We start from the raw sequence: 112500 nt of genomic DNA, 5'->3' as shown, positions 1-112500 counted from the left end.
TGACACTTAGATGAATCTTCACTCAGAATCAGGCGTTAGTCTATGTCAGATGTTCTTTGATTGGAATCAAGTTGAGTCTAATGACTTTTTACGTGGCGAGAGTTCGTTTCGTTTCGTTTCTTATTCTAATTTTTATTTTTATGAGTCAATTTTGGTGCATAGCAACACCGGCGTGCGAATGGTATACACAACATCAGGTAGGCTAAGGATGTAAATGTTATAGATCTAATAGCTCAGGTAACATCCACACATAGATCTACTTGTAACTAATTTACATGCGATGTTAAAATTGTTTAGGTGTTGTTTCTATGTACATTTTCTTTTACTTTCATGCAAAAATTCTTAAACTTTAGAGATCGACAGAACCGATCGCATTAGGTTGCTGGAATTCCCGATAAAATGCGCATTTGGCATAGTAATTTTTACACGCTTTTATTGCACGCTTTATTTAACTGGGCTAACTCTTTGTCTATCGTGCTTCAACATGAGACGAAACTGCCAAGCGAAATTTCAACCACTTTTAAATGACTATTTTTTTAAAGAAACTTGGCCGTGGGTCAAGATCCGGGGCCAATGCAATGTGACATCAAATCTGGCTAAATTGGATGCTTAATTATTTTTTAGTGATTTAATAATAGTTTTCTATATAAAGCACTAGACTATATACTGCCCTATTATTCGCTCATTGTTCGTGTTCATTTAGTCATGCAATTCTATTGTATTACAAATTTTTAAATATTAAAAAAAAGTAATAACGGACAAAATGGAAATAATAAATATGAGATTAATTGTCTTTAAAACTTTAATTGTCCTGTCGGTGTGGATAGAAGACCAAACAGAATCAACACCCGCAGAGAGCTCAATAAAACCAGCAAATATTTTCTTCAACCATTCCAGACTTTGTACACGCCCAGTGCATCCAACACTAAAGGAAAATGAGCAGCGATAACGCGTGTAAATGTTATCAGGTCATCTCTCCCGCGCCTCAAAGAACTGGATTTGAACGTGAGTAAAAAAGGGTTTGAACGTGAATAAAATAGAATTTGAACGTGAGTACAATATGATTTGAACGTGAGTAAAATAGGATTTGAACGTGAGTAAAATAGAATTTGAACGTGAGTAAAATAGGATTTGAATGTGAGTAAAATAGGATTTGAATGTGAGTAAAATAGGATTTGAACGTGAGTAAAATAGAATTTGAACGTGAGTACAATATGATTTGAACGTGAGTAAAATAGGATTTGAACGTGAGTAAAATAGGATTTGAACGTGAGTAAAATAGGATTTGAATGTGAGTAAAATAGGATTTGAATGTGAGTAAAATAGGATTTGAACGTGAGTAAAATAGGATTTGAACGTGAGTAAAATAGGATTTGAACGTGAGTAAAATAGGATTTGAATGTGAGTAAAATAGGATTTGAATGTGAGTAAAATAGGATTTGAACGTGAGTAAAATATGATTTAAACGTGAGTAAAATAGGATTTGAACGTGAGTAAAATAGGATTTGAAAGTGTGTTAAATAGGATTTGAACGTGAGTAAAATAGGATTTGAACGTGAGTAAAATAGGATTTGAATGTGAGTAAAATAGGATTTGAATGTGAGTAAAATAGGATTTGAACGTGAGTAAAATAGGATTTGAACGTGAGTAAAATAGGATTTGAACGTGAGTAAAATAGGATTTGAATGTGAGTAAAATAGGATTTGAATGTGAGTAAAATAGGATTTGAATGTGAGTAAAATAGGATTTGAATGTGAGTAAAATAGGATTTGAACGTGAGTAAAATAGGATTTGAACGTGAGTAAAATAGGATTTGAACGTGAGTAAAATAGGATTTGAATGTGAGTAAAATAGGATTTGAATGTGAGTAAAATAGGATTTGAACGTGAGTAAAATAGGATTGATGGGACGGAGTGGCCTAGCGAGTTCGAATCCATGTTCAAGTCAGTATGTCCCTGAGTCCTCCCAACTCTGCTGGGTACCTAACTCACGTTAGGGAAAGTAAAGGCGGCTGGGCATAGTGCTGACCACACTATCTCTTCATATGCCGAAGACACAGAAAAAAGTAGACCCCTTAGACCAGTGGTTCCCAACCTTTTTTGAGTGGCGACCCCCTTTTATAAAAATTAAGTGACCCGCGACCCCCATAGAATTAAAAACCGAAATTAGTATGGAAATTAAAAAGCATTAAAATAAGATTTTCTAGTAGACTTTCAATATGAACTACTCTTGATAACTGTTTTGATACCATGAGTAAAATTGCATACTATTCACTAAACATTCGCGTTTCATTTTTGTTTTAAAGTATTTTTTTGTTAACGCCAACCTATGTCATTATCATTATCTTAATTTTGTTTTTAATAAAAAAATAGTGTTCAAAATAAAATTATATTCTCGAAAAGTCAATCAATTTTACGTTTGGATATAAATTGTTAATACCACACCAAAATTGTATCTGAAGTTTTTCATCTTACGCGGAATCATTCTACAAATCAAAGAATTCATCTTGTAATTCATCGGGAATGCTGGCAACATCAAGGGAAGAAGAGAATGGGTAATGCGTCAATGCAGATTTTTTTTTCAGCTCAGAGAAATAGCGCTGCAGTTCGTTTTCAAAAGATTCAAGATGCCCAGAAATTTCCTCTTTCAAAATTTTATTATCTCACAATTAGATTCATCTACCACACTGCAGAGCTTCTCAAATTTACAATATTTCCAAGATTTATTTTCTTCGCCGATTTTGCAGCTTTGATAAAAATGCCCCGAGATTATCATGGAAAGTGATAATATTCGTTCATTTTCCCTGAAGCTTCAGGTTATGCTTATGTTGATGTTCGAACACATCTGCTAGGTATGATACTCTCTCCAACCACTCTATGTCGTTTTAAGTATACCAAAAGGTCTTGTTTCCTTTGCATTTCCAAGAACAATTTGATTTCAGATTTCAATTCAAAAACACGATTCACAACAATTCGTTTGACAGCCAGCGCACCGTAGTGTAGAAGAGCATTCTTTGAAGGCTCCAGATTTTATATAAATTACGACTTATACTAGCAATGGAGTCTTGATGGCGATTGGTGAGGGCAGTGGTTAGGGAGCTAAATCTTTTCTGCTTTCTGAAAGCCCGATTTTGACCTAAACATAGATGGTGCACCATCCGTACAAACCCTCACAGCCGTTTTAACCCATTTTAATCATCCAATTTAAAAAACGTATTTATTTTCTCCATGCTATCTTCACAAAAGAGCAACTCTTCTTTGCTATCATCTGAATAAATATAATACAAAGACCAGCAACTGCGAACACGAACTCGCGTCTGTTGATTTATCTACTTGAATAGCAAACAATGGTGAAAGCTTAATTTCAATAAAAATGTGTTATTTAACATCTACGGACATGTAAGAATTAACTTCACCATCTTCAACATGCAGCGTTTGATGAGATTTTCTCCTATTGTTTTTTTTTTGCTTGGCATTTTCTGTCGCTACTTCATGTGATGCTTGCACTAATGCTGTGTTTCCTTGGTGAAAACTTCCTGTTCGATCAAGTCTCTGACGTTTGCAACTAGCTTCATACCGACGAAAGAACTCCATATCTTTTTTGGTGTGTTTCGAATGACTCGTCTCAAATGACGTTTTAGTTTTGAAGATTTCATAAACTCGTGACTGAGAACAACTTTGTATAGTACGCTTTGCTTCTTCTCTATTCCCTTTCCAGTGATGTTAGTAAAGCCGAATTTAAAAAATTCTTCTAAATATGTATGTTTTGTTTCAAATTACTAAGGTTTAGTATAACAGTTGGCGACCCCCCAGAAAGTCCTTCGCGACCCCCAGGGGGGTCGCGACCCCCAGGTTGGGAACCCGTGCCTTAGACCGTCATGTTTGAAAGGGAACTTTACTTACTTTACTTTACTTACAATATGATTTGTACGTGGGTAAAAATCCTATTCCTATCCTAGCCTTAAAAATGATAACGTAAAGAATGTTCATGAAAAATATCTAGTTCTAACTGTAAACGCCCAAATAAATATTCATGCAGAACTTTCAATGGAACTTACCAAGACCTTCCTTTCTACTTTGACATGGCGGGACATCATTGTTAATCCAATGGGTACCACTTTTGTTTTATAAAACAAGGACATGGTTTCTCTGTTGCAGGTCTTAGGGACAGCTATGTGTTTGATCTTATGGCGAACGTGCTTTTCCTGATCTTGGCTGCTTTGATTGTGATTTCTTTTCTGGGTAAGGTAGTTAAACAAAGTAATTAAGATAGCTATGTACGTTTTATTGGTTTGCTATCGTATTTCTCTCAACAGCAACTCGGTTCAATGTTTTTTCATAATGACTTAAAGCTTAAATAATAATTACTGTATTAATTACGTCCATGAGAGTATTCGATGTTTTTTTATATGTCAATTCATCTTCCGATTTTGTGGCTAACTAGTTTTTGTATTTGCCGCACGTTTAGAGACCCACCTCCATGTTGTGCTGTTTCCTGACTGGGATACCTGGCACCTACTGAAGGCAGCTCACAGGTTCCCCTTCAACTGTCTTCCGTGAGTAGCTGGCTTTTACTGGTCTAGCATTAGCATAGTGCGTGTGTGGGAGGACAGGTGTAAACTTTATGTGGGAGCACAGGTAAACTTTATGTGGGAGGACAGGTAAACTTTATGTGGGGGACAGGTGTAAACTTTGTGTGGGAGGACAGGTGTAAACTTTATGTGGGAGGACAGGTGTAAACTTAAGGTTGGAGGACAGGTAAACTTTATGTGGGGGACAGGTGTAAACTTTATGTGGGAGCACAGGTAAACTTTATGTGGGAGGACAGGTGTAAACTTAAGGTTGGAGGACAGGTAAACTTTATGTGGGAGGACAGGTAAACTTTATGTGGGGGACAGGTGTAAACTTTGTGTGGGAGGGCAGGTGTAAACTTTATGTGGGAGGACAGGTAAACTTAATGTGGGAGGACAGGTGTAAACTTAAGGTTGGAGGACAGGTAAACTTTATGTGGGGGACAGGTGTAAACTTTATGTGGGGGGACAGGTAAACTTTATGTGGGGGACAGGTGTAAACTTTATGTGGGAGGACAGGTGTAAACTTTATGTGGGAGGACAGGTAAACTTAATGTGGGAGGACAGGCAAACTTTATGTGGGGGACAGGTGTAAACTTTATGTGGGAGGACAGGTGTAAACTTAAGGTTGGAGGACAGGTAAACTTTATGTGGGGGACAGGTGTAAACTTTGTGTGGGAGGGCAGGTGTAAACTTTATGTGGGAGGACAGGTAAACTTAATGTGGGAGGACAGGTGTAAACTTAAGGTTGGAGGACAGGTAAACTTTATGTGGGGGACAGGTGTAAACTTTATGTGGGGGGACAGGTAAACTTTATGTGGGGGACAGGTGTAAACTTTATGTGGGAGGACAGGTGTAAACTTTATGTGGGAGGACAGGTAAACTTAATGTGGGAGGACAGGCAAACTTTATGTGGGGGACAGGTGTAAACTTTATGTGGGAGGACAGGTGTAAACTTAAGGTTGGAGGACAGGTAAACTTTATGTGGGGGACAGGTGTAAACTTTATGTGGGGGACAGGTGTAAACTTTATGTGGGAGGACAGGTAAACTTTATGTGGGAGGACAGGTGTAAACTTAAGGTTGGAGGACAGGTGTAAACTTTATGTGGGAGGACAGGTGTAAACTTTATGTCGAGGACAGGTGTAAACTTAATGTGGGAGGACAGGTAAACATAATGTGGGAGGACAGGTGTAAACTTAAGGTTGGAGGACAGGTAAACTTTATGTGGGGGACAGGTGTAAACTTTGTGTGGGAGGGCAGGTGTAAACTTTATGTGGGAGGACAGGTAAACTTAATGTGGGAGGACAGGTGTAAACTTAAGGTTGGAGGACAGGTAAACTTTATGTGGGGGACAGGTGTAAACTTTATGTGGGGGGACAGGCAAACTTTATGTGGGGGACAGGTGTAAACTTTATGTGGGAGGACAGGTGTAAACTTTATGTGGGAGGACAGGTAAACTTAATGTGGGAGGACAGGCAAACTTTATGTGGGGGACAGGTGTAAACTTTATGTGGGAGGACAGGTGTAAACTTAAGGTTGGAGGACAGGTAAACTTTATGTGGGGGACAGGTGTAAACTTTATGTGGGAGGACAGGTGTAAACTTAATGTGGGAGGACAGGTAAACATAATGTGGGAGGACAGGTGTAAACTTAAGGTTGGAGGACAGGTAAACTTTATGTGGGGGACAGGTGTAAACTTTGTGTGGGAGGGCAGGTGTAAACTTTATGTGGGAGGACAGGTAAACTTAATGTGGGAGGACAGGTGTAAACTTAAGGTTGGAGGACAGGTAAACTTTATGTGGGGGACAGGTGTAAACTTTATGTGGGGGGACAGGCAAACTTTATGTGGGGGACAGGTGTAAACTTTATGTGGGAGGACAGGTGTAAACTTTATGTGGGAGGACAGGTAAACTTAATGTGGGAGGACAGGCAAACTTTATGTGGGGGACAGGTGTAAACTTTATGTGGGAGGACAGGTGTAAACTTAAGGTTGGAGGACAGGTAAACTTTATGTGGGGGACAGGTGTAAACTTTATGTGGGGGACAGGTGTAAACTTTATGTGGGAGGACAGGTAAACTTTATGTGGGAGGACAGGTGTAAACTTAAGGTTGGAGGACAGGTGTAAACTTTATGTGGGAGGACAGGTGTAAACTTTATGTCGAGGACAGGTGTAAACTTAATGTGGGAGGACAGGTAAACATAATGTGGGAGGACAGGTGTAAACTTAAGGTTGGAGGACAGGTAAACTTTATGTGGGAGGACAGGTAAACGTTATGTGGGGGACAGGTGTAAACTTTGTGTGGGAGGACAGGTAAACTTTATGTGGGGGGACAGGTGTAATTTATGTGGACAATACTACTCTTGTACTACTATTTGACTCACCTAACCCTAAATACAATACTACTCTTGTACTACTATACGACTCACCTAACCCTAAATACAAAGCTACTCTTGTACTACTATTTGACTCACCTAACCCTAAATACAAAGCTACTCTTGTACTACTATTTGACTCACCTAACCCTAAATACAAAGCTACTCTTGTACTACTATTTGACTCACCTAACCCTAAATACAAAGCTACTCTTGTACTACTATTTGACTCACCTAACCCTAAATACAAAGCTACACTTGTACTACTATTTGACTCACCTAACCCTAAATACAAAGCTACTCTTGTACTACTATTTGACTCACCTAACCCTAAATACAATACTCCTCTTGTACTACTATTTGACTCACCTAACCCTAAATACAAAGCTACTCTTGTACTACTATTTGACTCACCTAACCCTAAATACAAAGCTACTCTTGTACTACTATTTGACTCACCTAACCCTAAATACAAAGCTACTCTTGTACTACTATTTGACTCACCTAACCCTAAATACAATACTACTCTTGTACTACTATTCGACTTATTTAACCCTAAATACAATACTCCTCTTGTACTACTATTTGACTCACCTAACCCTAAATACAAAGCTACTCTTGTACTACTATTTGACTCACCTAACCCTAAATACAAAGCTACTCTTGTACTACTATTTGACTCACCTAACCCTAAATACAAAGCTACTCTTGTACTACTATTTGACTCACCTAACCCTAAATACAATACTACTCTTGTACTACTATTCGACTTATTTAACCCTAAATATAAAGCAACTCTTGCATTTGTCTGGTAGAAAAGTGGAACACTCTCCGTACAAAGAGGACCAGCACCCTGGCAGACACGACCAGCACCCTGGCAGACACGACCAGCATCATGGCCGACAAGAAGCGTCAAAAGAGCCACTGACCCAGTATGGGAAGTTAGACCACCCTCCTCTCAATCGCAAGGCCGGGGATGCACCGAACGTAAAACATGAGGCGGCCCCAGGGGGGAAACATGAGGCGGCCTCAGGGGGGAAACATGAGGCGGCCTCAGGGGGGAAACCCGATGGCCCGCCCAAACAAGGACCACCTGGGAATGGCCGGAAAGATGCACGGGCTAAGCCGGAACAGAAAAACGGGCACGCCAACGGAAACGGTCACGGAAACGGTCACGGAAACGGTCACGGAAACGGTCACGGAAACGGTCACGGAAATGGACATAAGAATGGTCATGGTCATGGTCGTGGAGAAGGTCAAGGTCGAGGAGAAGGTCATGGTCGTGGAGAAGGTCGAGGAGAGGGCCGTCCACCCGCCCACGTGAATACCCACGAACAGGCTGGAGGCGGGAAACAAGAAGACCAGCACGAATCGCCCTAGCCAGACGCTGCCTCGTTTGGTCCCTAGCACCGCTGAACCTGCTCCAAATATTTACCATCAGCTACATAAATAAGTAGCCTAAAGAGAGGAGACTTTTAAAGGACCAAAAAATAATGAAAGATATGTTTATAAATGTTAAAACATGAAACTGAAAAGAAATAAATAATAAAGTATTAATATTTTAAAAATCTTGTTACTTTCAAAACGAGCTTTTTGTTAGAGGCGCTATTTTAAAATGGTAGATAAATCTTACAGTAAATAACGGTTTAAAATTGCATCGGTTATTTCCCTTTGTTAACGAAAATGTAGACTTACTTCGTGCTTCAGTATCTCGCAACATTGCGCTCTGTTGTCAAATGTTGCCACTAAATGTACTTTACTTAAACGGCTTTACGTTTAGCATTCCTGACCCATCAGCTAAATTTAACACAAAGTTATACAGAGACAGTAGTAGGACAGTAGGACAATATCTCAACGTCCTACACAGACAGTAGTAGGACAGTAGGACAGTAGGACAATATCTCAGCGTCCTAAACAGACAGTAGTAGGACAGCAGGACAGTAAGACAATATCTCAGCGTCCTACACAGACAGCAGTAGGACAGTAGGACAATATCTCAACGTCCTACACAGACAGCAGTAGGACAGTAGGACAATATCTCAACGTCCTACACAGACAGTAGTAGGACAGTAGGACAATATCTCAACGTCCTACACAGACAGCAGGATAGTAGGACAGTAGGACAATATCTCAGCGTCCTACACAGACAGTAGTAGGACAGTAGGACAATATCTCAACGTCCTACACAGACAGTAGTAGGACAGTAGGACAATATCTCAGCGTCCTACACAGACAGTAGTAGGACAGTAGGACAATATCTCAACGTCCTACACAGACAGTAGTAGGACAGTAGGACAGTAGGACAATATCTCAACGTCCTACACAGTCAGTAGTAGGGCAGTAGGACAATGTCTCAACGTCCTACACAGACAACAGTAGGACAGTAGGACATTAGGACAATATCTCAACGTCCTACACAGAGAACAGTAGGACAGTAGGACTATATATATATATATATATATATATATATATATATATATACGTTTAACAGAAACAGCAGTAGGAAAATAAAGGCCAGACAGTATTTCAACCTTCAACACAGACACACATAGGACAATAGGACAGTGTCTTAGCTATTGCCAAGACAGCTGTAGAACAATGTAGGACAGTAGGACAATGTCCCCGGCACCTTCCATATCTTGACCTTTTAACCTCATACTTATTCATGACTCTGATGCAACAAATTTCTCTGGCTAGGAACCCAATCACAGCCAGATTTTTAGCAAGACTTTTTCAAATGTAACCACGACATTTGCAGCCCTTGTCAAATGTGACAACCACATTTCTGAGGTAGCCCTTTTCAAATGTAGCAAAAGATTTCTGAGCAAGCGCTTTCAAAAGGAACAACCACATTTTTAGCAAGCCCTTTTCAAATGTAACAACCAGATTCTGAGCAAGCCCTATTCAAATGTAACAACCAGGTTCTTAGCAAGACCTTTTCACATGTAACAGCCAGGTTCTGAGCAAGCCATTTTCAAATGTAACAACCAGGTTCTGAGCAAGCCCTATTCAAATGTAACAACCAGGTACTGAGCAAGCCCTTTTCAAATGTAACAACCAGGTTCTGAGCAAGCCCTATTCAAATGTAACAACCAGGTTCTTAGCAAGCCCTTTTCAAATATAACAACCAGGTTCTGAGCAAGCCCTTTTCAAATATAACAACCAGGTTCTGAGCAAGCCCTTTTCAAATATAACAACCAGGTTCTGAGCAAGCCCTTTTCAAATGTAACAACCAGGTTCTAAGCAAGCCATTTTCAAATATAACAACCAGGTTCTGAGCAAGCCATTTTCAAATGTAACAACCAGGTTCTAAGCAAGCCATTTTCAAATATAACAACCAGGTTCTAAGCAAGCCATTTTCAAATGTAACAACCAGGTTCTGAGCAAGCCCTTTTCAAATATAACAACCAGGTTCTAAGCAAGCCCTTTTCAAAATGTAACAACCAGGTTCTGAGCAAGCCCTTTTCACATGTAACAACCAGGTTCTGAGCAAGCCCTTTTCAAATGTAACAAGGCCACCGTTGTTACAAGCGGTGTCAAGAATAATCCCATCCAAGCAAGACCACGTGACAAGGGGAGATTTGGGAGATTGACGGTGGCAGGAATGATGCAAGAATAATTGGGTCAAGGTTGACCTTCAGTGACGTTGACCGTTGACACTTTGGAGGTTTGAAGGTGTGGAATAACCCCGGGTGTGCAGTGCTGATTTGTGGAGGTCGGGTCTTTAGCGGGATGGTAAAGTACGCGCTGGGGTTGTTGTCTTCAGCTCCAGGGGAGAAGTATTAGATTACGTAACACTGTTTGCTTCGTGATGCATGATTGGGCGCGGGGATCCTAATAATGACGTCACGTATTTAAAGACTATTTGTACGTCCCCACCATCAGTGTAAAATGTCCTAAAGTGCCAGACATACATTACGCACCCCGCAGGTGGGGTAGGGGGGGGTCTGAGAACACCCGCAGGTGGGTGGGTGGGGGTGTAATCTGAGAACGTCACGCAGGTGGAATGGGGTGGGGGGTTCTGAGAACACCCACATGTAAAAAAAAAAGGGTGGGTGGGTGGATTCTGGGATCACCAAACGGGGGAGGATTCTGAAAATACCCTGCCTATTATAAGAGAGTGCCAGAAAAAAAAATGTGGTTTCTAATATCTGCTTGAAGAACGGCAGCTATGGGATGGGGAGGAGGGGGAAGGATAGTTTACATTATTAAACACGGGTAGATCTGATATCGCCATCACCTTAATTCATTTGTCTGGCTACGTATGCATGTCTGCAGATTCAACGATTTTACTCTCTCAGGGTTAAAACTGTGTTTGTTTCCTGTTGTTTTTAGAATACCCTGCTTCTTTTTACTTTCTCGTATATACGAAGTATAGAGAAAGTATTGTAATCGTGCACAAAAATCACTTGAAATTTTAACAATTTTCACCGTATTACACCTCAGTCCTTCATCACATCCGAAGTATAGAGGACTTATTTTAATCGGGCAAAAATTATCAATCAAGATTTATCAAAATTAAGAGGTTTTATGCGTAATCCAGTCTGAAAAACTGGGCTTTGCACTTCTGTCCGTATGTCTGTGTGTCTGTGTGTGTGTGTGTCCGTGTGTAAACACGATAACTTGAGTACCGTTACAGCTAGGTTGATGAAATTTCATATATAAGTATTTAATCAAAATCGTAGATCCGTATCAACTTTTGAGCGATTTCCGATAACCGGAAGTGGTACTTTTCCTACTTTGAATTTTTCAAAAGCCTATAACTTGAGTACTATTTCAGATAGATAAATGAAATTTCATACGTAAGTAAAAGATCTAATTCTCTACCTTCTATTAAATTTTGAGTCATTTCCGTTGACTGGAAGTAGTACTTTACGCTACTTCCGATTTCTCAAAAAACTAATGTAAATTTTAAAAGTACTAATAATATTGCGCACTATTATGCGCTTTTTTATTTCGCGTTCACTTGGTGTGCAATTAATTTGTCTACGAGATTTTATTCTATTTTTAAAACTTTAAGTATTTAAAATGGATTAAAAATCATGTCTATAGCCCGAGTTCCCATCCCCTGTTATTTTATATAAGAATATTCGAGAAAGTTTAGGGGAGATCACTCCCGGTTTATTTCTCACATCATTACTGTACACATGAGTCATGAGAGATGCTATGATTTCTACTTAAATGTAGACTAGTGTTCTTATCTATTTTATTTAGGCCCACCTCTATTTCATCATGACGTCAACCTGTGCTGCTTAACGCGATGTTGTAGTTTTAAGTTGTTACAAAGAAATGATAACAGAAAGAGTACTGTTTCATACCGGACGGTCAATGGGGTAGATGAAGTAGAGTTCCTTATATTATGAAGAGATACTGTCGTCAGCTATCTTCATTTTCCTCAAAAGAAGCCAGGTATGCTTAAGAGCTGGGTAGACTCACGCAGGTTCAACTGACTTGAGTTCATGAAGGATGTTGGAGATACTGCTCGATCACTCAGTTCCAATTTTTTTCATAAAGGAAACGTTTTACTAGGCATTTGTGTTTTATGTGTTGTGTTATGTTGATATGTATTATTATATATGTTATGTTTTAAATGTTATGTGTTAAATGTTGTGTGTTTTGTGTTGTGTGCTGTTTGTTGTGTGTTGTGTGTGTGGTTCGGGTGTGTGTTTTGTGTTGTGTGCTGTTGGTTGTGTGTTGTGTGTGTGGTTCGGGGTGTGTGTTTTTGGGTTGTGTGCTGTATTGTGTGTTGTTGCGCTGTAGGTGGTGTGTTTTATACATGTTGTGTGGATGTTGTGGGCTATTGTGTGTTATGATGTGTGGTTTAAGGTGTGTGTTTTTGTTTTGTGTGTTGTAAGTGCTGTGTCGTATTATGTTGTGTGTATGATGTGTGTTGTAGGTGGTGTGTTGTGTGCATATTGTATGTATGTTGTATGTTGTAGGTGGGATGTTCTTTTTTTTTTTTGCCTCAGACACTTAATTTATAGCGTCAGTTGTGTGTTCGCTTTAGTATTACAGTTTTCATCATCGGCTTGTGAGGACTGATACAGATTTACAATAGTAATATTTCTTTCTTACTTGTAGCCTGCTTTCAATCATTTAAGATGGTTTACTTATACATAGATCTAATACAAAACGTCTAAATAAAAAGAAAAAAGTAAAAAGTAAAAACCAACCTGAAACTGAAAATGCAAATGTGTAGTTAAATGATGATTCAAGGGATTTTTTTTTCTCGGCGTGGTGGGCTGAGGGGACGAGGGGGGAGAGGGGGAATTTTTTTTTTTTTAAGTAGAGCTAAAATGAATTTGGGATTACAGAGAATTAAAATGATACATATTTTAAGCAATCGGAAAAGCAATGTTATTACAATGAGACACGTAAAAGCAAACACTCTTCCCTTTCAAACATCTATATCTATACAGTCCTCAATGGCATAAGAACTAGACTAGAATAAGGTGTGCAAACTAGGTTTCTCTTGACTGCTTAGTTTACTGTGCTTTGTCCTTAGCTGAGGAGTCAAAAGTTCACATTGTGGGATGTTCTATGTGTATTGTATGCATGCAGTGTGTTATAGATTATGTGACTGTCTTTATCAGCAGCAGTGATATTTGAATTGAATTTTTAAAAAAAACACAACCAACTTCCAACATGATGTTCATAAAAAAAAATTGTGTCATCGTTTAAACTGTGTGACAGCTTTTGACTCCATGTTCAACTTTTTAAAAACTCCCAACGGAACAAAGAAACTTATCCACCATATCCACCCCTTCACAAAGCCTGGGTAGATTGTCTTTGTGACGGTGTACCGACAAAATCAATCGGAGTTATCGCCCATGCTGCGGTGACGTCACCGTGTGTTTTGCACGACACAATACAGTTATTGATAATGTAGAACACGTCAAAATTAATGGGTTATTTTAATTACTATTGATTATGGTCTGATCAATAACGTTATATTACACGCATGTGATGATCTATATAGGCGGATATTGAAGATATTTATGTTTTTATGATGTTGCCTAGCCAGGTATAATTAGATCTAGGTCAATATATCTTAGGGGAGGGGATAGCTGTGGCAAAGAAAGAAACAAAATCCCCGTGATAAAATGAAAACCGACTGTTGCGCTTTCAAAGAAAACAGCGATACTAGAAAAATAGCGATTCTGGGTAAATCCCATAATTCACTATTTTGGTCCTGTTGTTGGTCGTACTGAGAGAAGGGAGATAACAAAGAGTAGAAATGACTGTCCGTAAACTACAGCTTTGTGAAGGCTGTGAAAGCCATAGTAAAAACCTGTAGTAAATGAAGTAGAATTAATGCATAACTCATAGTCAAATCACAGGGCCTCTGTAGCTGATGTAACTGACACATTGTATGAGGACCACTGACATAGTGTATGGGGACCACTGACACATTGTATGTGGACGCCACTAACACGTTGCATGAGGACCACTGACCGTATGAGGACCACTGACCGTGTCAGGAGACCACTGACCGTGTCAGGAGACCACTGACCGTGTCAGGGGACCACTGACCGTGTCAGGGGACCACTGACCGTGTCAGGGGACCACTGACCGTGTCTGGAGGACCACTGACCGTGTCTGGAGGACCACTGACCGTGTCTGGGGGACCACTGACCGTGTCTGGAGGACCACTGACCGTGTCTGGAGGACCACTGACCGTGTCTGGGGAACCACTGACCGTGTCTGGGGGACCACTGACATAGTGTATGTGGACGCCACTAACATGTTGTATGGGGACCACTGACGTGTCTAGGGAACACTGACCGTGTCTGGGGGACCACTGACACATTGTGCGAGGACCACCGTAGCACGATAAGCATTCGTGTTCCCCAATACTGCACCGCATTGACCGATTTCCACTCGGAACACACGCACTGACACAGAAGGTCATGGGGTCATAAAACTAGGTCACTGGGAGGTAGACACTAGTGTTGTGACCACAAGTTGTTGTTCATTCTATAATGAGTCTAGTTAACCAGCCATTATATTTAGCATGCATTTATTGCTTGGGATAATTATAATTACCGAGAGCCAGGTTTGTCGTCAGAATACCGCATTGGCCCGACTTAATAATCACCGATAAATACTTATTGGTAATGTGGAAATATTAGTAATCATCACTATTGTTATCATGAAAATGATTATCTCTGTTGTTATAGACTGCTGTAGTTATCATGAAAATGATTATCTCTGTTGTTATAGCCTGCTGTTGTTGAGAACGTGACTGATTGGATCATCAGAGTCTGACATCGATGTTGTAGCCAGGATGTAAGGGGCACTTGATGGATGTCGTCACGCATCAAGTGTTGGTGATGGCGTGTACACATATGTGACAACCGGGGAGTGTACCGTGTACGGATAATCCGAAATGCGCAATTTAATTTCAACAGTGACGTTAAAAATGACCAAATGAAGTGTGGGCAAGAGCTGTTTATAAATGAAACATCTGATGATGAAGTTAAACAGTGTGTTCAATTATTTACTACGCCTAAGTTAAATTAAGAATTGTGTTAAGTTAAACACTTTGTGAAAAGTTAATCAAATTCAGTGATAGATGAAATTATGTGTTAAACTTAAATACCGTTATACCATTTCATATTCCTCTCGCTCCCCTCCCCACCTAATCATTGTTGTAGAAAAAAAAGTTTAAATAATAATTTTTTAGATTCTACAAATCTATCCACAACTGACTGATCTAACTTGAAACATTTAATCAAAACTAAACCAAATGTAAACAAGAGGTGGGAGTCCCAATCAAACCTGACGGTCCAGGGGCAAGTGAATTAGAGTTCACCTGTCTCTGTGACCTAGGCATATGAAAGGATAGTGAGATCAGCACGTGAGTCAGGTACCCATCAGAGCTGGGTGAACTCAGACACATTCTTCGGACTTAAACCTGGATACGAAATCTTGACTTTTGGGCTGTCAGTCGAATGTTCAACCATTAAACCACACAGTCCAGTAAGGAAGAATAGCTTTGTTGTTTATATTGTGACACCTCACTAAACAAAGTTATTGTAACACTTTTTTATTTCTGTTCCACAACGTTGAATTAAATCAAGGTACTGTAAGTCTTGATATATCGGCTGTGCGACCTAGCTGTACATTTTTGTTTTAGGTAGCTCCAGGGTTACACACCAACTATCTCACCAATTAGTGAGTTAACGAGTTAGTTACCTTCAGTGAAATGTGGTTTTGTGATATTTGTTACATCCACCTTGACTCGCCCCCCCCCCCCCTAATGTGTATCCTGTAACTCAGCCAAACCACCTATACTCACACTGTTTTAGTCGATGTTCCATTTACTCATAAGCCCCCTCCCCCCTCTACGCGCCGACCTCAAGTCTAGCACATCTCTCACATTCCCCAACCCCCCCCCCCCCTTTCACCTCCAGTGCCGATAATTCTCTGACCTTCACCTTCGGTGGTTTACACCTGAAAATTTGTGTACATCAATTTTTGTCAGTACATTGGCCTGTTCGCTGCATGCTAACATATTAATTATGCAATACGCGAAAACTAGATTACAGTAGGTCTTGACCTTAAGCCATGGCATATTAAACAGAACATTTTTAACAAAGTAAACAGGGGGGCTTCTTAAAAACCTAGAGTTGGATATTGTTCAGTTACTATTTTAATTAAAAGAGTATATTGCTTTCACTAGAAGGAAATACTTTAAGGGAAGTTTACATTGAGTAAGAAAGTATTTATGAGTTTCTATACCCTACCTGGTTGGGGCATCATTTTATTTAAAGTAGGCAGCATACATGCCCCTCATTATAACGTCTCAAAATTCACAGTCATGTTACAACAACGATCACTCACAACTAATACACAATCTTTATATCAGGTAAACAACAGTGCTTGCCTTTTGTTGTATCTGACAATGGAAAAGGAAGAGTACAAAAAAGTGTGTCAGTAACTTAAGAGTACTGCTGTACTCTGTACATTGTAGCACATTTTTAGTGCTGCAGTACCAACCATTTTTTATAAAGGTGCAGTTTTATATTATCTAATGACTAGTTTAAAATACTCGTCACTCCCACTCTATTAACAATCTGACAGTACTACAATACTAGTCATTCTATTCATCTAATAGTGCAACAGTACTAGTCATTCTATAAAAAATCTGATAGTACAACAGTACTAGTCATTCTATCAACAATCTTGTAGTACAACAGTACTAGTCATTCTATAAAAATCTGATAGTACAACATTACTAGTCATTCTATCAACAATCTTGTAGTACAACAGTACTAGTCATTCTATTATCAATCTGATAGTACAACAGTACTAGTCATTCTATAAAAAATCTGATAGTACAACAGTACTAGTCATTAGATTAATCTGATAGTACAACAGTACTAGTCATTAGATTAATCTGATAGTACAACAGTACTAGTCATTCTATAAAAAATCTAATAGTACAACAGTACTAGTCATTCTATAAAAAATCTGATAGTGCAACAGTACTAGTCATTCTATCAACAATCTGGTAGTACAACAGTACTAGTCATTAGATTAATCTGAGAGTACAACAGTACTAGTCATTAGATTAATCTGAGAGTACAACAGTACTAGTCATTAGATTAATCTGAGAGTACAACAGTACTAGTCATTAGATTAATCTGATAGTACAACAGTACTAGTCATTCTATAAAAAATCTAATAGTACAACAGTACTAGTCATTCTATAAAAAATCTGATAGTGCAACAGTACTAGTCATTCTATCAACAATCTGGTAGTACAACAGTACTAGTCATTAGATTAATCTGAGAGTACAACAGTACTAGTCATTAGATTAATCTGATAGTACAACAGTACTAGTCATTCTATCAACAATCTGGTAGTACAACAGTACTAGTCATTCTATCAACAATCTGGTAGTACAACAGTACTAGTCATTCTATCAACAATCTGAGAGTACAACAGTACTAGTCATTAGATTAATCTGATAGTACAACAGTACTAGTCATTAGATTAATCTGAGAGTACAACAGTACTAGTGATTGGGTCAACGACCTGACAGTACTACAACACGTCTATTGACGTCAATCACTATTGTCATCCTCTCTTGAACTAAAACTAAGACACCCCCCCCGGGGGCGCCCCACCCCAGACTTGATCAATCCTACAGGCGTGAAATAATTGCAGATCTCAAGCCAGTGTTTAGCGTGTAGGCACCACGCTTACACTTACACACGTGCAAATTACACACATGACTGCAGACCATGCCACTTATCTTACACTGTAACTATCTTCACCGCATGTAGAAAATAAAATGTTTTTCTCACAAAGTGGGTTGGTTGCCATGGTCACACGGGTTGCCATGGTCACTCGGGTTGCCATGGTTACTCGGGTTGCCATGGTCACTCGGGTTGCCATGGTCACAATGGGCGTCATAGTTGTCGTATGTATTGTTTGTCTTGTTTCAACGGCTATTTTGAGATGTTTTTCTCCAGCCTCTTCTAGTTCTATTTAAAGGCTGGATTTAATCAGATTCACCCGATTGGGTTAAATGACATTGTGGAGAAATTATTAATTAATGATAACTTCATTAGGCTAATGAGCTAATGAATCAAGTTAAAGACTAAACAAACAATTGTAACAACTTTTCACTGAGAGAAAGTTTAATACTAAAATGGCTAAAATTGGTTTAACAATGGTTAAATTTGGGTGGAAATATGTCAAAGTTTACAGCTAGGAAAAGCTTAAGCGGCTTAAACCAAGACTAATAGAATCAAGTCTACAGAAGATCTGATGATGATGTTGATGTCGATGATAGTGATGATGATAAGGGCGGAATGCGTAATAATGTTGATGGTGATAACGGAGTTCATCTGATGATAATGGCGAAGATGATGCCGCTAATGGTACTGATGATGGTGTCGGAGCTGATATGATTATGATGGTGATGGTGATAAAAGTGAAGATAGTCGTAACGATAGTGCTGATGACTTTTAAATCCATGTACCTCTCCCCCCCCCCCCCCCAGTGTTTGTTTTTTCTAACCGACCTTGGCGAGTTGACCCAGACAATTTATCACTGACGACACACGATGGCACTTTATGGTCGTATTTCACGGCCCTTCATCACACACATGTACAAAACTAATCGACAGGAATAGTACCACGCTTACCTACAGCAACACGTACATGCAAACTCCACCAACGGATTGTGGTCGTACCATCAAACCATCTCTGTATGTATGCACGTAGCAACAACTCAACAATCTAATTTTAATTTTTGCTGTACCAACAACTCCACTATTATGTACATACAGACAACTCCACTATTATGTACATAGACAACTCCACTATTATGTACATAGACAACTCCACTATTATGTACATAGACAACTCCACTATTATGTACATACTGACAACTCCACTATTATGTACATACTAACAACTCTAACATTATGTACATACAGACAACTCCACTATTATGTACATACAGACAACTCCACTATTATGTACATACAGACAACTCCACTATTATGTACATAGACAACTCCACTATTATGTACATAGACAACTCCACTATTATGTACATAGACAACTCCACTATTATGTACATACTGACAACTCCACTATTATGTACATACTAACAACTCTAACATTATGTACATACAGACAACTCCACTATTATGTACATACAGACAACTCCACTATTATGTACATACAGACAACTCCACTATTATGTACATACAAACAACTCCACTATTATGTACATACTGACAACTCCACTGTTATGTACATACAGACAACTCCACTATTATGTACATACAAACAACTCCACTATTATGTACATACTGACAACTCCACTATTATGTACATACAAACAACTCCACCATTATGTACATACTGACAACTCTACCATTATTTACATACTGACAACATCATGTACGTACAAACTACTACACCAACCCCCTCATGTAACCGTGCATGACCAACCCACCCCCCCCCCCCTGTTGACTACTGAACCAATCTCTTCCACAAATTTCCTTCATCAGTGTTTGACCTTGGTCCCCCCCCCCCCCCCCCCCCAGCAGTATTTGACCTTGGTTTTATCCAACTGTTGTTTACCCTAACACACGTGGGATAGATCGGAGCGACCTCTACCCTGCTAATTATAACCATTCAGACAGTGATTAAGGTTACTGAAGCTGATATAACTCTTGACTTCTGATTGTCACTGCCATGTTTAATCTATCGAGATAAACTATTTGGAAACAACGCCATTGGGACTTAATAAGTTTATTTCTTATTCTCGTTCTGGGTTCTATTAGCTTATATATAGTGACCAATGACCTTGATAGTAGCTACTTCATTAAGATCTTGTTAATTATGACTGGAACTAATTATACGCGTTTCAAATCAGAACTGACCCGAATCGCGGTCTATCTTACCATGTTAATTAGCCGTAAGTTTAAAAGTGGAAACTGTTGAATTAAGGTGTAGATCTGGAACTTGTAGAAGCCTACTTAAGGTCTTCGGTTGGTGTTGCTCTATTGAATGGGTGGATGTTGTTATACTGCTGATGTTGACATGTGGTAGCTGTTCTCATACTGCTGATGTTGACACGTGTTGTTGTGGTCATACTGCTGATGTTGACATGGGGTAGATGTTGTCATACCACAGGTGTGACACGTGATAGTTGTCATTGCCGCACACCTCACGACCAGGAATTCTCTATTCTACTCAGGTCTTAAAACCACACGGACAGAATCGCGATGCCCCGCGGCCCCTTCACAAACATCCACTATAAACCTATAGCATTAAACTACATGAGAAGTGTCGCCCTCTCTCTTCACAAACATCCACTATAAACCTATAGTATTAAACTACATAAGAAAGTGTCGCCCTCTCCCTTCACAAACATCCACTATAAATCTATGGTATTAAACTACATAAGAAAGTGTCGCCCTCTCCCTTCACAAACATCCACTATAAATCTATGGTATTAAACTACATAAGAAAGTGTCGCCCTCTCCCTACACAGAGATCCACTATAAACAGAGGCGTAGCGAGGGGGGGGGGGGCGGGGATATATGTTCCCGGGCGCAGACCTGAGGTGGCGCCAAAATGGGTTGGATAAACAAATTGAAAGTTTGAAGGGAGGGGGGGGGGGGTGGTGCAAAAATCAAAAGTTCGAGGGGGGGGGGGGGTTGAAAATCGAAAGTTTGAGGGGGCGGGGGTGCAAATCAAAAGTTCGAGTGGGGGGTGCAAATCGAAAGTTTGTCCCCGGGCGCCGGGAAGGGTCGCTACGCCTCTGACTATAAATCTGTGAAACTACATGAGAAAGTGTCGCCCTCTCCCTTCACAAACATCCACTACAACCTATAGTATTAAACTACGTGAGGAAGTGTCGCCCGGGGTGCAGTCCCCTGTCTATAATTAGCCTACGTCAAAATGTGAACGTTGTTATCATACCGACACACGATGTTGTTTTAATACAACATGGCCTGGTCTGCATTAGGCTAGCAGTCTAATTCGGGAACCCAAACAGGCTCCAGGTTATTTTCACGTCTGCCTAACTAACAAGTCACGTGGCTTAATGGGGGAGGCTAATTGATAATTAAGATAAATGAGTATTATTCAATTATCATAGCTTAGCTTGTTTTCGGCGCATATTGTCGAGGAGATAATTTGTCTGTCACACTATGTATCCGTCATCAACCAGTTTTATTCAACATTCAAACTAGGCTACACATCACCAAATACAGAACTAGGACTGCGCATATATGATCAAACACAGTCCTATAGCTCTAGTAAAAAACTTGCAGTTAATGTAGGACACCACTTAAAATACTGTGTTAGATGAAAATGCCGTAACTAGTTTAATTAATTAACCGGTATTTAAATCACCCAGCGGAATAAATTGATTTAGCACTGAAGCCACGAACGAGGTGCCTCGTTTGGGGTTAGTGCCCTTTACATTAGTCAAGCCAATTAGGGTCACTTCATTAGTTGAATTCACTTCATAAAATATGCATCGTCCGATTTAACTGCAGTAATGGGTTCACAGTTGGGTTATGTAACATATATATATATATATATATATATATATATATATATATATATATATATATATATATATATATATATATATATATATATATATATATATATATATATATATATATATATATATATATATAACATTCCAAGAACCTGACTGTTTTAACTACGGTTTTTCAAATGTTCACAAAAGAGATTTTTAAAATTTTCTTAATACTTTTATATTAAACGCTTGGTAATATAATATTAATTCTTAGAGATATAACCCTGATGGCTTGGTAGAGTTAGATCATTACAGTGTACAACCATAAATGTCAAAAAAACAACAACAAAAAAAACGAAAATGTAGATCGAACAGTCGAGTACTGTAGATGTGACATCTTCACCATCACCATCATTAACGATCGCCCGATCAACCTATAAAAAAAAAATTGCTCGGATTTCATGATTGTCCTTCTTGGTCTCGCTCTTTCCACATGCCCAGTTCTTGTTTTACTCTCACTAGAAATGAGTCTGTCCACGTGATACCGTGTTTGGCTGCCGGTGTTTTCAAGAACTGAGATCTAAAGATCTTTGACGTCACCCCACCGTCAGACGACATCAGGAAGACAACTGTAAATAAAACTGGGAGTAACTTTATCAACAGAAAATCAACGAATTCATTTGTAAAATATTTGAGAAATTCAATGTAGCCCAGACTAGCGTTTTTACTACTAGTATAAAGTAAAAAGTTAGTTTCCTGTGACAACAATGGTCACATTTATAATGTGTGTATGTGTGTGTGTGGTATTTGTGTGGTGTTTGTGGGTATGTGTGACGTGTGGGTGGGTGTGTGTCATGTGGGTGGGGGGGGGGGGGGTTGGACTCAAATGTAAAGATTCCTCTCTTATTGAACTCAAACGTCGTAGTTTTAGTGTGTCAATTCCGTGGTTGAGATTCAACAACTGCTTGCCTTGAAGATTTTAGGGTTGGTTTTTTAGGAGAGCAGAACAAAATTATACCATGGAACTTGTGTGTGTCGTGTATATTTGTGTGGAGAGTGGGGGCTTTGATGTGCCTGACAAATTTATTTTATTGCCTCGTGATTTCAAATTTCATACCTCAAAACATCGTACATTTTTACCTCAATACATCGTACATTTTTACCTCAATACATATTACATTTTTACCCAGCCCATCGTGTCGCTGATCGTGACAACTGGACACGTAAAAAACCTGGCTCAACCATCAACAACGGCAGCCATTACACCGGAAACAGGCGACTGCATTCCGTCGGATAGGGCCTACATCTAAAAATAGACCGCCGTATAAGAATAAATCTTACCTGAGTTGGCTGTCCCCTGTCTGAATAAGATCAGTTGTACAAACTGTCACCGAAATCTCGGGCCGGATGATAAAATATTTCTGACAAGAGGAACATGAATCTTGCACGTAGGCCAGCGCAAGATAGGTCGGTGGTCACGCGCTGATCTGTGTCGATCGATAGGTCACGTGGGTTACAGCATACCCTCAATTTGGTGATAAGGACAGGCGCACTGTAGAATAACAATAGCGTTACGTAATGTGTGTTTAGGCGGAGTTATCTCACTTGACTAAAGTCCGTGGGAGTCAGGGATTGTTACTTCCCTTTGTTGGCTTGAGAGGGTAGCAGCTTTGTTAACTTGAGAGGGTAACAGCTTTGTTAACTTAAGAGGGTAGCAGCTTTGTTAACTTGAGAGGGTAGCAGCTTTGTTTAGAGCAGGGGTCTCCAAACTACGGCCCGCGGGCCGGATGCGGCCCGCGAGGTCCTCTCATCCGGCCCGCGGAGATCTTTTTGTCCACGGACAAAAATGTTTGTTGGAGGTGGCTGAGGAACTTTGCCCAGAAATTTCAAAACAATTACAAAATGTAGCTTTTGGTACAACTACGGTTGCCCATCGTGTTGCAGACATTGGTGAAAACATGTTGACTCAAGTGGTGAAAAATGCAAGCAAGTTTCGCAATTTTTCAATTGTAATGGATGAGTCGCTGGACAGATGTTCCACCTCTCAACTGCTTGTGTTTATTAGAAGTGTGGATGAAGACATGAACATAACACAAGAGCTGGCTTCCCTACATAACATGTATAGCACTGTTACCGGAGATGATATATTCAATGAGTTGAAAAAAACATTTGCTGAATATAACTTCATATAGGTATTTAAGGCGTAAGCAACAGCTGTTCCCCCCCCCCCCCCCCTCATGATCATCAAAAACTCCAGCTGCAGTTTCAGTAGGGATTTTCGGACTTGGATTCAAAGGCAGAAGAACTGAGACTGTTTCAAACCCATTTGAAGAAAATGTAGCCAGTTGCCCAGATGAACTGCAGCTGGAGGTCATTGAATTGCAAGCAAATGACCTCTTTAGAGGCTAGTTCAAAGAAGGAAGGGTGGGTTTTTTTAAATACGTTTTTGACCAAGGAAGACTTCTAAAACTTGCATCAAAGTATCAAATTTTGCATCAACATATCATACCTGGTTTAACAAACATTTTCAAAAATGAACAAATTTGAGAACAAATCGGACCTGGAGTGTGTTGTTGGCCCCCGACAGTGTTTCTTTCAGACTTTTTTCTCCGGGGGTGGGGGGTTGACGGCGACACTTGAAATTTGTACATATTTATGTATAATTTATATAAAACTCTGGCCCCCGGACTGATTTTTGATAGTTAATGCGGCCCTCGGGCTGAAAAGTTTGGAGACCCCTGGTTTAGAGGGTAGCAAATTTGTTAACTTAAGGGGGTAGCAGCTTTGTTTAGAGGGTAGCAAATTTGTTAACTTAAGGGGGTAGCAGCTTTGTTTAGAGGGTAGCAAATTTGTTAACTTAAGGGGGTAGCAGCTTTGTTTAGAGGGTAGCAAATTTGTTAACTTAAGGGGGTAGCAGCTTTGTTTAGAGGGTAGCAAATTTGTTAACTTAAGGGGGTAGCCTCCTAAAACCACCGCCTACATACGCAGGAAAAAAAGTGTCTTCTGGTGCCATTGATAATCAGGGCTAACACGTTTTCTTGTCCTTATCTTTTCAGCCAGCATTGCAACTTTTTGAAAAACTCTACTCACGCACAAAATTTACCGAACTAATTTCTTTCTTGATGTTTTAAACCCCAGCAGGGCCAATGCTATTACCTCTCCCCTCCCTATTGTCTTTAGCAATTATTGTCGCGTCTGCCCTATCTTTAACACATAATTGTTCAGCACTTTAGTCAATACGTCTGGAGTTAGCGTCAACTCGTCCCTTAATTGGCCAGTTGTGGCCGCGATCTCTGCAGTACACCCAATCAGTTCAATTCTGTTCTGACTATCTGTGGTTCTAACGAGACTTATCTCTATTGAATTTGTTTATCTGTCGTTCTAGAGATACCTCTATTATTCTGTTTATTTGTTGTTCAAGGAAGAGTAGCTCCTTTTATGCTAGTTATATGTGGTCCAAGAGTTACCCATGTTATTATGTTTTTCTGTGGTTCAAGAGAGAGTTACGCCTATTATTATATGTATCTGTGGTTCAACATTTATCCTAAAATTCAACTATCTGTGGTTCAAGATAGAGTTACCTGTTACCCCTATTATTATATGTATCTGTCGTAAGACTTATCCTATGATTATGTTTATCTGTGGTTCAAGAGCTACCCTATTATTCTGATTATATGTGGCTCCAACTATAGTCACCCCCCCCCCCACCTATGGTTCCAGGCTGACAAACTCCCCGAGCTCCCAGACCCACAGTGAAGCGAATGTTTCCCAACACATCTCCGGTGTAGTATGAACTCTGTACCCAATAAATAATTACCTATGTGTGATATAACTCTGTGATGTGGTAGGTAGCAGTAGCTAAACTTAGGGAGGGGGGGGGGAAGGGCTAATCCACAAGACTCAGTGTGAATACTAACGAGCTGCGGAAGTTTCAAATAGACTCACATTTATTTCCAGACCTTAACGTGTATCGATTGAACTATTTGAAATTCGTTATAATGATGTAAACCCAGAAATTATTGTGTCACATCTCAATCAGCGGTTCTTTAAAGCCCCCCCCCCCCCCCCCCCCACTGAACGAAATATAATTTATATAGAAAGTATATACCTGTCCGACACCCCGGGAAAATTTAATCCGACCCCCCCCCCACGCCTTAGTTTCAAGTACCCCCCCCCCCCCTCCTCCTCTGAAGAAAAGGGTCTGAAGGAAACACTGGTTTCAGTTCAACTATTCAATACTTTTAATCATGATTCAATACGTAATATTTTACATGTTAGATAAACAATTTATCTTCGCATTTAACAATGACTCACTGAGATTCTTTGTACACGTTCTTCTCACCCTACCCAGCAGTGTTTCTTCCAGACTTTTTTCTCCGGGGGGGCACTTGAAATCTTCGGGGGGGCGGTAAACTTTCTTCGGGGGGGGGCGGACACTGTTAAAAGTATATATTTTCTATATAAATTATATAAATTTCATTTTGTTCGGGGGGGCGGTAAAATTTTTTCGGGGGGGCTTCGCCCCCCCGAAGAGATGCCTGGAAGAAACTCTGCTACCCAGGCATAACCTGACTCATCAAAAGATTTCATTTTGGGGTGGAGCTCTATCGACAGACTTGAGTCATGCGCATCTCAGACATCCGGTCCGCGTGCCCCCAGATTTGTCGTCCTAATGTTTGAATGTCTTCATGCGGAAACCTTATGTCTGTGTCGCCATCTTGTTCAGTTCTCGCAGAACAATTCAGGAAAAAAAATTCAATTGGTTTTTACGTACTTGGTATCATTAAATCCGCGCAATTACCATAATCTTTCTTCTCTCCGATTCACGACAAATCGATTATTTGACGTCATAGGTTTGAGCTGAGTTATAGAAATCGTGTTGGCACAGTGTTTTTTTCCGCTTGTATTAGATCAAATGAATAAATCACGAGTAATTTATTAACTCAAGTAGGCTTGTCATTAATTGATTGTTTAAAAATGGTGATCACAAAAAGAATTCTGATTTATTAGAAAAATATTCAGTGGAGTATCGATCTCACAGTATCGGAATCGTTGATAAAACCTATTTACACACTCATTTTACAGACAGCTTTGATTTGGCGAATAGAAGAGTAGCTCATTGATAAAATTATCAACATTTAAGCTCGAAGGTTGTTTTTTTTTTTTTAATTCTAAGAGCGTGATCTATCGTCTGATTGTTTAGCTGAACTTTGACCTTTGGTAGACCTTCACCTTTATCGTATCCCAAGGCCAAGTGAAGATGGTAGAAGGCCGAGTCGTTGTACAAATATTGTTATACAATGTCAACGCTGGGTTCAGCCTGGGGTTTCCATGATTAAGTTTAAAGATTTAAGGTTACTTGTATTAACGTTAATAGACTAATAGCTCCTGCCTAAATGTCGATAGGGCGAATTGTCGTGTAAATGTTCTATTTATATAGTGACACCTGTCTGCGTGGCTGTATACTGCTTAAGTTGGCAAATTTACTGCGGGATGAATCATGGTAGTGTCAGCTGGCTAACGGTCGAGATAACTACTGTCACACGTCTAATTATGCACGGGCTGCTGGTGTCCTAGTGGCACAGAAATGGTGGTGCTCAAATCGTGTTGGTGTTCTATCTACCGTTGGGGTTCAAATCTTGTTGGTGTTCTATCTACCACAGTAGTGTTTAAATCTTCTTGTTGGTATTCTATCTACCACAGTAGTGTTGGGGTTTAAATATTCTAGATGGTATTCTATCAGCTACAGAAGCATTGAGCTAAAATCTCCTATTTAGTATTCTATCAACTACAGAAGTATTCAGATAAAATCTTCTGTGGGTATTCCAACTACCCGGGAAGTCTTGAGACTTAAGAAGAGAAAAACTCGCATCAATCCATCCATCTCTTTGATCTATCAATATTTTTTTAAATTCTAAAGTACAACACGGGTTAGACTGTCCCCACCTCATCCCCTCCCCAATCCTAACAAGCCAACAAAACCCTGGATTCTCCAGCAAAAATAAATACGTTAAAAGTACATTCTAGATCGGCTGAACAAACAGCACTTCTGTATAATGCTCACAGTGCTAGCAAAAACAACAAAAAAAAACACAATGACACAGTTTGTAATAAATAACCGAACCCAAATAGAGCGTTATAAATCCTATCAGTGAGTCCAATCAAGGCAAGATCTTATCCTCATTAAATCACTGAGTGAACTACACTCTCATTAAATCACTGAGTGAACTACACTCTCATAAAATCACCGAGTGAACTACACTCTCATTAAATCAATGAGTGAACTACACTCTCATTAAATCAATGAGTGAACTACACTCTCATTAAATCACTGAGTGAACTACACTCTCATTAAACCACTGAGTGAACTACACTCTCATTAAATCACTGAGTGAACTACACTCTCATTAAATCACTGAGTGAACTACACTCTCATTAAATCACTGAGTGAACTACACTCTCATTAAATCACTCAGTGAACTACACTCACGCCAAGCACCGATGGTGGTGGGCGTGTAGGCAAAACAATCCGACCATAAATTTACCACACAAAAAATTCTCTTCTTAAATTATTTTTTTCCTTTGACATGTAATTTATAGCGTCAGTTTGCCTTGCTATGTTTGCTCAAGTATTACAGTTTTCATCATCGGCTTGTGAGGACTGACACAGATTTACAATAGTTGTACCTCTCTCTGACATGTACTTTCATTCAATTAAGATGGTTTACTTATATTTAATACTAAACGTCTAATTACAATTATATTTTTAAACTATTAAAAAGACCAAAAATTAAATATATTTAAATTTGAAAGTGCTGTTTTAGCACGACTTGCATTTGTTGTGATCCTCTTAAAAATACAACTGTGCTTAAGTTATCTACAATGCTGTCGGATAAAGGAAGTGGTGGTCTATCCTGTTAGAACTCAATTCTTCGCATAATTTACAATTTTAAAAGTTTATTAAAATATTTTTAAACTTCTTCATTCTTAATTTTAGTGTCGAATCCAATTTCAGCCTGCTTTTCTTTTTTTTATTTGCTTCTATAGCCTTTGTCCAACATAAGCATCGACAAAACGACTTCTTGACAAACGGCATCAACACAACCAACTTAAATGACCAAATACAAAAGTGATTCTTCTAAAAAAATTCCGATAATAATGTCACGACAAACTAGCCCCCGAGAGACTGACACCCGAAAGGTTCCCGAAAATGAGACCTCCGACATATTGTTTCCCGACAATATGGCCCACAACAAAACGTCGCTCGTAAATAAAACAAGAGCTTACGTGTGGAGCGGGAGCTAAGTGTACGGCTGGTGCTGAATGTACGGGTTGAGTTAAATGTAGGGAGAGCGCTTAACTTATGGCGAGAGCTTAAAGACTAGCGTGAACTTAATGTTTTACGGAAATAATATTTCCCTTGAAACACAGAGCTAAATTGTGTTAAAAGCTAAATGTTTGGAAAATTCTTTAAGCGAAATAAGAGTTTAATTAACTGCGCGCGCTTAGTGTCGCCTATATCCGGAGATTAATATTCGAGAAAAGCTTACTCTCCATGTAATGAATGTAAGCTTGGGGCTTATTGAACAGTAAGGGCTTGATGTTCTGCGGGCACTTAATGAGCGATGAAATAGTATTACAGTGGAGTGGTTTGACAGGAGATATTGTTGGGATCTCCAGTTCCGCCTTTCTACATCGAGTCACGTTTTTTTAAATCGTCTTTTTATTTTAGCTTTATTTTTATTTTTGTTTATACGTATGTCACATTTTAACATGTCAGCCTATTGCCAATTTAACACACATCTCGTCGGCCTACTACTTCTGTTTCGATACCAGTACCCTTACCGGGCATGTCTCACAATAAACTCGCCACGTCACGGATGACTGGTTTCGTCACTGCTGTCAGCAGACCGACAAGGGTGCTGTTTAACTCGACCTATTTCCGATAACTTTGTCACGCAATGACACGGTAAGATTAAATTAACAAGAGTCGAGCACCTCGGTACTACACGCAACACCTTTGTTGTGATCTTACAAATCAAAGCCAGGCACATTAAGTTCACTCATGGGTGACGTTCAATGCCACTGGTACTGGTCTAGACCGGTTCGATTTTCTAAAAGTATGATGTCACCAGCGGTTTTTTAAAGCTGTTTTGTTGTTTTGCTTTGTTGCCTTGTTGGCCGTAACTCAAAGATTGCTAGCTAAAAGTAGAATTGCGCTAATAATTGAACAACAAACCAACAATTCTGGGCAACAGGTTATGAAGTCAAGTTTATAGTAAACAGAGAAAAATTATTTTTCAAGACTTATTAGGGCGAAATGGGAGGGCGTGGCCTGGCCAGAGGCGTAGAGATGGGAGGGCAGGGGGGGGGGAACATCCGCCAAAATGGCTTGTAAAAACAAATTAAAATGTAAATTTAGCTGGTTTTTGCAGTTTGAGGGGGTGCAAATCGAAAAGTTGAGGGGGGAGGGGTGCTAATCGAAAAGTTGAGAGGTGGGGGGGGGGGTGCTAATCGAAAAGTTGAGGAGGGTGCAAATGGAAAGGCGCCAAATTGAAAGTTTTTCCCTGCACGCCGGGAAGGGTCGCTACGCCTCTGGGCCTGGCGGTAGAGTCTAGAGATCGAATCCGGGTTCATCTCAGTGTAACGTCCCTGAGTCCACCCAGCTCTGACAGGTACCTAAATCACGTTAAGAAAAGTAAAGGCGGCTGGGCATAATAATATGATCACTTCATATGTCGAGGTCAAGAAACATATGAATTCTACTTTATGTGCCAAAATAGATCGCTCCGTCTAAATAGGAATCTTTACTTGTATTAGAACGAACATTAAGTACGGCATGGAAAATATAAACTAATTATAATTCATCACAAACCTGATATGCTATGCCAATCCTGGAGTCTTATACAAACCCACATTACGCCAACTTTAAGACTTCAGATCGCTATCAACAGTTTAAGTTTAGCTGTTTATTTTTTATGACTTTTTTTCATGGCCCTAAAGCACTGTTAACAGCAGTAATTACCTTAAGCGCGATAATTAGACATGGCTGATTGTATTGGTGATTGACACGTTAGCAAAGCTGAAGGATTAGAATTAAACTTTGTCATTAGCAGGTGATTGGGTACCGATAGTGTAAAAATATAATTTTTTTCCCTACTGTAACAGCTAGTGCCATCTCGTGCTGTCGTTATTGGCCGTGTACTCATGTAGGTAGTTATATTCAATTAAGCTGCATAGGATAAAAGTTGTGTATAATTACACTTCCCCCGCGTAATCTCGTTTAGCCAACACCTTTAACATTTTGAAACTAATAGGCCCTTACTAACTTAACATTAATTCATAAATTATTGGGGTGAATTATCCTCCACGGACAATTAAATCCACCCCTTCACATCTAGGGCCCGATACAACCGACTCCTCCCTGCACAACTAGGTTGCCGGAAAATTTAATCTACCTCTGTAATATAGGGCCACCATACAACCTAATCACCCCTTGCACATCTAAGGCCCCCATACAACCCCGTCCACCCTTTCACATCTAGGGCCACTATACATCCTCATCCACCCCTGCACATCTAGGGCCCCTATACAACCAAATTCACCCTGCACATCGAGGGCCCCCATACAACCCCGTCCACCCTTTCACATCTAGGGCCACTATACATCCTCATCCACCCCTGCACATCTAGGGCCCCTATACAACCAAATTCACCCTGCACATCTAGGGCCCCCATACAACCTCACCCACCCCTGCACATCTAGGGCCCCCATACAACCCCGTCCACCCTTTCACATCTAGGGCCACTATACATCCTCATCCACCCCTGCACATCTAGGGCCCCTATACAACCAAATTCACCCTGCACATCTAGGGCCCCCATACAACCCCATCCACCCCTGCACATCTAGGGCCCGCATACAACCTCATCCACCCCTGAACACCTAGGGCCCCCATCCACCCCTGCACACCTACGGCCCCCATCCACCCCTTCACATCTAGGGCCCCCATACAACCCCATCCACCCCTGCACATCTAGGGCCCGCATACAACCTCATCCACCCCTGAACACCTAGGGCCCCCATACAACCTCACCCACCCCTGAACACCTAGTGCCCCAATACAACCTAATCCACCCCTGAACACCTAGGGCCCCCGTACAACCTCATCCACCCCTGCACACCTAGGGCCCCCGTACAACCTCATCCACCCCTGAACACCTAGGGCCCCCATCCACCCCTGCACACCTAGGGCCCCCATCCACCCCTGCACATCTAGGGCCCCCATACAACCCCATCCACCCCTGCACACCTAGGGCCCCCATCCACCCCTGCACACCTAGGGCCCCCATACAACCCCATCCACCCCTGCACACCTAGGGCCCCCGTACAACCTCATCCACCCCTGAACACCTAGGGCCCCCATCCACCCCTGCACACCTAGGGCCCCCATCCACCCCTGCACATCTAGGGCCCCCATACAACCCCATCCACCCCTGCACACCTAGGGCCCCCATCCACCCCTGCACATCTAGGGCCCCCATACAACCCCATCCACCCCTGCACACCTAGGGCCCCCATCCACCCCTGCACACCTAGGGCCCCCATCCACCCCTGCACACCTAGGGTCCCCATCCACCCCTGCACACCTAGGGCCCCCATACAACCTCATCCACCCCTGCACATCTAGGGCCCCCATACAACCTCATCCACCCCTGCACACCTAGGGCCACCATAAAACCTCATCCACCCCTGCACACCTAGGGCCCCCATCCACCCCTGCACACCTAGGGCCCCCATACAACCTCATCCACCCCTGCACACCTAGGGCCACCATAAAACCCCATCCACCCCTGCACACCTAGGGCCCCCATCCACCCCTGCACACCTAGGGCCCCCATCCACCCCTGCACACCTAGGGCCCCCATCCACCCCTGCACACCTACGGCCCCATCCACCCCTTCACATCTAGGGCCCCCATACAACCTCACCCACCCCTGCACACCTAGGGCCCCCGTACAACCTCATCCACCCCTGAACACCTAGGGCCCCCATCCACCCCTGCACACCTTGGGCCCCCATACAACCTCATCCACCCCTGAACACCTAGGGCCCCCGTACAACCTCATCCACCCCTGAACATCTAGGGCCCCATCCACCCCTTCACACCTAGGGCCCCCATACAACCTCATCCACCCCTGAACACCTAGGGCCCCCATACAACCTCATCCACCCCTGAACACCTAGGGCCCCCGTACAACCTCATCCACCCCTGAACACCTAGGGCCCCCATCCACCCCTGCACACCTTGGGCCCCCATACAACCTCATCCACCCCTGCACACCTAGGGCCCCCATACAACCTCATCCACCCCTGAACATCTAGGGCCCCCATACAACCTCATCCACCCCTGAACATCTAGGGCCCCCATACAACCTCACCCACCCATGCACACCTTGGGCCCCCATACAACCTCATCCACCCCTGCACACCTAGGGCCACCATAAAACCCCATCCACCCCTGCACACCTAGGGCCACCATAAAACCCCATCCACCCCTGCACACCTAGGACCCCCATCCACCCCTGCACACCTAGGGCCCCCATACAACCCCATCCACCCCTGCACACCTAGGGCCCCCATCCACCCCTGCACACCTACGGCCCCCATCCACCCCTGAACATCTAGGGCCCCCATACAACCTCACCCACCCCTGCACACCTAGGGCCCCCATACAACCTCATCCACCCCTGCACACCTAGGGCCACCATAAAACCCCATCCACCCCTGCACACCTAGGGCCCCCATCCACCCCTGCACACCTAGGGCCCCCATCCACCCCTGCACACCTACGGCCCCCATCCACCCCTTCACACCTAGGGCCCCCATACAACCTCATCCACCCCTGCACACCTAGGGCCCCCATCCACCCCTGCACACCTAGGGCCCCCATCCACCCCTGCACACCTACGGCCCCCATCCACCCCTTCACACCTAGGGCCCCCATACAACCTCATCCACCCCTGCACACCTAGGGCCCCCATCCACCCCTGCACACCTAGGGCCCCCATCCACCCCTGCACACCTACGGCCCCCATCCACCCCTGAACACCTAGGGCCCCCATACAACCTCATCCACCCCTGAACACCTAGGGCCCCCATACAACCTCATCCACCCCTGAACACCTAGGGCCCCCATACAACCTCATCCACCCCTGAACACCTAGGGCCCCCATACAACCCCATCCACCCCTGCACACCTAGGGCCCCCATACAACCTCATCCACCCCTGAACACCTTGGGCCACCATAAAACCCCATCCACCCCTGAACACCTAGGGCCACCATACAACCTCATCCACCCCTGAACACCTAGGGCCCCCATACAACCTCATCCACCCCTGAACACCTAGGGCCCCCATACAACCTCATCCACCCCTGAACACCTAGGGCCCCCATACAACCCCATCCACCCCTGAACACCTAGGGCCCCCATACAACCTCATCCACCCCTGAACACCTAGGGCCCCCATACAACCCCATCCACCCCTGAACACCTAGGGCCCCCATACAACCTCATCCACCCCTGAACACCTAGGGCCCCCATACAACCTCATCCACCCCTGAACACCTAGGGCCCCCATACAACCCCATCCACCCCTGAACACCTAGGGCCCCCATACAACCTCATCCACCCCTGAACACCTAGGGCCCCCATACAACCTCATCCACCCCTGAACACCTTGGGCCCCCATACAACCTCATCCACCCTTGCACACCTATAGTTCTGATTAGCAACGTTTAACAACACACACAAGCACACACACACTCACACACACACAACTTACCAAAATAAGTCCCATGACAGGCCTATTCATAACGTATTTTCTTGAGGCTGCTGCTGGCAATGGTAAAGAAGTGTCACACATCACTAGGTATGATGTCACACATCACTAGCCATGTTGTCAAACGTCACTGAGTATGATGTCACACATCACTAGCTTTTGTGGGTGTGTTGGTGTGTGTGCTTGTGTCAACATAGGCTCTCTATCACTGCCGATAGGGCCTACCCTACCTAATGTAGGCTTAGATAAATTCTACAAAATGAATTTGTCACTCAATGAGTGGGTGCAAATAGGCCAATGTTTTTTACTGTGCACTACAGAACACTCCTATATTTGATACATAGTAGAAATGTGTCAAAGTTTGACAGAGGGAAATTTTTGCTTTATATGGATTAAATAACTACAGTTAATCTATGTAAAGCCAAACAGTCCATCTTTGTAACGTAAGACAGTTTAATTTATTTCATCGATGGATCGTACACATTATATTAAAAACAAAAACATTATATTTTGACCCACCCCTTATATAACGTTATATAACATTAAATTAGGCCACACCCATAATATAAAATATCTCCAGGAAACCACCCCCTCTTACAGAAATAAAAACACTATTGTTAAGTCTAGCCTTGAGTTTAATAAAAAAAAACAATTGATGTGCAAATCCCAAGAAACTTCAAACGTCTACAGCTATTCTAAACAGTGGAAATTTAGCAACAAAAAAGAAACCAAAACAGTTAGTTAAATTTTTTTTAAAATGATAGCCAACTTCGACTTCTTTCGTTTTATATAACCCATTACTAATTATAAGACCCTTAACTAACTTCACTATAAGATAATCGACCCTTAACTAGCTATATCAGTTAAAAAACTATATGATAATCGAACCTTAACTAGGTATATGATAATCGACCCTTAACTAGCTATATGATAATCGACCCTTAACTAGCTATATGATAATCGACCCTTAACTAGCTATATGATAATCGAACCTTAACTAGCTATTTGATAATCGACCCTTAACTAGCTATATGATAATCGACCCTTAACTAGCTATATGATAATCGACCCTTAACTTGCTATTTGATAATCGACCCTTAACTAGCTATATGATAATCGACCCTTAACTTGCTATTTGATAATCGACCCTTAACTAGCTATAAGATAATCTATCCTTAGCCAGCTAAAAGATAATCGACCGTTAACTAGCTATATGATAATCGACCCTTAACTGACTATAAGATAGGCGACCCTTTACTAAGACAGTCATGTGTAGTAGGTCTACAAATGAAGCAACATTATAGCATTTATTGTCTCTCCCGGCTGCCGGCTTAGCTAGATACCCAACCCCCTCCCCTCGATACCCTACCCCCTCCCCTCCAATATCGACTCAAATCAACAACCGACCCGGATGAAACATCAACTGCCTCATCCTAGCCTTTGTGAAAGCTCTCTACGACCCCCCCCCCCCCCCCGTCCCCAGGCTAACCCCCCTGACCTGCTCACTCAAGCGTGTCAAGCGATTTCAACTTTACAACCCCGCCTTTGATCTTCGTGCTTAAAAAACTCAGATCTTAATCATCATTATTTGTTTTGTAGGGACGTATTTGTTGCTGTCGAACGACTTGATTGTAAGCACTGAACAGTTTCATTTCGAAATCGCAGTTTACCAAAATAATATCTATTGACAACCGACCAAGTTAGAAGTATGCATTAAAAAACTGGTGATTTCAAGTTAGCTTATTAAAAAGGTGTTGACTTCTGAAGCACGAAGAAAAAAAAAATCGCGATTAGCATCTCAAGGATGCTTTTAGTACACTAAAAAAAAAATACTTTACATTCTGTCCGAAAATACGGTCTTGGCATGGGGATAAGAATAAAACAAGTCTTCTACATTTTATTTTAAAAGTGAACAGAGTTTCTTCCAGGCATCTCTTCGGAGGGGCAAAGCCCCCCCCCCCCCGAAAATTTTTTACCGCCCCCCCCCCCCCCCGAACGAAATGAAATTTATATAATTTATATAGAAAATATATACTTTTAACAGTGTCCGCCCCCCCGAAGAAAGTTTACCGCCCCCCCCCCCCCCCGAAGATTTCAAGTGCCCCCCAGGAGAAAAAAGTCTGGAAGAAACACTGAAAGTGAAACAAAAAGCAAAAAACATATACGTTTAAGTCATTCTTAAGGGGTATAGTGATGTAGAGTGCTGTAGTAGTTTAGGATAATACATAATTTGTTCAAACTCTAGTAATGGTAATAATTTTGTAGGACGTCTTAAGGGCAATGGTCAATAGGACATTGGTTTGTAGGACATTGGTCTGTAGGACACCGGTCTGTAGGACACTGGTCTGCAGGACATTAACATGTAGGACATTGGTCTGTAGGACATTGGTCTGTAGGACACTGGTCTGCAGGACATTGGTCTGTAGGACATTGATCTATAGGATATTGGTCTATAGGACATTGGTCTAAGGACATTGGTCTGTAGGACATTGGTCTGTAGGACATTGGTCTGTAGGACATTGGTCTAAGGACATTGGTCTGTAGGACATTGGTCTGGAGGTTAGGACACCTGTCTGTAGGACATTAGTATGTAGGACATTGGTTTGTATGACATTGGTCTGTAGGACATTAGTATGTAGGACATTAGTATGTAGGACATTGGTTTGTATGACATTGGTCTGTAGGACATTAGTATGTAGGACATTAGTATGTAGGACATTGGTCTGTAGGACATTGGTCTGTAGGAGATTGGTCTGGAGGTTAGGACACTGATCTGTAGGACATTAGCATGTAGGACATCCGTCTGTAAGACATTGGTGTCACTCAGCTGAGAGTGATATCAGAAGCATCCCGTACGTCCAGTTAGCGGTGGGGGGGGGGGCTGGGTTTGTAAAGGTTATGCCCTTTGTGGCCATTTTGAATTTCAAGTCTTTTTTAAAAAGATATTTAACTTTTTTTTTTAAGTTCCTATTTTGTTTTTAAATTGTTTGAATTAGAATTATAAATTAATACAATTACTAAACTGTGTGTAAAAAAAATCCTTTTTGAAACTCATTGTTTATCTATCAATAAAAGCCCAACCCCCTCCCCCACCCCCTTCCAAAAACAACACACACAGCTGCCTCTTAAATTCCCAAAATAGATCAAGATGTGAACGTTTGACGTTCATTTTCTAGCTGGTCAAGCTAGGACTTGACCCCGGGCAAACACAGGTCCCGTCTGAGTTGACTTAGCCGTATTGCCGGACGTCGAGTTGGGGGCCGGGGAATGTAGCCTGGGCTTTACCGTTGGCCTCGATCTGAAGCCGGACCAGTTCGTGGACTGTTCCACTTGGCCAGGTCACCGTGACACTTGGCGCAAGTTTGGTTTCTCTCAGGTGATGGTTTCAAGGGATGGGCAAAAAGGTCAATGTAGGTGTGGCTATTTATAGGCGTCAATAAAGTGTTAAATAAAGAATAGCTTGACAGATTACTTCCGGGGCTGAAATAGGTACAGTCTTTTTTTTTTTTTTTAAATATTGGCCAAAACAGACTTGATTTATAAAAAAATTAATTGACTTCAGCTGTGAAACTTTTTTTAAATAGTGCATCCATGAAATTGAAGTTGATGCTCAACAATTGGGTGCATTTAGTGTCAACTAACCAGGGCCTGCTGATGTCATGTAGGACTACAACACTACTCTCTGGCGTGATAAAATAACGTATAATAAAAAACGGTTTTCTAAAACCTATCTAATTAGTAATGATGTATTAAAATAACGGATATTTACAACCTAGTTAATTCTATTGACATATAACAGTACCGGCTATTTAAAATCTAGCCTATTCTTCTTCTTCCTCTTCGTTCTTAATTGAGAAATATGGTGGAGGATTTAGACAACAAGTCCAACTTCGTGAATAAACCGGACTGTGGTCTCTAGATCGGCAGGTGCCCCACATAATTTTTCCCTGAGTGGGGTGAGCAGGGGCCAGTGTCTGACTCGCGCCTGGCTATACAAAGAACATTCCCGAAGGACGTTAGCCTATTGAAATGGCAGAAAACGCTACAAGCTATTTAAAAAATCTGACAGTCTGACAATGGTGTAGTGGACCAGTCTATAGCTTTATACAGACTGGTCAATTAAAAAATATTCTTAATCATTCCGACTTATGGCTTTTCCTTTTTACTTTTTGTATTTTATTTGAGGCCTGCATAGCATTGGTTTTGTTCAAAAATATTATTCTATTGTTTGAAGAAGCATAGTTGAGGCAACAATAATTGACATTCTCACCTAAACTCTACACTTTTATTAAATGGGGTCGTATCCAAAAAGAGCATGTATAAACGTTACTTTATAATAGAAACGAAAATTAAAATTAGAGAGCCCCGTTTGAAAATGATTAATCATCTCAACTTTAAAAAAACAGACTTGAACGCTCAACTAACAGGTGGCGTCAGGTCGGGTGTCACCCGGTGCGGCACTTAATGGTGTCACCCCCCTAAATGGTGTCACCCGGTGCGGTCCGCCCCCCCCCCGCCCCCACTCGCTACGCCTCTGATATATATATATATATATATATATATATATATATATATATATATATATATATATATATATATATATATATATATATATATAATAAGAAGTGCCTTTCTGCTTCGAATCTTTGAGATGCCTTCCTTTAATTCCATCAACAGTAGACCCAAATGAAACGGCAGTTGACGACTAGGAACCAGTGTTTCTTCCAGACTTTTTTCTCCGGGGGGGGGGGGTGGACACGTGTAAAAGTATATGTTTTCTATATAAATTCCATTTCGTTCGGGAGGGCGGTAGACTTTCTTCGGGGAGGGGAGGGGGTGGTGCGAACCCCCGAAGAGATGCCTGAAAGAAACTCTGCTAGGAACGGGTTAAGATAGGGTCGGACATTGACGAAACGTTTTATGATAGTCTGAAATTGACAAAAAAGTCTGAACTTGACAAAACATTCTGAACTTGACAAAACAGTCTGAACTTGACAAAACATTCTGAACTTGACAAAACATTCTGAACTTGACAAAACAGTCTGAACTTGACATAACAGTCTGAAATTGACAAAGCAGTCTGAACTTGACATAACAGTCTGAAATTGACGCCTTAGAACCAGTCTCTATTGATTGACTTCTCACCCACAGGTCATGTATTGTGGAGGCGTGCAACCCACGTAGGTCATCACGTGACGTCGTGCACCTCTCGTGTTCACACATCCTCCGTGTTTGTCCCACCCCCGTACAGTTGCTAGCAACATGTGTTACCAGTCGTACGAAAACAACAACAGAATTTTGCAGGAGCTTATTGCACATCATTAAAACAGTCACCGACTTCATACCTCCAGTTTAAAGTAATCACTTAAGTTTCATTTTGCATCTGGTCAATAAAGTGATTACTTTATAGTTAACTCTACCGGAAAACGGAAATAATAAAACTATACATTATGTGGCGTAGCCGCACTTAATATGTGAATATGGGGCGGTGTGATCAGGTAGTAGAGCGCACGACTACTACGTCGAAAGTGTAGAGTTCGGTTCCTGGACTCTAGTTAATATCTGACTCAAGTTTTGGTATCTGGGCATAAAACATCCCTTTATATGTCGAGGTCATAGAAATAGTTAAGCTCTACTTCATCTGTCTCTATTAACGTTAGCTCCAAAATGTTAGCTTTTAAAAAAAAAATCACGCATGGTAATATCTAAGGCGGTAAGAGTATTAAACATACACACCCTTGTCAAGATCGTCAATTTGTACTCAAATAACTATTTTACTTTAATTAATCCTTAATTGAACTGGAAAACAGCAACAAAGCAATGTCTGTAAATGTTGAAATGTTTTGCCTTGGTGTCACCCCCCCCCCCCCCCCCCGTTGATGTCACCAAGGGCGGTCCGCACCCTCACATGCTTTTCCTAAACTAAATACCTGTCCGATTCTAAGATTACAGAATTCTACAATACCATGTTGAGCAGAAAGCCATAAATAAGAACACTTCATGAATGAAGTTGAACCACGTATTGACTTGAATATTAATCTTCGCATTGTATTTTTTTAAATGTACTTTTCCATAAAATATGGAACAGTTTTTATCTGGGCTATCTCTGCCTTCGTACGCCGAATAGGCTAGCTGTACTCCGCCGAGCGAGTAGGCCACTCAGCATTACAAATTTATTTAAAACAAACACCGACGGAGCCATTATGAATGCTCTCACAACGATTCAGAGACTAGCGAGTCAGCTTAAAGGCAGTGCTTCTCTTTATACACATCGCTTAATCAGGGCTTCTGTGTATTTGTTGTTGTTCTTTTTTTTTTGGAGGGGGGGGGGGGGTGTTGTTTTAAGTAAGCTTTTGTTTTTAGCATAGTCTTAAATTCAATTAGCGAGAAGGCCTATGTGTATCTATATTCTTCATTCTTTTTAAGAGAAATTATGTATGTATATATATTTATATATATATATATATATATATATATATATATATATATATATATATATATATATATATATATATATATATATATATATATATATATATATATACAGTGGCGTAGCGAGGTCGGGTGTCACCCGGTGCAGCACTTAAAGGTGTCACCCCCTCCCCCCAGAGGCATAGAGACCCTTCCCAGGGACAAACTTTCAAATTTTCGATTTGCACCCCCCCCCCCCTCAAACTTTAGATTTGCACCCCCCCCTCAAGTTTTCGATTTGCACCCCCCCCCCCCTCAAACTTTCGATTTGCACCCCCCCCCCCTCGAGTTTTTCTCTATATATTTTGCTATTCTTTGCCTTGGTGTCACCCCCCTAAATGGTGTCACCCGGTGCGGTCCGCACCCCCCGCCCCCCCCCCCCCCTCGCTACGCCCCTATATATATATATATATATATATATATATATATATATATATATATATATATATATATATATATATATATATATATATATATATATATATATATATATATATATATATATATATATATATATATATATATATATATATATATATTTGTATATATGGGGGTGGGATGTGCACAAGAAATGTGTACTTTGACGAGCAGTGTCACTCACTTCGGTAAACAGACGTGAAAAACACAGCCTGTGCGTTCTCTATTTGCATGCTCAGTCTGCGAGCTGGTTCGACTGTTGAGTACACCTGTACTGTTGCCGGCTGTGACCTACTGGGTGGGTTTCGCTGATTCATGCCAAACGCTGGTCCAGTCATTCGTGCCAGTTTTGGCTGGTCTTTGTGACGTCAGATGTCAGTCGTGGGTCAGGTTTAGCCAGGTGAGGTGTGGGTCACGTGACTGGACAGGCTTGAGTTCCTCGCGCCCAGGCCAGCGGTTGACCTACATAGATGAGGACATTTTGGAGGTTGAGGGGGGGTGGCAATAACCAAAGTCATCAGTACACAGTTTTAAATAAATATATAAGCCTACCTAAGCTAGTCCCTACCATAAACACCCTAAACCTACAACTCGCAACATAACACACTGGAAGAGTCCATTGTCTAAGACTAGAAGTAAGAGTAGGCCTACTCTCAGTTTACTGCTACAACTATCAAGCCCCGTTAAAGACAGGTTCAAGAAGGATCTCAAAAAGTCTAACGGTGCTGGTCATGCCAAGGTTTAGCCAATTGGATTAAGGTTATTTCAGTGGACTGATCCTTACAACTTACATGCCCTTTTTTTCATAAACATTTGGCTTACTCATTTCTGTTCACACAGATATAAAAAAAATCTAACAATTTTGACACAAAAATAAGAGAGAAAAAATAAGATAAGAATAGACTTTTAAACAAAGACGACTACATATGTGAACTTTGTAACTAGTAGGCCTATATTTTTATCCGGACTTTGACACTGGCAAAAGTGGAGGAAAACTACTTTACATTTTGTACTTATTATACACACGATTAACTGAATACTATAGCGGTGTTTAAAATTCCACTAACTTCCTGGTACTAGGCTGTATAAATAACTTTCATATTGTGGAGACCATAATTTAAGCAGATTCCATTATCTAAAACCATAGGGGTGACCGGCTGTGACAATTTTTTGACGCGTCATGCGAAAAATAATTAAAAGTTATTAATAGTACAAGATGCTTTTTAGCGAATCAATAAACAGTTAGGCTACTGTGGTAAACGAATCTACAAATGGTTTACAAACGACAAAATAGAGAAAATAGTGCAAAGTAGGGTAAACCGGTACACGTGACATTGTTTACTTGTAGCGTGCGTACTTCTACGCGAGTCTATGGCCTTGTCTTCAGATCTCCGTGATTAAATATATCGCTAGCGCTAATGAAAATAAATAATGTCATGGTACCAACTCTCGGAAAGTTGTTTACAAGCTCAAAAATCTTCGCTATCAATTACATTAGTTTTTCGACAACTTTTATTTTACAAATTGATACACGCCTAGCGTTTAAAAATAAAGACCAATGGAATTCAAGCGACAGTGGTCACGTGGGACGTTGATATTCGTAACTAATGGTGACCTATATATCAAATGGGACAACAGCGTTGTGGCCTTAAATAGATTTTTCAAATGAATATGTTCTTCCGCGCTAAATCAAGAAATTAAACGTTACAAAATAAATGCATTCCGTTTTTTCCACCTTTAAAAAATTATGTCAACGCGTTTTCTTCCAAGCTTTGCAAACAAAACCCATTCGGATCCGGCTATTCGGAAAACACCCAGATGTAGAATGTGACATGGCGATTAACGTCTGTGTAGACGACAGACGTGCACTTTTAGGTACACTGTTAACATTGCTGGTTACATGCTTGTTTTGAGCCGCTGAAGTTTTTTTTCCTTTTTTTTTTTTTACAATAATACTGACCTCAGCTGCAAATAGAGTTTTTACAACAACTGACTTGCAGAGTTTCTTCCAGTCATCTCCCCCTCCCCCCGCCCTCGAACGAAATGGAATTAATATAGAAAATACATACTTTTAACAGTGTTCGCCACCCCCCCCCCCCCCACCCACGAAAATTTCAAGTCCTCCCCCCCCCCCCCCCGAAGAAAAAAGTCTGGAAGAAACACTGCTGACCTGAGCAGTGTTTCTTTCAGACATTGTTTTTCGGTGGGGGTGGGGGCGGATGCTGGTATTGGTTATATTTTCTATATGAATTCCATTTCGTTCGGGGGGGGGGGGGGGGGCGGTAGACTTATTTAGCCCAGAAGAGTTGCTTGGAAGAAACTCGATTTGAGTTGCCAATAGAAGTTTTACAACGGGCTACAAATAGAGTTTTTACAGTAACTGACCTAAGCAGCAAATAGATTTTTTACATTAACTGACCTAAGCAGCAAATAGAGTTTTTACATTAACTGACCTAAGCAGCAAATAGATTTTTTACATTAACTGACCTAAGCAGCAAATAGAGTTTTTACGTTAACTGACCTAAGCAGCAAATAGATTTTTTACATTAACTGACCTAAGCAGCAAATAGATTTTTTTACATTAACTGACCTAAGCAGCAAATAGATTTTTTACATTAACTGACCTAAGCAGCAAATAGAGTTTTTACATTAACTGACCTAAGCAGCAAATAGATTTTTTACATTAACTGACCTAAGCAGCAAATAGAGTTTTTACATTAACTGACCTAAGCAGCAAATAGATTTTTTACATTAACTGACCTAAGCAGCAAATAGATTTTTTACATTAACTGACCTAAGCAGCAAATAGATTTTTTACATTAACTGACCTAAGCAGCAAATAGATTTTTTACATTAACTGACCTAAGCAGCAAATAGAGTTTTTACATTAACTGACCTAAGCTTCGAGTAACGGGAAGATTCGTTGCCATGTTGTTGCGTCCATGATAAGAAAAAAAAAAACCAATGGTAGAGGGCAGTGGTGGATTAAGGGATAGGCTGACCGGGCTGTAATTAAGGGGCCACGGTCTTTGCTATTTCAGTAAACGAGTGCCCTACCACAAGAAGACTAAGACACAGTAGTTAATTGAAAGGAAGGGGGGGGTGGCGTTAAATATAGTCATGTCTGATGTTGAATAAGTCACCAATACACACCCACCTCCACACACATGTTATATTATAATTATATATAGTCGTGCCCTGAATTTGACTAAGTCACCAATACTCCCCCCCCTCCACACACACACGTCTCATATAGCCGTGTGTTCCCTGTCCTCCCCCACTCACAACTTACTTAGTCGTGTCCCTCACGAAAGTTAATGGATTGATTATCAGCTGTGCTAAATGTGTCAAGTAGTCAACTAGTTAGTCTATTGTTTTGTTAAACACATAACACTATAGAGAATAATTAACACAATTACATTCAATGACGTCAGAGAAATGTGATTACTTGTATTCATTGTTTCGCCATCTTTCAAATGCCAATTGTATTAATTACAGTTTAAAAGCTATATTGATAGATATTTAAGAGGCATTTGAAACAAATCGCTATCGTCAGCTGGTATCCATTTTAAAAATTCAGTTGGAAAGATAATATGTGGGTCCCTACAATAGAAATGTGATTTTTGATCCACGTGTATATGAAACTAGTACTCGGCAGTGTTCAGAGTCAGATACTTTAATTTTTAGTACAGACTTTTCAAAATGTCATCTATTTAGGGTTGTTGGATAAATTACTTAACCAACTGACGTACACAGTAATTCCCTAAACGTGATTGGTTCTATTAAAGCTGTAACAAAAGAGGATATCTTGAAAGGAGTTTCTTTCAGTTTTTCCAAAGGGGGTAGGGGGCACTTGAGAGTTTCCGGAGAGTGGAACTTAATTTCCTGGGAGGTGGGGTGCAGACAATTGGCTAAATTATAATTAGATTTTGTATATAAGTTCTTTTTCGTTGGGGGGGGGGGGGGGGGGGGCTACGAAGAAATAAATGAAAGAAACTCTGCTCTTGAATGATGTGATAGCAAAAATGTATACTTTCACACATCTCAAAATATGTGTGACAAAGTGAGGGGAAGATGGTTCTTAGAATGGCAAAGCAGGAGTGGTCTATCTAAATAGTATGTAACATTAGAGGCCCTATGAAAGAGGGATTGTTTCAAATGTGTTAGATAATATATGCACAGTCTCGTAGGGTCTGTGAATAAGTTGTATGTCTGCTACATGGGCTGGAGAGTAGATTAAACTTTCTACATCCAGAGTGATGAGCACATAAACGAGTCAATGTGTGTACACACAAGTTAATGTGTTTACAAACAAGTTAATGTCTATTAAAATAATATTGTGATCAAATACATACTAAGTAACAATTGTTGAACCACAACAATATTATTAAAACTTTTTTTAAATGCTATATGCCATATGCCTACAACTTTTTTATATTAAATTTTGTCAAATAAAAGGACTCTATTAGTAGACAACGACGCATTCGGTTTTCTACATGAAATACCAAACAACTATTATATCATTATCGCCGTCTAGAAATATACGAAGTCCTTTCTTCATTAAACCAGGGTTTCATTATTAATTAAGATTATCATATCCTTTTTTTTTTATTAAAAAAAAATAAATTGAAAAGTAAGCAAAGCGGAAGAAAAAATCCAGCTTTTTAAACATTCCATTCAACCAAGTGAGTTATTTCCCTTGTATTTTAGTGTAAATAACAAACGCCCAGTTTCTATGAAATCCAGTCTAGTGGGTCATGTCATGTGATTCAATCGAGCCTAGATTAGGCTGGTCGGCGCCGTGCTGTTGTGTTATCAATGTAGAACATGCCACAGCATAGGCAAACCTCAATTTCGATTGCTATGTCAGCTGATTTAACTCTCATAGTCCACTCGCTCCCTTATCCAGAGTGGCTAGTTAATCCCGGACAAAGCCGCCGTGAATCTAGGTCACTTGGCCACACCCACACTCTGACCCGGTGAATTTCTTTCAAAAACTTTATTCAGCCATTGCCCTGTCGTCAGAACGCACGTATACGGCCTACTCATCTCTAGGCTGTCTGCGACTACTTGTTGTATCTGAAGGCCTTGATACCTTAACGGACACCGTCATAGTTTGATGGCTGAGTCGCATATCTCTAATCAAATAACACAGAAACATCGCATTTTTAAAACCATGACAATACCCTATCAGGTTCCGTTTTTTTAAAAGTACGAAATGATTTGAGAAGTGGAGAGGGGTTATCGATTAGAATATTTAATTTATTCATACTGTAAAGAATAATTAAAGTGGTATATTTTTAGTGGAGTATATAAAGAAAAAAAATCACATATATGGTAGCAACACGTCAGTTTTGTAATATAGCTTTGTTTTCGTCTGCAACAGGTCCCTACGCAGACGTGGGTGAGCGAAAACGAATTTATATGGTCGTTTACATAACAAACTGTTGTCACTCAAACTTTACCCATAAGCTATTGAATCCTTCTAATAATAGATTTAAGGTCAAGGCCACGCGCGAGTGACGCACATAGTGTTTACAAAAAAGTAAAAAAAAAAAAAAATAACGACTCTATTCGCGAATCTATTCGACTGGTACTGGGAAGAAGAAAACAGCGGGGTTATCCGTCGGTATGTGCATGCGCGTGACTGAGTTTAACCACCGACAGGTCGTTTATATAGGCCTACACATTCCCGCACTTAATGTTTTCTTTAAGTAGTAAGGTAGCCTTTTTCACAAGGGGGAATTAAGGCTATACCGGTGGAGTATTGAACATCTTATTCAAAGCTACTTTTTATTTAATATTTTAAAAATATATGGGGCCTATGCAAAAAAAAAAAAAATACGTGTCAGTATTAGATCTATTTCGTCGCCGTATTCCTGGGATAAAGACAACACCTGACGTAATGACAGAAAGTTCTCGGTTGTTGCTCATTTATAATGCGTTGTTTGCTTTCTCGTCTATAGGAAATAAATACGTCAATTTAAAGTGACCAATGCCTGGGCCCCACGATGTGCGGTCTTAGATTGGTGTCATGTTTCTTGTGATTGTCGTCTGCATCTAGCTCGACTGACGAAAACAGCTGGATGATTTTCTATTCTTTCTTGTTTTTGTCGGATAAAAAAAATCTGTCCATGACGCAAAAGGGAAGAGAGAGAGAGAAAAAATCCAAATAAAATCTTCCACTCTCTCTATTTTATCTCACCATCTTTTATTTCTTGTCACATTTAACTGATAATTTCAATTTAGCCAATGATAAACACTTTTATAAAATAAAAATCTCGTCTAAAAAATAAACGCAAATCGTGTTGGTATTTTTCCTAGAAATTATTAAAACAGCCGACAAGTGGAGATGAGAAGGTGGGCCTTAACTTTCCGTATCTCATATTTTGGCGGTCTCTCTGCTTGTAGCACACAGCGTGCTATCCTGTCGCACATCCTTAAATCAACGTATAACATCGTTGTATGATCTAGGCCTACATGTGTAATATTCAATTCTAGACTAACTTTTTAGGGAAAAATGTTTAAATACTTTAATGCTGCGTGCGTCTCGTGTCTAGACAGTGTGTGGTAGGGCCTACACTGTGGAGGTCTGGGCTAGACCGACTGGTTTTATTACATAACAGTGTGCAGTCTTCTCGGCATTAATCACACGGTGTAGGCGTGCAACATAACACGCTGTGTCGGTTTACTTGACCTATAACACACGTTAACACTAGCATAGACCTTTAACACACTCTAACACTAGCATAGAGCTTTAACACACTCTAACAATAGCATAGACCTTAAACACACTCTAACACTAGCATAGACCTGTAACACACGTTAGAACTAGCATTGACCTTTAACACATTCTAACACTAGCATAGACCTTTCTAACACTAGCATAGAGCTCTAACACACACTAACACTAGCATAGACCTTTAACACACGCTAACACTAGCATTGACCTTTAACACACTCTGGACCTGTACGAACTGCATTAGGCCTAAATGTTAGACAAATGACCAAGACGTGTAACAAACTTTAGCACTACACTAGACGTGTAATAAACTCTAGCACTACACTAGACGTGTAATAAACTCTAGCACTACACTAGACGTGTAACAAACTCTAGCACTACACTAGACGTGTAACAAACACTAGCACTACACTAGACGTGTAACAAACTCTAGCACTAGACGTGTAACAAACTCTAGCACTACACTAGACGTGTAACAAACTCTAGCACTACACTAGACGTGTAACAAACACTAGCACTACACTAGACGTGTAACAAACTCTAGCACTACACTAGACGTGTAACAAACTCTAGCACTACACTAGACGTGTAACAAACTCTAGCACTAGACGTGTAACAAACTCTAGCACCACACTAGACGTGTAACAAACTCTAGCACTACACTAGCCGTGTAACAAACTCTAGCACTACACTAGGCGTGTAACAAACTCTAGCACTAGACGTGTAACAAACTCTAGCACTACACTAGATGTGTAACAAACTCTAGCACTACACTAGACGTGTAACAAACTCTAACACTAGACGTGTAACAAACTCTAGCACTACACTAGACGTGTAACAAACTCTTGCAATAGACGTGTAACAAACTCTAGCACTACACTAGACGTGTAACAAACTCTAGTACTACACTAGACGTGTAACAAACTCTAGCACTACACTAGACGTGCTCTATAGATTTTGCACTTAGCTTCTCCTCAGGACCTGTTGCTATACCAGCACCGTGCAGCAACACCGTGTACATATAAAGTAGGTTAGTGTATGCTACCTGTAAACACTGTACAAATGTCAGTGTTGTTTTATGTTTTTGGTCTGTACAAATGTCAGTGTTGTATAATGTACATGACCTGTGCACATTACAGTGCTGTATAATGTACTGGTTCTGCATTGAGTGTTGTCAATTGCACTACGATATATGATGTCAACGATGTCACTGTCGCCACTACTGTCAGATGTCATTTTTGCACTGTGCAGCAATCGACATAATGCAAGTCATGGACGACATCTAGTTTTGTTCCTCTGTAGTCGGCACTAATCGATGATACATCGATTTCTTGTTTCAAAAGAATTCACCCGAAACTTTTATTATTAAATTAATTTGCACTGTTTAATTTTTGAAAATTCTACATGGTGTACATCTAAGTGCACTATGGAATAGTTTATATTTATCATTATATTATACTTACAACTACAAATGAAGATAATGAGATTTCTACTTCGCTAAGTACAGCTTTGTAAGCAATATTTGGAGTACTCAACTGTATAAAAGAAGTTCAAACAGTTTATGATCATAACATTTAACGCGGTCACAATAATTGAGTGCCATTTTACTTTTACGATCATTAAAATATTAAATAGACCTGGAATTTTTAAAAAAAGATCCTCTGCCAAGATCAATACACGGCTGCTATATGGATTGGGTCACTTCTAGAGCAGTAGCACTCGGTGCATTGGCTGAATGGAATCGACGAGTCTGTAGGCCTGTATAAAGCACTGCCCTAACGCTACATAGATCTATGTATTGTGTGTAGGTTGAGTGTTTCTGCTATATGGACTGGGTCACTTCCAGAGCAGTAGCACTCGGTGCATTGGCTGAATGGAATCGACGAGTCTGTAGGCCTATATAAAGCACTGCCCTAACGCTACACAGATCTATGTATTTGTATGTAGGTTGAGAGTTTCTAAAACGGCCTGGTTAGGCAGAGTTTAAGATAGACTGGGATTCATTCTAACAAGCACTATAGGGGCCTTAGCAGCTCAACAACGGCTGGAAATTGGGTCAGTCTAAAAGTACATTTTCCACAGGGAATAGTTTCTATCTCCAATTTTCCTTTTTCTACCTCTCCACCATCCCTCTATTCCTCGCTGTTTCTATTCTACCTGGGCGGAGATTCAAAATGCAGTGATTCACTTAGTCTACTGGGAACTACTTTAATTAAAGTAGCACTACGCAATGCTTACATTTGTATTGCTGTTTATAGGCAACAATAAAACAAGCACCAAATTTTATTTAGTTAAAGGTGGTAAATTTTGGTTTCTTGTGTAAGAAAATTGGTTACTGTTTCTAACGATGGTATATCAAAACAAACATTTCTTACAATTTATGTTTTATAGAACTTTTAAAATTGATTATTAATTGTAGATCTAGGAATGAAATAACTTCAGTTAAAACTTTGTTTTCAGCGAGAAAGCATCAAATATGGCCTATACACAACAACTGTTATTAAAAACAATGTTGTCGTTTTTGAAACCCGTCACATCCTGTAAATATGTTTATGTTCGGCTAGTCACCAAGCGTGGAGCTACTCTGATAAGGCTACCAGTAGCCTCAGTTTTAGAAAGTCAACAATGAGAGTTACAGCCTTGTCGTAAACAGAAGGTTTCATATTTGATCAATCTATCTATATACTACTAAAAGTCAAGTTTGTTTACATGTTTGAATATTTATTTGTTTTTTTGTTTGTTTGTTTGTTTGCCTGATCAAGTATCCTGATATGTTCGGCTCTATCTGGAGAGCTGTAAAATAGTATGTAGGTAGAGAATAATTTTTTAATGCAGACAGACTGTTAATCACAAATTTATTTAAAGACGTTAATTAATTTATTGATTTATTCATAGTTAAATTAACCGTATTTTTTTAAAAATGTTAATACTTTGAATAAACTTTGTGGGGATAGTGACGTCCCTTGATGTGTTTACATTTTTGGTACAATAAAAATGGCGGACCCCATCATAGACTTTGTGGCCCATTCAAAAGTTTCACGCGTTACAAAGCTAATTTTCTGCCGGCTATAACTTAAACAATACGTCCGTTTGCTGTATTTATTACGTTCCAACACTTATATCAATTTTCAACTGTCTTTTTCATTTAGTTTTACGATAAATTTCTCTAGATCTAAAGATCAGCTATCGAAGGAAATTTATGAATCTAGCCTAGATCTAGATCTAGCCTAGATGTAGGTCACTAGATTCAATGTAAATTCTACATCTAGAATCTATTTCAGGCCTTAATTATTTTATATAAATTTTTGTTTGGCTTATTTAAGATAAAATTTAATTTGAAAGTTAGTACTACTAGACTTATTTTTAGATCTAGATCTAGAATCTATACGCGTAAATCAAGTTGCATAAGGAGACACATAGTATAGTATAAAAATTCACTTGTGACGTCACGAGTAAATAGCTAAAATGGTAGCGTAGTCAGCTCTCATGCAGGAGGCACGGGTTCTAGACCAATATGTCAATGAAATTTTTTTTTTCAATTTTTTTTTTTAGATGTGAATGATAACGTTGCCTATCTGAACTTGGCAAGATACAGGGCAGGTGAAGTAGAGTTCATCTGTTTCTTTGTCCTAAGCATATGAAAGGATAGTGTGGTCAGATACATGCTCGGCTGGAATTGTTTTTTAAACGATAAAAACATGTTGTCTGAGACTTGGCAGGACACTGGGCAGGTGAAGTAGAGTTGAGTAGGTCACCTGTGACGTCAGTTTATGAAGGGATAGTCCGAAATCGGTGTTTTCGGTGTTTTTAAAAGATAAAAAACATATATTTGAATGTGGGGTCTGTTTTTTGTGACGATAAGTGACACTGCAGTAGCGGACCGAGGAGGGGGGGGGGACGGTAGGGGAGGGGAGGCGGGGGGTGGGGAGGGGAGGCGGGGGGGGGGGGAAGGGGAGGTGGAGGGGGGAAGGGGGGGGGACATATGTTGGGGCGCCAAAATGGTTTGGAAAAATAAATTGATAGGTTGAGGGGGGTTCAAATCGAAAGTTTGAGTGGGGGGGGGGGGGGGGGGTGCACATCAAAAGTTTGAGGGGGGGGGGGGTTCAAATCGAAAACTTTGTCCCCGGGCGCCGGGAAGGGTCGCTATGCCTCTGAGTGACAGACGTGATGTTTTTTGATGGATGACCCCCGAAACCCACAGTTATCCAACGGATGACGGGTATTCTAGTATACTACTAAAAGTCAAGTTTGTTTACATGTTTGAATATTTATTTTTTTGTTTGTTTTTTTGTTTGTTTGTTTGTTTGCCTGATCGACTATTGTGATATGTTCGACTCAATCTGGATAGCTGTAAAATAGTATGTAGGTAGAGAATAATTTTTTAATGCAGACAGACTGTTAATCACACATTTATTTAAAGACGTTAATTAATTTATTGATTTATTCATTGTTAAATTAACCGTATTTTTTTAAAAATGTTAATACTTTGAATAAACTTTGTGGGGATAGTGACGTCCCTTGATAGTGACGTCAGAGTTTTTTGTTGACTCTTTAGTACAATAAAATGGCGGCGTCTATCGAAGAAAATTGTGTTCCCATTCCAAAGTTTAACGCGTTCTAAATCTAATTTTCTGCCGGCTATAACTTAAACAATACGTCCGTTTTCTGTATTTATTACGTTCCAACACTTATATCAATTTTCAACTGTCTTTTTCATTTAGTTTTACGATAAATTTCTCTAGATCTAAAGATCAGCTATCGAAGGAAATTTATGAATCTAGCCTAGATTCTAGATCTAGATCTAGCCTAGATGTAGGTCACTAGATTCAATGTAAATTCTAGATCTAGACTTAATGTAAATTCTACATCTAGAATCTATTTCAGGCCTTAATTATTTTATATAAATCTTTGTTTGGCTTATTTAAGATAAAATTTAATTTGAAAGTTAGTACTACTAGACTTATTTTTAGATCTAGATCTAGAATCTATACGCGTAAATCAAGTTGCATAAGGAGACACATAGTATAGTATAAAAATTCACTTGTGACGTCACGAGTAAATAGCTAAAATGGTAGCGTAGTCAGCTCTCATGCAGGAGGCACGGGTTCTAGACCAATATGTCAATGAAATTTTTTTTTTCAATTTTTTTTTTAGATGTGAATGATAACGTTGCCTATCTGAACTTGGCAAGATACAGGGCAGGTGAAGTAGAGTTCATCTGTTTCTTTGTCCTAAGCATATGAAAGGATAGTGTGGTCAGATACATGCTCGGCTGGAATTGTTTTTTAAACGATAAAAACATGTTGTCTGAGACTTGGCAGGACACTGGGCAGGTGAAGTAGAGTTGAGTAGGTCACCTGTGACGTCAGTTTATGAAGGGATAGTCCGAAATCGGTGTTTTCGGTGTTTTTAAAAGATAAGAAACATATTTTTGAATGTGGGATCTGTTTTTTGTGACGATAAGTGACACTGCAGTAGCGTAGCGAGGAGGGGGGGGGGGGGGCGGGAGGGGGAGGGGAGGCGGGGGGGGGAAGGGGAGGTGGAGGGGGGAAGGGGGGCGCGTGGGGGGACATATGTTGGGGCGCCAAAATGGTTTGGAAAAATAAATTGAAAGGTTGAGGGGGGTGCAAATCGAAAGTTTGAATGGGGGGGTGCACATCAAAAGTTTGAGGGGGGGGGGGGTGCAAATCGAAATCTTGCGGGGGGGGGGGGGGTTCAAATCGAAAAGTTTGTCCCCGGGCGCCGGGAAGGGTCGCTATGCCTCTGAGTGACAGACGTGATGTTTTTTGATGGATGACCCCCGAAACCCACAGTTATCCAACGGATGACGGGTAGTCTAGTAACTATTAAATTACCTGCCCAATAATTTAAAGATAAACAAATTCACAGCAGAAAATTGTAACTTATCATAAAATAGGCTTTAAAATACGCACACACACATAGGCCTACAACTTAAGTGTAATTTTATAATAGGTTAAAAAATAGTTAACAATCGACTAATAAGTTAAATGAATACTTATACTACCTTGCAAAATGATTTTTAAAAAAAATGTGTACTATAAGTAATACCATCCAATAAATTTAAATGTGTTTAACACATCATGATGATTAGGACATCATATTACTAGCAATCTTGATAAAAAATATATAAGCACCTGCATACAGTATACATGTTTTTTTTTTATATATTATGATCAAATATCAATTACAGTGAAATTACACTATTTTTGGTGTTGTAAATTGCTTTACGTAACATTCCGTAACATTCCGGTCCTTAATGTTTCCGTCGCAACCTTTGTGCGAGTAACAATGACATACTAAACCGTTTCAAGTTTTTTTTTAAACTTAAAAAAAAAGACAGTCTTAAAAGCTTTAACAAAACGATTTTTAAAAGCTTTAATAAACGGTTTTCAAACTTTAACAAAAACGTTTTTTTTTAAATGTTAACAAAAACCGTATGACATTATCAATTGCAGCAATTGTTTCCATCGCTGTAGTCGTGACTAAACAAGACCACGATTACGTTTCATTAAACACGTTTCTTGCGATAGTGTCTATGTTAGGTCACGTGATTCTCGAAACTTTAAAAATGTGGCAAGGACAAGACATTAAAAAAGGAATGCTAAAGCGAGACAGCGTAAATGTAATAAAACTTTATTTTCAAAGAATGCACAGTTGGAAATTAAAAAAAAACATAAGTACAGTTGTAGTTAAAGAATCAGGTAGGACATTGTGATCAGCACAGAATGAAATTGAACTTTTAAAAAATATCTTGAATTTATTATTCAGCAGAAATACTGTAAAACATGTCTGTATGCAGAGGCGTAGCGGGAGGGGGGGGGTGCGGATCGCACCCGGTGACACCATTTAGGGGGGGTGACACCAAGGCAAAAAATGGAAAAATATATAGAGAAAAATTTGAGTGGGGGGGGGGGTGCTAATCGAAAATTTGAAAGTTTGTCCCCGGGAAGGGTCGCTACGCCTTTGGGGGGGGGGGGGTGACACCATTAAGTGCCGCATCGGGTGACACCCGACCTCGCTACGCCACTGTCTGTATGGAGGGGTCAGTAAAGTGTGCACCATTATCTACTGCTAATAGTAACTCGGCATTAGGTGGCAGCGCATGAGTCTTTGACTGAGTAAGCTACATATTCAAGTCGGGGACACTAAAGCTGGGTCAGAAAAACTGACCAACTCAATCTGTCTTTTAGATCTTCTCATATGAAAAGGATCTTAATTTTTAAAAATATTAACATTACCAAGTAAACACTAGACCAAACTCACACACTTAACGAACAAATAGAAGACCAGACAAAACAAAGTGGCTGGGGGTGTCAGGTAAGGTATCAACCAGTCCGACACACATGCATGCCAGGAGACATGACGTCACTTGTCAAATGTATCTAACGCCTCAGCTCATTACAGTGTGATTAGGTGCAATCTCAATCACGTGCTTTAATTATGGAAAGAGAAAAGAGGGTCGTCAAAAAAAGTTGAAAGTATGTGACGTCTATTTGGAAAATGATGTTTTTGTTTTAAATATTCAGAACTTTATTTTTTTTTTAAATTCAGAATAAAAAAAATTGACATTTAAATTTGAGAACGGAATCAAATTAAAGGTTCGCCCTGCAACTCATCCTGTCTACTTTCTGGAACAGACGGCAGAGTGAAGTCTATTACTCTCTGACACAAATTCATTCATACCATCATCCCCTGGAATCATACAAGACTGGCAGACCCCAGCTTCTCTTGTAAAAATAATGTGATTAATGTATTTGAGACGTCCTTTACCAAGTAAAAAAAAACGTAACCAAATCCCAAGCATTATCAAACAGAGACGAGCTCTGACGTCACTGCTGGCGATTACCCGACAGACGAAATCAGCGATGCCAGTGCAAGGTCAGTATACCCCCAAGCATGGGGCAGATAGCGTTGGTTCCAGACTTCTCTTGTAGGCCTACCACTCGCGTTTCTTTTGTCAGATACATGTGGAAAAAATGCACGTTTATATTCCCGTTTTGAGTCACGTATAAGCCCTCGCGTATTACTTACATTTAAAATTGCTTTACTTAACACACTTTAATAGTATTGAATGGCAATTTAACATAGCTATATATCAAAATTCCTTCACGTCCATTAATATTCGCAACAAGGGGGGGGGGGGGCGACTTTGTTGTATAACGAATTGTGTCATTCAAAAACTAGACAGCTCGTGGCCGTTTATTTCTGTTTTCTCCGGCAGCAAAATATTGTGTCGAGGTTTTCCCCCTTTCGATCAGAATTTCTTCCAAACATCTTTTCATACTCCCCCCCCCCCATCCCGAGAAAAAGTCTGGGAGAAACACTGCTTTTGATGTTGCTGTCGGGGCGTGTGTAGTCTTTAAATTGTGCTGGAATTATAAGATTGGGCTAATTTCATTTTCAATTTATTCAATTTATTCAATAACGGTAACAATAGTAGGCACAGAGGCTTTTAGGGCCGTGGTCAGGTGAAGAAAAATACATTGGACAATTACAAAACTAGCAATATGTTGTTGTCTTGTTATAGTCAGACAGTGTGTTCTCTTTTACTTTAGGATGCTTTAAATGGAAGTTAAAATGATTTAGATTTTCTTTTTAAATAAATAGGCCATATGGCATTTATTATATAGACAGTGCTACAAAGACCAACGCTTATGTGGTTTAGTCCTATTTACACGCGGTGGGGGCGTGGAGGCACACTGTTTTAGCACACTATAATAGTCTTTTTTAGAAAATAAAGATACTAACTTCAATAATATTCATATTATATCTTTAAGAAAGATTTTCAAATAGTCATTGAGTCTAAATATCACAATCGAAATGTGTCTGAGCAGACTATATAACAAATCAATATGGCTGACGTATCCCAGGGATACAATGTATTAAAAAAGAAGAAAGGCATAATCTTCCTCAGATTTTAAAATAAAACCATTTTTATAACGAATATTGTTAAAACCTAGATCATAGCTATTTCAAATGAGTTAAAACTCCTTCTAGTTTTGGCCATTATGACCTTGTTTTAGACCATCGCAGCAATGAAATACTGTCTATTTTTAGCAGCCCTACAGTTAGAATGGAATTACCCAAACAACGCGTGAAGCCACGGACTGTGACGTCAGCATACTGAACATTAATGTAGGCAACTGCGAAGGTTGTGCTGTCAATGTTACACAGTGTTTCGCAAGTGTTCTACTTGAATATGTTAAATTTTGTTGTGAATTGTTACCAGATATGTGATGAGTGTTTATAACAGTTTTCTGTTCTAGGATTTAATTCAGTTGTTAATATACGTGTCTTGAAAAGGATATTTTTTCCTAAAATAATTCGTTTTCTTTATGAGCCGCGAAAGCGTCAGCTGTTTCATAATGGAAGACGGGATTCAAGAGAAGTCGAGAAAACGACAACCAAAAACTGTCATTGTAGGTGGTGGTATAGCTGGATTAGCTGCTGGAAAATTTCTACAACTTGAAGGCTTTAGTGATTTTATTATTCTTGAAGCATCAGATCGGATAGGTGGCAGAATTTGGAGTGTGCCTGTCGGTGAGAAAAAACTTTTTTTTTTAAAATGGAATCTTCTACTTCTAGCCTAGGCCTTAGGGCAGGGCCTAGTACTAGATCTACTATCTAGAATCTAGATCTAGTAGACTCTTGTGAAGTCTAGTGTAGTGTAACATTGTTACTCGCCTAACTAGATCTAGATCTAGATTAGATCTAATAAATAAGGGACTCTTGAGTCTATAGTTCTAGATCTACTTATCAATCTATTATCTAGATTCTAGATCTAATTCTCTAGATCTAGAAAATCTAAAGTCTAAGTCTAAAGTATTCTAGAGAATCTAGATTCTAGATCTAGTCTAGGTCTCGTGGTCTAGATCTAGAATCTAGATCTAGAGATCTAGAATCTAGATCTAGATCTACCTCTAGATCTAGCTGCTAGCTAGAATCTAGCTCTAGAATCTAGAATACTCATTCTAGAGTTCTACTTCTAGAGTAGAGATTCTAGATCTAGAATCTAGATCTAGATCAGATGTTTATGTCCGGATATCTTATAGATTATTAATAGATCTAGAATCTAGATCTAGATTCTTTCAAAAATGAGTGTGTTAGGAACTAAGATTGTTGGTAGTAATCTAAGTTCTGAGTAGGCCTATTGTAATCTTGACAAGTTCTATGGTTAAAAGTAAAGGGTTACTGTTAGGCATATGGTAGATGTAGGACTTGGATTGGTGTTACTGTTAGTGTTAGGGTTAGTGATGATAGAGTTAGCATTGACATTAGCAGGCCATATGTGTATTTTAGCTAGATCTACCTACCAGTAACCTAACACCCCTTTTTAAAAAGAAGATTCTATTATCAGACCCTGGTATAAAAAATCCTTTCCATAGTTATTGTACAAAGTATGCCCACTAAAAATTAAAGTATGGGCTAACTAAAGTAACTAAAGACAAAATGTTATTATATTTCAGTATTCTCTTTAAAAACATACAGTGGGGTGACCATGACAGTTTTATAAATGCTGGCAGCGCAGATTTTTAAATTTTTGTGGGGTTTTGAAAAATATTCTAGGCCTAACAAGTTTTTTAATTTTTTTTTAGATAACAATGGCCGTAAAGCAGAAATGGGTGCTAACTGGATACATGGTGTCAAACACAATCCTATCTACAAACTGGCTGATGAAAATAATCTACTTACAGAAAGAGAGCTTCATTTAAACAGTAAAAATATATATATGACTGAAAATGGTGAAACAATTCATGAGGGTACCGTGAAAAAAGTTGACTTCGCTTATGGTACAATGTTAACATCTTGTGAGGATTATTTTCTATCACATATTCCAATTGATGTAAATGAGAGTCTAGGTGGAGAGCTAGAGCGTATGATTCAGGAGAAGTTGGCAAATACAGCTGGGGAAGAGCGACATAAGCTGGAGCTAGTATATCACCAACGTCGGCTTCTGGAATGTTGTATAAGTGGATGTAACAGTCTAAATGATGTTTCTCTATCTCAATTTGGTTCTTACAAAGAACTTCCAGGCCGCCATCTTGTGATTCCTCGAGGCTTTAGTGCTATACTGGATATTGTCAAAGAAGGAATTCCTGAAGAAAAAATTAAGTTTAACACTCCTGTTCATAAAATCTATTGGGGAGATGTGGCACAAGCCCCTGGTGGAGATCAGTGCCCTGAAGACATGGTTATTGTGGAATGTGAAAATGGTGACATATTTTATGCAGATCATGTGATAGTTACTGTGTCTTTAGGTGTTCTTAAAGCAGCTTGTGATAGGATGTTTACCCCAGCACTTCCCCAAAAAAAGATGGATGCCATTCATCGCTTGGGATTTGGAATAGTGAATAAAGTCATTCTTGTGTTTGATGGGCCTGTACTTGAGAAACCAACTCATCGTATCCATTTGGCTTGGGATCCCTCTGTAAATACATGTGAAAATCTCAGAGAGAGATGGTACAGGAAAATCTATTCTCTAGAAGTTGTACATGACAATGTGCTTGTTGGTAAGTGTTGCAGCTAAGAGATTGTCAACTTTGCTCATGATACTGTGTTTATTAAAAAGTGTAATTTGTTTTAGACCTAATTGACAAAACCCCATCTTTTTCCTTTAGTCTTTAAACAGTCTACATATTAAGACACATATAATAATCTTAATAGCTGCACATTATAGATGTTTTCTGGAGAGATTTACAAGAATGAACTTGCATCTTAATTCAGTTCTAGTATATTAAAAAAAGTTTTCCTGATATATGTTGTAAAACCTATTCACAAATACTGGGCTACATTGTCTATGTGTGATGAAGTAGTAGCATAAAATTGTATGTAAAAAATACTAATCCATATTTAATCTCTGCTATAGGATGGTTGTCTGGAACAGAGGCATTATTCTTGGAGTCTTTAACAGATGATGAAGTAAAAGAAGATATGGACAAAGTGGTTAAAATGTTTGTCCAGTCTATGTCAGACAACATTCCAAATTTAGTTAAAGTTATACGGTGGGTTATTTTAAAAAATTAGTTATCTTTGTAAACATGCATTTTAGATTATTTAGTAAAATAATTAATCTCCTAACAAAGCATAGATATTAGAAAACCAAATTCTCATTAATTCTTTTTTTTTTAAAGCACGTCTTGGGGTAACAATAAATATACCAGAGGATCTTACAGCTATATTGCTGTGGGAGCAACACAGGATGATATTGCTAACCTGAAGTACCCAGTTTCTAAAACACTGCAAGATAATACTAAAAAGGTACTTTTTATCTTAATTTTTTTCTAAATATAGATAGTCATCTGCTTTCAAAACTTTACTGTTGTATGAAACAATTTAACGATGAAAAATTTACAGTAGCTACCTTGCAATTCCTTTTTTTTTTAAATTTGATTATTTACTTCATTTTATCATCAATAGTCTGTAGTTCTGTTTGCTGGTGAGGCAACTCATCCATCTTTCTATTCTACTACCCATGGAGCTCTTTTAACTGGAAATAGAGAAGCTGCTAGAATATGTAAATTCTGGAAGCCTCAAGAAGGTGATCATAACTGTTACAACCATGATTTTCTATGTATTGAATCAAGCTAGTTTGTTCTAGATAGATCCCATATAGGCCCTACCTTTTTAAAATAAATATTATCTTGATTTATTGATCAAACTTCTATCTTTTTCAGCTGCAGATGGCAAATACGCTGATCTTGGTTTAAGTGATGCAGAGAACACAGAGGAGGAAGAGGAATCAGATGACGAAGGGTTGTGCTTTAAGTAATGATGTGTTGCTACTACAGAAAGGACAGCTTTAGGTGATCTAGCAAATGTTAGGACTTAGATCTGGTAGAAATCATTAGACTGGTTCATTGCCCATACTTCATGTTTGGTTTGCATTTTTTTGTGTCTCCATTATAATTCTGTTTGATGAAAATTGAAATAGATATTATTTGCTATTCTTTTTACATTCAAAAATTACATTTAGTGTTATATTTTCAGTTGATGTTTTACACAAATGTATGCATTTTGATATTACTAATTTGCCTTAACCTAGGAATGACTTTAAAAAATATGTATACATGCATAAGTTAAATTAATTTTTGCCTTTTTTAACAATTGTTTTTGTGAAGTATTATGAAAAGAAATTATCATTTTAATGTCCTTACACTGATAGGTTTTTCATTTAAGTAATTTAATAAATACTACAGCTAAACAAATAGTAAACTGTGTAATTTGTCTTTGTCTTCCATCTAATTTATAGTTTCCATTGTTCTACATTAATTTTCTTCAAATTATCTTAATGTTAAGCCAGTTTTTAAAGTTAAAGCATTTTAATTTGGCTTTTATTTTATAAAATTAAATTTGAAAGTAAGTCACTAAAACTGTAAGCTTGAATAAAAACTGTTTTTTAAGAACTAAAAATATTACCATGCTTTGTTTTAATTTAATAAGAAAATGGGAAAAGATGGAAACAAATCAAAATTTAATAAATGAACTGTTTTAAAGATTACAATTGTCTGATTTGATATTGATTTGATTTTATTTACTTGGGAAAAAAACTCTCTTTGAAAACATTTTTATTTGGAAACTATTTCATAAAATTAAATCTCTTCTTGTCTTCCAACTCAACATACCTGTCCAGCTATGTTTATGTTGAAAATAATTTTTTAAGACAATGAGAATATTCCCTGGCCAGTTGGTAAGTTGTAAACATGACTTTTTAATGTGTATCATTTGGCATTGTTCAAATTGCTGAGGATCAAGTTTAATCCTTCAAGCATTAATATAACTTGTGTAGCCTACATGTCTGCAAGTATTGTATGAAACTATTTATGAAGCCAATCTTGACAGGCAGCAACTTACAGTAAAACAAACAGGTTTACTCATTTATTTGCACAAAATGGAAGTTTAAAACTTATTAAACTTTTTATTGTTTGGTGATACTATTTACAAAGGGAACATTTTGATTCAATGTCTTGTGTAATAAGATAGAGAGTAATGTTTATATAAAATTATCCTTTCAGTGTTAAGGACATTTTAAGAGTAGTTTACAGTATTAAAATGGGAAAAATATCTAATGTCAAATAAAATTATAATAAAAACAAAAGTTATAAAAGTACAATTAACAAAGCATTATATTATTAATTTATAGGCACTTTATTTAGCAGGTCTATGATGATTTTGAGTTTAGTTTTATTTTTGTAAAATCAGATACAGAAATGTATACTAAATCAATTTATTCTAAGGTGTTTTGTTTGATTTTTTTTAAAAATCTTGTACACACTTTATACACATTGTAAAACTTACATTCCTCTGATGTCATTGCTTTATTAATAAAACAAAATGTACTAATTGTTTGCATTATGCTACCTTAATTGACATGGGCTTTAGTGTTCCTCCCTGCTCACATTCTGTGATTTAGTAATCAGATACCTTCAGCTATTTAAAATACCTTGGTGACATTTTTTTTTCATTTCATGAAGATGAAAATGAATTTCTTCAACAACAACAAATAAATGTGGAGATTGCTTCATTTTTCCCCTTTCATTAACATTCAATCTCTAAATCGTGATCTCCACCATCACTTATGGTTGATACGTCTCTTATGAAAAGTGTTGCCTAAAGATATCACGTTTTATACATTTGTGATCTGTTTGAATCAGGAGGATGCTATTTTTTTTTTACTGTCCTCACACTTTTATATGCTAAATGATTAGTGTCATAAATTTAAAACCGTAATAAAGGCATTAATTGCATAAAGATTGCATCAATCATTAACAATTTAAAACGTGTTAGTAGAATATTTTTCATTTGAAAGATGAGAAATACATTGTGATGCTATTTTTATCCTATTTGAAAAGTAGTGCTATATGAAGCTTGTTTACATGCTGTACCAGCAGTATTCTACAGAGCACAGGTTCCCAGTCTATGGCACATGACCCATATGAGATCACACTGTAAACTAATAAAATATTCCCTCTAAGGCCATTTTTAAAAAAATTATGGTGTTTAAAATGCCTTTTTCAATGGTATTAGGGTTGTGTGTCACTTGCCTTTTTAAGAGGTCACCACCCAAAAATTGAAACCTGTGCTATTGTAGAGGATTATATGTAATTAATATGTTCAGATGTATTCCTAACTTGATGTGAAACATAAGGAAAAGTAATAAACTGTTTTAATTAATGTTATCAAGGTTTAAGCAAATTAAAAATAAGGTAAGTTTTTTTATCAAATGTTCTAATAGCACAGTAAGAAGTTGTTTTTGTTTCAGAAGTAGTATTGCCTGATCAGATGATTAGATACATCTCAGGGTAACCTTTATGTCTCATGACATGGCAATCACAGGATGGGGGTGAAGGTAGATGGTCTGTGTTTCCTGAGTATCACAATTGTACAAATTGACAAACTTAACTTATTCATATCCTGCAGTTATCAAACATTCATGTATTATATCATTTGATTTATTATTACTATAAAAGCTTTGTTTTTAAGCATATATGTAAGTGTGCTAAAAATTATCTTTATATCTTAAAATATTTATTTGTAGTAAGTAACGCTTTATCTGGACCAGTCTGTGTAATTTAGTATTCACTTTCTACTTCTATTTATTGAGTTTCACAGCAGTTTGCCAACTTTGTTATAAATATTTGCTTTGTAATGACAGAGTTGCTACTAAGATTAACTTTTTTTTAAACCTGGCATTTTAAAATTGTACTGTAATTATATGCTCAAATATTTGTATCCCAATTCTGTAAACATTGTTACCTTTGTTCAGGAACTTTCCATTCCAATGCTTCCCAGTAACATCCATTGAACTCATTCTTGCTTTATTCATTCTGATAAAATTAATCAGCCCTTTACAAATTATAGCCAGAAAACACTTGCTTAGTAACAGACACAGATTTAATTTAAAAAAAACAAATTAGCTTCTGGTAAAATAAATGTAAGGTAATTATTTTCTGTAGTGCACTTGTAAGCTTATATTTGTACTAACATTCTTCAATGAATAGAGCCAAACTATCATTAGTTGGTGCTTTGTAGTCATCATTAGATCTTTTTGACATTAGTCAGATGATCTCCAATAACACACCTACATGTGTTTCACTTGTAGCCTAGTACCCAGAATAACTTTGTTACTAACACCATTACTAACTGATTTCTCCACATTGGATTTCATTTGACTAATGCTAATTTTAAAATAATTATTTAGATAGTTATTTGATGATGTAATTAGTGGCCATTCACTATTGCTTGTTTGGTTTTGAACCAGAAACCAATGTTTTCATTACTTAGTTCATCATTAAAGAAGAAGAGAAGTATTAAGTCATTCATGATATATAATCATAGATAATTGCAAGTTTAAAATTGTTTACCCAATTGTTTAAATTTATATTTTTGTTTTTAGTATTACTGTCTAAGCTTTAGTACAAGTATGTTTTCATTTTCATTAAGATGAACATTTTCATGTAATCAAATCCATTTTTGTTTCAAATAGGTTTAGTTGGCATGTAAATATTGTATTAATTTGAATGATTTTTTTCTCCTGGATATTTGTGTTAAAAATCTTAGTGGCAATATCTTCTACACCACAACTAACTTATTTATGTAATATCATGTGTACATCATCATTGTTTTGCTTGGAAGCTGCTTTGACTGTGAGATACCAATAGAGGTGCCCTGAAATAACAAGTTTAATGCCTTAGCACATATTTACCTGGGTTCTCTTTGTTTACAGGTATGCTAGGAATGTAAGTCAAACAGAAAGTAGTTGTCAGTTTTTTCTCATCGTTTCAGTAGTCATTTTCTTTGTCTGCATGTAAGAAAGTGAATAAACCAATACTTACTCAAAGTTTCTATTGTTTTTTTTTTCTTTTATTAAATAGCCTGCCTTTACAAAACAAAAACAAAAACAAAAAAAACCTCTTTCACCTACAATTTACTCAAAAATATCCTCCCCCCCCCCCATTAACATCACTCTAGATCTAAAACTTAAAAACATTTGTACTTGAGGGAGAGGAAACAGTTGTTTGGCTTGAATATCTCGAGTGGAGATCCATGTTTAATGCACATTGGTATTTTTACTCAACATTGCCTCAAATAATATTTACCACTATGTTTATATGGGTAGAATGGAGTAAGTTTGATGTTAGACACCTGCTAATTTATTTTTAAACTAGGCGAATAGAACATACTTGGTAAAACACCCATGACGGCCCAAAGAGGCAAGAAACTGCAGAAAAGTTGAGCAGCTGCAAGTGTCTTTGAGAAAACAGCTAGATATGAACAATTCGGTACAACGAAATACCAATGCCTTGAAGTTGAAGAGGGGCAAAAAAATACATGGGAGTTGGGCATATAAGAATCTGAATGGCCCGGTTGACGTGTAAAAAAATGTATCAGTTACAAGACGGGGAAAATGGGGCTCATGAACCAGGCTGCTTGAACTGGGCACAAGAGGAATGTGTGCCTGCTCCAGGGTTTCTTTCATTTTTTTCTGATAAGGGCACTTAAAATCCCCCACCAAAAAAAGTACGTATTACCTGTCTTCATGGATAAAGTAATGCCTTTAAGTGTGTGTATCTATATATAATGCGCTATGCTGGTCATATAGCCAGTATGTTAAAATAATATTAAAATGTATCTACTAGCAGTCACGTAGTCTATACCCCCCACCCCCCTTTATCTTCCGAGTGTTACATCCTTCAGTTTAAGTTATCTCCCCCTTCTTTTCTCTTGCCTGCCCCTTTTCAACAGTCTGGAACTGTTCCTAGCAGGAATCATTAGCTAATACTGTCGACCTGATCAATTGTGACAAGCCCGGATCGTTTGAGTTCAAGTTTCCTAACCATTGTCAACAGGTTTTTAAAATTTGGGTGGGATTTTGACCCCATGGTAAGGTCAGATAAGGCAGAACCTCGAGAACGCTTATTGCCCTACATAATATAGATACTTCCTTTTTAATAAAAACTAAAAAACTAATTCATAGAACGGGGTACGTTGTAATTGACTTCACAGTTTTAATTGATTTCAACCCCAAACCAGTAGCGTAGCGGGGGGGGGGGGACATATGTCCCCGGGCGCCGACCTTAGGGGGCGCCAAAATGGGTTGGAAAAATAAATTGAAAGGTTGAGGGGAGTGCAAATCGAAAGCTTGAGGGGGGGGGGGGGTGTGCAAATGGAAATTTCGAGGGGGGGGGTGCAAATCGAAAGTTTAAGGGAGGGGGTGCTAATCGAAATCTTGAGGGTGGGGGGGGGGGGGGTGCAAATGGAAAAGTTTGACCCCGGGTGCCGGGAAGGGTCGCTACGCCTCTGCCCCAAACTCTTCTCATCATCACAAAAAGCTAGACTAAAATTCCAGAATTTAATATACTTGTTGATATTTTTATTTCTGGGGGAAAAAAATTATTGTATGTCTATTCTACGTCACTTCTTCATAATCCTTCCATCCTGTCACCATATCCCACGGCCACCGAAGTCAGGCATCCACTCTATAGCCCGTGACGTCATTTGTAAACAACTGAGAGTACCGAGTGTTCCTCTGCTGTAATACAATAAGCTTTTAAAATAAAAATAAAGGTTATAAAAATCATGATTTAGTGCTGACGTACAAATACGAGACGGATAAAAGCAAACCCTGATAATAAAAGTGTGGGTCTTATAGAACCTAATAATGGTATTAAATGGATTAGTGTTTCATCACACTACAGAAGTTTCTGTGCATTAACCTACAATCTACGCTAGGTGGATTAAGGCGACCAGCAGCCAATGAGATTACGCTCATTATAAAACAAAATGGGACCACCTCACGCACACAGCTTTATTTAATATTTCCATTGTTCACTAGCCCTCATAATGAAAGCTGTTGTACAATAGAAATATTATACATAATGTATACATAACAATACAAGCAGAATCATAAAAATTTACTAAAATAATAACAGTTTTGGCCAACTTTTCCTTTTTCGTCTAAATCTAGATCTACTTTCTAGTTTTACTCCCGTTTCACCTAAATCCACTTTCTAGGTTGGCTACTCTAATCTATATCCAGTGTTTCTTCCAGACTTTTTTCTCCTGGGGGGGGGGGGGGGGTGGCACTTGAAATTTTCGGGGGGGGGGGAGCGGTAGACTTTCTTCGGGGGTTTATATATATATATATATATATATATATATATATATATATATATATATATATATATATATATATATATATATATATATATTATATAAACTTCATTTCGTTCGGGGGGGGGGGGGGGGGGGGCAGTAAATTTTTTTCGGGGGAGATTCGCCCAGAGTTTCTTCCAGGCATCTCTTTTTACCGCCCCCCCCCCCCCCCCCCCCCGAACGAAATGAAATTTATATATTTTATATAGAAAATATATACTTTTAACAGTGACCGCCCCCCCCCCCCCCGAAGAAAGTCTACCGCCCCCCCCCCCCCCCGAAAATTTCAAGTGCTCCCCCCCCCCCCCCCCCCCCCCGGAGAAAAAAGTCTGGAAGAAACACTGGATTCGCCCCCCCCCCCCTCGAAGAGATGCCTGGAAGAAACTCTGTCTATATATAGATCTAGATCGTCTTGATGCTTATGATTTCAAAATCCTGTTACAACGACAGTGATTAATACGGCTTTCTTCTACTACTAAAATTAACTGGATTGATAACGCTTCCACCTCTTTAACACATTCATTATTACACACGTTCTAAATTTTGGCTCGTTAATCTAGGATTTCCCCCGATATTCTGGCACCATTTTAATGCGGTAATTTTTTTTTTCACAGCAAGTTTTTTGCGTAATTTCCACAGCCCTCGTGTGAATTTACCCCGTGCTGACAAACGTATATTCTAAGGCTTGTTCCACGGTTTGCTTCATTGCTGGTGTTGGCACAAAAACGCACTGTTTGTCTTCGCTTGACAACTATGCTGTCTGGCTCTAGGCTATAATTATGGAATACGAAACAAGACGAGGTAGATTTACTATAGCCGCGTTGGGGACGTTCTGAAGTTTACAGAGGTACAGACGTGGGTTTGTTTACATTGTGTAAAGTAAGGATCCCATACAGTGGGTTGTGTAAAGTGTGCCAGTTAAAGATAAACTAGACTAACACTTGGTGTATCAACTTATTTAAATATAGAAAAAAGGTTATACACAACAATTTCTTTCAGGCATCTGCTCGGTGGGCATTGCCCCCCCCCCCCCCCCCCCTTACCCGAACGAAATAGAAAAATATATAATTTATATAGAAAATGAATTGGTACTTTATCCAGTGTCCAACCACCGATATAGGAATTTGAGTATATTTTCAACCACATGCTTCACTTAAACTAATACAAAAACATTAGCAAATGATTGTATTAATTTTTATAGCCCTTAACTCTGCTGAATATGATGACACCTAATGCTCATATTATAGGAGATTAGAAGGACATTTATTAAACTTTACCTATTAGTAGTATGTTAATAGATAATCCACTGTATCTTTATCAATGTTAATGCACACCATAGAAGGTTGATCACATATCCAACCAAATATTCACCTAATTGCTTTACATTTATGTAAAAGGAAGTTGAAAGAATATCTAACCAGTTTCACCTATTAGCTTTATGACTTACCAAATGTTCACCTATTAGCTTTATGACTTACCAAATGTTCACTTATTAGCTTTATGACTTACCAAATGTTCACCCATTTGCTTTATGTCAATCACCATCGCTTGGTGTTACTAACACCAAGAACAGCTAACAAAAAGACACTAGGAGATATAAAATTTTCTAATTCGCTATTTTATGACTGCCCTTAGCTTACAGTTATAAAACATTTTTCAAAGTATTTTAATCTGTATTTGTATGTATAAATTAAAAAAAAAAAGAAAAACAAACATACTTTATATATATAAATAAATTTAATGACTATAATCCCAATAATATACAAGCAAAACATAAACAAAAAGCTACGCAGTTATCTCTTCTGTTGCAACAAAGTCTTCCACCTCTGCTGCTATTTTCTTGGCTAAAGATGAGGTATCTGGGTCAAGGTTTATCAACCTGTTGCTGGATGCTGCAAGGTCACAGATAGACACACGACCATTTTGGCGAATATAGCGAGCAACTGCTTCCAACTCCTCCATGGTGATGTAAATAAATTTGCCCCTGTCATCAATGACACCGGTCAAACGACCTTCAGCCTGTAGATCTTGGACTCTCTGAATGACGTCCTGAACCTTGAGTTTAAAATGGCCAGCTAAATCCTCTAACATCACTACTTTGGTTTCCTGCCATGCACAACATAAAACAAGCATAATTATTCAAACATAAATAATTTTCACAAAAAAGATTATTGGTAAATCTACTTCCAGTAATTATTCAAATGTTTAAGTTTGCATACAAAGGACTTTTTTTTCATCAAGGGCGACAACTTAGTTAATTTTAAGTTTTAGAAATGACCTTTTGAGTTATCTCCACTATATTTTATATTCAAAATTTCAAATGTTAAAATTTATGAAGTGACTAATCAGAAAAATCTTCTGACCACAGTGATTACTATTAAAAGTCTCAAATTACCCATAATAGTATTAATAGCTGGGCATTGGGATAAAATTACCCTTTTATTCTTATTCTTCTGACAACATTAAGAACACGTTTAGATGACAAGAAAAATCAGGTCATTGTAGTGTTAAGCGCATCTTCTTCTGGCTAGAATTGGCTTAAAATTTAAACTTTTTAAAAAACAAAACAAAAATTCAGTATATAATATTACAATATTTATATAATAAATATTACTTACTTTAATATAATTTATAAACTGACCCAGTAATGACTCACTCTGTTAAAAAAAGGAGAAATGCATGGTGATAGAAAAGTAATAAATATAGAAATAAATGTAACAATTATTTCACAGTAAGAAAATTAAATGAAGATGCTTTTTATCAAAGTATGATGTGCTGTTACTATAAAATATACATACATTGAGATCAGCTTCAGTTTCTCCTAGACCTTCTTCATCAACTGAGAAAAAGGCTTTCATCTTGAGATATTCTTCATGCTCTCTTTGTTCCTGTTCTTCTTTCTTTTTTCTTTCCTCTTCTTCCTAAAGGAAAAAATTACGATACACAGAAATATTTACAAATAATGAATACTTATGTAATATTTTTATCAGTAGAAGTAGAATTACAGTAAAAGCACTGAAGAATTTTATTGAATTGAAAGTAACTAATAATTCTGATCACTACTTCATAAACCACAGGTCTTCACGTATTCTGTTCATGGAATTTCCCCCATACATCAGTTTAACCATTTAAAATGATTGTAGAGTCATTATCTAAGCAGTAGACCTGACATTAACATAAATCACTTTTATTAACAATATTAGCATGCTCTAAGAGATAAAATATGAATAAAAACCTTATAACTACAAGCTTTAACTGCACTTAAAATAAGAAAATAAATAATTTTTAAAAACAAAAAGTGCTGGATCAAACATATTACTATGGTCTATTTACTAATTTTTAATGTATCCGAAATCTTGCTATTAAAAAAGAGTTAGTATTTGTTTTGCTTGTTACGTGGTAGTAGCTAGAAATTACAAACATGAAATAGTAAGGCAAAATTTAAATTTTACAAACAATCAGTTTCAGATGTATTCTTAACAAGCTGATAACCATTAATTAAGTTGACACCCATCTTTATTTTTGTTTAAACTTTGATCAGTAGTTCGCTTATAATAATAATATACACATATTTTATACCTCTTATTAGTGTTCAACACATTGTCAAGATTTGAAATGACATTTCTTAAAACCATTTCACATGATTGCTGTCACCTATCTTACTCCTTTGTTTTAGTATAAGTAAGGTATTATTTTAATTGATTTGTAGTTATTAATTTAATAGCTAATTATTTGGAGAATTCTTATTTTGACAGAGTTCTAAAAATTAGGTCAAAATTTAGTTACAAAATCTGAGCATAAACCTACCCACCCAAAATCTGACCCAAGTAAAAGCTTGAAAAAAGAATCAACTGAACTGACATAATTTTTGTAACTGCAAATTACTGATAATTAATTACATTATTTAGTTTTCTAAGTTATCACAAATATAAAACCTTCTTAACTAAAAAGTATATAATCTGTTAAATTAAAGGTAAAACTCAGAGAATAGTTCTTGCTTACTCACTTTTATTGCAGCTTCTTGTTTTTCAAGCTCCTCTCTTTGTTTTCTTTGCAACTCCAGCTCTTTTTCTCTTTTCTTCTTCTCTTCTCTGTCTCTTTCCTCTTGCTAGTAGAATACAATTTTATAAATACATTCACAAATCATTAAAAATTCAGCGTTATATAGAAGCTAATAGCAATACTGGAGCATACAAAATACTTAATTATTTTTTTTAGGCTTTAGGATTACAGTATTAAAATAAAAAATAAACATTTACAAACTTCAAAGTAGTGTCCACTAAAGTATAGTAAATTAGTTTTATCCAGGAAATCTCGAGAAAGCTTTTTAGTCAAACAAAATTTTATTAAAATATTTATCTCATACTTAAACAGATTATTAATAATAAATAGGTTTTACTGTTAAAGTTAATGGAAATGTGACAACAACAGAATGTATTACTTCTCTCATTGCTTTCCTCTCAGCTTTTTCTTGTAGTTTTTTCATCTTTTTAGCTCCAATTTTTTCTTCTGGCTTTGAAACATCAACTTCTGGTATGTCATCCTCATCATCATCATCATCTAACATTTATATCAAAATTATGAAAACAGAATTAGACAAGTTTTATAAAATATTACAGATGGAAAACAATATAGGGCATTTATTTATTTTTATGTTATGAGATTGTATTTAAATATCCCAAAAGGATATTTGGAAAATCTCAAGTCAACCACTGTTTGGGAAACAAACTTTTATAATAACTGGTGAAAGGAAGCTGCACAGTGTCATACAAAGATGCAAAAGGGAATTTTTAATTTTGACCAGTGTCATCATTTTGTATTTGTATCAATTATTTTATAAGATACCATTTGACTGTCTCTTTCTTCCTACAACATTCTCATTGCAAATCCTCACAGCAACTGTCGTAATTCAATGTCCACAAATTACCAGAACATTTTGGCCATACATAAATGCATCACTGTTATTCTCTGACATTCAGCACTCAGAAAAGGATCCCAATCTTTAGCTTTTGTTCATTGGTTTCCTTATCATGCAGTAATATTATCCTCTTGTGACATAAGCTGTGTTTAGTCAACTAATCGAAAGCAATACCCATTAGCTTTCCTGTTCTTCTGTTTGGCCATGTAAAAAAGTATGCTTCTAACTGTTTTGTTGAAAACACAGCCATTACGGTATAAGCTACTTTTTCCAGTAGTCATTTTATTTCAGAGGCATTAGAAACATAATTTAGTTAGATGATCTTGTTACACCTTCACAGACTTGTATTCCATATCAGTAGCATGCTGCCAGTGAACTCTGGCACTAGGCTAGTGCCTAGGAGTCTCAAGTAATACAACATAAAGTTTGACAACTTGGTATGTGATGTTGTGGCAAAGTGAAGAGCATGACATTTATATCATTACTTGAGGGTTTGGAACCCTACCTGAAGCATCATCAACTGCCATCCTGTTCCTTCTGACTCTTCTTCGCATACCGGGTGGACCATTCCTAGCAGGGGGAATGCCAACAGGAGCAACAACTCTTGGTTTATCTGTACTAGGTGGAGCTGAGAAAACAACATTTAATATCTTCATTTCTTATTTTACATTAGAAAAGACAACCACGTTTACCAACAATTGACACACAAATAGAAAATTAATCCTCAAGAAAAACTGCTCTTATTTCTTTTTAAAGGCAGAAGTTGTTTTTGTTCGAGATCGTCGGTGGTCACATCCACCTCTCCCTTCATAAACCAAGCAAATTGTAAAACAGGCATTTTTTTAAGTTCATTTTAAGTTTACACAAGCTTATAGAACTATAGCTTTACTACGCTTAGCTGAAAAAAAAACTTGGCCTAATGCTACTATAGAAGAGAAAAAATTAAGTAGGATTTATTTTACAGTTTGAAAAAAGTTGATCTATCATTTGAACTCTGAACTAATACTGTATAGTCTTTACAAGGTCTAGATTTAGATTTCAATTTCTATCAGATCTATTTTTAGTTTTGGATATTATCACCATTATGAGTATCTATTTTTCAATTAATCATGTAACGTCTTAATTAAATTGTATGTAGGCCTAGAGTTTATAACAAATAAGTAAGTAAAGTAAAGTTTCCCTTTCAAACCTGACGGTCTATGGGGCAAGTAAAGTAGAGTTCACTTGTTTCTGTGACCTCGGCATATGAAGAGATAGTGTGGTCTACTGACTTGAACTCGGATTCAAACTCGAGAAAAATGGGTTAGCAGTCCAGCTCTCTACCGCTAGACCACTCCGTCCCACTTATAACAAATAGGCCTATGTCTAATATTTCCTTAAAAAAAAATGAATAGGTCTATAAAATAAAATTTTATTACTAACAAGATGTTTTGGTTTTTTTTGGCATGTAAAATAGCCAGTGTCGTAATTGCCATAACAGGGCATAACATCATCATGCTAAGAATAGAGAACAAAAACCATGGCAATGTTCAATGTAACTTTTTTGATGACGAAAAAAAGTTTAGGTAATCAAGTAGGCTAATCTAATTAATTAGTAATTAGGGGCCTAGGTATAACTAGGACTAGATCTAGGTCTACTAACTAGGTAGGCTAACTTTGATTTTTTTTAAATTTTCCCAGCCCCTGAGTAAACTAGACAATTAAATTAATAAATTTGGTCCCAAATTAACATGTAAGCGACATATGTCATATATCTAGGCCTCTTCATGATGATTTGAATCTTTAACTTGAAGATGAAGATGAAAAATAATGAAAATTGTCTAAATTGATGAATTGATGATAATCGTGTATTTCGACTGCGTTGCGATAACTGTTAAGGCTTAATAATGGGTAAAACTTCATTTTAGCGTATCTTATTCCCCGCTTGACGTTCACCTCCAGTTGAGCGTATTTTATTGTAAACACAACCGAAACATACAAAAACGTTAGGAAAACACTAAACACAGATCTACTTTTTTTTTATGAATGCGATTTTTTATTAGAAAAGGTAAAAAAGACATAAAAAAGCATTAGAACTGTTCCAATTAAACATCGTGTGATCGTCAGCGGGAGAAAAATCCTTACACGGTTGCAGGTTCACCGTGAGTTCACATTGACTTTAATTATCAGCATGCGCAGCAGCATACGTCATAGCTCCAGCAATAGCTGCTTGAAATTGTGTTGGCCTCAGTTTTGGGGTCATTGTAAGTTCATTAATGTTTATTTATAGTATCATGCCTGGGAGATACTTGTAACAATACAAACTTAACCGCCTTTGCAATTGTGAGTTACGTTTACGTATTTCACCCATTGCCATGAAAATTCTGACACACGAACATTGCACATTCAATGTTCTAAATTTGGATTTTTCTCTACTTTTAACAAAAGTAAATTATCAAAATCTTTGACAAAGTCAGTCTCTTTGTTTTTTTTATTCATTTGTTAAAACAAAAATACAATACATAATACAAATAATAAATCGTGTTTTCCTAATGTTTTGGTGTGTTTCGGTTGTTATAATAAAATACGCTCAACTGGAGGTAAACAAGAAGCGGAGAATAAAATACGCTAAAATGGAGTTTTACCTTAATAATGTAATAATTGGAATAGTCTTATAATATTACATTAGTGAACAAACACCTACTTGATCTAAATTTATTTATTAAGGTTACTACAAGTATGATAAACACAATGGCAAAAGCAGTTACAGCATATGCTGTAAAAGGATCAACGGGAGCCATTTTGACGTTTAATCTATAAGAATAGTCTCCCTTGATATAAAAGTTATTTAAAAAATCTATGAAAATATTACCGAAAAAAACTAATAGTTTTTATTTTGTCTAATAATGTCTTGAATATTTTATATCAAACGAGCCGACCCGCAGCGTATCATACGCCGCTATTTAGTTGTTTTATTTTCTACTTTTCAGTAATTCATAATTTGTAAATTCGACAGTACCAATGCTGCCACTGAAAATATTTGCTTTAAAACACTAACCCCCACCCCCTCTTTCCCCTAACCCCGACCCTACACCCCCCCCCCCAGTGAAAGCAGCCTCCTCTTAGTTATTTCTTCGTTACCTCCTGTAAGTTTAAAATCGAACTAAATTATCTGCCCCTAATAGAAACCCGGCTATACAGCTCTACGATTTGTAAACATTTAGCTTTGTAAACATTTAGCGTGACCACAGCTCACCAGACAATGTGGGGGTGGGGTGGGGTGGTAGTGATAGTGATAGGGAGAAAGAGAGGGGACTGCAAGGAGGCGCTTGCAGCTTGTTTTCTAACGGCTCCCAGAAGAGAATTATATATATAGATTGAGAGCTTGGGTTTAAAATCTATATATTTTGCCAGAAAACAATAATAAGGACCAAAGCAACGGTTTTCGTGCTTGGACAAGGATGCGAGATCATTCACCCTGGTGATTCGGGGTGCGGAAAAGTTAGGTTTTCAACGAAGTTTTTAGCGCAATTTCCATTCTGGAGAATTGCGATTATTAACTCGTCATTTCTGGGAATGGATGGATGGATGGATATCCGCAGCTTTAGGCAAAAATTTATTGATTTTTCTCAATTTTTCCTGATTTTTTTTTTCAATTTTGTTGTCGGGTCAATACACTCAATATAGATCTAAATCTAATTGAAGTATATTTACATTTGTGTTTTTTATATGCAGTAATATTTGGCCCTAACATGTAATAACTGGAATGGTCTTTCAATATTACCATTGTGAACAAAAAAAACCTGCTTGATCTAAATTTATTTATTGAGTGCACCGTCGCAGAGATTGAACGCAGGGAACAGTGTCAGTAGAACGTGAGATCCGGTGTGATACAGTGCATGGACGTGTGCTATTGTAGATCTGTTAATTTACGTGTTATTCTTTGAATGGTGATTATTAATCAAGAAATAAAGTGTTGTGATCTCGAACCTACAGTCAGAGTGTAATACTTTAAATGAGTTGTATATCTCAGAGCCAAATAAGGTGTTCTAAGTTTAGCGGCTCAATTCTAGGCTTTAACGAATACAAGAGAAGTGGTGACACACCTTTGTCGCATTTTGGGTGCAGTGAGAAGGGGTTGAACACAACCCAAAAGAGAACGTCACACGTCTATACATATATATATATATATATATATATATATATATATATATATATATATATATATATATATATATATATATTAGCATGCATGATATAATATCATTATATGGATTTAAACTAGCTAGACTTCAACACTAGCATGCATGATTTTTGTCAAAACCAAACTAATGAGAATTGAGATAATATTTGGCAGCGAGCGTCTGAATGAGGGACTGTCACGACAGTCAACCGCTCTCATCGCCATGGTGCCGCCACACGCGCTGACCGCCTCGGTTCTGGTACCACCAGAGTTTCTGCCAACTCCCAGGCTAGTTCAGCGCGAATGGAAATACCAGTGGACGCGGGCTTGTGTTTTTATAAGCTAACTCAGTTTTTATTCTAAATATCTTTAATTAAATCAAGGATAATCAAGTTTTCGTAGACTTCACTAAAGTGGTTTGTTTTGTCACTTAGCCGGTGTACGTCACATTCAGGACATCAGGCATAAAGAACAGGGGTGAGATTTTTATTCGAAAATACTTAATTGTGTATATAATTTAGTAAAAAGTATTTATTTAAAAGCCTTTTATTTCTGTGTATTTCTGTGAAGAGTGTTCAATTCATGATCTATATGTCTAATATAATGCATAAGTGTGTGTGACATGCATTGAAAAAAGTACTGTTAATTTTACTATCTAGATCGAATTACATTTTTTAACACTTCTCATTGTTTTTATTGGGCTTGTAACGTGTTGTTTTTTTCTCTTAGAGCGGGATATAGTCTAGACATGTATGCACTAGATTTGTTGTGTTTATAAACTGTTGAACTGAATTGGGATATCTTATTAGCTTTCACTTTTACTTATTAGTTACTTATATGTGTGAAGACTCCCCAATCAAAACTGGAATCGTTCGCTGCAAGTTTTTTTAGCTAAGGGTATATATATATATATATATATATATATATATATATATATATATATATATATATATATATATATATATATATATATATATATATATATATATATATATACAGCGCTGCACATTTTTAGAAAATATAGTCTTTCCAGCTGTACACATATAAAAGTAAATATGCTACTTGATTGTCCTCGAATGCGAGACAGTTTGGTCTCAATTTGGCTACAAAAAGCCAATTAGTGGTCTTACTTTTCTTCCGTTTTTGATGCTGTAGTAGAAGGGGTCATTCATTTATGTCGTACACGTAAGTAAAACTTGTGTACTCTTGCCCTTCCGTTTCCACAAGTCCACTTAGGACAACCCTCTCCCATAGGATATTTATGTGCAGAGTTTCTCTTGTTGGGGGTGGGGGTGCAGGGTCTGCCCCCCCCCCCCCCTTCCCGATGAAAAAGTCTACCCCCCCCCCCGAACGCAATGAAATTTATATAGAAAATATATACTTTAAACAGTGTCGTCGTCCCCCGAAGAAAGTCTACCCCCCCCCCCCCCCCCCGAAAATTTCAAGTGCCCCCCCCCCCCCCGAAATAAAAGTCTGGAAGAAACATTGTTTATGTTCATACAAAGTTCAATTCAGTAGACCGACCATGTTTCCACCAGGATATCAAAACTAATCATCTGATTAAAACAAGACACGGGCTATCAAAACTAATCATCTGTCATAAACAAGACCTAGCCTATCACACCTATCCTATATTTGCTGTCAAGTAACCGCTCTAAGTTACAACAACGTGACAACACGTGATTAAATGCGTCCTGCTTTATGTGAAAATATCTTCAAAATTGATTTCTTATAACGCTGTATATCAAACTGGCGTGATGGCATATTTTTCAAAAATCTTTCCCAAGTTGATATGGGGGTGTTATAGACTTTAAACCCTTAATATTTCACAGATGGGGGTGTTGTAGACCAAGGGATAGAGTTAAACCCTTGATATATCATACAGTGGGGTGTTGTAGACCAAGGGGTAGAGTTAAACCCTTGATATATCATACAGTGGGGTGTTGTAGACCAAGGGGTAGAGTTAAACCCTTGATATATTATACAGTGGGGTGTTGTAGACCTAGGGGTAGAGTTAAACCCTTGATATATCATACAGTGGGGTGTTGTAGACCTAGGGGTAGAGTTAAACCCTTGATATATCATACAGTGGGGTGTTGTAGACCAGGGGTAGAGTTAAACCCTTGATATATCATACAGTGGGGTGTTGTAGACCAAGGGGTAGAGTTAAACCCTTGATATATTATACAGTGGGATGTTGTAGACCTAGGGGTAGAGTTAAACCCTTGATATATCATACAGTGGGGTGTTGTAGACCTAGGGGTAGAGTTAAACCCTTGATATATCATACAGTGGGGTGTCGTAGACCTAGGGGTAGAGTTAAACCCTTGATATATCATACAGTGGGGTGTTGTAGACCAAGAAGTAGAGTTAAACCCTTGATATATCATACATTGAGGTGTTGTAGACCTAGGGGTAGAGTTAAACCCTTGATATATCATACAGTCCTGTATTGTCCCTGAATGAACTGACATTAGGGGTAGAGTTAAACCCTTGATATATCATACAGTGGGGTGTTGTAGACCAAGAAGTAGAGTTAAACCCTTGATATATCATACATTGAGGTGTTGTAGACCTACGGGTAGAGTTAAACCCTTGATATATCATACAGTCCTGTATTGTCCCTGAATGAACTGACATTAGGGGTAGAGTTAAACCCTTGATATATCATACAGTGGGGTGTTGTAGACCTAGGGGTGGAGTTAAACCCTTGATATATCATACAGTGGGGTGTTGTAGATCTAGGGGTAGAGTTAAACCCTTGATATATCACACAGTGGGGTGTTGTAGACCAAGGGGTAGAGTTAAACCCTTGATATTGTATTGTCGTATAGCCCCTGAAGGAACTGACATTATTGATTTCAGATTGGCAAAAGCATCGGGTCGCCCAGTGAATAATTAATTTAAGTCTGTTGTGCAGTTGTCGCATGGGGTGATATGAACTACACAATTAAGGAAAAATATTGATCTTAACTATTTTTTTGTGTAGACTGTCGTGAATAAAAAATGTGAATAGAAAATGTGAATAAATAATGTGTAAAAAAAATTCGCTGTTGGGTGATGTCTGTCGATGGTTCTTCCGTTGAATGTTTTAATCGATAAAAAACGTAACGGCGCAGAAGTTTAAGCTTTTAAGAAGTCAAGGTCACTGGTTATTCTCGGGGGATATTTTTTTTTTCTTCAAATCGAATCAAAATGGCGGAGATGTCATTCAAACTTCAGCGAGAATCGTTGTGACAAACGTTCAGACGTCAGTCAAGAAGGTCAGACAGACGTTAAAAAGTCAGGAGTCGCTCTAACATAGGTTAAAAAGACAGGAGTCGCTCACACAGACGTTAAAAAGTCAGGAGTCGCTCACACAGACTTTAAATAGACAGGAGTCGCTCACACAGACTTTAAATAGACAGGAGTCGCTCACACAGACGTTAAAAAGTCAGTCACGAGTCGCTCACACAGACTTAAAAAGTCAGTCACGAGTCGCTCACACAGACTTAAAAAGTCAGTCACGAGTCGCTCACACAGACGTAAAAAGTCAGTCACGAGTCGCTCACACAGACTTTAAATAGACAGGAGTCGCTCACACAGACGTTAAAAGGACAGGAATAACTCACACAGACGTTAAAAGGACAGGAATACTCACACAGACGTTAAAACGACAGGAATAACTCACAAAGACGTTAAAAAGACAGGAATCACTCACACAGACGTTAAAACGACAGGAATAACTCACACAGACGTTAAAAAGACAGGAATAACTCACACAGACGTTAAAAGACAGCAAGACAAAAAAAGACACAAACAAAATCCGCTGTCAGAAAACCCCATTTAATTTCTCAGTCCGCGTAATTCTTTCTTAATTAGACATCTTCATTAGTGACGTAATCAAATTGAATAATTAAATCCTCTTTTCACCTATAAATCTCACACGATTTACATGGTCAGTAGAGATATTTAGAAGCTATAACTAGTTAGATAGGTCTATAGATTGCAGACAGATCTCCAGGCTGCGATCCTTACATTTTTACTTTCTCGTATATACAGAGTATGGAGAAAATATTGTAATCGTGCAAAAAAAAAAAATCTAGATTTTTGCAAATCTCGACGTTTTACACCATCATGAGTCGGAAAAACATAATTTTGCAATCGTGTCCGTATGTCTCTGTGTGTATGTGTGTGTGTATGTATGTCTGTCTGTAAACACGATAACTTGAGTACCGCTACTCAAGTTGATGAAATTTCAGATATAAGTATTATATCAAATTTGTAGATCCGTATCGACTTTTCAGCGATTTCCGATAACCGGAAGTGGAACTTTATCTACTTTCAATTTTTCAAAAGCTTATAACTTGAGTACTATTTCAGAGAGATACATGAAGTTTCACATATAAGTAAAAGATCTAATTCTCTACCTTCTGTCCAATTTTGAGTAACTTCCTTGACCGGAAGTAGTAATTTATGCTATTTCTGATTTCTCAAAAAACGCATGTGAAATTTACAAAGTACTATTAATTTTCCGCACTATTATAAACATTTTTATTTGACGTTCACTTAGTGTGCATTTCTTTTTCTACGAGAGTCTGCCATCACCCGTAGTGTTATACAAGAATATTCGAGACAGTTTAGGGGAGATCACTCCCGGTTTATTTTAAGGGTAAAAATATTTTGTAATTTTACACTGGTTCGTTAAATATATGGCATGACTAACGACCGAATGTGGACGAAAATGGGCCCATCTAAAGCTGAAAACGGCATATCAACGGAGCACAGACAAGTTGTTTCAAGCCAATGAAATCAATATATAACCACGGTTTTTATGCCTTGTGGTTTTCTCGGCAGTCGATGCGTGAAATTTGATTCAAAATGTATGGCAAAAGCTTTTTGACGGAGCGTGTAGCTCAGGAGAAGTGCTTGAAAACCGGACGCGGGATAAATGTAAAAGGCGTTTAGTTTGAAAGAGTGTAGTTTGTTCTTGTTGATGGGTTGTAGTATTAAGTTCGATGTTCTTAATAAAAAAAATAAGTTTGCTGTTCTTAAACTTTTAATGATATTTTAGATCGTGCAATAGACAAACTTGTTGAGATACTTAGCCAGTGTTTCTTCCGGACTTTTATTTCCGGACAGGGGCACTTGATATTTTCCGGGGGGGGGGGGGGGGACACTGTTAAAAGTATATGTTTTCTATATAAATTCCATTTCTTTCGGGGAGATGCCTGGAAGAAACTCTGTACTTAGCTCAAAATGTTGTCGAGTAATATCAAAGAGTTAGATTGATTAGAGACCTACTAAGAATGGTCGGTCTCGCTTTAAAGAGAAAAATAATTCTTTACAACTATTCACTTTTCTACGCTCTCTGTGTACTTTGTGTATGGAATCTTACTGGAAGGCCTCACAATCGATCTTAGTTAAACTAAAATATATGAATATTATGAATTATTGAGATGTTTTATTGATTATGTTTTAAAGGAGAAATTTCTTAGAGTATGGATTTTTTTTTTAAATCAATACGAACTACGAATTGATCTGACGCTTTAAAAGCAAACCTTAAAAATAGCATCTAGTTACAGTAACGATAATAATCAAAAGAAACTGGGTAGACTACTCCCGATAAAATTATTGCACAGGCTTTGTGCCGCGGGCAACTACCGAGCTAGAGCAAATAATTACCTCCCTTTTAAAACTGATGGCGGTCTGATCGAACTCGTAAAATATAACATTCTCATCAGGGTGCTGTTATTTTTATTTTATTTTATAATTATGTTAATTGTAACAAATTATGTTTTAGTCTTATTTTTAAGTTGTACACTAAGTGTGGCTACACTTACACAAATCTGAACTGCTTATATGAACAGCCAATACGGAAGTGAATGTTTTGCTCGGATACATCTGATGATTTTCTTAATAACATTGCCTGTAGTTAATAGCGCTAGAACTGAAAATCTCATAAAGCCAGTCTAAGCCAGAGGCTCAGCGTTTGTTTGATTTTAGAAGGGGTGGGGCGTGGGCCCTGGGGATGGGGGCATGTTTTTGGTTTTTATTTAAATTAGGATACTTGAAACGCAATTGGTGCTGTTTTTATTTACATCTATATGGTCTTTACTGTCGGTGTAGTTTATATATATATATATATATATATATATATATATATATATATATATATATATATATATATATATATATGTGTGTGTGTATGTATATATATATGTCATTTGATAAAATAATGTCATTATTTGTTTCTTAATATGGCTAAGAAATTTATAGCCTCCCCTGTGGGTAACTATTAGGAATGCTGTCGTTACTGCAAAGACCTCTGGGAAAACCGAGCCCATACTGGATTACTCAGCCAAAACAGATCCAGGCAAAACCCACGCAGACGTCCGATCACATGTCTTTATGCGGCCTCGTGAGAATCATAGATGCTTAACACACGAACACATAGAAACACCTAAACACACACACAAACAAGGGACCCACGTGCACACTTACTGTGATGTATATATATATATATATATATATATATATATATATATATATATATATATATATATATATATATATATATATATATAAGCAGTCATCTTACCTGGGATAAAAAAAAACTTCCTCGGTCCCTGATGATAGTCGTTGTGTTCAACATTCTTAGAGTAGTTTGAGGTTCGCTTTAGAGAAGTTTGAAGCTTGTCTTAGAAAATTTGAAACTCGCCCTAAAGAAGTTTGAAGCTCGCTTTAGCGATGCCAGACACGCAGCCAGTTGTTTTGGAAGATGACGACGGTTTTTAAAAAAAAGGTCAACGATTTTCTTTCAAGTCGTAGCCAGCCATCGATTGGATGGAGCTAATTATTTTAAACTCGGTTTTGAATGGATTGTTTGTCAAGCTGGCTTTACGCCTCATCGTTAATTTTAGCATCAGTGTCTCTACCGGTTGGTATCCGTCAGTCCATCTCTCATTTGCAGGAATTTACCTGTCTTTTATAATTGTTATGCAGAGTTTCTTTCAGACACCTCTACAGGGTCTATGGCCGTTCTCTCCTACCTCTTACGAACGAAATGAAAAATACGTAATTTTTACTGATTATAACCGGTTTCAGCTCCTCCCTCCCCAGAAATTTTAAGTTCTCTCTCTCCCCCCCCCCCCCTTGAAAATCGCTACGTGCTCCCCACCCCCGGAGACAAAGGTCTAAAAGAAAATCACGGGACTAATAATTTTATTCTATATAAAACTGTTGAGTGTATTACCACGCTGCATTAGCCATAAATAATTAATAGCTAATAATCAAACAATTTAACAATTTTACAAGCAATCCGCGTTGTTTGCATCTAACGCCTGTTTGCAAGGGCTGTTGTACTCTCACCTGAGTGTTTAACCGGGCCGTTGTACACTCACCTAAGTGTTTAAATGGGCTGTTGTACTCTCACCTGTTTACATGGGCTGTTGTACTCTCACCTATTTACATGGGCTGTTGTACTCTCATCTGTTTACGTGGGCTGTTGTACTCTCACCTAAGTGTTTACATTTGCTGTTGTACTGTCATCTGTTTACATGGGCTGTTGTACTCTCATCTGTTTACGTGGGCTGTTGTACTCTCACCTAAGTGTTTACATTTGCTGTTGTACTCTCATCTGTTTACATGGGCTGTTGTACTCTCATCTGTTTACATGGGCTGTTGTACTCTCATCTGTTTACATGGGCTGTTGTACTCTCATCTGTTTACATGGGCTGTTGTACTCTCACCTAAGTGTTTACATGGGCTGTTGTACTCTCACCTGTTTACATGGGCTGTTGTACTGTCACCTGTTTACATGGCCTATTGTACTCTCATCTGTTTACATGGGCTGTTGTACTCTCATCTGTTTACATGGGCTGTTGTACTCTCACCTGTTTACATGGGCTGTTGTACTTTCATCTGTTTACATGGGCTGTTGTACTCTCACCTGTTTACATTTGCTGTTGTACTCTCATCTGTTTACATGGGCTGTTGTACTCTCGCCTGTTTACATGGGTTGTTGTACTCTCGCCTGTTTACATGGGCTGTTGTACTGTCGCCTGTTTACATGGGCTGTTGTACTCTCGCCTGTTTACATGGGCTGTTGTACTCTCGCCTGTTTACATGGGCTGTTGTACTGTCGCCTGTTTACATGGGCTGTTGTACTCTCGCCTGTTTACATGGGCTGTTGTACTGTCGCCTGTTTACATAGGCTGTTGTACTGTCGCCTGTTTACATGGGCTGTTGTACTCTCGCCTGTTTACATGGGCTGTTGTACTGTCACCTGTTTACATAGGCTGTTGTACTCTCACCTGTTTACATGGGCTGTTGTACTCTCACCTGTTTACATGGGCTGTTGTACTCTCATCTGTTTACATGGGCTGTTGTACTCTCACCTAAGTGTTTACATGGGCTGTTGTACCCTCACCTGTTTACATGGGCTGTTGTACTGTCACCTGTTTACATGGGCTGTTGTACCCTCACCTAAGTGTTTACATGGGCTGTTGTACCCTCACCTGTTTACATGGGCTGTTGTACTCTCACTAAAGTGTTTACATTTGCTGTTGTACTCTCGCCTGTTTACATGGGCTGTTGTACTGTCACCTGTTTACATGGGTTGTTGTACTCTCACCTAAGTGTTTACATGGGCTGTTGTACTCTCACCTGTTTACATGGGTTGTTGTACTCTCACCTGTTTACATGGGTTGTTGTACTCTCACCTAAGTGTTTACATGGGCTGTTGTACCCTCACCTAAGTGTTTACATGGGCTGTTGTACTCTCGCCTGTTTAAATGGGCTGTTGAACTTTGACTGTCAAGTGTGATGTTGACTCCTAAACTATTGTTTAGGACACGCGTTAACAATTTTCCTAATCGAATTAGGGCAACCAGGCGGAGAGATTTCCAGCAAAATTACTGAACCGTGAAATTATTTAACCTTTACATAAAGTGACGTAACAGTTGTGACATTTAAAGCCCCGAAAAATCAAAATGGCCTTGTTGCTTGATAACTGACGAAAAGAACAAAAAAATTATTGCTGGTTGCGTCTTTTTTTTTTTTGGTGGGTTAATTTTGTCTGGCTTTTAAAAACGTCTAATGAGCAATTAGTTATCGATTTTTACATTCGAATCGGCGACGTCATTTATGTATTCATTGAACTATTTTTATAACCTTAAGAGTTCTTTCCTTTTAAAAAAAGGCTCTCATTTGTTTTAGTTCATTTCTCCATTTTAAGGATAAATTAGCTAAAAATAACGTTCGATTTTTTAAAAATTCGCTCCGCTAAAATATGTTATGAGATATTATGAGCGACCAACATTTTTACCAATAGGCCTGTATCGAAATAAAAAAAATATTGTTTTACTGTATTATACTTAGTGCATCTAAAAAGTTGCTATTATAAAGGCTTTTTATGCATTTTTTAAAAATTGAAGCACAAAAAATAAATCAATATTTAAGTTTTAAAAAACAGGATATTTGATACCAAAGACATGGGGGAATATACTATACTTTTCCCACTCCTTTCGTCCTTAAGCAACGACACATACGACTACAAATGTTTACTTTAAAATACAATCAGTAGCTTGCGATCTTAACTCAAAACAGTTATGTCCCTTCTTAACATCAGTGGTGGGTTCTAAGGTGTGAGAACACCAGATCATCCTCGGCTCCTGGCTCACTAAGCCAGCGCTAGTAGGCCACATACTCATACGTCACTCGTCACTGAATATACTAGTCTTTGAATTAAGTTAAGCTTTAACAAATAATTGTGTCTCTAATTAGCTTAAAATTTGCTGCTGTACTCTCCTCTGTTTATATTGCATTGTCATTGGAAATAAAGTTATCTGGGAAATTAGACATTAGAAAAGGCTCTAAACTGAGTAACACGATTTGAACACACAACCATCAAAGAACAGACAGACAGTGTGGTCTAAGACAAAGCTTGTAATACAAAACGATGTTTGTATAGGCTACAGTGTTACAAATTTGTGACTCAACAAAAGGAAGAGCAGATTTCCTGGCCGCTGCTCCGTGACTAAGAACAGTGTCGTGAGCTTACATATACGAGGGCTGTTATTTCCACCTGCCTCTAGCAGTACTGGCTATCCGGAATATATTTGATATCGAATGTAAGGCAAATAGAACAACGTTACTGCTGTCTACATACACACCAAGTTTTAATCTCAAACCTGGATCTCTGTTGAAATACTTACCCGGCCAAAATAAACCACTTTGAGCCGGTTAATCCGGTGCCATCGCCTCCCAGTGGCTTGCACCGGGCCAGCCGTCCAGAGACTATCGATCAAAGCCGTCTATTGATACCTTCCTGTAATGAGCCTGTTTAGCTGCCGCATACAACCTGCTTATTTCTCAAATCGATCGGCGCATGTGAGAAAAATGTCGACAAATTATTCATTAGACAAGCGTTTGCGGTGCAACCTATTAGCTGCTGTGTTTACATTCTAATTCGCTAGTAACCCAAACTACAGGTTCGGTTAGGGTAATGTTTAAACGATCCAACATGACCTATTGCAGATGTACATAGTTTGTGTCGACGCGAACAGATCGAATTAGAAGGAGAGATAGGATTATGAATCCACATAAGCGAATAAAATTCAGAAACAAATTCTGGAAAATATCCAATAAAATTTTTAAAGTAGTTAATAACTGGACAGCTGAGAAGCTTCAAGGTTTAGGACACCAAAATATTTGGGGGAAATAGAATTAATAAAGTAGTGAAAGCAAAAATAAACAAAAATGCGTCATTCAAAGTTATATTTTTAGACAGCTCCACGATTACTTTTATCTGAACATAGTAAAATGTATGAGAATTACTGGAATGGTACCTGCAGCTCTAAACTTGATAGATTAGTAGCGCGGTCCCTGCAGTTCTAGACCTGATGGATTAGTGGAATGGTCCCTGCAGTTCTAGACCTGATTGATTAGTGGAATGGTCCCTGCAGTTCTAGATCTGATGGATTAGTGGAATGGTCCCTGCAGTTCTAGATCTGATTGATTAGTGGAATGGTCTCTGCAGTTCTAGACCTGATTGATTAGTGGAATGGTCCCTGCAGTTCTAGATCTGATGGATTAGTGGAATGGTCCCTGCAGTTCTAGACCTGATGGATTAGTGGAATGGTCCCTGCAGTTCTAGACCTGATTGATTAGTGGAATGGTCCCTGCAGTTCTAGATCTGATTGATTAGTGGAATGGTCGCTGCAGTTCTAGACCTGATGGATTAGTGGAATGGTACCTATAGTCCTAGACCTGATAGATTAGTGGGATAGCCCCTGCACAGCTCTGGGTACGACTGCCGTGAACCGGATATGATCCGTATGATTTAGATTAATTACTTTGAATCCACACAATCAATATGTGCACTAATCTGCCTAGGATGACTAGTACTGCATTCAAAGTCTTTAAATCGTAATTCCTCAATTTACGCATTTTTTTCGTACTAATTCATTAATTATTTTTTAAAGTCCGCAATGGAATGAACATCGATTAATTAGTGCAATGACGTCTAGACCCATTTCAACATTTGCATCGTTTAACAGCTAGGACGTTTAACCCTAGTGACCGACATCCTGATTGCTCTGGTAAATTAAGACCACTATATCCATGACCTTTTTAAACTATCGATATTTTTGTGGTACTACAGTACAATTAACCAATACAAACATACCGTAGCCTTCCATTAGTGCGAACATGCATGACATCAAAGACAACAGTAATTGATGATTCATTAGCGCTGAATGCTCGTCTCTAGATCTAGATTAGCAAGAAATGAGCCAATATACGCGGATTTTTGTCAATATCATTAACTCGCTGGGTACACAATATATCATTATTCAACCCTCACCCCCCCCCCCCCCCCCCCACACCCTCCCGAAACTTCATTAATATATAATTTTCTGTTGGCAAAACCTGTACCGCGTACCGCTACCAACCCAGCTCCCGCCCACTTTTTCACCCTCTTTCCTCTTTATCAGTTCCTTCCTCATATTGGGGTTATCGTTACTGGTATGTGTTAGGTTATAGGGAATAGACGCTATCTTGTTATGAGTCTTTTAGAAGTTTTATAGTATTGAGCGAGGACCGAAAATGTTCATGAATTACTTAAAACTGAATTTCTTCTAGTGTCCCGCGATCAACATGCTACTCGAAGATCAAATTTTCTTCTGCGCATCATGAACTACGGGCTAGTTGGAGATCAATAAAATGCATACAATAATTATACAACAATTCAGTTAGATCGGAAGAGCAAAAGCATACTGCTCAGAATTCGGATGAAATGGATTTTTAACAAGCATAAGTTTTTCTATTTGCAATCCCAAAAATTAATAGCGCCCCATGTAACAAATTGTACCTCAACTGGTTAAATTTGTTTGCGTCGATGAAAGGCAGAAAATTGTTCCAATAAACTCAGTTGATATTTTTCGTTCTGGTTACAAAATATTTTTTTTATAAAATAACCACTAAAATATGAATTCACATAATTTAAAGATTGATTTTCGTTAAGTTAAATTAATTAAAGATTAATTCTTTATCTACGTAATTAGTTTTAAGTCCATGTACCGTAATTATGTGTTGTGCACTTAATTAAAAGTTAAAAGGCACTAGCAAAGAACACATTTAGATAATGGAAATAAAAATTTTGAGCAAATATAATCTCGATAAATATACGTTGGCAACCCATTTCTACAGAATGAATTACTTAAGTCACAACGAGTTAGAGGCGAAATTTGATTTACTTTCATGACCGTAGTAAAACGACGAAAGTATACTTTATAGGTCAAATGTGTAACACATGTACAAATGGCGAAGTGTACTTAAAGTAACGGCGAAAGTGTACTTGACAAAATAAAACAGCAAATATGTAGTTAAATGTGCACATGTAAGGGTTCGCAGTGGGCTTTAATCTGATACCCTAATGCTTAAGAAGACTTGATTGATTGATACGCTTGATTAGAGATCATCCTTGACAGGTTAATGATTGATGATGGATGGGGGTGTATCCAGTGCCAATAATGGATACCGACGGGGTGTGTTCCAGTGCCAATAATGGATACTGAAGGGGTGTATCCAGTGCCAATAATGGAAACCGACGGGGGTGTATCCAGTGCCAACAATGGATACCGACGGGGTGTATCCAGTGCCAATAATGGATACCGACGGGGGTGTATCCAGTGCCAATAATGGATACCGACGGGGTGTATCCAGTGCCAATAATGGATACCGACGGGGGTGTATCCAGTGCCAATAATGGATACCGACGGGGTGTATCCAGTGCCAATAATGGATACCGACGGGGGTGTATCCAGTGCCAATAATGGATACCGACGGGGGTGTATCCAGTGCCAATAATGGATACCGACGGGGTGTATCCAGTGCCAATAATGGATACTGAAGGGGTGTATCCAGTGCCAATAATGGATACCGACGGGGTGTATCCAGTTCCAATAATGGATACCGACGGGGGTGTATCCAGTGCCAATAATGGATACCGACGGGGTGTATCCAGTGCCAATAATGGATACCGACGGGGTGTATCCAGTGCCAATAATGGATACCGACGGGGTGTATCCAGTGCCAATAATGGATACCGATGGGGTGTATCCAGTGCCAATAATGGATACCGACGGGGTGTATCCAGTGCCAATAATGGATACCGACGGGGTGTATCCAGTGCCAATAATGGATACCGATGGGGTGTATCCAGTGCCAATAATGGATACCGACGGGGTGTATCCAGTGCCAATAATGGATACCGACGGGGGTGTATCCAGTGCCAATAATGGATACCGACGGGGGTGTATCCAGTGCCAATAATGGATACCGACGGGGGTGTATCCAGTGCCAATAATGGATACCGACGGGGTGTATCCAGTGCCAATAATGGATACCGACGGGGTGTATCCAGTGCCAATAATGGATACCGACGGGGGTGTATCCAGTGCCAATAATGGATACCGACGGGGTGTATCCAGTGCCAATAATGGATACCGACGGGGTGTATCCAGTGCCAATAATGGATACCGACGGGGTGTATCCAGTGCCAATAATGGATACCGACGGGGGTGTATCCAGTGCCAATAATGGATACCGACGGGGTGTATCCAGTGCCAATAATGGATACCGACGGGGTTGTATCCAGTGCCAATAATGGATTATCATCATAATCTTTTTCCGTTCATGCCCTAGACCAATGGGGAAGATGAAGTGGAGTGCATCTGTTTTAAAGACCTCGGCGTAGAGAGAAATGCTGTGGTCAGCACTATGCCCAGCCGCCTTATTTCACTAACGGGAGATCGGTACCCATCAGTGTTAGGTGGACTCAGTGACGTCATACAGTCCCAGGTCCGAACCGAGATCCGAACTGTCGGGCTAGCAACCAAACGCTCTACCTTTCGACTACGCCGTCCCATCAATAATTGGATACCACCTTTAGATCACCCGCGCTTACCATTTCTGCAACAAGCCAGTTTTAGATACAAAAAAATTGGGTTTGTCTTTTTGTGATATTTCCTATACATTCATGTATAATCCATCGTTATAAAATGTATATTGGCTATTGAATGTTGGGCAATGTTATCAGTAAGCTTGTTATATGATTTCATAGGCACGTTCCTGGACTTCAAACAAATAATAAAAATGTGTACAATTAATGAATAATAATGCTACGTCACGGGCTGTGATATTGGAATATGGATGAAATTGCATGACCTGGGCTGGTGTGTCGAGAATAACATCAGACGGTTGGGGGGGGGGTGAGGGAGAGAGGGGGGGGGCTATTCGTTTTTCCTGGTGAGATATTGATACGAGTGGAAATTGTTGTAAAATGATGTAACTGTCTTAGCAGAAGACATGATGAATCAATTCATATTTTATTATTATTATTAACTGAAAAACAATTTTCTTTCAACACCGTTGACTGAGTTATATTCACAGTGAATTATAACACAGAATTCTAGCTTTTTAAAAATATTTTAACAATTATAAACGTGTTAATTAAAATTTCCTGTGAAAGCTTTTCAAAAATTATTAACGTGTTCAATAAAATTCTAAGTCAGAACTTTTCAGAAAATCATAAATGTATTAATTTAATTCTTCTGTCAAAGCTTTTAAAAATCCTAAAAGTGTTCAAATTTTCTGTCAAAACTACACAATCTGATTGAACTCAGTGACTCCAGTGGAAAGTTGACAAGAAAAGAAACTATGGAACACTTTCCTGGCCGTGAGATGTAATTTATTCCAACGGAGTTATCGAACTAAGCCCTCACAAAGAGCTGGTGACCTTTCGATGCGAGGAAATTTTGATGGCGGCTTACAGCTCGGAGGAAATAAATGATTTGTGAAAGAAAGGAAAATAATGGAATGTGTATGTCGTTTGGTGAATGGCGGGTGAGTGATGGGGGGACGTCAAGACTTCAACGTTGGGAAGGGAAATAGTAAGACTTCAGTGTTGGGATGGGAAATAGCAAGACTTCAGTGTTGGGGTGGGAAATAGCAAGACTTCAGTGTTGGGATGGGAAATAGCAAGACTTCAACGTTGGGATGGGAAATAGCAAGACTTCAACATTTGGATGGGAAATAGCAAGACTTTAGTGTTGGGGTGGGAAATAGCAAGACTTCAACATTTGGATGGGAAATAGCAAGACTTCAGTGTTGGGGTGGGAAATACTAAGACTTCAACGTTGGGATGGGAAATAGCAAGACTTCAGTGTTGGGGTGGGAAATACTAAGACTTCAACGTTGGGATGGGAAATAGCAAGATTTCAACGTTGGGGTGGGAAATAGCAAGACTTCAGTGTTGGAATGGGAAATAGCTAGACTTCAGTGTTGGAATGGGAAATAGCAAGACTTCAACATTTGGATGGGAAATAGCAAGACTTTAGTGTTGGGGTGGGAAATAGCAAGACTTCAACATTTGGATGGGAAATAGCAAGACTTCAGTGTTGGGGTGGGAAATACTAAGACTTCAACGTTGGGATGGGAAATAGCAAGACTTCAGTGTTGGGGTGGGAAATACTAAGACTTCAACGTTGGGATGGGAAATAGCAAGACTTCAGTGTTGGGGTGGGAAATACTAAGACTTCAACGTTGGGATGGGAAATAGCAAGACTTCAACTTTCGAATGGGAAATAGCAAGACTTCAACATTTGGATGGGAAATAGCAAGACTTCAGTGTTGGGGTGGGAAATACTAAGACTTCAACGTTGGGATGGGAAATAGCAAGACTTCAGTGTTGGGGTGGGAAATACTAAGACTTCAACGTTGGGATGGGAAATAGCAAGACTTCAGTGTTGGGGTGGGAAATACTAAGACTTCAACGTTGGGATGGGAAATAGCAAGACTTCAACTTTCGAATGGGAAATAGCAAGACTTCAACATTTGGATGGGAAATAGCAAGACTTCAGTGTTGGGGTGGGAAATACTAAGACTTCAACGTTGGGATGGGAAATAGCAAGACTTCAGTGTTGGGGTGGGAAATACTAAGACTTCAACGTTGGGATGGGAAATAGCAAGACTTCGACTTTGGAATGGGAAATAGCAAGTTTTCAGTGTTGGGATGGGAAATAGCAAGACTTCAGTGTTGGGATGGGAAATAGCAAGACTTCAGTGTTGAACTCGAGGAATCAAGGAAAACACAATCCCCAGACGTTGTAGATATAAGTTTAATGGCGAGGCAGTACAGACTTGGTAGATCAGGGATGTTGTGCAAGTGTTAAAACTAAAAGAAAATATGTGTGTAGCACCGATTTAAAAACCTGGGGGTGCGCGGGGCATTGTCAGGGAGGAGAGCGCTAATTAAAACCTAACTCAATGTACTATAATACAGTGGCGGAACTAGAATAAAAGGGCCACCCCGCAAAAAAATTTTTTAGCCCCCCCCCGTGTATATATATATATATATATATATATATATATATATATATATATATATATATATATATATATATATATATATATATATATATATATATATATATATATATATATATATATATATATATATATATATATATATATATATATATATACAAACACAAAATACAAACATAGGATACTCATTACTGGTCTGTTCGGGTTTTGAAAAAAAAAAAGTGTTTATTTTAAACAAATTACAACATCATATCATGTGTGTAAGTGCATTAGTGTGTTTTGTGAAAATCAGTGTTTTTTTAATCTCTGCTTTATGACCTCGTAGCCTCTAGTCGGTCAAAAGAATGTAAACCATGAAAGCTTTGTATAAGTAATGGTGTCTGGTGTTATGTTAATTTTTATGTTTTTTTTGTATTTATATTATTAATTTGAAATACATTTCCTTTTTATACAATGTCATTCTTTAGTAAGTACTTTATTAAAAAAAATAATAATTAAGAGAAGCAATTGCTTTTTTTAATTTGTTTACTATTAAAAGGAGCTTATTAGCACCTCTATTTGATAATTTTATAAAGGGAAATAAGTCTTGGAAGTGGTTTGAACGTTTGCTTATCTTTGAATAGTTTGATTGTTGGAGAAAGAGAACTCGGCTTTCACAGTGGTTTAAAAACAAAGGGAAAAAGAATATACAAGAGCGTGGGGTGGTGTCTATAGAATAAAGATAATCCAACCGCAGCTACGGTAATCTTTTTTTACAAAACAACCATCAAGTCAAAAATGCAAGAAAATTTGTTTTTAAACCATAAAAAAATTATTATGGTCGGCTGTGGGCCCCTAAATGGCGTAGGCCCCCCGCATTGCGGGGTCTGGCGGCACTGTAGTTCCGCCCCTGCTATAATATAGAGAATTCTTAATTATATTTGTAACCACTGAATTTAACGTGCTGAAGGACACAATTTTATGAGGACGACATAAATAAATAAAGCTGAGCTGGAGTTATCTCCCCTAAAGTTTCTCGAATATTCTTATATAACACTACGGGGGATGGCAACACGGGATATAGACTTGGTTTTTAACAATTTTTTAAATACTTAAACTTTTTAAAATATAATAGAATCTCGTGTTTACAGATACACATCCACATACATCCACACACACATCCACACACACACACGGACAAAATTGCAAAACTATGATTTCCGACTCAGGGAGGCGTAAAACGTCCGAGATTTGTGAAAATCTCCATTTCGATTTTTTTTACACGATTACAAAATTGCATCTATACTTCGTATACGAGAGAGTAAAAAAGAGCCCAAAGCTATCTTGAAGTACCGTAAGTTAATATTGGCACGCGAATGTCAAAGTGGGGAGCTAAGATCTTCCCAAGATCTTCCGAGTTGTCGAAGTAGGCGCAGTGGGAAAAATTTTTTTTGAAAAAATGATGGTTTATAGGATGACAGTTATAACTGAACGCTTTACAAGGATATTTTGTTTGTTTCCTTTTGAAAAAAAATTAACTCCTATCATTGTATGGCTGTACAGATTTAGAAATGTATGAAAACACAACGGATTTAATTTCAGTGTAATTTGTTTTAACACTATTTCAGGACAAACTGTGAAAGCCATTTGCATCTGTAAGTTGGAAAATGTATTAATCGCTGGGTTTTATTTTTCTTAATCACGTGACTTTTTTTCTACAACCACATTGCACATTAGATAAAAAAGACATTCAAAGATCCAGTAACCATTTAATGATTGAATCGATTACCGTTTAAACGCCCATGGTATCTGCGATTTGAATCGATCTGCAGGTTAAAAGCCACCCGCGGTATCTTTAAACAATTTCCAGCGTTCAAAGAAAACTTCAGACATGTAATCGATACCGTCACCCGAGTCGCAGCACTTTTTGTGTGTTTGTCAGTGGCTGCACGTTTTACACCTCTCGGCCCACGATTCTAATCAGCGTCTGCACCACTTGTATCTCATGTCAGAGTAATCACAACTTTATCTTCATGCCAAGAATCGATACCTGACATGGCCGCTTTGGGTTGTCTCTCACGTGTATTAATAACAAAGCTTGTCAGTCTATTCATGGATACTGGGAGATTCTGTTAAACATGATAACATGATTTGCACTGTCGTCTACACGGTGCAACTGATATATATATATATATATATATATATATATATATATATATATATATATATATATATATATATATATATATATATAACATATATATTTATATATCCCATATGATATATATATATATAAATATATATATATATATATATCCCATATATATATCCCATATATATAACCCATATATATATATATATATATATATATATATATATATATATATATATATATATATATATATATATATATATATGTATATATAACATATATATTTATATATCCCATATGATATATATATATATATATATATATATATATATATATATATATATATATATATATATATATATATACATATATATATATATACATATCTATATATATATATATGGATTATATACACACACACACACACACACATATATATATATATATATATATATATCCCATATATATATCCCATATATATATCCCATATATATAACCCATATATATATATATATATATATATATATATATATATATATATATATATATATATAGTATGTGAATCAATTGATTACTGACGATATTTTTTCTGTAAAAGTAGAAATGTCCCTTGAGACGTCACCTTATTGATAGTGTCACTTAGTGCAGTCCGTATCCCCTGCCCCGCCCTATCCGACACGACAGTTCAGCAGCTATTTCCTCACCTTATATCCCTACATTCTTTGTTTGCTATGACGACGCTCGTCTATACAAAAAATACAAATCATGGTAGTCATTAACCCTGACCTGAATTTTACCGCAGGGCGTGGTGACAGGCAGACAAACAATGACATTCTATGAAACACGGGAGGGGGTGGGGAGGAAGAGGAAATGGAAGAATGAAAAAAAACCAATAAAGACAGAAACCGAGGTGGTAAGGAAATATTGATTTCCTAACTATTCAATTCATCAACTTTTTCTTTAGCTCCTCGGCTTAATATGAAAATTATTTTGAGAATCAGCTAATCAATGCATGTGTGATGATGCATGTAGAATTACATGGTAAACAGAATAATTTGTTAGCCTTAGCGTAGACCTTGAATAGAAAAGTAAATACTATTTTATGAAGCTGTTAGGTAGTATGTTAACGACATATCATGCTCGGAAAATCCGAGCGAAACAATTCCGGCACTGACAATGTCGATGAAGAAAAGCATTAAAAATCCCATGGATTGCTTCTGCCCCATTAGATCAAGAGCGACGGCAAACTAATTTGTTAAATAAATCAATTTACGGGGCTTAGTTAACGGGGTGGGCAGAGTTGACCTGGATTAGCGTTTTACTGTTGGCCTGGGACTCATTTTGTCCGGATTGTTGGGGTTGGGAAAACAGAAGTGGTGTCACGCGAGTTTTGGAGGGATAAAACAATCGGGGGGGGGGGGTTAACAATGGGGAGATTTTAACAGAGGCTAGTTTTACAGAGGTTTAGTTTTAACACAATAGTTTTTATCGGGGGGGGGGGGGAGGGGTTAACTGGATGTGGATTTAACAGGGGGTGGGGGAATTGGGACAGGGTATAGTTTTAACGTTGGGTAGTTTTAAAAGAAGGGTAGTTTGAATCGTGGGGTTGGGTAGTTTTGCTTTAGGCTTCCTGTGGTAAATTTAACGTCTAGCTTTAAACTTTCTCGTATACGAAGTATAGAGGAAGTGTTATAATCGTGCAGAAAATCGAAATCGAGATTTTCAAATATCTCGACGTTTTACACCTCCCTTCAGTCGGAAAAAAATAGTTTTGCAATTTTGTCCGTATGCCTGTGTGTGTATGTATGTGTGTATGTGTGTCTGTTAATACGAAAATTTGATTACCGTTGCAATTATGTTGAATAAATTTAATATATAAGTATTATATCAAATTTGTAGTTTTGTATATAAAGTTGATATTTTCCTATAGCAATTTTTCATTTTTTGAAAAACATCTGCCATTGTTTTTATTTTGTTTTGGCGTCAAAAGCTATGATAGTAAATTATTTAAATACTATTTTAATTCGCCATTCCTGTTTTATGGCGAGCACTAAAGCTGTATAGATTTAATCTAGAAATACATTCACAGTCATATTTATGTGTTCATTTTCTTATGTTTTTGTTTTCGTTTTGCGTGGTTTTTTATTGTAGAGGTGTCAGTACACAACTCAACTTCAAAAGGGCTACACAAATAATTGAAAACAGCGCGGTTTGAAATGCATTTGTGTAATTTGCTTAGGCGACAGCTCATATAAAATTCATCAGTCGCTGTCTTAAATGGACGCGGGGGCAAGGGATCATGTTAGATTTACGTGAAGGATCTTGTTCAGTGTACACAGGGGTAAAAGATCATGTTAGAATTACGTGAAGGATCTTGTTCAGTGTACATAGGGGTAAAAGATCCTGTTAGAATTACGTGAAGGATCTTGTTCAGTGTACACAGGGGTAAAAGATCATGTTAGAATTACGTGAAGGATCTTGTTCAGTGTACACAGGGGTAAAAGATCATGTTAGAATTACGTGAAGGATCTTGTTCAGTGTACATAGGGGTAAAAGATCCTGTTAGAATTACGTGAAGGATCTTGTTCAGTGTACACAGGGGTAAAAGATCATGTTAGAATTACGTGAAGGATCTTGTTCAGTGTACACAGGGGTAAAAGATCATGTTAGAATTACGTGAAGGATCTTGTTCAGTGTACACAGGGGTAAAAGATCATGTTAGAATTACGTGACGGATCTTGTTCAGTGTACACAGGGGCAAAAGATCATGTTATAATTACGTGAAGGATCTTTTTCTGTGTACACAGATCATCTGATTTAAATATATCCCCTAACATTCAAATCGAATGTTGTCTTTACATCAATTTTAAGCACACGATTTGATATTTGTAGCTTTAATCAAAGTGCCAAAATAATATAGCATAAAATTACTAAGTGGTCATCCATAAACGACGTCACTCTTTTGAAAACAATTTTACATTCTCCTTCCACCTCGTCACAAAATGCCAGCACCCCATCCCTTCTGTACCCCCCCACACACCCATTCAAAATACAAAAGTATCTCGTTACATATATTGAATCCCCCCCCCCTCCCAGACATCGTAATAAAAGTTCGACCCCCCCCCCCTTTAGGATTGTGTGATGTCGTTTTTTGACGACCCTTTGGCGCAGATATAAATAACGATTGTCTGAATTAGAAGTATAAAACGCTTTTACTTATTTTTATGTTTTTATATTGACATTTTTTTTTTTGAAAAAAAAAAGAAAATGATTTTAAATATTAAAGTGTAACTTACACATTACTTTAATAGACAGGTTGGTTAGATTTAGCAGTAATTACTTCTTGCTGGACGATGTGGCCAGATTTAGCAGTTGTTACTTCCTGACGGTCCCAGGCCATACGCAAGGCTACTTACTTTTGGTTTATTGATTAAATTAAGCCGCATGAAAACTATCTCTAGGCCATTTTTCTCGTCTCTCTACTAGTGTCAGAAGTTCGTCTTCAGATAAATCAAATCTTTGTGAATACATTACGTTCCGATATAAATTTATTGAACTTCCTCAATGTTTATCGAAAATAACTAAATTCTTGCTAAAAGTCAGAATTTACTTTACTTTGTTTTGAGAAAATACAAACACGTATGTGTTCAGATTAATTTGTGGGAGTGCTACCGAGTAATGAAGTTAGGGAGCAGATGCCCAAGACTAATAACCTAACTACAATGTGTTGTAAATGCCCTTTGAGATTTGTAAACAGATCTATATTGTTCTCAAACTAAACTGAGTACACTTTAGTTAAAAGGTCAGAGTAAATGTAAAGACCGCGTATATCATCTTAACACATTTTACAATGCATGAGATGCGGTCAGGAAAGACTACCAAGCAACTTTGGTCTGTAGACTCCGTAATAGTTACAAAAAGACAGACTCCTTCTTGTCTCTCTCTCTCTCTCCTATAAATTTTGTATCCTTAAACATTAATATATTTTTATTTTTTATACACTTTTCTTATTCATTTTTGTAACATCTGTTCAAAGTAAATCTGAGAAAGCTTCCATTAATACAATGTGATCTTTACTTCAGCACTGGTTCGCATTTCTACCTAATGTAAATCTCATGTCTGCTTTTCTCTATACCATTGTGCGCTGGTGTTTTTAAAAATATCTTAATGTAGGGACTAATGTACATTGATCTCCGCTGGGGATTTCTAATCCTAATGTATGAGCTATCAAACGGCTTTCTACTAACGTTAATCCTAATGTGAAGAACGGTTAAGTGACCAACAGATTTACGATGACTGATAACATGAATAAACAGAAGAGTTCGCCCACACAAACACGTACATTACACCAGACGCTCTCCATTAGAGAAGTCACGGAAATAATCCCGCATCGGCTGTTTACATGAGTACACCAAGGCTGATCTAACTAAGATAGGGATGTTCTATTTTGTTCATTTGTTTGTTTGCAAGCTTTTGAACAGACATGGAAGATAAAATCTCACTTTTTTAAAAATGTGTTATGAAGTATGATGAATTTCTCGTGCAAAAGTAATAAAATATATTAGTGGCAGCCAAAATGGATTTTCTGGTTGTGTTTCAATGAAACCCAAATTAGAAATCAATATGATTAGCATCTATTCAGTGACCTCAGCATTTCATTAACTTGGCGCAGAATAACAAGTGCATTCATCACAACTAAAAAATGTCAATACATCTGCACACACATCTGCACACACACACAGACATACATACAAACAAATACACACACACACACACACACACATATATATATATATATATATATATATATATATATATATATATATATATATATATATATATATGTGTGTGTGTGTTTATATATGCATATATGTATGAACACTATATATATATATATATATATATATATATATATATATCACGGATATAAAAGTCAATATAGAGAAGTAGTGAGTGACAAAACGTGTAGAAAATCTGCCCTAAACTCATGTTTAGAAAATCTGCCCTAAACTCATGTTTAGAAAATCTGCCCTAAACTCATGTTTAGAAAATCTGCCCTACACTCATTAGCTTAACCTCTGTTCTACTCTACATGACACCCCCAAAGAAAATTTATCTCCGCACATTTGTAACACGCCTATGTAACTGGTACAATTCTGATTTCACTTTATACTGGACATTGTTTGGCGAGCACGGATTAAGCCTGAGGATGTTGGTTAAGCCAGGGTTAAAGTAAAAAAGAATTGCCGGGGATTGTGGCATTGATTCGCTGGGATTTAGAGACAAGATTTAATTGGATTGAGATATATTATTTCCGATGTTTTATTGAGATTATGGGGAAATCCTTCTTATAGGAGAGATTATAGGAGAGATTATAAGCCAGATTATGTGTTCAGCTAGCCGCGGGGCATTATGTCCTACACAAGATGTGTATGTCAAGCCCCCAACAGAAACTTGTATGCAAGCCCCCAATAGAACTGTGTATGTCAAGCCCCCAACAGAAACTTGTATGTCAAGCCCCCAATAGAAACTTCTATGTCAAGCCCCCAATTGAACCGTGTATGTCAAGCCCCCAACTGAAACATGTATGTAAAGCCCCCAACCGAAAACTGTACGTCAAGCCCTCAGCATAAACTTCTATGTCAAGCCCCCAACAGAAACGTGTATGTCAAGCCCCCAATAGAAACGTGTATGACAAGCCCCCAACAGAAACTTTTATGTCAAGCCCCAATAGAAACGTGTATGTCAAGCCCCCAACAGAAACGTGAATGTCAAGCCCCCAACAGAAAACGTGAATGTCAAGCCCCCAACGGAAAACGTGAATGTCAAGCCCCCAACAGAAACATGTATGTCAAGCCCCCAACAGAAACATGTATGTCAAGCCCCCAACAGAAACATGTATGTCAAGCCCCCAACATAAACTTCTATGTCAAGCCCCCAACAGAAACTTTTATGTCAAGCCCCCAACAGAAACGTGTATGTCAAGCCCCCAACAAAAACGTGTATATCAACAGAAAATGTTAACTTTTGGACCAGCATCATACAACTGTGCCCAATATAAATCTCATCCTAACAATTTACTAGCATTAATTATAGCCCCTAATGATGATTAGAGTTTTAACTGTGAACTCCGTAACCCAATACATGGCCTATGTTTCTTTGGGCTTACGCCAGAGATTAGTCTATATATATATTAGATTACTTGTGTAATTTAGGCTTGTTTTTTTAGGCTTGCACTAGAGATCTGTGTACATAGATTGGTTCACTTGTGTAGTTTTGCTTTTGTTAATTTGGACTTAGACACAAATCCGAGTGTAAAATTGGATCTTTTGTGTGTTTATTACTTTTATTTAAATTTATTTCCCCACTGTAATCTATTCTTCCTCTGTAACCATAATTCTTTCTTTGAAATCATAATTCCTCCTCTGTAACAATTTCATTGTTCTATAAAGTGAAACCAGATTGAGCCCTTCCTTTCAGAAAATATTTTTAATAAGCTTCCAGGGAATCTCATTTCAAATATTTCGTTTTCGAGCACACAAAAAATATAATGATTTAGTTAAAAACCGAAAGAAAATTATCACACTCGAGCATTTGTTTCCCAAAAGAATTACTCTCATAAAAGAATTACTCTCATAATAAGTTTTGTATGAAATTAAATTTCGTGCTGTCCGTCTAAACACCGTGAAGCTGGTACTAAAAGGAGTGTATTATATTTACAATTTACTTCATTAAAAAATCCCGTAAAAATTCTTACACTTTTCTGAGTGAAAATTTGTGTCCGATAAATATGGCACTGAAATATGTGGTTTACCCACACTACATCTGACATATAGATCATGACATATACGTTCAGTGACCACCCCCCACGTTACTCCCCCCCCCCCCACACACACACACACAACCTGAGACAGCATGTATGTAATCCGCTTACATCTAATTTTCAGCCTTGTAAAATTCCGTTTTTACTAAATGTTTTCTTTACTTTCGTAATCTTTTAATAATAGAAAAAAATGCATTCGTCTTATTGTTTATGCTCACATTGATCGGCTCAAATTTCTTTTTTTCTCCGCGTATCCCTGGGCCTGAGCCAAGTCCGTTACTTTAATTTTACACAATAGACTTGTACCTGCTTCAGACAATCTATCCAGTAAAACTTTAATTTTACACAATAGACTTGGATCTGCATCGGAAAATCTATCCAGTAAAATTTTAATTTTACACAATAGACATGGACCTGCATCAGACAATCTATCCAGTAAAACTTTAATACATCCGTCGCAAAGTAAGACACAAATTCTGCCAGGGAAAATTAATGCGACATGTATTACAGTGTTAAAACTTACATTTTGACCAAGGTGTAGACAGTGTTAAAACTTACAGAATCGGTTACTTTACTATACCAGTATGTCAAAATACCTTAAATTTTTAAACATTTTCCACAATAGGGCGTTTGAGCTGTATTTACAGTCCATGTTTTTTTTTTTACTATTGTTGGGGGAGATCATCCAGATTTCAAGGGAGATCATTCAGATTTGAAGGGAGATCATTCAGATTTCAAGGGAGATCATTCAGATTTCAAGGATGACAACCACAAACAAACATACGCTGTAGATTTATGTCAAGTTAACGAAATAATGTTTGACGCTGCCAAATTGTATTAACACTAATGCAATACGATGCATATTTTATCTTTATTGTTTATTTGTTGGAAATTACTTTATGATAAATGATTTGTAATTTTGTTAATCATATTTGCAATTATTTCTGTTTTGTAAAGGTAGATGCAGTAACTAGGTTGAGTATATAGGGCTATTATGTGTCATTGAGTTGTACGTTGGTAGACACACGTAGCGGCCACCAACTGTTTAGATTAAGTTGTAATAATGCATATAACGGTCCCCAGTTGTAAGTTGCTAGACGTATGTGACGGCCCCTAACTATTTAGTTGTCAGTTGCTAGACCGCATGTGATAGACCCCAAATATTTAGTTGTAAGTTGCTAGACCAACTATTTAGTTGTAAGTTGCTAGCCCAACTATTTAGTTGTAAGTTGTTTGCTCAACTATTTAGTTGTAAGTTTTAATAGTGAAGGTGACGGCCCCCAACTATTTAGTAGACCGCATGCGACGGCCCCCAACTTATGGCAACAATCAACCGTGGCATGTTATCTATAGAAGAGATGATTTGCATCTAATGGGCCCGGTAAATAGACTCATAATTCAACTACTGCATTCCCCGATCGCTGAGCAACCTTTGCTCGCTCCCCGCCTCGCCCTGTGTCTGTCCCATCTATTCCCCTCTGATTTCCCACGAGAGTCGTGTTATATCGTACAAACTGGCCAACTTTTTCCCACGACGGAATACGTAAGCCAGCGTATAACTGAATGCCGAGTTTAAAAAAAAAAAACACCAAAACTTGCGCTCATATTTTTATCTTCTTTTCTCTCTAACTTTTAATATTTATGGTTTTTGCATGTGCCATAAACCGCATTGAATGTATGAATGTATTTTTGTCGATGTCTGTTCTTTACACGTGTGCATTATTATTATATTATTCATCTACATAAATCACGTAATGTTTTTCCTAAAATAAATGTCTTTTTTTATTTCTCAGCCTCTGTTACAAGACATTTATAAAGTCTGTGCAGAAAATCATCTAAACGCAAATTGTTCAAGAAAATACATTTTCTCCAATTAACAAATTAATCAGGAGAAAAAAAAAACCCGGAAACATGAGTGTTAAAAAATCAAGAATCTGAGAGTGACGTTTTCCTGATTTGAGCTCGACTCAGCGAGATGATGAGCCGACACTTGTACACGGAACATTCAGCTCACCCCTCATCAGACGCCGAGGCCTACCATCACTACCTCGACCGCAACAAACATCTCCTACTTCAGATCAAGATGTCTGTCATCTTTTTCGTCGGCGGCGTTATCATCGTTATCTGCGTCGTGTACATCTTCATCCAGTGTAGAACTAAAGTGGTCAAACCCGTGCTGAAGCAGGTCCAGAACCGCAGGAGTCTAAAGGAGGACAAGAAAGCTTTGTTTGGCTCGAGTGATACACTGGAGAACCTTCTGACTGCTGACAACAACAGCCCGCCCATGAGCAAGCACGTGCTCTTTGGTTCTAGCGATACACTACAGAACATTCTAGATACTGACGCTAAAAGCCCGTCTATGGACAAGCAAGTTCTCTATGGCTCTAGTGACACGCTAGAGAACATTCTAGCTGCTGATCCCAACAGTCTCCCCATGAAGATTCGGAAAGATAAAGAGTTCTATGTTTAAAAATTGGCATGAAAAATAAAAGCAATGAATGAAAACGTTATCGAAAAATCAAAGGTGACGCCTTTATAAATTAAGAAAGAACAGAACGATTATTAAAGTATTTATTCTAAAATGGGTTTTAAAATAAGTATTTTTATATTTTTAATTCCAATGTTGCGCACATCTGTTTTTAATATACTCATTCTTATCTAAATGTTTGAATTTTAAAATTCTAACGGTTAATTTCTTGTTAAGCTGAGGCTGCACACATCCTTATAACGTTATAAACTTTACTCAATTGTACAATATTTTAACTGCTAATTAACATTCATCTTGATGGAAGCAGAAGTACCAGCATGTAACACAGATTTAGTATTTTATTAAATTAGAAACGATCCAGGATCCGAGAGAAATATTGTTCAAGTTCAAAATTTTAAACTACCCAGTTTTCTTGGTGGTTGTCCATAAATGACGGCGATTTGGGTTGTTGTTTTTTGTTTACTAATTTACCACCCCTTCCCATCATAAAAAAGCGTCACATTGAGTCAGACCACTGCCTTAATTGACGACATACTTCAGCCCCCCCCCCCCTCCACCACTATCGAACTAAATTTGTGTTCAATGAAACTGAGATTTTTGTCTAAAATATTAACTGAGCTTTGTCTAAATTAGGTATATTAGTAACACTTTAAAATCTAAATTTTACTAAATAATTCAAAATGTTAGTTGTTAAAAATTACTCTATAAGATGCAAAAGTGCAAAGTCACACTTTTTGAGCCCCCCCCCCCCCCCCCCCCCACTTTAAAATAAAATAAAATAAAAATCCAAACACACCTTCCGCTGTTGTATGACGTCATTTGTAGACAACCACTTGCTAACGGTAAACACGACAGTAAAGTGTTCTGACATAAACTAAGTTACACTAAAGTCATCGCTACAACCCGCCAACCATGTCTACATTGTTTACAGAAAAATACTGTAACAAAATACTCTAAGTGGCCAGGATTAAACCATTTTAAAGCCAAAACCGATCAAGCTTGCCATGGGGCACTACTGTCAAACCAAACCTAACGACTTTATTGGTTATCCAAAAAACATTGCACAGTACTATCATTGATATTCTCAAGTTAAATCTATTTTTTTAAAATTCTCTGTTTACTCTCTATACTTACTATAACATGTTATTTCGCTAAATAAAATACAACAAGTTTAATCAGAATTATGTCACGTGATTGTTGTGGGTCAAACTATTGACCTGATCGAGAGATCCATCAAACCGAAACCAAAATAAATCATGTGTTTATCAAAGTAAGATTATGTTTATTGATAATCTATTAAATCACAAGAAAGATGTACCTTTTACATAAATTCAGTTTACTATTTTTGCCTCCAATGTGAGATTAAAATTTCTGCTGTTTTTTTTTAAAGGTCTATAAGGTTATGCGCTTGAAAGTAGCGAACCAAGCAAATGCTTGACCTATGCCTTGTGTAGTAAAAACTTGTAAATATTAGTGTTTAACTACGCTTCAAAATATATAGTATAGTTCAGTTCTGTAGAAAAAAATGTAAAAGACAATAGAAGCTGACATAATTATTTTAGCTTTCAGATAGGTTTAGATATTTTAGATTTACTGTTTATGACTGGGGTTTTTTCAGGGCGTGTAAATATGTTACAGGTCATAGATCATAATGAATGTGATGTACATATTTAACGTAAATACATTCTATAAACATTTAGATCTTTGGTCATTACCGAAGCTTTGAGATTGAACAACATGTGTGGCTATAGCACCACAGTTCATCTATTCCCATGCTGAGATTGGACATGTGTGGCTAAAGCACCACAGTTCATCTATTCGCACGGTGAGATCTGACAACATGTGTGACTATAGCACCACAGTTCATCTATTCCCACGGTGAGATTGGATATGTGTAGCTATAGCACCACAGTTCATCTATTCATATGTTGACTCATATAATCAGAACGTTATTTACTTTCATGTAAACACCATTGTTATCGCAATATTGTTTTAACCACGTTATTTGCACCAAATATATTTTTATTTTCTAATTGATTAAAAATTACATTTTAAACTTCGGCTTATTTTAAATAAAATTTGGTATAGTTTTTATAACATCAACAGTAGCATGAAGGAATAAAACAGGTAGATTATACACGTCCAATTATTCTTTGAACTACTTGAGACAATCGCTGTTAAATTTATCTGTAGCATGTTACAAAGATAGTTATTATAAAAGTTGACACACACATACACACGCATACAATATATATATATATATATATGTATACATATATATATATATATATATATATATATATATATATATATATATATATATATATATATATATATATATATATATATATCTATATATGGCATATTTGTTCCAGGTTTTGCCACAATCTGCAACTATTGATTTGTTTTGAAACATTAGGCACAATGCACTCTAATTACAGCTTTTTAAATAATAACACGTTTGATGCTTGGAATTTGTATTATGATCATTGAATTAATTTAAATGTTTAATTAGATGTTCTTCAATTATGGATTGCCTGCTCCGTGGAAACCGGTTTTTGCATTACTTGGAATGATGAAGTGCTGTCATTTTTATTTTCATTATATTTTTTTCAATAAAAAAAAATAAAAGCGTTACACATTATTCTCAAACTTCTTTTTTAAAAAAAAAGCTTTGTAATTGTTTTTGTTACAAGAGTTATTGTGCGAGGCTATGGATTTCTATCTCAGTGCGTCTTTGTCTCAGAAGTTGATGAAAACGATCACAGGACAGATGTTCTCTCACGTCCACGCGAGAAGATCAATACTGTACGTGTCCAACGCCTCAATGTTTAAAAAAAATAATCAGCCGATTGAATTCTTCTGTCTTTTATTAGATCACTATTTTGACACGCGTCGTTCGCCAGCACTTGGTGTTTGACATGGGGACCTCTCACTTATATGTGCACACACTTGGGAATTTTTCTTTTACTCATCAGCCAAACCACTGGAGTTTTCATTGATCTGGCTCTGAGGCCGCGAGGTCAAATACTTGAATATAAATATTGACAATGTCGTCAAGGCTTCGTCTTTCCTTAAAACGTTTTTTAAGCTTGAAGAAATCATAAATAAAACTATTTCTTTGGTGTAATATATCTTAAAAAACATTTTTTTGTTGTCTTAAGTTAAGGTAAAGAATATTCAAAGATGAGAAACCTCATATTTTAACAACTCCTTCATATCAGAGACTATTTATAGCCAGTATAAAACGATGACGATAGAAATATAAAACAACACCTGTTATGTCTGTTTTAGACTAGTTTTCTTCAATAGACTCCCCACGGAGAGAGTTGGTGTCGGTAAGATTATTTCAAGAAGGGAGAAAGGGTCGACTGTCTCAAGTTTGTTTCCTGGAGTAGAGTGGGATTCCTTGGTATATCGATGTAACAGGTGTTTCAGAAGACTGGATTCATAGAAATTAATGTACACCGCAAAGATTGTATTTGACGAAACTTATTTCTAGAAACAGATTTTTTTTTAAAACTATAAGTTATTTGGCTTTGTTTATATTTTGATATGTTTTATACGAGTGCAATAAATGAGTTATGATTTGTTTTGTCGTTACATTAGCCTTTTACACACAGCGTGTACAATAGATTTGTTATCATTTGCTTGTCGCTACACGCAGTTTTTTTTTCAGGCATCTCTCCTGGAGCAACAACACCCCCCCCCCCCCGAAGATCATTTACTTGACATGACTTACGGGCTTGAAGGGTTGAACTACAAGATACATTAGTCTCGTCAGTAACGTCGTCATCTTAGCTTTCTTAAAACATCGCTAGTTGTTAGAAATGGTTTACTAGACGTTATAAATAGAATTTCGACTGTATAAATTGAATTGTATCTTTAAAAAGAATCTGTTTACTTTTACTTTTAGTACCAAATAATGACGCATTTTTTTTATTTTTTGTTCTCCTTCTTTACCCGTGATCGTTTTAAATAAGTTAGAAATTTCGAACCGGGGGGGATTTCAAATAAGAAATCGATCCGCTGGTGAGGGGTGGGTAATGGAGAACTTTACTACGCGAGAGGTTGATTATTGACGTCACATGAGATGGTGCGGTCATCATCTAGCCTGTTGCATGCACTGGGAAACTAGCTCGTTTATTTCACTGGGAAACTAGCTCGTTTATTTACACTGGGAAACTAGCTCGGTTTATTTCACTGTGTAAACTAGCTCGTTTTATTTCACTGTGAAACATAGCTCGTTTTATTTCACTGTGAAACTAGCTCGTTTATTTCACTGTGAAACTAGCTCGTTTATTTCACTGGGAAACTAGCTCGTTTATTTCACTGGGAAACTAGCTAAGTTTATTTCACTGGGAAACTAGCTCGATTTATTTCACTAGGAAACTAGCTCGTTTATTTCACTGGGGAAACTAGCTCGTTTATTTCACTGGGAAACTAGCTCAGTTTATTTCACTGGGGAAAAAATGTTCAGGCTCAATATATTTCTCATCACCATCATTTGGATGTGAAAGTCTATCTTTTTTACAACACTGCATTGATGTGACTTTAAACAGTTTTTTAAATGACCATAAATTAGTCTTCTTAAACCTGCAGAGACAAGAATCATTACGAAGGAGTTGTGGGGGGGGGGGGGGGGGGAAGATAAACTTTCCAAAGCTTAATTTTTTTTTTAAAAGCAGGAATAGCAAGACTTACTCAATAAATGAGCGTACTATACTTTTAACATCATTAAAATTGTATATTATAATCGGCAAATACCAACATAGTTTATGTATGCGTGATAGCGGGCTTATGTGCTTAAGGAAATAATTAAAGCACGATATGGATTGTCTGTTTTATAGTCGAAGAGATGGAAACACAAAATAGAAAACAAGTTTTTGTTATTGTTTTTTTCTCTATACAGATAAAAGAATTTCAGCGTGACAATGATATATTGCAAATATTAAAATAAAAACCCGCGAGAACATTAGAAATAGACGGTAGAAGGGATAACCGCTACATAGGCCGTGAGAAATAGATATTAAATGAGATAATCGCTACATCAGCCGTTAGAAATAGATGGTAAATGGGATAACCACTACAATAGCCGTTAGAAATAGATGGTAAATGGGATAATTGCTACATCAGCCGTTAGAAATAGATGGTAAATGGGATAATCGCTACATTAGCCGTAAGATATAGATGGTAAATGGGATAACCGTTGCACCAGCCGTAAGAAATAGAAAGATGGAAGAAGATGTTAGAAGGAATAACCGCTACATCTGCGGCTGTTCCCCTTCCCTAGAGCCAGCATGTTATGACATAACACTGTGCATATTGATTATTACTCAACTTTCTCCTTGCTCTCCGCTTCTGCCATAATGGTGTCCCTTGTAGTTCTATATTATTGTTCCATTTCTGGGGACTCTTCGCCCAGCAATTCTTCCACGGCTGCCGGTTTCGATTTCAAGCAAGGGAGGGAACTACACGAAATTAAACATCCGCGGTAAGATCCCCTGTTTGTGACAAGGTGACCAACTCGGGTGTCATCGACCGAACAAATATTCATTCAAAAACTGTCAAGAAAGGGAGCTTGGAATATTCATTACCAGCTGGGGTTTTGCCATTCTAGTACTCTTTTAAGCTGATAGGGAAGGGGAAGGGTATTGAGATTTTTTTTAAGAATGATATTGGATTTTTTTTTCAATTTCAGTTTGAGAATTCTTTCTACAACACTTTTATAAAAATTGTAACCGGTTTCTATAAAATTTGATTGATAATGGTATTATTGTATTATTTTTTTGGAGTCACTATTTCGTTGAAAAAAAACCACACGACCTTAACATAAGCTTATCTTTAGTAATTCGTTCTATTCTCTAGGCACTGCTTATTAGATTAGATAGTACGACGTTGCCCTTGTATTTGAAAACTAAAATGTTTTTTTTTTAAAAATTATGTCTAAATTAAAGTAACTTTACTGATTGCTATCTCAAGAGCTTCAACTCCATTAACAGTATCTATCATTTTACAAATAGGAAGAAAAGGGTCGGATTTCTTCTTCATTAACTCAACCAGCCTCGGGCGGGGGCGGTAAAGAAGAAACAACAGAGTAACTACCGTCACATCGCTTGACCTTATACCGGTCCGTGGACAGACTAAGTCATTGATCAATTTACACGCCCATTATCGCCCAGCGCGGACCGGAGGGCTACTGGCACAGGACATGGGTCTCCTGTAAAGTGAGTGCTCCCGGGTTAACCCAGGGTTAACCAGGGTTAAACTCCAGATTCCCTTTCAAGCAGGATAATTGGGTGAGTTGTATTTCTTGGTGAAATTTAAGATTTCATTGAAGTCAGTCATTAATGGAGGTATCAATCAAGTGCTGTCTTGAGGGGAGGTGTATCGTCCAAGACTAACGTTGACCAGTCTTTTCTTAGCAATGGCGTAGCTGGCAATTGGTCATGGGAGGGGTTCAAAAATGTTTCCATACGTATATAATCCTATATATATATATATATATATATATATATATATATATATATATATATATAATATATATATATTATATATAATATATATATATAGGGGTCCATGGGAGGGGTTATGACCCCCCTTGCCTACGCCACTTTTTCTTCGCCAGACTGAGTTTTGTAACTTCAGCAATCTGAAATGATTGTTTTTCAACCCAAAAATAAATCATCAAAACAAAATCTAAATCACTATCTGGTTTGATTTTAGGCAGTGTTTCTTCCAGACTTTTTTCTCAGGGGGAGGGCACTTGCTTTTTTCGGGGGGGGGGGGGCGGTAGACATTTTCCAGGGGGGACGGGACACTAGTAAAAGTTTACTATATAAATTCTCTTTCGTTCGGGGGGGGGGGCGGTAGACTTTCTTTGAGAGGGCTCCTCCCCCCCCCCCCCCCCCCCCCCCCCCCGAAGAGATGCCTGGAAGAAACTCTGATTTTAGGACGTCGCAGTGTCTACACCTTACGGCTGTGTGTCAGGCCGTGTCTACCCAGTATGGCTGTGTATCAGACTAATGTGTTCAATGCTATAGCACATCAGATCTGAACTAAGACCCATCAGCTTTTTTTCATTGACTGTCTGTGGTAAGATAAAATTGATACATATGAAAATTAGTCGACATTCATTTTCAGGTTTTCAGAATCTGGAATTTATAACTACAAACTGTGGCCGACCTTATAACAAACGAAGATGCCTTTAGAATTGGGGCAAACCCCATTTGTGAAATAATTACTACTTTGTTGACAGATTCTATACATCTTTCACTAATAGCTTTAAATTGTAAAAAGGACGAAAGATGTTGCCTCCCCTCCCTCCCCCTTCCCTCCCAGCAACAATTCAATGTTAACTGATTTAATTGCTGACAATTAATGTAGCAAGAACAATTACCATGTGTTTCTATCACTACCGACGATTAATTTTTTCAAAACATGTATGTATTGTATTTACACTAATCGATTCCGTCCTCTTTTACCTACA

The 112500-nt window shown here is 38.1% G+C and overlaps 5 protein-coding genes across 5 annotated transcripts in view; 3 read left to right on the top strand and 2 right to left on the bottom strand.

The window, feature by feature from the left end:
- LOC131953581 (cell surface glycoprotein 1) overlaps window positions 1-216 on the bottom strand; it is a 16407-nt gene extending 16191 nt beyond the window's left edge. Inside the window, exon 1 of the mRNA XM_059316817.1 lies at window positions 1-216. This exon is cut by the window's left edge and continues 255 nt beyond it. The gene's annotated coding sequence lies outside the window, so the exon portion shown is untranslated.
- On the top strand, window positions 155-8325 carry LOC131953568 (annexin B11). The gene is made up of 5 exons (XM_059316799.1): window positions 155-197; window positions 828-1005; window positions 4158-4241; window positions 4468-4555; window positions 7761-8325. The coding sequence occupies exons 2-5, from the start codon at window positions 936-938 to the stop codon at window positions 8323-8325; spliced, it is 807 nt and encodes a 268-aa protein (XP_059172782.1). The 5' UTR covers window positions 155-197; window positions 828-935.
- A 49252-nt stretch (window positions 8326-57577) lies between these two features.
- Window positions 57578-65307, top strand: LOC131953572 (spermine oxidase). The gene is made up of 6 exons (XM_059316803.1): window positions 57578-58008; window positions 59064-59978; window positions 60335-60470; window positions 60600-60726; window positions 60886-61006; window positions 61143-65307. Exons 1-6 carry the CDS (start codon window positions 57804-57806, stop codon window positions 61235-61237), a joined length of 1599 nt encoding a protein of 532 aa, XP_059172786.1. The 5' UTR covers window positions 57578-57803; the 3' UTR covers window positions 61238-65307.
- A 4031-nt stretch (window positions 65308-69338) lies between these two features.
- LOC131953563 (DDRGK domain-containing protein 1) lies at window positions 69339-75335 on the bottom strand. The gene is made up of 7 exons (XM_059316791.1): window positions 75222-75335; window positions 73044-73166; window positions 72062-72180; window positions 71627-71728; window positions 70419-70541; window positions 70239-70277; window positions 69339-69726 (listed from the first exon to the last, which is right to left on the bottom strand). The coding sequence occupies exons 1-7, from the start codon at window positions 75316-75318 to the stop codon at window positions 69406-69408; spliced, it is 924 nt and encodes a 307-aa protein (XP_059172774.1). The 5' UTR covers window positions 75319-75335; the 3' UTR covers window positions 69339-69405.
- Window positions 75336-77001: 1666 nt separating this feature from the next.
- LOC131953584 (uncharacterized) lies at window positions 77002-105440 on the top strand. The gene is made up of 2 exons (XM_059316819.1): window positions 77002-77177; window positions 104317-105440. Exon 2 carries the CDS (start codon window positions 104499-104501, stop codon window positions 104991-104993), a length of 495 nt encoding a protein of 164 aa, XP_059172802.1. The 5' UTR covers window positions 77002-77177; window positions 104317-104498; the 3' UTR covers window positions 104994-105440.
- The last annotated feature ends 7060 nt before the right edge of the window (window positions 105441-112500 follow it).

This window comes from Physella acuta, unplaced genomic scaffold (genome assembly GCF_028476545.2).
Source record: "Physella acuta isolate Inbredline_101_S28 unplaced genomic scaffold, ASM2847654v3 ptg000931l, whole genome shotgun sequence".
NCBI lineage: Eukaryota > Metazoa > Mollusca > Gastropoda > Physidae > Physella > Physella acuta.
The sequence above is the reverse complement of the archived record's forward strand: the minus strand, read 5'-3'. Positions and strand labels throughout refer to the sequence as shown.

Coding starts and splice junctions, on each gene's coding strand:
- LOC131953563 (XM_059316791.1), bottom strand. CDS start 75,318: ATGGCTCCCGTTGATCCTTTTACAGCATATGCTGTAACTGCTTTTGCC. Junction 72,181..73,043: donor GGCAGTTGATGATGCTTCAG/GTAGGGTTCCAA, acceptor TATAAATGTTAG/ATGATGATGATGATGAGGAT. Junction 70,542..71,626: donor AACAAGAAGCTGCAATAAAA/GTGAGTAAGCAA, acceptor TTTTTCCTTTAG/GAAGAAGAGGAAAGAAAAAA.
- LOC131953568 (XM_059316799.1), top strand. CDS start 936: ATGAGCAGCGATAACGCGTGTAAATGTTATCAGGTCATCTCTCCCGCG. Junction 1,006..4,157: donor TCAAAGAACTGGATTTGAAC/GTGAGTAAAAAA, acceptor TCTCTGTTGCAG/GTCTTAGGGACAGCTATGTG. Junction 4,242..4,467: donor GATTGTGATTTCTTTTCTGG/GTAAGGTAGTTA, acceptor CCGCACGTTTAG/AGACCCACCTCCATGTTGTG.
- LOC131953572 (XM_059316803.1), top strand. CDS start 57,804: ATGAGCCGCGAAAGCGTCAGCTGTTTCATAATGGAAGACGGGATTCAA. Junction 59,979..60,334: donor ACATGACAATGTGCTTGTTG/GTAAGTGTTGCA, acceptor TCTCTGCTATAG/GATGGTTGTCTGGAACAGAG. Junction 60,727..60,885: donor TGCAAGATAATACTAAAAAG/GTACTTTTTATC, acceptor TATCATCAATAG/TCTGTAGTTCTGTTTGCTGG.
- LOC131953584 (XM_059316819.1), top strand. CDS start 104,499: ATGATGAGCCGACACTTGTACACGGAACATTCAGCTCACCCCTCATCA.